A 144,179-nucleotide genomic window follows, 5' to 3' on the forward strand; every position below is an offset into this window, starting at 1 on the left:
TATTATGCCATTAGGGAATTAGGAAACACTACCTTCATTACCTGGGCTACATTGGTTATAACACAATCATGATCGAGAAAGCCTATTTAAATCTGTGCTTTGAAGGCATTTACAGCTTATTCTGTTATAACACAACTTTCTATAATGCGAAGTTCCTTAGGAACATAACTATCATATTGACTTTCTATTAGGAGTCCTTTTGATAATGGAAGTCTACTCTTAAAGCAGAGAAATTATGAGAATCGATCATGCCAGCTTTTAACTAGTTAATTCTCTCCAGTGGGCACATTGGCTGACTATTTAGGTGAAGTTGACTCACGTTACTGGGAGGCAGTATTATATTATTTGGTTTGTTTACGATTCATTTCAGGAAAGTGTGTAACAGATGTAGAGACTGACATTTTGCAGAGAAAATCCTTGGAGCAAACCATAGGGCCCTCTGGTTTTGCTTCTTATTTGCTGATCTGTCTAATAAAGAGAAAAGTGGAAAAAAAAAGAAGCATTTGTCACATTGGTATCTAATAAGAATTTGCTTCAAGGGGAACGACGTTGTTCTTGCTAGTGGTCTGGTGAAATAGCATCCTTGTAAACATTTCCAACGAATAACTAGATACATTGACATCATGGGAATTCACTAATAGGTATGTCAGACAGTTCTGAGTACACATAGGCATGCTAGAATTCATAAAACATAAAGTATGCACCCATTGTAACAGTAGCAATCATCAGTTACATTGTTATTGTGATCTCTACCTGTACACTGTTATCTGTCTATCAAAATAGCATCCTCGCAAACAACTGTAAAGGTAATTCCGAAAGCATGTAGTACTAAAGTTACTGTATAATTCTTATGAGGCTTGCATTTATCATGTCTGATTTTCTTTTAAAACTGTATAGGTCCTTTTACGGATGGATGTGGGTATTGACAAGGCTGAACTTCTTGACAGGCATACACTTATCTTTGGAACAGATCAATGTTATTAACAGCTCAACAAGTTAATAAACAGAAACAATTATAGTGCCAATCTTGCAATTGTGTGAGCTGTGATCGCTGCATAGGTTAGAGGTGGAAGAATCTAAATCTTCTTTCATAATTGATATTGCTCTTGGTATTCCAACTGTGCAGGAACAATTGTTCCTCAAAGTATGGTTTGAAGAAAGAACTTGAAAGAACCTATGGTTGACTTTTCTGTCAAATTATTTCAACTGATCACCTTATTACTTTTAGGCTTTCAAACGAGATGTAGTCGGAGACTATGATAAATCAGGTGGAACTGACAATAATTCTGAGGCCCATTCCTGCTCACCAGCCCATCCCCCACCTCAAGCCCAATTTTATTGTTTTGTGTTGGCTGTACATTATCATGACATTTGCTCTGCACACCATCATTCGCCTCCACACAAAAAGTGCTCCCCTGTAGACCCTGAATATTTAAATAGGAGACATTAGCAGTCTGCCCCAGCAGGAATAATAAGAAGAAGAAACCTGGGAAACTTGTGTGTAGATTAAATGTCACTGCCACTCATTTCTTCAGTTGAAGGTACTGAATCATCACAGGGTAGCCATAGTAACCATATCCTGTCCACACTCTGGGCCTTGCATTGCAACTCTAACCAAATGATGCCATTTAAAAATAAACAAGAAAAATAAATCCCTCTGCAAATTTTGCATTGAAACCTGGATAAAGTAAAAACCTGTTTGAATTCGACATTTAGACTTCATTCTTCTATTTAAATGATTCACACATAAAGGAAAGACTTCCTTACAATTCGGAAGCAATTCTCTTCGTTAGAGTAGTCACAGCTGTCAAGTGAGCATGACCCAATAACTCATGAATGACAAAGTCATGAGTGGGTTATTGTTTGCCCTACAATGAATATATTAATACTGCATTGTTGTAATTATTCTACTTATAATTCAAGAAGCATTTCTTCCAGAATGAATTGACGATGTTTAGATCAACTTCTGAACATCATCATATATTTTTATATAACCATTGGGTCTTTGTTTTCAGGAGCAAGGACAGTGAGTGCTAGTAGCCATGGAAGTGGGATGCAGGGGTTTCCAAAACGAGAAGTATAATTGTAAGATGATCACAAATAAAAAAACAAAATGAACCTTTGCAACTGACTGGTAAGAAAATCAAATTTGCCACTACAAGAAGTAGTTGAGGTAAATGTAATAAATTATTCAAAGGGGAAATGGAATAAGTTGACAAGGGAAACGGGAACAGGACAATGTTCTGATTGGGTTAGGAGTGGGTAGAAGCTCACTGTGGAGCTTAACATTTATGGAAGACACAGTTATCCACTGCCTTTGTGTCAGAACAGCTGTGGAGGTCATCCCATGCAATTTGGGCACAGATCAAAGGACATATCCCAGCCTAATGCAGTTGATTGACAGGTCTTTCTGAAACCTTTGAGAAGCTAACATCGCTGTTGATTGCATGGAGTACTTGTTGATTGACAGCTCAGGGTCAAAGTTCTCAAACAGCAGAATTATGTTTGAAGCCAGCTTATATCCTGTAATCGTAACAGAACCATACATTTGCATGTTTTAAAACCAACTCAGTAGGCTAGACTCAGTTTTCATTAAGGCTGTTTAAAGTCCATTTTTAGGGAGAAGCTAAATTGAAACTTTTTATTATGTTGTGTAAAGACATATATTTATAGTATACATTTTATGAATTATTCATCTGTCTTACATAAATGAATATATTCCATGTTGTGAGCTTGGAGTACTGAGTGCAGCTCTGGTTGCCTTCCTATAAGGAGGGTGTCATTAGCTGAAAAGGTCATAGAAAAGATTCACAAAGATGTTACCAGGACTGATGAGGTTGGACTGTCAGGAGATTCTAGATAGGCTGTGGTGATTTTTCCTGGAGCTTCGAAAGCTGAGGGATGACCAAGATTGTGAGGGGAATATATAAGGTGAATGGTCAGAATCTTTATCCCAGGGTAGTCAAGTCTAAAACTAGAAGGTATTGATTTAAGTTTGCTAACAATGCTAGTGTCATAGGTTGAATCAAAGGTGGTGACAAATCAGCATATAGGAGGGAGACTGAAAATCTGACCAAGTGGTGCCACAACAACAACCTCTTACTCGACGTCATCAAAACCAAGGAGCTGATTACTAACTTCAGGAGGAAAAACCAGAGGTTCATGAACCAGTTCTCATAGGACGATCAGAGGTGGAAAGGATTAGCAATTTTAAATTCCTCAGTGTTATCATTTCACAGGACCTGTCCTGGGACCAGCACAAAAGTGCAATTACAAAGTATGGCAGTGCCTTTACTTCTTTAGGAGTTTGGGAAGATTCGGTATGATATGTAAGACTTCGATAAACTTCTATAGATGTGTGGAGGGGAGAATATTGACTGGTTGCTTCACAACCAGGTATGGAAATACAAATGCCCTTGAATGGAAAATCCTACAAAATGTAGTGGATATGGCCTGGTATATCTCGGGTAAAGCTCCCACCACTATTGAGCATATCTACATGGAACATTGTCGCAAGAAAGCAACATCCATGATCAGGGGCCCCCATCACCCTCTTCTCGTTGCTGCCATTAGGAAGAGGGTATAGGAGCCTCAGGACTCACACCACCAGATTCGGGAACAGTTATTATCCATTAACCATCAGGATCCTGAACTAGAGGGGATAAATTCACTCAACTTCACATGCCCCAAAATTGAACTGTTCCCACAAACTTTGGATTCACTTTCAAGGACTCTTCATCTCATGTTCTCAATATTTATTACTTATTTATTTACTGTTTCTTCTATTCTTTTTTTTTGCACACTAGTTGTCTGCTCTGTTGGTGAAGTCTTCAATGATTCTATTATGGTTACTGGATTTATTGAGGATGCCCATAAAAATGAATCTCAGATTTGTATATGGTGACATATATGTACTTTGATAATAAATTGACTTTGAACTTTGATTTAAAGGGGACTTGAGAGGCAGCATTTTCCACACAGAGGGTGGTCTGTGGAGCAAACTGTCTGCAGAAGTGATAGAGGAGGGTAGAATTACATCATTTAAAAGGCATCTAGACAAATACAATGACAGGAAAGATTTAGAAGGATATGGATCAATGTAGGCAAAAATGACTGGCTCAGCTAGGTGATTTAGTCAGTCTGGATAAGTTGGGCCTTAGGGTCTGATACCACACTTTATGACTTCATGTCTCCAAAATTCATCAAGGATTCCCACCATTGAGGTGCTTGTCAGATAGGAGGTGCAGAAGCCTGAAGTTCCACACCAGGATATTAAGGAACAGCTACTTTCATACAACCATCAGGTTCTTGAACCAACCAGCATAATCCTAACCCTAACTCAGCGACAGAACTAGACAGACCCCCTCTTGAACTACCATGGACTCGGTTTTGTTCTTTTCTGCAAAGGTCTTGCTTCTGCAGTCTTTTTTCCTTCAATGTATGGTACAATTTATATTGTGTCTGTACTTATGTGCCTGTGATGCAGCTTCAGTCATGTTTTCCATTGTACCTCACCATACTTGTGCAGATGACAACAAACTCAACTTAATGCAAACTATATGACCTTACAGATACAGCTCCCTTTCAAACAAACTCATACATGCTATATGTTGAGAAGCGAAAACAAATAGAAAATTGGAATTTTAGAGGAACACACACAAAATACTGGAGGAAATCAGGTCAGGCAACATCTATAGAAATTAATAAACAGTTGACCTTTTGGGCCAAAACCCTTCCTCGTGACTGGAAAGAAAGGAGAAGGACACCAGAATAGAAAGGTGGGGATGGGGAAGGAAACCAGCTAGATGATGTGTGAAGCCAGGTGGGTGGGAAGAAGGAATCTAATAGCAAAGGAGAATGGAAAATGGGAGAAAGGGAAGAAGGAGGGGCACTCAGGTGAGGATTAGAGGTAAGAGGCTAGAGAGCAGAGTTGAAGAGAGAAGGGAGAGGGAAAATATTTTACCAGAAGGAGAAAACCATGTTCATTCTATCAGGTTGGAGGCTATCTAGACAGAATATGAAGTGTTACTATTCCACCCTGAGAGTGGCCAATGAGTCGGAATGGAAACATGGATAGGAATTAAAATGGTTGGCCAGGGGAATTTCTGCTTTTGGTGGGTGGAGTAGAGGTGCTTGACAAAGCGATCCCCCAATTTACGTCGGCTCTCACCACATCGGGAGCACTGGATACAATGGAAGATCCCAAAAGATTCGCAGGTGAACTGTTGCAACCCCAGCCCCCAACAGAATCGCAGCTGAACTATTCCGTGTTACTTTACCAAACATTAATGAAACAGTATACTTAGAATTTATCTGATTGGTAATGGTATTGCTTTATTATCACATGTACCAAAGTACAATGAAAAGCTTGACCTGCATACTGTTCATCCAGATCATTATACAATGCATTGAGGCAGAAAAAGGTATAACAAAAACAATACAGAAGGCTCTATAGAAAGTGTCATGCAGGTTAACATTAAATTGCAAGATCACAATAAGGTACATTGTGAGGTTATTAGTCTAAGCTATCATACAAAAGGTTTGTTCAAAAGTTTGGAACAGTGCGATTGAACATGTTCTTGATCCATGATGTGCGCTTTCAGGCTTTTGTAGCTTCTGCCCAATGAGAGAGGGAAGAGAGAATGTCCTGGGTGGTGTGGTCTCTGATTATGCAGCCTGCTTTACTGAAGCAGCAAGTATAGTATATAAAAAACCCATAGTGGGGAGACTGGTTTCTGTGATGTGCTGAGCTGAGCTGTGTCCACAACTCTGCAGTTTCTTGCAGTAATATGCAGAGCAGTTGCTATAACTAGTTGTGATGCACCTATTCTGTAATCTCTTGAGGAAGTAGAAGTGTTAGTGAAGTTTCTTAGCCATGACATCAGAACAGACTGTTGGTGTCTTGCTTCAAACTGTTGATGATCCTGATTGCTGTCATTGGTATCAACACCACCAGTGTAGATAGGAGCAAATGCATTACCACCACGCTCTAAATTAAATTCACTCAACTTCACTTGCCCCAAAATTGAACTGTTCCCACAAACTTTGGATTCACTTTCAAGGACTGTTCATCTCATGTTCCCGATATTTATTATTATTTCCTTTTTTTTCTTCTCTTTTTGTATTTGTACAGTTTGTTGTCTTTTGCACACCAGTTGACCGCCCTGTTGAAGTCTTTCAATGATTCTATTATGGTTATTGGACTTATTGAGGATGCCTACAAAAAAATTACAGTAATCTCAGATTTGTATATGGTGACATAAATGTACTTTGATAATAAATTGACTTTGAACTTTGATTTAAAGGGGACTTGAGGGGCAGCATTTTCTACAGAGAGTGGTGAGTACTGTATGTGGAACAAGCTGCCTGCAGAAGTGGTAGAGGAGGGTAGAATTACATCATTTAAAAGGCATCTTGACAAGTACACTGATAGGAATAAATGGCCAGTTCTTTTTTCCACATTGACATTGAGGGAAAGGTTGTTGTCATTGCACATCATGAAGCAACTTATTATTTGGGATATGGCCCACTATCATCTACAAATTTGTTACAGCAAAATCTAGCCACGCAGTCATGAGTGAACAGGGAGTAAGGGGCTGAGGACACAACCTTTGGGAGCAGCAGTGTTTAGAATAATCATGGCAGAGGTGTTACTGCTTATACTTGAACGATTGTGTTCTGTATTTTTAGGAAGTCAAGAATCTTGTTGCAGAGGCAGGGTCCAGGGTCCAGAGATCAGTGATGAGTTTGCCTGAAATTATGACATTGAAGGCAGAGTTGCAGACAATAATGTCAGTTTGGCATAGGTGTCTTTACTGTCCAGATGCTCCAGAGGTGAAGGGCCAGGGAAATAGCATTTGCTTTAGACCTATTTTGGCAGGAGACAAATTTACAGTGGGTTGAGGTTGCCAGGCAGGCTGGAGCTAATGTGTCTCTCAATGCATTTCATGATGAGATATCAGAACCACTGGATGGTTACGTGTTTTTCTTGGGTACTGAGATGACAGCGGTCTTCTAAAGCCAGAGGGAACCACAGACTGAAATAGGGAAAGGTTAAAAATGTTGACCATTTCCCCTGCCAGCTGATCCAAGGAGGCCCTGGCACAAAACTAATTATCTTATTTTCAAAGGTTAAACATAAAGAAAAATTCTAAAACTACCATAAATGGCAAAAGCACTTAGTAGATGTAAAACTGCGAGGACTATGAAGTACAGTATATCCAAGACCAGTTTGCTTATACTTATAATTTAGAATTTAGAAGATTGAGGGGGGATCTGATTGAAACGTATAAAATTTTAAAGGGATTGGACAGGCTAGATGCAGGAAGATTGTTCCCGATGTTGGGGAAGTCCAGAATGAGGGGTCACAGTTTAAGGATAAAGGGGAAACCTTTTAGGACCAAGATGAGGAAAAACTTCTTCACACAGAGAGTGGTGAATCTGTGGAATTATCTGCCACAGGAAACAGTCGAGGCCAGCTCATTGGCTATATTTAAGAGGGAGTTAGATATGGCCCTTGTGGCTAAAGGGATTGGGGGTATGGAGAGAAGGCAGGTACAGGGTTCTGAGTTGGATGATCAGCCATGATCATACTGAATGGCAGTGCAGGCTCCAAGGGCCAAATGGCCTACTCCTACATCTATTTTCTATGTTTCTATGACCAGGTACACCACCTAAACCAAATGCTTTCTTTGTGAAAGCTGCCTCATTTGCTGTAAGCCATTTGGATTTGTACAAGGCTCTTAATCATGTCAGAATTCTGTGACAAAGTGTTTGGAGTTTTATCAAAGTAGTCATGAAAAAAATCTTTATGTCACAGGCATTGACCAAAAAAAAGTGAAAGCTGAATCATAAAATTCACCTCCAGAAACAGCCAAGGGAACGGAGTCTGCAAACACAAAGACCATAGCATACACAGTCAAAATCAAGTTAATTGTCATAGTAACATTATCTGTAAGCAGAGGTGCAATGAGAAACGTATTTACAGCAGCATTATAGCACATACAATCATAAAGTAACATTCACAACACAAGCACAAATTAGGTGTAAACAAAAGGCAATGAAGAAAATGAATACTTTTGTCTTACTTCCTGTTCTAATATCATAAGTGCAAGACCTAGCGTGTGGCAAACACTTAATCTTTTTCATCTTTTCCTGTATGATGCTGAAAACTATAGTTTGTTTCTATTTAAACTGCTCCCATGTGGTTGATGAACAAATGTCATAACATATATTTTAATACCAAGGACCAACTATATTATTATGTAGAATTCAGATGATGTGTAATGGCTAGACAGTCACTATAATGTGCTTGGATTTGAAGAAGAACTTAATACTATTGGACAATTGGAAATCCAGAGTATAGCTTAAGAAATAGCTCAGCTAGAATTGAAAATTGATTTCACAGTTTCAACTAGGGTTGTGAAAATAAGAAAAAAGCCATGATATTAGCATGAGCACTTGAATTTTCTTTGTGTCAGGATGAGCCCACGTGCATTTTCAATAAACCTTGATGTGCACTTTAGCAGAATGGTCAGGGTCAATTCAGGGTTCACAACTGTTCACACAACAGATAATAATAGAATCATAGAGAACAGAAACACGGCTTTCTGCACATCAAGTACATGCACCGTCAAGTACCTATCTCCCTGAATCCTCACATACTCAAAGAAAATTCAATTAACCTACCAACACAAGACCCCTTAGAATGTGAGAAGAAATCCATGCAGTTATCAAAACTTGCCCCCATTACTTCCATTTCTTTCACCTACCCTCAATTTCACAACACACAAATTCACCAATGTACCCAATGTCTCTCCTTCTACTCGCCACCCAACCCCCTTCTTCTCCCCTTCAGCAACCCTTCCTTCTTCCTCACCCACAAAACCACTCCTCCTTTTCCTCAGAACCAGTGACCAGTCTCCTCCTCACATACCATCCCCAGACCCCCCTCCTCCACACCTGCAACCCCACCCCCACGGCCCCCTGCTCCCTCCTTCATCCTTACCTGTAGCTGCCCTGTTCACCCTCACCCCCGACCCTGCCTCATGCCCCCCTTCACTTCCCAATGGCATCCTGCCTTCACTGTGCTCTCCTCTCCCTCCGTTCCCCGAATCCATCTCCTCCTCCTCTGTCCACCCCCGCATCTCATGCCCTCCTTACTCAATCCTCCTCCTGTGCCCCACCCCTTCCTTCAAACACCCTCATCCCTTTCCCCTTCCACCCTCTACTCCACAACCAGTGTTCCTCTACTCCACCAGTCCTCCCTATCCAGAACCAGCAGCACAGTGTCAGAATAAGAGGTGATCCACCGAAGGCAGGGAAAGGGATTAGTTCCTCCCAGAACACCGTGCATCTTCTGAACTCACGGAGAAATAGCGACCTAGCCGCAGAGCAGCGAGTGACAATCAGAGACCTCACTTCTACTCCCGTCACTCTCTTCCTGACCTCATACGTCACGACTTCTCGCACCGCTCAGTCGGATTCATCCCACTCGCTAATTGGTTGCTCGGCCTCCTTGCTCGCCCAATCGGACGGGGGTTCACTGGTGGCCGGTCGGTCGGCATGCTTCGCGGGAAAGTCTGACCCGGAGTGGGGGCGAGAAGGGGATCTGAGGGCTGTGGTGTTTTGCAGTCTCTGTCGCCCCACGCTTGATGCCGGCTGGCCGGCGGGTACCCGTATTAACGGCGTCACGTTCTAGCGCTGGGTTCAATTCGACGGCCGGGCCCGGCTCCATATCCATGAGCGGCTTCAATCTCGATCGTTTCCGTTACCAGAAGAAAGGCGGCGGCGGTGGGTTGGGGAGTCCGTCTGGTACAGAGAATCCGGAGTCGGCAGGTGAGGACGGGGTGGGGGATCAATACGGAACACAGACAAGGCAGAAGCGTTGGTGGAAGAGGCGGACGCGCTTGCGTGTGGCATCTCCCAAACCTACTTCCACCCAACATCAGCTCCACCGCATGTCTCTGCTCTCCCCACGAGTAGAGTTCTCCCCAAACTGTCCTACATGACTTCCCCTAATTACGTTTCCTTTCACTTCCCAGCTCCTCCACAACATTCCCCATGAAACGAACCCTTCTCCACACCTTCCCCCTCCCAACAATATTATCCCCCGTGCTGTCTTTCTCCCGGGGTAGGATCGGTTCCCTAAACCCCATCCCCTATACTATAATTCTTCCCTTCTCCCATGCCCTGTTTAATTTAATTTGATTTATTTGGTGTTTGGGTAGCTATTAAATTCTGATTGCCAAGTGAACATTGCAGATTGTAAAACAATTTTAAACTCTAGGCTCTGTGGTCAAAGGCACATTCCATCGTCATATCTTTTCTCAAACTAAAGAGCTCATTGAAATCTTTTTTTTCGATTATTGCAACTATATTCCAAGATTAATGTCACAAAAAGCTCTGATAACCGTGCAGGATGGAGATGATTCTGTTTGAGCATACTTAGAGGTGAAGTATTTGATGTTCCCAAGTTATTTCAGACAGGCATACAAGAGAATGAATCTTGCACCCGGTATGCTGTAGTACAAAACTCTGGAAAATGAAGACCACCTCTCAAAACTCAGTAGCTACGTTTCAGCAAAATCAGACATAACTGATCAAAAGTACTATCTCCTTGAATATCCAGGCAAGTTTTTAATCAACTAATGCAAAGATGTCAGAGCTAGCCTTTTGGCCTACTCTGTCTGTGCTGGCCATCACATACTAATTCCTTTTTGTTGGCCTTACTGGAGTGAATAGTTTGATGTTATTTCAAGTGCTCATCCAAATACTTAGATGTTTTGAGAAACCTGCCTCCATAGCCCCTATTATTCTAGGTTTGAGCTTCCTCTGGGTGGAAAAGATTCTTGCATAACTTCCCTCTAAAATTGCTACCCAAAGTCAAGTCAAAGTGAATTTATTACCGAAGTGCATATATGTTAACAATAAAATAAAATGACATTTACAATAGAACTTTACATTAAGCCTGACAAGCAACTAATGTGCAAAAGAAGAGAACTTATGCAAATAAAAAAAAGAAAATCCTGAGAACGAGTTGTTGAGCCCTTGAAAGTGAATCTAGGTTGTGGAATTAGTGACGTTACTACGCCGGTTTCAAGTTTGAACCATGTTCAAATGGTTGTCCAGTAATTGTTCCTGAACCTTGCAGTGTAGAACCCAAAGCTCCTGTACCTCCTGCCTGATTGTAGTAGTGGGAAGAGAATGTAGCCTGGATAGTGGTGGGCTTTCATGTTTGCTGCGTTCTTGTGGTAGCACTCCATATCAATATGCTGAATGGTGGGGAGGACTTTGCTGTACTGGACTGGGCTAGACTGTTCCATAGCTGGATATTGATGTTTCCAAACCAGTTGTGATGCAACCAGTTAGGATACTGTCTGTTGTACATTGGTAGAAATTTGTCGAAGTGTTTGGTGTCATGTTGAATCTATGGAAACTTTTAATAAAGTAGAGGCACTGCTGTGCCTTCTTTGCAATGGCACTTGTGTGCTGGTCCCAGGACAGATACTCTTACATGTTTATGCCAAGGAATTTTAAGGTACTGACTCTCTCCACCTAATGAGGTCCCTCATGAGGACTAGCTCCTGGGCTGCCATCTTCTTCCTCCTGTTGTCAATAATCAGTTCTTTGGTTTTACTGAAGTTGAGTGAAACGTTGCTGTTGTGGCACCATTCACCAGATGTTCAATTGCCCTCCTACGGTTGCAAGAAAAAGTTTGTGAACCCTTTGCAATTACCTGGTTTTCTGCATTAATATTCATAAAATGTGGCCTGATCTTCATCTTAGTTACAATAACAGACATGCAACCTGCCTAAACTAATAACACACAAACAATTGTACTTCTCGTTAATGCTGAGTACACCATTTAAACAATCACAATCTAGGTTCAAAAAGTACGTGAACCTCTGGGGTAATGCCTTCTACAAAAGCTGTTTGGAGTCGGGCGTTCCAATCAATGAGATGAGATTGGAGGTATGGATTGTAGAAGTGCCCTGCCCTGTAAAAACGCACACACAGTCAGGTTACTGACAGTCTGCTCTTGTCCAGAAAGATCTGCTCATGTGCAGCATGCCTCAATCAAAACAACTTTCAGAGGAACTGCAGAGATGCATGTAGTTCAAAAGATGACAAAGCCATTCCTAAAGACCTGAGTGTTCATCAGTCCACAGCAAGAGAAATTGTCTACAAATGGAAGAAATTTAGTATTGTTGCTATTCTCCCTACAAGTGGGCGTCCTGCAAAGAGCACAACTTGCAATGCCAAAGGAGATGAAAAAGAGCCCAAGGCTAACAGCAAAAAACAACAGAAATCTCTAGAACTTGTTCAAGTATCCAGTATAAGAAAAACACTGAACAAGAATGGTGTTCATGGAAGGACACCGCGGAGGAAATCACTGCTCTTCAAGAAAAAAATTGATGCATGTCTCAAGTTTGCAGAAGACCACCTGGATGTTCCACAACACGTCTGGGGCAATGTTCTGTGGACAGATGAGACAAAAATTGAACTTTTTGGCAGAAATGCACACCGCTCTGTTTGGAGGAAAAAGGGCACTGTATACCAACACCAAAACCTCATCCCAACTGTGAAGAATAGTGGAAGGAGCATCATGGTTTGGGACTGCTTAGCTGCCTCAGAGTCCTGACAGCTTGTAATTGTTAGGGAACAATGAATTCAAAATTGTATCAAGCTATTTTACAGGAGAATGTCAGGGTAGTGGTCTGTCACCTGAAGCTTAATAGAAGTTGGATGATGCAACAAGACAATGATCTGAAACACAAGAGTAAATCAACAACAGAATGATTTAAAAAGAAGAAAATTTGTGTTTTAGAGTGGCCAGGTCAGAGTCCAGACCATAGCTCAATTGAAATGTTGTGGCATGACTGGCAAGGTATCCCAGAAATATTGATGAGCTGAAACATGGAGGAATGATCTAAAATTCCTCCTCGCTGTTCTGCAAGTCTGATCAGCAGCTACAGGAAACATTTGATGAAGGTTATTGCTGCTAAAGGAGGTTCTACCAGTTATTAAATATAAGGGTTCACATACTTTTTCCAGTCTGGTCTGTGATTGATTAAACAGTGTGTGCAGTAAAGACATGAAAAGTACAATTGTTTGTGTGTTGCTAGTTTAGGCAGATTAATCTATTATTGTGACTTAGATAAAGATCGGGCCACATTTTATGAGTACTTAATGCAGAAAACCAGATAATTGCAAAGGGTCACAAACTTTTTCTTACAACTGTATGTGCTGATTCGTCACTACTTTTGATTTGGCCAACAATAGTTGTATCATCAGCGAACTTAAATAAGGCATTGAGCAGTACTTCACACAAGCAGTGAGTAGAACAGGGGGCTAAACACACAGTCTCATGGTGCACCAGTCCAGTGGAGAAGATGTTGTTGCCAGTCTGTACTAACTGGGGTCTGCAAGTGATGAAGCTGTATGCAACGTTTGCAGATTTTGAAAGTACTGTGTGGTGATAGTGGAGGGAATGGATGTTTATAGTGGGGGATGAGGTGCCATTCATTTGTTCTACTCAGTATTAGTGTTGAAACATTTTGAAGGTTTTAGCAAGGAGAATATTTCATCACACTCTTGATATGTGCCTTGTAGTTGATCGACCCTCACCATCCAGGTCATTCCCTCTTCTCATTACTACAACATTTTAGGAACAGCTTCTTCCCCACTGCAATCAGATTTCTGAATGACCATGTATGCTACCATTTTATTCCTCATTTGCACTATGTACTGATTTCTGTAACTTAGTAATGTTTAGGTATTACACTGCTGCTGCTGCAAAATGGCGCAAATTTCACGCCATATCTGATAACGAATCTGATTCTGACTGAGATGTCAGGAGGCAAATGGCTCATTCAGATTCTGATTCATTTTATTTGTCACGTGCATCAAAACATAGAGTAAAATGCATTGTTTGAGTTAAAAACCAGCACAACATAAGGATATTCTGGGGGCAGCCCATAAGTGTTGTCACACATTCTGGCATCAGCATAGCATACCCACAGTGTTCAGCAGCAGCAACAAAACAACAGCAAAACAAGTCCCCTTCTTCCCTCCTACCCACCCGCCCATAGGGATCATTACATCATACCTGACCTTTGAACTTCTGTTGTAGCCATCATACTTATAGGGGTTGATCCAGGTTAGTACGGACTTTTGGCATATTGGCCTTTATAAGTCAAAATACCGAATACAGGATGCTTTGAAGTTGTATAAGATGTTGCTGAGGTCTAATTTGGAGCATTATGTGCAGTTTTGGTCACCTACCTACAGGAAAGATGTAAATAAAATTGAAAGAGTGCAGAGAAAATTTACAAAGATATTACTATGACTTGAGGACCTGAGTTATAAGGAAGGGTTGAATAGGTTAGGACTTTATTCGCTAGAGTATGGAAGAATGAGTAGAAATTTGATAGACCTATGCAAAATTATGAGAGGTTTGGATAGAGTAAATGCAAGCAAGCTTTTTCCACTGAGCTTAGGTGAGACTAGAACTAGAAATCATGGGTTAAGGATGAAAGGTAAAATATTTAAGGGGAACATGAACAGGAATTTCTTCACTCAGAGAGCAGTGGGAGTGTGAAATGAGCTGCCGGCGGAAGCAAGTTCCATTTCAACATTTAAGAGAAATTTGGATGTGTACATGGATGGGAGGGGTATGGAGGGCTTGGTCCATGTGCAGTTCAATGGCACTAGGTGGATTAATAGTTCAGCACTGACTAGATGGGCTGAAGGGCCTGCTTCTTTGCAGCAGTGTTCTATGACTGTAATGAAATTCTGTTGAAAATCAAGGGTTAGTGACTTGACTCTCTTTTTGGAGATGGTCAGTGCCTGGCACTTTTGTGTCTTTAGTATTACCAGTCAAATGTCATGACTTGTGTGCCTAAATTTTGGCTAGGTCCAGACTACGTGGATTGATGCAATTACAAAGATGAAGCCACAGTGGTTATATTTCAATAGGAATTTGAGGAGAACTGGAATGTCACCAAACACACTCTCAAATTTCTATACGTGTCCCATTAAGAGCATACTAACGGGTTGTATTACCATCTGGAATGGAGGGACCACTGCACATGTATTGATGGCTTTGTGGCAAAGTTTGCGGATGATACGAAGATTGGTGGAGGGGTGGGTCGTACTGAGGAAGCAATGTGATTTGTGTCAGGACTTAGACAAATTGGAAGAATGGATTAGAAAAAAGTGGCAGATGGAAACCAGTGTTGGGAAATGTATAATAAAACATTTTGGTAAAAGGAACAGTAGTATGGACTAAATGGGGAGAAGGTTCAAAATCAGAGGTGCAGAGAGACTTGGGAGTCCTGTAAGACTCTCAGAAGGTTAATTTACAGGTTGAGTCTGTGGTAAAGGAGGTGTAACACACTGTAAGGTTTCACTGCTAAGGTAATGGCTTCTCTGTAGCAGCAATGTTGGGTTATGACTAGAGATAACGGGGGCTTTGGAATGTGTGCTATCCAATGAGAGGCATGTTGCTCTTTCTTGTGGGTCCGGGAGCAGGGATTTCGCAGTCTTTTGTTGGGGAGAAATGAAGATAGAAGACGTGAATGGAGAGAGTTGGTAGACCGCCGGACGGAGTGGACTTCGGAGCGAGGGTCTGAGGGTCAGCTGCGCTTGGACAAAATCAACAGGGAACAAATGGACGGAACTGTGAGCTCCAACGTTGTGCATTAAACTATTTCATGAGAATGGGCACTTTTTTTGTCTCTATACTGACCATATAGTCAAATTAAGAATTATAAAGCTTAATTGTTTAATTGCATGCTGTGTACTGTTTGTTATTTTGTGGTACTGATTTGTAATGGGGAACACACCACGCAGCATCCACCCAAACAAGATTTCTTAAGTTTGGCTGGGCCGGGGGCTGTCTTCCCCAAGATTAAGCCGCTAACCAAACCAAGGGTTACAATTGTGGGGGCTCGTCCAGGATTGATTTCATTGGATGCTGTGTGATTACCCTGAGCATTGAACCAGTGGAGTAGATACAGTACTCGTACTCTGGATGAATTGTTAATTTGCCTGTTAAGTACTGTTAAAGTTGCGATTGCGGGGCAGAGGTTTGATAAAATGGCGGACGCAGCTCTCATTTTAATGCAGACCAGCGTTGACATAGAGGTAGCTGGGGGCGGAGATTTTAAAGAGAGGGTTTTATCGTTTCTGAGGAGTGAGGGGCAGGATCGAGCAGTGGATCATTTGGGAGCTTCTGATGATGCCATTCCCCAAGTTTACTGTAACCTGACTGCTCTGAAGACAAATCAGCTGCCAGAATTGACTTCTCAGGATGTTGCAGCTGCTCAGCGAGATGATCCAGACATCGGTTTCATTTGGCCAGCAGTTGAAAAGGGAGACATGGCACAGGCGGAGAAAAGGAAACATGCGTCGGTGCCTCCTTTACTGAGAGAATGGCCTTGGTTGGAGTTGCAGAACCAGATCTTATACCAAATCATGTCATGTCCCCCCCACCCCCGGGCCCCCCACCCTCCTGGGCATTTGAGAGTGGAAAAGACCTATCAATTGCTCAGAGACCAGTTTTACTGGCCCCAGATGAAGTCGGAGGTCGAAGAATATCGCAGGTCGTGCATTCGATGCATATGGCGGAAGACACTTCCTATGCGGGCAGCTCCTTTGTCCCACTTGCAGAGTGCGGGGCCTCTGGACCTGGTGTATTTGGATTTCTGTCAATAGAACCCGAAGTCAGCAACACGGCGAATGTCTTAGTCGTCATGGACCACTACACCAGATATGCGCAGGCTTTTCCTACCAAGGACCAGAGGGCATCTTAAGTATTTCATTTGTTATGCCCTTCCCCGGTGGATTCATAATGATTGGGGACAGGATTTTGAGAGCAGACTCATCCATGAGTTACTGGACATGCTTGCAGTTCAGAAGTCGAGCACCACGCCCCATCACCCAAAGGGCAATCCCCAGCCTGAGAGGCTTAATCGGACCTTGCTAGACATGCTCGGGACCCTGGAGATTAGCAAGAAGAGCAGAGGGAGTTAACATATTGGACATCTGGTTCACAGTTACAACTGTACTCAAAGTGAAGCTACTGGGCACTCGCCATATTATCTGATATTTGGGCACTAGGCGAGGTTCCCATTGACCTTTATTTTGGGACTGACAAGGGTGACTTACCACCGAAGACTTATCTGAAGTATGTGTCTGACCGGAGAAGAGAGCTGAAGAGGGCTTATGAATCAGTGGGGGTCACGGTTGCCAAGCAGAATCAAGGAAATAAGAGGAGGTATGATCAAAAGGTAAGGTTCTCCCAACTCCTGCTGGGAGACCGGGTCATCATCACAAATTTGGGGCTACCTGGGAAACATAAATTGGCGGACCGCTGGGCGGCTAAGCCCTATGTGGTGGGGAGTCAAATGCCAAACCTACCAGTTTTCCAGGTGAAACCAGAGGATGGGAATGGGCCTGTCAAGATTCTCCAACGGAACCACTTGCTGCACTTGGGACAAAAGGTGCAGGTAGACCCAGAGCCCGATTTGGAGACTACACTGAGTAAGAGGACTGCAGAAACACAGGGTGACTGCAGGGCCCACGGCAGGAGAGGTTAGGCTGGCCCCCACCCCTGAGAGGGATACTGATTCAGAGGATGAGGACCTGGATGTGTGGTATATATTGCCTTATGCTAACTCCCCATTGTTTGAGGAAAAGACTTCCAGCCCTTCTCCTGCTGAGTCAGGTCAAGTGGGGGGGGACTATCTGTGGACAGCATGGGTTGCAGCGCGACTCTGCAAGGGATGAAGCGGGGCTTGGCCACGGGACAGAAAGGTCTGAGTTGCAGGTGGCCACAAGTGATACCTCAGGGGTGGGGGGGCGGAGGCCTCGCCAGGTAGACCAGAAGTATCCCCAGTAGTGTCTGAACCTGAAGAGTTATGTGAGGGGGCACAGAGGTCTCAGAGAATTAGGAGACCACTGGATAGGCTGGCCTATCTAACACCAGGGGAACAGAGTATGACACCTAACGTTTTGGGGAGCTATGTCACTACCTTTTACACCTGAATTGGACTTTTGTGTTTTGCAGGAAAGCTTGGCAAATTATCTCAACGTCATGAGGGCATGACTAAATTTGGTGGGGGGAGAGTGTAACGTGCTGTAAGGTTTTACTGCTAAGGTAATGGCTTCTCTAGCAGCAATGTTTGGGTTATGACTAGAGATAACGGGGTCTTTGGAATGTGTGCTATCCAATGAGAGGTATGTAGTTCTTGTGGGTCTGGGAGCAGGGATTTAGCAGCCTTTTGTCAGGGAGAGATGAAGAGGGAAGACGCAAATGGAGAGAGAGTTGGTAGACCACTGTTCGGTGTGGACTTGGAGCGAGTATCTGAGGGTCAGCTACCCTCGGAGGAGGTCAACAGGGAACAAATGGACGGAACCAAGCTCTCCAACATTGCACATTGGACTGTTTTATGAGAATGGGCCCTTTTCCTTTTTTGTTTCTTTATTAACCATATACTCAAATTAAGAATTTTCAAGCTCAGTCGTTTAATCGCATATTGTGTACTGTTTGTTATTTTGTGATACTGATTTGTAACCAGGAACACATCACGCAGCATCCACCCGAACAAGATTTCTTAAGTTTTCCTGGGCTGGGGGCTGTCTTCCCCTAGATTAAGCTGCTAGTTTAAGACCAAGGATTACAAAGGCAAATGCTGAGCCTTTATAAAGACACCAGTCAGGCTGTACTTGGAGTATTGCCAACAGTTTTGGGTCCTATATCTCAGAAAGAATGTCGTGCCATCGGAGAGAGTCCAGAGGAAGTTCACAAGGATGGTTCTGGGAATGAAGGAGTTAACATATGAGGAGCGTTTGGCAGCTTTGGACCTGTGCTCACTGGAATTTGGAAAAATGCATGAGGATCTCATTGAAACCTACCGATTGTTGAAAGGACTAGATAGAGTGGATGTGGAGGGGCTGTTTCCTATAGTGGGGGTATCCAGAACTAGAGGGCACAGCCTCAAAATTGAGGGGTGACTTTTTAGAACAGGGGAAGGAAGAATTTTTTTCATCAAATTAGTGAACCTGCGAAATGTTCTGCCACAGACTACGGTTGGAGGCCAAGTCCGTGTGTATATTTAAGGCAGAAGTTGATCGTTTCCTGATCAATCAGGGCATCAAAGGATATAGCGAGAAGGCAGGTGTATGGGGTTGAGTGGGATCTAGGATCAGCCATGATGGAATGGCGGAGCAGATTCGATGGGCTGAATAGCGTTATTCTTCTCCTTTGTTTAATGGTTTGTGATTGGAAAAAGCTGCAGGAAATTGTAAACTCACCCAGCTTCTTCATGGGCGCTAGCCTCCCCAGCATCCAGAACAGCTTCAAAAAGGCAGCATCCATAATTAAAGACCCCCACCACCCAGGACATGCTCTCTTTTTGCTACCATCAAAGAGGATTTATAGGACCCAGAAGGCACACACTCAATGTTTGAGGAACAGCTTCTTCCCCTCCACCATCAGATTTCTGAATGGACTATAAACTCATGAACACTGCCTCACTATTTTTTCCACTCTCTTTTTGCACTACTAATTTAATTTTCTTTTTTTATGTGTACTACTTATTTTAATTTATAGTAAGTACTCTGTATTGCAACGTGCTGCTGCTGCAAAACAACAAATTCCATGACGTATGACAATGATATTAAACTGGATTCTGATTGTTACATTTGCTGAAGAATAGCAAATGGAATAAAACATTATTCCATAAATTAGCAAGCATCCCCACCTCTGTCTTTATGAAATGAAGTCATTAATGTAGCAGCTGTCAGTAGTTGGGCTTACACATCTGGGCTGGGAAACTGCATTGATGCCCTAGGGCTGTGAAGCCTCAGCAACCACTCTTCTATTGTGAAAGGTATATATACCGATCAAATGGAGATTTTTTTTTTTACCCCTCTTCAGCCTATTGACTTCATATTATTCCTTAATACCACTCTTGGTCAAATGCTGTCTTGATGTCATGGGCTGTCGCTCTGCCCCAAGTTCTTGCTTGCTCCAAGCCATGGTAAGGTCCAGCGCAGAGTGATCCTCTGAAATTGCCAAGTAGATATCAGTGAATGGATTGTTGGTGAGTGAGTAGGTGCTGCTTGATAGAATGGTCAATACCCCCATTGTTTTGCTGATGACTGGTTGATAATTAGTTAGCATAAGCATTAACACATCTTTTAAGTAGTTTTAAAAATATTTTCTTTTTTTTTAATTTGTTTAGTGACAACCATACCAGAGACACCAGAACGAAACCAGAAGAATGTTGTATCACATTTCAAGAGAAATGGAAAAGGAGTTCTTTTTCTAGACTCTGATTCTGAAAATGAAGAGCCCATTAAGAACAGTTCATCCTATTCAGAAGTGAGTGGAAGGCCAAAGGATTGCATTGAAAAAATGTAAGGAATATTTTTATAAGTAAATAACATACATTGTATCATTATTTGGTTTTCATATTTACCTGAAATTTGTATTAGTGATATAGGGTGATTAACAATTTGTGGTAAATCAACTAATTTCAATTTTATCATCTTGTGTTTCATTTTGGGTTTTTACTGCTCTATCAAATTTTCAGTATTTTAAATACATATTGCTCTTTGTGAATCACAGTTGTGTGTTTCAATCTTAGAAGTTTAAAATTTCATCAACCTTTACAATTTTTATTTGCTTGTACATTTTAAGCAGCATTAAACATCATTATGGTTTTCTTTCTCCCTTTCCCTCTATTTTTAAAGCTACCAAAGCATTTTTATCCTGGGTAGGCAACTGAATAACATGCTTTGTGCAACATGGGTGAAATAAATAAATAAATAAATAAATAAGTTATTTAGTTAAGTTGTTGAGAATGAAATAAGTTTTGTGAAAGGTATGATTCCAGCAATTGGAGTTTTTTTTTCTTTGTCTTATTGACTTCATATTGTTCCTTGATAAAATCTGTGTCACAAACAGGACACTCTGTTACAAACTTAAGGTAAAATAATATAAATTATACATGTCTTGAGCGATATAATAAATATACTGATGCAGTCTGAGAGACATAAAAGACAATGTGTGGAAATTCCTTTTCCTCTCTGTTTACGTAATTATTACATGATTAAAAATTGTGAAGCAGGCCAAGAACCGCAACTTTCTGAAGACATTTAACAATGGGGATTTTCTTTTTAGAGTGAGTTTGTTGTGAGTATGTGATGAGTTGACAATGAAGTGTTTGCCTAGTGTCAGCCCTTGCCATAGTAAAACGTACAGACTAGTATTCAGCTGGACGCAGAGGAGAGAAAGAATTACCAAGACAGCCATCTGCAAAATTAGTCATTTTGCACTGGTTAAAACCCAATGCCTCCTAATACTAAAATACAAAAGAAATAGAAAGTATACCTAACATTGTACAGGACATTGGTTGAATCATGCCTGGAACCCCATGTACTTTCCTTTAAAGCAATTCAGTGAATGGTCACTCAGTTAGTAGTTACAGGTGCTTCAGTTGGTTGATTTACAAGAAAATGTTATGCTGTGCTTAATAGGAGCTTTTTTTTTCTAAATAAGAGATTTTAGTAAAATGTAAGATTATGAAAGTGGGGTTGATGCTGACAACTTGTGGATTGTGTAACTCTAGATTAACAACATAAGAAATAGGAGCAGGAGTAGGCCATCTGGCCCGTTGAGCCTGCTCCGCCATTCAATACGATTGCGGCTGATGTGACCATGGGCTCATTTCCTCCTACCTGCCTTTTCCCCATAACCCTTAATTTCCCTACTATGTAAAAATCTATCCAACCTTGTCTTAAATATATTTACTGAGGTAGCTTCCACTGCTTCACTGGCCAGAGAATTCCATAGATTCACCACTATTTGGGAAAAGCAGTTCCTCCTCATCTCTGCCCTAAGTTTACTTCCCCGAATCTTGAGGCTATATCCTGTAGTTCTAGTCTCACTTACCAGTGGAAACAGCTTTCCTGCCTCTTATCTATCCCTTTTATAATTTTATGTATTTCTATAAGATCTCCTCTCAACCTTCTGAATCCTAGTGAGTACAGTCCCGGATGATTCAATCTCTCCTCAAAGTCTAACCCCCTCATCTCTTGAATCAACCTGGTGAAACTCCTCTGCACCGCCTCCAAAGACAGTATATCTTTCATCAAGTAAGGAGACCAGAACTGCATGCGGTACTCCAGGTGCAGCCTCACCAGTACCCTCTACAGTTGCAGCATTACCTCCCTGCTCTTAAATTCAATCCCTTTAGTAATGAAGGCCAACATTCATTTGCCTTTTTGATAGCCTGCTGCACCTGCAGACCAACCTTTTGCGATTCAGGCATAAACACTTCCAAGTCCTTCTACACAGCAGAATGCTACAATTTTTTACCATTTAAATAATAATCTGATCTTCCATTTTTCCTTCCAAAGTGGATAACCTCGCATTTACCAACATTCTACTCCATCTGCCAGACCCTTGTCCACTCACTTAACCTACCTATATCTCTCTGCAGACTCTCCATGTCCTCTGCACAATTTGCTTTTCCACTCGATTTAGTGTCATTAGCAAACTTAGATACACTACAGTCGATCCCCTTAGGTTGTTAATGTATATTAAAAATTGATGATTTTATTTTGAGGATTGTGAATTTTTGAAAGCACTGGAGGGTTAGCTATGGTCTTTAGTCCAGGTAAACTAGGTCTCAAGGTAAATTCAGCCATAATCTTATTGAATGATGCTGCAGGTTTGAAGAGCCATGTGGCTTTCTTGGCCTAGTTCTTTTGAACTATGTGTTTATGTAGTCATGTGTTTTTGATTTGATGGTGTCAGTTAATTCTACTTGTGCAAACAACTGCTAGAAGAGAGAACAGGGAAGGGAATATCCACAGTTTCCATTTGATTGGATGGGGAATCTGAATATAATTACTGTCTAATGTACATAAATTATTTTTAAGTGATTAGTAAAGAAGGTTATTAAAGAATAAGGATCTTGGTAAATACGTGGTTGTACTGTGATAGGAAAAAAGGTAAACTAATATTTAAATAATAATATGAAAGCCTAAAGATTAAGCCATACACGTTTACAAGGGTTCCTTTAGTAATCAAATGGTAGTCGTGGGAAAAAATAGATTTTATAGTATCATGTTGCACTATACTTCCTTATATTACCTTCCTTCACAAATATTATATTGATATTATAAATGCATGGTAAAAGTTGGGATAGCTAGATATGTATTGAAATTTATAAACTACTAAATTGACTTCATGGTGAGCAAGTATTTGGTGTTATATTTTGATTAGGGTTCAGGGTGTGATTTGGTTTTGATTTTTAATGATGGTACTGATCATTTAAATGTTAAACTCATGGCAGCAGATGGCCATTTTATTTACTTATTGAGATATAGCGGTCCTTTGAGCCGCATCGCCCAGCAATCCCCTGATTTAATCCTAACCTAATCATGGGAAAATTTACAATGACTAATTACCCTACCAACTGGTACGTCTTTTGACTGGGAGGAAACCGGAGCACCAAGAGGAAACCCACGGGGAGAATGTACAAACTCCTTACAGGCAGCGGTGGAAGTTGAACCCAGGGCACCTATACTGTAAAGTATTGTGCTAACCACTATGCTACCATGCCGCCCTTTTAGGGTAAATGTAGGAGAAATAGTATTTTGTGAAACTGTTTACTAAATTATGCTCGTTGAGAAGTTAGAAAGTTTTCATTTTACTGTACTGTAAATGATTTATACATTGGTTTCCATCCATCGATTTGACAGAAGAGACTCACACTGAAACACTGCAAGATACAGTTGGCACTAGGTTAGGGATAGATTAGCTGTCTGCTAGTATCCCAATTCAAAATTACCATTCCCCTCCTTTTGAAGTTCTAAGGTACATCCACATGCCAGGGACAGGTATTCTACCAGATTAAACTCAGTAATAATTCATGTGGACTCATTTTCGCCATTTCCAAAAAAAAAGCTTACTGATTTTAGAAACATGTTTATTTGTATGTCTGACTTTCTGCGCCAGTAGGCTGTTTGTTCGTTGAGTGCATTTCAGATTGAGACCTGTTGTTTAGTACGAAGTGAAGTAAAACGTTTGAAGGTAGGGCAGGAAAATTGAGTTGATGTATGATAATGGAGAGCCTCTGTGTCTCTTTATCGTTATTGTACAAACCTGTATAAAATTTATGCACTTATGTACACCATTTAACTTTCAGAAATGGTGCTGATGACTTTCCGTCTGAAAATGTTTTGCCAGAAGCAAATGGGTCATCCTTAAACTGCAGCAACTCATCTCATTTTAACACTGATTTGGAGATCAGTACAGATACAAAATTACAAAAACTGACAGAAATATTTCCAAATAGAACGGTTGATGAGCTAATGCAAGTAAGTAGATTTATATAATTTTTAAAATTAAGAAACTGTGAAACTTAAAATCCAGCTGTTTTACTGATGTGCTCAGGTAGTTGAACCCATACATTAGGAGCAAAACAAGTTTTGATTCTTGGTTTGTGCTGGCATTAACCAGGGTAATGGTTTCTGAGAGCTGAGGGAGGAAAAGAAAGCAGCTTGTTATCCAGAGGTTTGCTGGTTTAACAAAGTGCAATCAAGACAGGTCCAGCTTCCTTTATAATATGTAGAGCAGCCAGTCTGAGAGGTTACTATCTTGCATGTGCTTGTATGGAGAAAATAACCATTTTCATAGAATAATAGAAGGAAAAGTGATTGAAAGAGAAAGTAATTTTCACAGATTGATATTCAATCACATGGAAATAGCACCTTTTTTAATTTCAAGTTTTGTGGTACAGCATGATATGATGAAACCTGGACTGTCACTATTTTAGAATTGCTAAAGGGATGAACTTAAATGAAGGATTAGTCAACACAAGCATAGGAGGTAATTTTCTGTAGCAATAAAAATATTTCTTTAGTCTGTGGAGAGAAGGGCAGGGTTTAAAACTAAGTTACTGAGATATTAACAGCCATCGTCTGGTTCTGATAATTTGAGGATACTGTGACACATTTGGGTGAGTACATGATTGCAGCCCCATAACTGAATATTAACTATCCCCCAAGGTGACCCAGAAAAGCGTTTTTCATAACAGTGCCACTGTATTCTTGTTATAACTAGACGTAAGCCATGCTATGAATTCATGGTCCAAAGAATGGGGGGAAAATCTTAGCAAACTTGCACTTGGAAAGTGTGGGGAGAGCATTGGTTGATAAATGAGAGGTATGGTGGGTGTAGTCATTATAGAGGAGTATGAAGTGATAGATCTTTGCAAGCAATCAGTATATTAAGATGTTACTGGTAAAGTTAATATTTCTGCAAAAAGAAAATACATGCAAGTATGAGAGCTGGTACATATTTTAAATTTTGCAATAGAAAATCATAGTGTTCCAAATACTAACAATTTAAAATAGATTTGGACTTCCAATAAAAATGAAAGGCAGATATTTTTAAGTGGTGCAAAATTAAAACATTTTGCCTCTGAGTGCTGAGAGGTTACATGGAGGGAGTGCTCTTGGAAAGCAGGGCAGGAGAGAAGGCAGCTGATCATACCAACTTAAGGATTTAAACCAAATCTGTCATGTCCCAATTCCTTGCTTTGCCAACTAGACCTTAGATTTTCTGCCATCTCCACTTCCTCTCTGCTGATTATTGTTCAGTAAGGAACTGCATGTAGTGGAACTCATCTCCGCAGTGGATGGATTATGAGTCTCTTGGACAAAAAAAAAATCTATTCTATTTTGAATTGCTCCTTCTAGCTGAGATACAATTCCACAGCTCAGCTGACAGTAGCTCCAGTTCTCTAGGCTGATGTGCTGGCCTTCAGTAAGGCAGGAAGATATTGCCTAATATTTTTATTCCTTACTGCAGGAAGAATTAAATTGGGAGCTAAGAGACCGGTATGGGGAAGCACCAGGAGTCTGAGTTGGAGGGAACTGTGACACTGTAGCTAGTGTAACCTTCTACACATCAAGGTTTATTCCTTAAAACTTGTGATGTCTTCATGATTTACTTGATAAAAATTGCATGGAAATAGGGTTTGTTTATCATGGACATATAAAGGCAAGCTCTAATTAATCTAAAGCTTGTCTTATTTCAGAAAGAAGGCAAAATAAATTGTTTTAGCCAGCAGAGGCAGTGACAAATTATGGTTGGTAAAGTTATTAAACATTTTAATTGAGAATTAGAATCAGGATTATTAACTGCCTTGTGACATGAAAGCGGCAGTACAAAGCAAAGACATAAAAGTACTATAAATCGTAAAATGGTGCGAAATGAATAATGATGGGAAAGCAATGTAAAATAATACAATTTTTTTCCTTTATTAATTTAGAGTTTCAATTTTCTCATTTTGTTTGCCATTTTCCTTTTGATATGGTGAACTCAGTCAGACATGGTTCCATAGACAGTTTAAGGGAGGTACCTGAGGTGATCGATATTAAGAGCATGTGCATTTCTGGTTAAATGTCAATATTTGCTCAACCGTGAAGAATACCACAACCCAAACACTAATCTTCTGAATATTGTGTTCTTCTATTTATTTGTTCATTGGATTTGGGCATCACTGGAAATCCTTCTATTTGTTATGCATCTTAATCCTCCCTGAACTGAGGAAGTAGTAAAGCCAATCACATTGATTGGGTGTTGAGATAACCAGAGTGGGAAAGAATAGCAAATTTCTTTCCCTGAAGGACATTTGAGCAAGAATTACTTTTAAATTACATTCCAGTCTTTACACATTACTAAGATTAATTTTTGAATCCTGGATTTGTTTAATTCTGATTATGTAACCAATTCTAGTAGGGTTGGACCAGAAGAAGAAATCCAGAAGTTGACTGAGCCCTACAGAAATTATCTCACTCAGTATGGATCTGTTATCAATTTTAGGTCCTTCAAAGTATGAATGGTTCTATTCCTTGCTGCATAAACATGGGGATTAAGAGACGGTCTCAAGATTAAATCTGTTTAAAATTAATTAGAATTAAATTACAATGAATACACTGTTTTCAGCAAGGTAGATTTTTAACCTCTCCCTCTTAATTTCCTCCTCACTAAGGTAATTGAATCAACAAGTACATTAGATGGAGCTATCGCTTCAGGATTAATCTTATTTAAAGAAGGTAAGGCCACTTTTTATATATTAAAATAGAATGTATTAATAAAATATACAAAAAAGGTGATTTGGTTTGAATCTATGCCATAAAATATGGACTAAATAGAGCTGACTGGCAGCTAGGAATTAAATATGCAACTGCCGGTTGTGTGCTTGGCATAACTCAAATTACTTTGAACAGACATTAAAGTTTGGTGCATCTGACTTCCTGTCCTGCACTGGATTCTTTTTTTGACATTCTGTGCAAAATCAGTCTTGTCAATGTAGAAACCATGTAGGGTCGAGAGTGTTCTAGTTTGTTATTTTGATTATATTCATTAGAAGACTTTCAAATTAAAATAGTTAACTTCCACTTCAAAAGAACAGCCTGCTTTCAAGCTGTGGAAATTGAATTAGTGCTATGTGATTAATGTCTTTTATAACTCCATTGTCTGAAGATCTTAAAAGTCGAAAGAATTTCTATCGGTTAACTTTGTCAAATATTGAACATTGTGCAATATATTTTGAAACGATTGCCCTCCTTTGTCTCATTCAGAGAGTAAAGGTAATGAATTTGATCTCTTAACAAAATTACAGCAAATAGTAAATAACATCTTGCCAAAACAAACTTTAATGTGGCTTTATAATCTGTAATATGTTAAATTTAAAAGTACAAAATATTGACCTGTTGTATGTATAGTGATCAGCTTTAAGCATGTTCATGCATTGCTGTAACATGTCCACTTTTACAAACTTTCAAAGAGCATGTGCCAAATGACAGCTGCTTTAGCTACTACAGATGTAAACCTACATCTGTAGAGTTCATTTAAAGAGCTAGTTTGCTTTTGTAGATGTATGTATTGACAAGGACTAACTGAAAAAATAGGCAAGTTTAACTTGGTGTGTTCATTGTGTTTCATTACATTTTATAGAAACATAGAAACATAGAAAATAGGTGCAGGAGTAGGCCATTCGGCCCTTCGAGCCTGCACCGCCATTTATTATGATCATGGCTGATCATCCAACTCAGAACCCAGCCTTCCCTCCATACCCCCTGACCCCTGTAGCCACAAGGGCCATATCTAACTTCCTTTTAAACATAGCTAATGAACTGGCCTCAACAGTTTGCTGTGGCAGAGAATTCCACAGATTCACCACTCTCTGTGTGAAGAAGTTTTTCCTAATCTCGGTCCTAAAAGGCTTCCCCTCTATCCTCAAACTGTGACCCCTCGTTCTGGACCTCCCCAACATCGGGAACAATCTTCCCGCATCTAGCCTGTCCAATCCCTTTAGGATCTTATACGTTTCAATCAGATCCCCCCTCAATCTTCTAAATTCCAACGAGTACAAGCCCAGTTCATCCAGTCTTTCTTCATATGAAAGACCTGCCATCCCAGGAATCAATCTGGTGAACCTTCTTTGTACTCCCTCTATGGCAAAGATGTCTTTCCTCAGATTAGGGGACCAAAACTGCACACAATACTCCAGGTGTGGTCTCACCAAGGCCTTGTACAACTGCAGTAGTACCTCCCTGCTCCTGTACTCGAATCCTCTCGCTATAAATGCCAGCATATCGTTCGCCTTTTTCACCGCATGCTGTACCTGCATGCCCACTTTCAATGACTGGTGTATAATGACACCCAGGTCTCGTTGCACCTCCCCTTTTCCTAATCGGCCACCATTCAGATAATAATCTGTTTTCCTATTTTTGCCACCAAAGTGGATAATTTCACATTTATCCACATTAAATTGCATCTGCCATGAGTTTGCCCACTCACCCAACCTATCCAAGTCACCCTGCATCCTCTTAGCATCCTCCTCACTGCTAACACTGCCACCCAGCTTCGTGTCATCCGCAAACTTGGAGATGCTGCATTTAATTCCCTCATCCAAGTCATTAATATATATTGTAAACAACTGGGGTCCCAGCACTGAGCCTTGCGGTACCCCACTAGTCACCGCCTGCCATTCTGAAAAGGTCCCGTTTATTCCCACTCTTTGCTTCCTGTCTGCTAACCAATTCTCCACCCACACCAATACCTTACCCCCAATACCGTGTGCTTTAAGTTTGCACACTAATCTCCTGTGTGGGACCTTGTCAAAAGCCTTTTGAAAATCCAAATATACCACATCCACTGGTTCTCCCCTATCCACTCTACTAGTTACATCCTCAAAAAATTCTATGAGATTCGTCAGACATGATTTTCCTTTCACAAATCCATGCTGACTTTGTCCAATCATTTCACCGCTTTCCAAATGTGCTGTTATCACATCCTTGATAACTGACTCCAGCAGTTTCCCCACCACCGACGTTAGGCTAACCGGCCTATAATTCCCCGGTTTCTCTCTCCCTCCTTTTTTAAAAAGTGGGGTTACATTAGCCACCCTCCAATCCTCAGGAACTAGTCCAGAATCTAACGAGTTTTGAAAAATTATCACTAATGCATCCACTATTTCTTGGGCTACTTCCTTAAGCACTCTGGGATGCAGACCATCTGGCCCTGGGGATTTATCTGCCTTCAATCCCTTCAATTTACCTAACACCACTTCCCTACTAACATGTATTTCGCTCAGTTCCTCCATCTCACTGGACCCTCTGTCCCTTACTATTTCTGGAAGATTATTTATGTCCTCCTTAGTGAAGACAGAACCAAAGTAATTATTCAATTGGTCTGCCATGTCCTTGCTCCCCATAATCAATTCACCTGTTTCTGTTTGCAGGGGACCTACATTTGTCTTTATCAGTCTTTTCCTTTTTACATATCTATAAAAGCTTTTACAGTCCGTTTTTATGTTCTCTGCCAGTTTTCTCTCATAATCTTTTTTCCCCTTCCTAATTAAGCCCTTTGTCCTCCTCTGCTGAACTCTGAATTTCTCCCAGTCCTCAGGTGAGCCACTTTCTCTGGCTAATTTGTATGCTACTTCTTTGGAATTGATACTATCCCTAATTTCTCTTGTCAGCCACGGGTGCACTACCTTCCTTGATTTATTCTTTTGCCAAACTGGGATGAACAATTGTTGTAGTTCATCCATGCAACCTTTAAATGCCTGCCATTGCATATCCACCGTCAATCCTTTAAGTGTCATTTGCCAGTCTATCTTAGCTAATTCACGACTCATACCTTCAAAGTTACCCCAATGTACTGGCAGTCGTTCTCCATTAAACTTAGTTGTAGTAGCAGTGACGGAAATACTATGTAGTATGCCTTCACGCTAAGGGGTTATGAGCCTTGTTCCATATTAAAAAAAAGACTTTCTTTTGAATTAACAGGAAACAATTGTATTAAGCATACTCCGAAAGCTTTTATTAAGGAGATGAAGGAGTAAAGTCCTCATTATTGCTTCTGTTTTCCTTTAGTTGGTTTGGGGGGTAAGCAGCTATTTCTGTTGTTGTGCCGAGGTGCACCATAATATAATTAGGACAGCGACTAAAAACTGGAAATGGTAAACTTGCTACTAAACTGAACTCCTCCTGAAATATCATAAAGGTTTTGTTTTGTTGTACATAACAGCGTAAGAAATAGGAGTAGACCATCTGGCACATTAAGCTTGTTCCGACATTCAATAAGATCATGGCTGATCTGGCTGTGGACTCAGCTCCACCCACCTGTCCTTTCCCCTGCTAAGCAAAAATCTCTGTTTGAAGTGCAAGTTTTTTAGTCTAGCATGCATGACCCATATTTTCCAAATAATGCTTGGTTCCTTTACCGGTATGGAAAGAACATCCTTAATGTGGGCAGTGAACATTTTTTGCTGGTCCTATTTAAGTAAATTGTTTAGACTCGAAGATAAACTCTTGAATGTATTATACCACTGAGGAATTTAAGTAGTTTATTGCAGAGAAAGTTTATCCATGAGCTCTAAAAGGATGTAATGGGTTTAGGTAGAAATCTTGTTACGCAATTTAAATAGTGGATTACATGGGTCAAACGTGTGGATATGGCCCAGAGTTTGGCATTAGAGTACTTTTCTGTTTATTAGGTGTACTACCAGTCTGTATTAAAGTCAGCTTTTTTTCCCCCATACGTGTGAGGGACACATTTTAAATTGTTTGCACAATAGGAACAAAAATAGTTTGTCCTCTCGTCACGTGGCCTAAATAGGTAACTGTAAAAGTTGTGCATGTTGTACTTCACTTCTAAAATTCTGTTCCATTGGCTTAAAATAAGCCAGATTTCAGAATGGAGCCTTCATTATGTAATTAGGGCACCTTAAGAATACAGGAATTATGACTGTTCAGATGATCTCTATCCAGCCATGGCAAAGTTCAAAGTAAAATTTATCAAGGTACATATATGTTACCATATTCTGCCTTGAGATTCATTTTCTTGCAGGCATTTACAGGAAAAAAGAAATACAATAGAATTTTATGCAAAATGATATATAAGCCCACAAAGACTGACAAACAACCAGTGTGCAAAAGAAGACAGATTATGCAAAGAAAATTGAGAGCATGAGTTGGAAAGAGTTCTTGAAAGTGAGTTTATAGATTGTAGAATCAGTTCAGAGTAGTGGTGAAGTTATCCACGCTAGTTCAGGAGCCTGATGACTGTAGGTAATAACCTGATAGTGTGGCAAGTGAGATCACCACTACCATAGAATGCAGCCTTCGGCTTAGAGTCTGGATAACTCACTTGGTCTGATGAGACCCAGCAGTGCCTGGTTCTGATCATATTTATATCATCACAAGAATTAAGCTAGGCCAGCTGGTTATGTTGCTGTGCTGAACTGTACTGACTATGTTATGGAATGAAGAACAAAAAAAGTGCTCTGTTAGGAGTGAAGATGCAGGGCAATTGAATGTCAGGTTTGGTTCAAGTCAGCCATTAAAGACACCTCACACCCCCTTGATGAACTGTTTGTTCTTCTGCCAGCAGGCAAACGTTACAGGAGCTTCAAAACTAAAACCACAAGGCTACTAAACAGCTTCCTCCCACAGGCAGTCAGACTGCAAAATAACTGCTCTACCTGACTCTGCTTTGGACGCTTTTAACTTACACTGGACACTTATAACTTGATTTTAACTGACATATGACTGTTGTGATTTACTATTTATTGTTATGTTTATTACTTAGTGTTGCGTTTGTTATGTTATGATTGCACTGCTCCTGAGAAACGCTGTCTCATTCTGCCCTGCAGAGCTGATGTACGGTTGGAATGACAATAAAGTTTTTTGAATCTTGAATCCTGAATCTGATCACAACATTACTTCAGCCTGTTTGATTTACCCTATATGATATTAAGAAAGGGTTGAGAGCATCAGTTACATCAAAGGTTATAGTATAGTTATTCTTACCAAACAGTTGCAGGACAGTTACAGCACAGGCACCTGTAGCCAATTTGGGCAATCAGCAAATATCCCCACTTCTGACCTTACAATGCAAAGAAGCTCATTGACAATGTCCTGAGTTTAGGATGATTGAATTCCAACAACCTTTTTTTTTGTGCAATCGCCTCTGATCTGGGCTGACATTACCTAATTAATTAGCTTGTTTATTTCGGCTTTTTTCTTAAAGATGTGCTGGGTGCGTCCTGGCTACTGCTGCATTCTCCGTGGCAATGTATCGGTCAGGGGGTTGGGGTGGTGGGGCACTGGGATGTCATCTCATCGTCGTCTGTTTCCATCAGGGCAGGCAAGTCATCTTCTTCTATGTCTGCCTGCCTCGATGTCGAAGGTCGAGGTTCATCGTCTGCTGTGGCTGATGTGGAAGGCTTGAAAAACGACAGTGTGCTTGACTGCTAGCCTCGTGCGTTTTTCTATCATACAGTTCTTTGTAAGCACTCAAACCATCTTGCAAATATGCCCTAAACCTACGTACCCTTTCAAAATTAAAGTTGTACTTTTCTGCAATAATTGCAGCAAAAATCTCACGCAGTTGCTTCACGTTCAGTTCCTGGATGACTTCACTTCCGGTCCGTTCGCTGCTGCATTCGGTTTCGATTGTTACCCTTTCCTCTTCCAGTTGCACCAGCTCTTCATCTATCAGTTCTTGGTCATAGGATGCCAAAACATCTTCAACATCATCTTCGTCAACTTCCACAAGTCAAACTCACTTTGTCCGTACTTCATTCACCATGATCAAAGCGCTTAATTATGTCTAGTTTTAAGCTAAGTGTAACACCCTTATGAGCTCTTCCAGGCTTTTCCAATACCTTAGAACTCATCTTGCTAACGGCTGCTCACAGGCATATGTTTAAGCAATGCCGGCTAGAATGCAGTTCTGGGGGAGGAGCTTGGCTGCTTGGGGAGCGCGCTGCCTTTATCGTGCGCTGCCTTTTTTCGTAACAGTGAAAACACCTTCTGTTAGCGAAAACAGGGAACTAATGTAGGTCTTTTGTAACAGCAAGGTTTCATAGAGGGAATGTTCGAAAAGCGGGGGACACCTGTATTAGGGTGCAAATTAATTGGGTAGTAGTCATATTGGATTTGCCCTGTCCTTTGAGAACAGGATGTACTTGAGCAATTGCTCGTCTTCTACAATTTTTATTTCCTTATGTGGCTGTGTATCAGATCTTGGTTGATATTGCTGTGATCTGTCTGGGACTTTTCTGTTGTACAGTTTCTGGTTTATTATTGTCACTTTTTTCATTAAACTTTGGAAGTGATGAAATCTATACTTTCTGAGACTGCAAAGTTTAAAAGTATTGATGATGTGGGCAATTGCTCAGTCACAGTTCAACTCTGATAACAAAAAATAATCTTATACCATTACACTGACCAAGTATTGAATTGAGTTTCCAGCTTCCTGATCAATACAAGATCAAAAAACAGGCTGCTTGTTGATGACTAACTGTAATTGAGTGAATGCTAAAGAGATTGAGTTTTTGAAGGACGGGAATTTGAATACTTCATAAGTAAGCATCCAATGTAAATTGCAACCATTATTTTGTAACTTCTCAGCATGACCACATTTAAGATACAGAGCCTTGAAAAAGTATTCAGTCCCCATAACTATTGTCACATTTTACTTTCTCATTTTCTAAATTTAAAATGTATTGAAGTAGGATTTTTGAGCTAATCTACAAAACATTGTGCATCATGTCAAATCAAAAGAAAAATTTCAAAGTCTGGCAATAAGTTACTAAAAAATTAAAACCAAATTTGTGAGGCTGAAAACATTAATCTCCTTTGTAATTTCTACACTAGCTTTGCCTGTTTCTGTGCTGTAGTTTTTCTATGGTTTCTATGTGTGCAGGTCAGTGGGACTAGGCAGAAAATGGTTCGGCACAGCCAAAAAGGGCCAAAAGGCCTGTTTCTGTGCTGTAGTTTTTCTATGGTTTCTAACTTGCCTCAGATGCAATATACAATATTATGTTACCAACTCACCTGATTTGATGATGTAGAAAATTAGAGCATCACCAGTTTTCAGTGAATTCATAACAATAAATACCCCTCTGTCTGAAAGGTCGAACAATATGGTAAATTTTCAACAGACCAAATCAAAATGAAGACAAAAAAAAGTATTCAAGACAAGTCAGGGAAAGGATAATCGGGAAGCACAAATCTGGGGAACGGTGCATGACCATCTCAAAGGCACATCTGAGTTTAGTGTAGTCCAGCATGAAAGGGGGGGGGGGGGGGCGGAATTAAATAAATATATATAGTTTTATGTACTTTTCTATATTTATCATGTATTGCATTATACTGCTGCCGCTTAGTTAACAAATTTTATTGCATATATTTTATTTTGGTGATATTAAACAATTCTGATTCTCATCTCTGGCAAGACCTCAAGATTGCTGTCCACCACCACCCCCTAACTAACTTGGCACAGCTTGGGGAATTTTGAATGGAATGGACAAATCTTGATCCATCATGTTGTGTAAAGCTATTAGAGATTTATCCAAAGAGACTACTATCTGTAGTAGCTGCAAGAGGTGGTTCAACTAAGTACTGAGCAAAGAGGGATGAATACTTTTGAACTGCTGATATTTCAGGTTTTGATTTCTTAGTATTTCATTCTTTATAATTTTCTGTTTTTGGGCTCTACTGTGAAAAAGGAGCATGTGATTCACAAATGAAAATTCTCAATTAAATTGATGAAAATCCCTGGTTGTAATACTCATTTTTGTGAACAAAGGATTAGGGGCCGAATAGTTTTACAAGGCGCTGTATTCTTCCTTCAGTTAACATACTAGTTAACTTCCCAGTCTAAACTGATAAATTCTTAAGCTTATCTTGATGAACCTTTTACTGTAGCTATATATTAAAATAAAATAGAATGTGCAAACACTATAGTATATACACATGTTTACATAAAAGAGAGAAATAAAAGTAATACACACAAAATGCTGGAAGAACACAGTAGGCCATAAAACCTGACGAGTTCCTCCAGCATTTTGCATGTATTACCTTGATTTCCAGCATCTGCAGATTTTCTTTTGATCAGGGAAAGATATTTTTCTCTTCATTTAGTGATGAAGACTTCCATCTGCACCAATGAAGTATGCCACTGTTTTGAAATTGTATCACATATGGGACTCTCAAAAAAATTCCATCTTTTCTCACCTATAGGACGTATGCATTTTGCTCTTAATTGCAGTTTTACTGTTCATTGAAAAAAAGGCTGAACTTTTACCATGACAAGAAAGTACCATCCTGTTGGTAAAGTTTTAACATTTTGTTATGTTTTCATGTTTACACTCTTTTTCATTCCCATAGTGTCTATGATGTCAAAATTTTGTTGACACCTTCCTGAAATGATCTGGCCATTGTAAACTGAATTTGTAAACTATTGTCTTAATACTGTATATATTTTGTAACTGATAACAAGTATAATGTAGGGACAATTTGTCTTCATTCTGCATGTTGCTTCTGCCCATTTCCTCAAAAATATTAGATACTGAATGAAACCCCAGTTGCTGATCCTCTACAAAACCTAGATGGTATTTTTATAATTTTTAAAAATGGTGTTTTTAAAGACAATTGCTCAGTAGTGTAATAGTCACTTTGCATTAAAGGGATGTATAGACCTGCACAGTTGATCAAAATTAAAACTATTGAACTAGTTTAAAGTTGTTACTGAAGTATGTGTATGTAACCATGTACTACCCTGAGATTCATTTTCTTGCAGGCATTTACAGTTGAACAAAGAAATACAATAGAATCAATGTAAAACTGCACACTGTGACATTCAGCCAATGTGCAGAAGACGACAAACTGTGTGAATACACAAAAATAAATAAATAATACTGAATCGAGTCCTTGAAAGTGAATCCATGGCTTGTGTTTACTGATTAGTTCAGTATTGTGAGTGAAGTTATCCACAATGGTTCAGGAGCCCAATGGTTGTGGGGAAATAACTGTTCCTTAGACTAGTGGAGTCGAACCTAAGGCTCCTGTACCTGTTTCTCGGTGGCAACTGTGAGAAGAGAGCATGGCCTGGGTGGTGAGGGTCCTTGATGAGAATGTTGCTTTCTATGTCATTACTCCTTAGGGATGTGCTCAGTGGTAGTGAAGGCCTTTTGTGTGGTTGACTGGGCTGTATCCACCACCTTTTGTTCTTGAGGATCGGTGTCTGCATACCAGTTTTATTAAACTTAGTAACTTTAGTGTTGGTAAATTAAATTGGTTTATTATTGCCACATGAACCAACGTACAGTGAAAAATGTTGTTTTGCAGGCAATGCATAGGATTATTTCATCGCATCAGGACATTGAGCACAAAATAGTTACAGAATGCAGTATATAGTGTCACAGTTACGGAGGCATGCAAGGTCACGTCAAAGGTAGATTGTGAGATCAAGAGTCCATTATGTTGTACAAGATGTCTGTTCATTGGTTTTAAAACATTGGGGTGGAAGCTCTCCTTGAGCTAGGTGGTGTGATCTTTTAGGCTTTTGGATTGTCTGCCCAATAGGAGGCCTGGAGAAGAGAATGCCAATGATGGGAGTGGTCCTTTTAAAAACTGCAAATCAAAGAAGGCGCTCACCACTGTGCCTTGTGTACTTTTAAGAAATGAGCTATAAAAGGGGTCCTTCAAAATATATCTAAAAATTATTACTTGTTCTTGGTTTTGCATTCACCCATTAGCATAAAATACATCATAATCTATGGACAGATAATGAACAAGGAGCAACTTGAAAGCTTGTCTTTATCTTTTCAGCCACTCCTCGGAAAAGGAAACTTGAAGCATTCCAGAATAACAGCTCTGACGAAAGTGATGATCTCCCCATTTCCATCACCACAAAGAAGAAGAAACCTAATCGAGTAGGTTTTCAATTAGAACTACCTAAATTATTTCCTAAATTTTATTTACATTTGCAAATGTTCAGTAAAATATTTAAATGAGGATTATAAAACTAATTAAGCTATATCCTACTGCCAGTGCTAAAGATGGAGTGCCTCAGCTTTCATAACTACTTATGCAGGAGATACCAGGTATTTTGTAAATTGTAAACGGGAATTCTGCAGATGCTGGAAATTCAAGCAACACATATCAAAGTTGCTGGTGAACGCGGCAGGCCGGGCAGCACCTCTAGGAAGAGGTACAGTCGACATTTCAGGCCGAGACCCTTCGTCAGGACTAACTGAAGGAAGAGTTAGAGATTTGAAGGGGGGAGGGGGAGATCCAAAATGATAGGAGAAGACAGGAGGGGGAGGGATGGAGCCAAGAGCTGGACAGGTGATTGGCAAAAGGGATATGAAAGGATCATGGAACAGGAGGCCCAGGGAGAAAGACAAGGGAGGGGGGAACCCAGAGGATGGGCAAGGGGTATAGTCAGAGGGACAGAGGGAGAAAAAGGTTAGTGAGAGAAAGAATGTGTGTATAAAAATAAATGGGGTACGAGGGGGAGGTGGGACATTAGCAGAAGTTAGAGAAGTCAATGTTCATGCCATCAGGTTGGAGGCTACCCGGACGGAATATAAGGTGTTGCCCGAGACCCGACACAGACTGGGAGACCGCTTTGCTGAACACCTACGCTCTGTCTGCCAGAGAAAGCAGGATCTCCCAGTGGCCACACATTTTAATTCCATATCCCATTCCCATTCTGACATGTCTATCCACGGCCTCCTCTACTGTAAAGATGAAGCCACACTCAGGTTGGAGGAACAACATCTTATATTCCGTCTGGGTAGCCTCCAACCTGATGGCATGAACATTGACTTCTCTAACTTCCACTAATGCCCCATCTCCCCCTCATACCCCATCCGTTATTTATTTTTATACACACATTCTTTCTCTCACTCTCATTTTTCTCCCTCTGTCTCTCTGACTATACCCCCTGCCCATCCTCTGGGTCCCCCCCCTGCCCCCGACTTGTCTTGTCTTTCTCCCCGCGCCTCCTGTCCCATGATCCTCTCATATCCCCTTTGCCAATCACCTGTCCAGCTCTTGGCTCCATCCCTCCCCCTCCTGTCTTCTCCTTTCATTTTGGATCTCCCCCTCCCCCTCCCCCTCCCACTTTCAAATCCCTTACTAACTCTTCCTTCAGTTAGTCTTGACGAGGGGTCTGGGCCTGAAACGTCGACTGTACCTCTTCCTAGAGATGCTGCCTGGCCTGCTGCGTTCACCAGCAACTTTGATGTATTTTGTAAATTGTTGTAGCCAACACCTTGTCTGGAATTTCCTAATTTACTGCTGGCTTGCAAGTTTTCTTAAACTCTGGCTATATACAGATTTGTGCAGATTCTGAATAACTGACTTAAACTGTAGTGTTTATCTTTTGTTGTGCGAGTTTTTTTGTTTGCTTTAAATACCATTATAAAACCATGGCATCACCAGGAGTTTTTGCAAGTCATATATAAGACCAAGTAACATTATGAATCTGTTAGTTTGGCTGGGAGACTATGGATAACAAAGTTAATAAGGAACTACCAAAGAGTTAATTTCTAAACACTCTCTTCCATGCCAGATTGTCAGATAGTTCTGTGTTATTTATTTGGGCTGCTTCAGCAGTAGGAATGTAATCTTTGAAAGTTTCTGATTTAACCAGCTCTGTTTTGACTAGATTGAAATGAATTATATGAATGTTACAGTATAGAGAGATCTAATTGGTCCTTTGCTTCCCTCTTCTCCACCCCCCGGCTTCACCTATGACCTGCTAGTTTGTCCTCCTTCCGCTCTCCCCCCCGCCCACTACCGTTTTATTCTGATGTCTTTCCCCTTCCTTTCCAGTCCTGATTAAGAGTCTCAGCTTGAAACATCTACTGTTCATTTATTTCCATAGATGCTGTCTGATTTGCTGAGTTCCTCCAGCATTGTGTGTGTGTTGTTGTGGTTTGGCAAATGGTGTCTGAGATTCAAATACCATCTCTGTGTTGTTATTGCAATATTGACGAGTACCCTTTATTTTAAAGTTAGCTGAAGACATTGATTTATCGCTGTAGTTAAGATTATGAATAATTTCAATTTTTCAAGCCTGTTTGCAATCTGACACTGTTTTCCATGCAATGTTTTTTAAACCAACAAATAATCCCATATAAGTTACTCATTCCATCTGGAGGATATGAGGCAATGGATTTTGTTGCCAATGTGGTCAGTGGTAAAGAGGTAATACATGCCTCTTTACTGAGAAAATGTTGCCCTTGGATTGAACAGATACAGGCTTCTGTATCTCAATTTGACCTGAAGACTGGGTGTATTATACTGAATCTGTGGCAGACAACAGAGTTGGATTGTCATTGATTGATCAACCAAACAGATTAAAGAATTTTCACTGTAAGGAAGTAAAAAGCTTGACTTAAAACGAAGTCAGTTTGGAGAAAGTACAATAAAGATTGGGAAGTAATTGTAAGAATTAAATAGTTGAAATAATCAACTTTTTTAAAAAATCATTTTTGAGTGAATAATTCTCCACGCATTTAAAAATTGCTCAAGGTTAATCATAACTTTTAAAAGTCAATTAATTTTCATTCAATAGAGCAATAGGTTTTCAGGGTTTGGACAGTGAAATACTTATTTTCATTGCACACACAAAAAAGGAGCGGCTTTGGAACCTGTGAAGAAGCAGCATGTCACTATTGACAATTTACTAATTGCTATATTTTTAGATATGATGATGCCAGAGAATGTGCAAGTGTTGTCCATTAATAATGGTGTGCTCTATTTTCTCATTGTTACAATAATGTTAAAATAAGTATTAACTTAAACACATAAAACACTGTTTAAAATAATTTGGGAGTCTTAATTTGGGAAGATTTGAAGGTACATATTGCCATTAAAAATGTGATTCTTACCCCCTCCCCCAACATCTGTTTGGATATTTTAACTATATTAAGTAGGCTGAGGAGAAATCAAAATATTGTCCGTGTAAAAGTTGTGATACGTTTCTAAAATTACTGTGGCAATTTTTAAGATGTTTCTGGCCTTTACGCCCTGCTGGGCAATTTTTTCATAGTCAGTATTCTGAGTTGTGTACACCAGCTTAGTTTTATTTGTGTGTTTTGGTTTAGAAAGAAGCCCTAAACTGCAAAACATTAATTTTTTCCTTAGTGAAGAAAGAATTCTTTCACCTGCCTTTGTTTATCTTCCTGAGGAATGAGTTTAGTAAGCAGCTGCAAAGCCAGTTCCTAACAGTTTTCAGCAATCGAATGACAACACTTCAATATCTATAGTCTAGAAGTTATCAAGAGGAAGGGATAAGAGTTTATATCATAGTATTCCTCCAGTAATAGCACAACTTGACCCTGACCTTGGCCCAGTTTTTCTTCCCCAAAGTGCAGAATTATAAGTGCCTGCTATTTACCATTTGACCAATTACCATTGCTGTGAATATTAATGAGATCCAAATCCAGCTAGGTCAGGCATTAAGAGTGTGGTAAAGATTATGGTTTTACAATGTCATAGTTATTGAAAAGAAGAATGTTTACCAATTTTCTTAAATTTTGACATCATAGCTGACACTCAGTATAGATACATATACTGTCAATAGTCCCCTGAATATCATGTGATGAGAAATTGGATTGATGGTTCATTTTACTAACATTCTTCAGTTTATCTACATCATCAGCTTCTTTGGATTCCACCACTGGTACCAGCTGTTCTAACGGCTGAGATGTTTTTAATTTTAGGACTCCTGGTTATACAAAAATATCACACTACAGGGCGACCTTCACTAATCCAACTACCTGTAATCCGGTTCCTTCGATAATCCGCACTGATTTCAGATTTTCCGTGCAACTGTAATTTCAAATTTTCCAGGCCACCATACCAATCTGCTGCACATTGTTTTGGTTGCACTAGATCTGTTCACGTGGTGGCGTGCTCTCGTAAGCATAGACAAGGCGATTCCTGCTTGTTCTCCTGCATTTATTACTATCATTTGCGTGAGGTGCAGCCGCCGGTACCCACCCGTCTCACCCCCCAGCAGCGGGGGAGCTGGCGCGCACTGGGTCGGTCCACCTGCCGGCAGTCACGCATTGCCCTCCGCCATCGCCCGACTGGTGCTCTGTTCTCTTCTGCCTGCGACCTTAGATCAGACGTGGTGACCTGCTGAATTTAAGAGGGAAGAGCCCAGTACCGAATCCCCGGCCGCCTGGCAGTCGCATGAAATGTGGCGTCTAGAAGACCTCCTTTTTCCTACTTCTGCTTCTGCAGAAGTCCACACTTGAAGACGTGTAACTCTGCCTGAAGATATATTAAACGTCTCACTTTAGAAGCAGAAGTGCTCAACTGTTCTGTATAAATTAATTCCTGTATATTTACCTGTACTCTTTATTTTATCTGTGCCTGTACAGTATATCACTTTATTAAAATTTCACTTGCTACTCATTGAATATTTCTGTTTCATTATTATCTAACTTGTACTGATTTACATGAGTCACCACTTTCTCCCTTGTTAGGGGAGAAAGTGAGAGCCTGCAGCATATCGAACTATCGGGTGAACAATGTTGTCTTTGGGGTAACTACAAGTCTGTGTCTTTGCTATCGCTTAGCTCACGCTTGAGTGCTGGTAGTGGGAGGGAGGGGAATGGGGGGAACTTAGGGGTTCTAACATTTAACTGTCGTTCATTCTTTGGGGCACTCCTCTGTTTTCGTAGATATTTGCGGGGGAAAAAAGGCATTTCAGGATGTATATTGTATACATTTCTCTGACATTAAATGAACCTTTGAATCCTTTGATATTTTAAACGTATGATGAGGTGGTTAGCTATTGCTTAATGTGATCCTTCTGTAATTCATCATTTACACTAATCCGGCACTCCTCAGGTCCCAATGGTGCCGGATTATAGAAGGTCGACCTGTACTAGGAAATGTTCCCTTCTGAAATTTAGGTGGTTCTTATTGCTGTTCTTCTGTAGCAGTTTAAAATTTTGATCATCTACTAATACTCATTCCCACGCACAGAATTAAGGCTACTGGAGAGAGAGAAAAGTTGTGATTGCTTTTTGGGATAAAGAGTAATGTTGCACTTGAGTGTTTACATGAATCTTTAAACATTGGAGATGTTGCTATGCAGGAATAAAGTAAGAATATAGATAGGTTTGTGTGTCTCAGAACCATTATTGATTATATTAACATGTCCAGTTTTGATACTTAAGGGACGATATGTGTAATGTCTTCCCATTTAATTTAGCTCGCGTCACAAGACTCCATAGAAGATTATGAAAGGAAAGACTCTCTATTGAGAAAGCTTCACAATAAGTTTCCAGATTTAGATAAAGAGGTAAGTTAACCTTCTTCCAAAAATTATTGTAAGCATTATTTACTTTTAAGGGATGTATTTGAACTATTTCAAACATAGTTGATTGGGTTGCATACCTAGTCGGAAATAGCCTGAAAGACTGAGATGGTTGTTTTAATAACTTCTTGTGAAATCAGTTTTTGCAGTTTTGTGTGAATTCCTATTATGCACGATCTTATTCTTCAAAGTGAACTACAGGTTAGAACTGAATTGATTTGCAATTCTGTTGACTTTACACAAAAACTTCATGTGTCGCAAGATGTTATTAGATCACAACAGTTGTGAGCAGCAGATCAGTTTTAAGGTGATGGGGGACATATCTGATTTATTGAAATGCCTAGCTTGCAGATGATTTGAAAGGAGTTTACAAGGCATTGCTGATGAAGTTGACAGAAGTTCACACTGACAGTAGATTCCATTCCATGTTATTGGTTTTTGGTCCTCAGTCTCCCTGTGTGTGAGAATTGAATGCAGCCATATCTATGTCATCAAAACAAGAGGAAACTGAGAAAGGCCAAGGTGTATAGTCATTGTGAAGCAAATCTTTCACCTAAGGTGACAGACAAATTACACGTATTTCTTTTGCCTGTACGTTATTTTTTTATATTGATAGTGAATGTATATGTGGATCAAATTGTATATATGTCTGAGTAAGGGTACCAGGCAGTGTAGCGTTAATAGGCAGGGTACAGAGCAGAGAGCAAAGGACATTATTTATGGACTCAGGTAATACACACAAAATACTGGAGGAACGCGGCAGATCAGGAACAAACAATCAGGGTGTTGGGCTGAGGCCCTTCAGGTCCAGAAGGAAGGGGGAAGACGCTAGAATAAAAAGGAAGCGGGAAGGGAGGTGATGAGTGAAGCCAGGAGGGAAAGGAAGGTATAGTGCTGGAGAAAAGGAGTCTGACAGGAGAGGAAAGTGGACCGTGGGAGAAAAGGAGGGAGGAGGGGCCCAAGGGGAAGGTATAGGCAGGTAAGGAGAAGACATAAGAAGACAGAGTGGGGAATAGAAGAGGTGGAAAAAAGAAAATAAATTACCAGAAGGAGAAATCAATATTCATGCAATTAGGTTGGAGGCTACCTAGACGGATCATGATGTGTAGTCTCCAACCTAATGCCATGAATATCGATGAGAGTAGCCACATTGTGGAAGAAGAGGAGGCACGGTCAGCTGGAAGAGGTGACTGAAGGGCATGTTGTTGTGCTTTACAATTCTGTGATTCTGTGAAAACTTGCAATGACTTCCTGGATAAAATGGGGAGCTGACACTGACCATGTTTATTGTGCATTTGGGGCAAGTTGTGCAGCTGCTGTCAGCTTTATGGTGCTCTGAAACCAAAAGTAATCCTTCATATTGCTAGAAGGGTTTATAAAATAAATTTTGTCTGAGTAGGTCATTATGTCTTAAAGACATTTTTCTGTTTTTGTATTCAACACATGGGCAAGATTTCAATTTCAAATTTTCTATGAACCACTCTTGTGTTATATTTCCACGATGGAAAAGTTGATGTCATTTGTTATTTGTTATTACTTTGCACATCTCTTAATTGGTTTCAATACAATTGTATGAAAAAATTGTGTATTTTTGAATGACAGCCATATGGAATGTTAGGAACAGCAGTGAGTTATGCAGTTAAATAGAGTAAAAACACTTGCATTAGATTATGTTTTGATATTTGTAGAGAGTCCTTTCAACACTTCCTATTTTTATCTGCTCTGGGAATAGTGATCATTTGCCATGTTGTGTCATTTTGAATACTTTAAACCAAATCCTATTGCAGACTTCCTTCAAATCACTTTCAGGAGAAAATTAGATTACAAAAATCTAAATTAGAAGTCCCATTTTACACATCATCTGAAATATGGTTGACACTGAAAATTTTATTTCATTGATTTCTCTGTTTGATTTTATTCATACCAGTAAGGCAATTTAGTCACAGAGTAAATATATTTATTTTTATTTGTGCTTCAATCACTTTCAGTCCTTGAGACCTGTGTGTGGTTATTGGGCCGAGAGAGGAAATAATTACTTAAATATAAAGTAATAAAAAATCAGAAGTACTTTCCGTAATTAATAACTTACAGAATTTATATTCCAAAAATGGAATAAGGCCTCAAACAATGCTAATGAATAATTTTACGCATGGTCCATTCTAAAACATGCTTGTTATTTAAATATGGATACCAAATAGCTGTAGTATTGGTGTTTCTGGTACACTGTTAACCTAAGTGTTATTGCACTGTAACTATGCAATACCCTCAAATACATTGTGAGAGAAATTGGTCATCACAATCTACATAGTTGCATAAGCATAATTGAATGTAGCTTCAGAATATGCTTCATTTTATAATTGTTGCCTCTGCAATTCATTCCTTTCTTTATTAGGAGCTTAGAGAAGTTTTGAAAGAACATGACTGGTCCTATTGGGAGGCCTTAGAAGCTTTGCAGGTGTTTGCCAATCAAGATTCAGGTTAGCTCTATTTTTGTTCTTTTATTTAAAGTCAGCTGAAAGGTTTTTCGAAAATAAAACTAGAGTGAAATTATGCAAATGTAGAATATTTTCTTCTACACTTTCAAGCAGTTAAATTACAGTATGCTGTGCTCAGGTGAGTTCGTGCTTCAAGATCATCCAAGGTGGAGTACATTTTCCTCAAAGAAATTACTTTGAGGAGAAATTACATCAAGTGCACAACATTCCATAGCAGTTGAAAGCAGGTATTATAAGGTAGAAATTAACTATTAAGTTCTAATTTATTCAGGATTTTTTTCAGAATTACTTTTATATATTCATATAATTATTAGTTTATACATCCATTCATGCCTTCCACCTTCCCTCCATCCCAGCGTAGAGTGGCCCTTCGAGCTACTGTACCCCAGCAGCCAATAACAAACCTGATTATCGCTAACCTAGTTACAGGACAATTTACAATGATCAATTAACTACCCAGTATGTCTTTGGACTGTGGGAAGAAACCAGAGGACCCGGAGAAAACCTACACATTCATGGGGAAGACGTACAGAGGCTCGTTACAGAACGGAGCTGGAATTGAACTCCAGAATGCTCCGAGCTGCAATAGTGTAGCACTGATCACTAAACTATCGTGGTACTCAATTATGCTCTGTGGTCATATATTTAAATTAGAAAGAAAATCTGAACTTGAGTGACTTTGCCTTTCATGGTGCTAAATTATTTTGGTAAAATAACAATGAAGAAAAGTCCTAATCAGCTTTGACAGCTTCAGACTGTCTCTAATTTTTGAGCAATTTTGGGAAATTGGGTTTGCCGTATCCACTGGAAATGGCATAAAATAGGTGCACTATAAAGTATAATCAAAGTATATTGATATGATTTTTAATTACAAAGATTGGTCATCTGTTCAGTTCTTTGGTGAGACTGCATCTGGAGTTCTTGTTTCCCTGTCAGAGGAAGGGTGCTTTTGCCATGTACCTAGTGCAGCAGGGCTAATGTACAAGAAGAGAGTGGGTTGATTAGACATATATTCACTGAAGAATGGGAAGGGATCTCATTAACCTATAAAGTTTTACTCGTGTGACTGACTAGATACAGGGAGGATGTTTTTAATGATGGAACAGTGCAGAACTAGTGGTGATAGCATCAGGAATTGAGGTATGTGATTGAGAGCAGACAGGGAGTAATTCAACCAGAGGTGGTTGAATCTGCTAAATTCAGTATCACAGACGGCAGTGGAGGCCATGTCAAAACATTTACTTTAGGAGATGATCCCTTCAGCATTAAAATATACAAGGAATATGAGAAGAAGGCCGCAACAGGGCACTGAAGTGGGCGATCAGTCATTGTTATAATAAATGATAGTACAACTTGAAGAGGAAAATGGCCTCCTCTTCCTCTTGTTTAATCTCTATATTTTAATAAAAGCTTTGTTCTTGTCAGCTTAATCATGGAATAATATTGACATTTTTATCTTGGCTTACCTTAAGACAGTACTTCAAATGAAGAGTTTCTTTAAAAATTTGGAGGTGACATTTCATTTTCACTTAGACTTTCCCTCTACAATAACCATTCGAACTGAAATGTATTTCTTTATGCAAGTAGATGAAGTGCCTTGTGTGCCAGAACCTGAAACCATAAACGGAAAAGACGCCATTTCAAATCTTAAAACACAGCCAAAAGAGAGATCAATTCAACTGAAAGAAACTGAAGCAAGAAAAGAACAGAATGTTAAAAGTAAAAAACACGACAAAGGACAAAAAGGTAGCAGAATAATTCGGAGGGAAAGTAGTGATTCTGAAGACGTCACGTCCATTGCTTCTGGTGGTGAGAGTTCGCTTGATGAAGACTACAGTAGTGGAGGTGAAGAAGTGGAAGATGAATATCGGACTAAAATTATCAGTTTCCTGCAAGATGCTACAGTAGATGAGCTTACTCTCATACCTCAGTGTTCTCTGAAAAAAGCTCAGAAGATCATTGAACTCCGGCCATTCAACAGTTGGGAGGCACTGGTGAGATTACTTTATTTAATAAACCTAGAAGCATGCACAAGCAACAGTTATTGAGTATATTGACCGTTACTGCATGGCCTTTTGTGATTATAGTAGTTTCAAGTCCTGGGATCATCCTGAGCCAATAACATTTAGGATAAGTGTTATATGTCCATGCTTTACAAACTGATGTGATTTTACCTTTATAATCAAAGCAGATTGGCTCATAGTTCTATGAATCATTCTAGTGGTATAGAATCTTGAATTTTGTGACAGCTAGGTAAAAGAGTTTGTATTTGGATACAAGTTAACTGTCAGTCAATTTTTTTCTGTTTCATCTTCTAAAAAAATAATGGAGCATTGTTTAAAGAATTTGAAAATGAGTAGAATAGGAACACCATGGCTTGAGATCCGTTCTAGTTTATTTTGTTAGAATATTAATTATTTGATTAAGAGGGGCTTTCTTACAGTTACATTGCAGCTTTTATAAAACTGTTTGAGATGTCAGCTTTTAGAGGATAGTATTTTGATGGTGAGTAGCCTTTTTGCCTTGTGATGGCAATTCAGCCTTTGGGGTACATTCTTTTGAATTCATATGAGACTATGCAAAGCAATAATGTCACATAGTGTATAATTCAGCCATCAAAAGTATACTGTAATGCTGAATACTAAATTATTCTTTATCTGACTAATTTTAAAAGAAGTCCAGTAGTTTATACTTCACTTCTGTTTCACACAGCAAACATCTAGCGCACTTCTATCAACTTTTTAATTGAAAATGTTTCTTAAGCTCTGTGTAAAGTAGAAATCACATGCTGAACAAACAGTTCGTTTCAGACTTGTTTCAACCCAAGTTTTTCCTGTGATGGTTCCAAGATTGTAAACAGACCATTTGAAAATCTACCGGTTCTGTTTGATTTCAAAGTTAGTAGCCTTACCCAGCTTTTTTTAGTATGTAATGTTGCAACATACCTCTTGTACATTTATTGCTTAGTGTTTAGCAGTTGTTGACACCAAAGTATATTCAAAGCTCCTCTGTGCAAAGCCTATTCTTATCTGATGTTTATCTCAGCAAAAATGATGTGCACATTTCTTGTGTCTTTGTCTGGCAATGATCATTAATTATGTGAACGAAATCTGGACAATTTATTTCTATTCACAAGGTGTTTATTACTTTGGATGTAATTGAGATATTTTGTGTTTGCTTTTTACTATTAACAATCAATGCTCATGTGAGTTCAGAGCTATTCCTGAAATACCTTTTATAAATTTGAAGCAACAAGGAAACCAACAAATCTGCTTAGACCTCTTCAGGGTGGAAGGGTATAAAAGTATGAACAACAGGATCTGAATGGGTTCGTTTATCAGTTGATTTCAACCTTGGATTTTTTTTTAAAGATTCCAAGTGTTGAGTTATCGGTGTGGCGTATTTAACATTGTGTAACTGGTATGTGAGAATTTATTACCTATATGCAGGAGCTGTGAATTCATATGCATTGTTTGCTATGTTTTGTATTGGTCGAAAAGTCAATGTTTATTGTCTTGCATTAAATGGACACTACTGTGTGGCTTGTGAAGTCATTTCAGGTGTCTGTTGAGTCAATCACATTAATGTAAGACCAGAAGAGAGAAGGTGGAAGATTTCTTTTCCAGAAGGATATTGATGATCTAGATAAGGAAACTAAATGTAATACAGAATTTAAAAATAAACAAAGCTCAAATGACTATTCTATAACTAAGTGTATTATTTTAATTTTTGAGGGGACCAGGCAGTTGCTGGCAAGGGTGGCCTTTATTACTCGTCTAATTGTTCTTGAAGGTAGTGATGACCTGCTATTCTTTTGCTGATAGAAGTTCCAAGAAATAGACACAGAGACAACAAAAGACTGATAACTTATTTCCAAGTTAGGATAGTGTGTCACTTGGAGGGGAACCTACAAGTCCTATGCATTTTCTGTCCTTGTGCTTGATTGTAGAAAATGTTGTTCACAGTATGCACTTTATAGTTGGTGTGCAATGTGTGCTAGTGTTGGAGGAAATTAATATGTTGATTGGTAGAAGGGTGCCAACCAAGTGGGCTGCTTTGCACTGCATAGTGTCAAGCATCTTGAGGGTTATTAGTACTGTACTTATCTAGAGAAGTGGAGAGTATTCCATCCATTGTTATGTTTAAAGATTTTCAGCACTTTAAAAAATATTCTTTTTCATGATATTGGCAATGGAACCAAATCCAATGAGTTGAAAACCCAAGCTATATTGCACTTCCTCCCATTATGCTGCTGGTGAGGGATTTAAATCCATCTTCCCAGATTCTCTCATTTCTTTTCATGTTATTTTTCCAAATATGCCACTCCATGATAGGTAACAGGATCCTCAATTTGTCTATTGCTGTACTTGCACTCATCCTTTTCCCATCCCAGCAAATCATGAAAGACTTCCTCTCATCTTCAGCTTCTACTTACTATCCTCCGTGTTTAATGGATAATCTTCTACCATGTCTTTGATCTCCAGGGTGAAAGTCACCACCAGAGATGCCTTCCCTCCTTTCCATATTCCAAAAGGCATGTCACTTACTCACCACCTTACTCAGTCACCACTTTCAAGGCCAATTAAATGAGCAGTAAAATGTAAGTCTTGCCAGACTGCCTGGTCCTACAAAAAAACTTGTAGTTAGTCCTGATGAAGGGTCTCGGCTCGAAACGTCGACTGTACCTCTTCCTAGAGATGCTGCCTGGCCTGCTGCGTTCACCAGCAACTTTTACGTGAGTTACTCTGTGCTCTTCACTTTATTTACATTACAAGCAACATTCTCACCAGAACCCCTAGAGGGCAGCATGGCAGTACAGCAATTGGAGCTGCTGTCTCACTGCTCCTGTAACTCATTTATGTTGGATACTCTGTATTTGAAGTAGTGTAATGGTAAGGCAGGCTGAGCAAGTTTACTCTTACCTTTTTTCCTTATAGATGGTCTGTAGTGTAGTGTAGTTTTTGTGTTGTTTTACGTAGTTCAGTGTAGTTTTTGTATTGTTTCATGTAGCACCATGGTCCTGAAAAACGTTGTCTCGTTTTACTGTGTACTGTACCAGTAGTTATGGTCGAAATGACAATAAAAAGTGTCTTGACTTGACTTGAAATATGGAAATTGCCAAGGACAGCTGGTTGGCTCTTGTGCAAAAATGTGAAGTTGGATTATGGCTCAATTACAGCCATTGCATTGTAAATTAGTTCACGCTTTCTTCAATTAAAATTGTGTATTTTTAATTAAGTAATAACCTGTCAATTTTAAGCATTTAATCTTTCTTAAAAATACAATTATATTTTGCATTATTATGTTACTGCACTAATGTCCAGAGGCCTAAATTATTGATCCAAAGATATTTGTTTGTTCATTATGTGCCATGTTATATGACATAGGTAAGGGTTCCCCAATTAGTTTTCCACAAGGGCCAAATTATGTCAAGCATGCCAAGTCAAGGGCCAAAACATCCAGGGTTTTTTTCATTGCGCCAGTAAGTTGTTTTATGGACAGATGTTGTTGCTGCTATTACCATTATTATTATTAGTAGTAGTGGTAGTAGTAATAATTTAGGCCTGGGATTCTCAAAGCCTGTGTGTGGGTCACACAAGAAAAAAAATGCACTCTTGAAGCAAAATAAGTCCAAAACCCACCTTATAATTATGATTCTAGCTATCACAACTGTCAGCTGTCACATTGAGAACTCACCTGGCACTTAAAATACACACACACATACACTCACTCTAAACATGGTAGTCTTCACCACTTCTCTTCCACACAAAGAACATTTCTCTTCCACACAAAGTTTTAGTAGTACTGCTTTTTCCACTGTTTCTGTTCTCTCATTTGATCTATTTGTTCTTTTTAATTAAGCTATGTAGCATTTGAAGTATGAAGTTGAAGTTGTCAGTATTATTATTATACCACAATAAGATTGACAAATGGGCAAAAATAAATCAGTGAGAGAAGTGATAGCGACAGGATGAGGCAATCCTTCTGATGTCGGGCCTGTACTCTGTTGTGGCAATCCTAAGGCACTGGCCAAGATGTGCATTGGAGAGTCTGTTTCCGTCCTGGTTCTTGATAGTGTTCATTGAGGAAAACGATGCACGTGGAGGGGAACAGTGTAAGTAGGACCATTGCAATAGCTCTCGTGTTTTTGAATTGAGCTTGGGGAACCACGTTGATCCAAAAGTCACTCACCCCAATGTCCTTGTGTTGTGCTTTGAGCAAATCAGATGTTCCCATTTCCAAGACCTCGATCTGAAGAGTTGCCTCATCTATGGAAGGCACCAGCCTTTTGGCCTCTGCAGTCCACTGGCCATCAGCCAAAATGGAGAACGGAAGAGGAGGATGTCACCTGAGAGTTTAGGGGAGTTTTCAAATCGTTCCCTGAAGTTTTCTGCCAGGCTCGTCACGAAATCCTTCATCACTGGATCCTCCCGCATTTCATTCTTCTCGCAATGCTCCCGCAGACGTGGAAAGTACAACTTTCTTCCGTGAATGTCTCTCTCCAAAAGGTTCAGCTTTGACCGGAAAGCTTCAATTGACTCGTACATGCCCACAACAGTGTTGTTGTTGCCTTGTAATTGCAGATTAAGTTGATTTAGATGAGACATGATGTCACACAATAAAAGAACATGTGCCATCACCTTGTTGTCACTTTAAAAACCTCTTAAATCCTTGGGCTTTTTGGCTCTGCAGGCTGGATAAAAATGACACAGGCTGATCACGCAGGTCGCACACCCTCTCCAACATACAGCCTTTGCTCAGCCAGCGAACATCATTATGCAGCAAAATGTCTTTGTGTTCCGCTGACATTTCCTCCAGCAATACTCTGAAAAGGCGATGTTGCAGACCAGAACTCTCACGAACGAAATTTACCAGTCTCGTCACAGTATCCATCGCCTCTTTCATTTCCCCACACAGTTTAGCGCACAACACTGATTTGTGAATAATGCAATGAAATGCCAAGAGTGCTGGGTTAACAGCGGCAAACCTGCTTACCAAGCCCTTGTGTTGTCCCACCATCAACGGAGCCCCATCGGTGACAATGGACACAATTTTGCTCACATTCTTCTCAAAGAACTGTGTCAATTTGGTAAAAATTATTTCCCCCAGTTGTGTGCCCAGGCAGAGGATGCAAACAAGGTAGCTCTTCCCGAAAGGTCTTCCCATCAAAAAATCTTGTGAACACAGATAGCTCTTCCATATCTGTTCGGTCATAGGACGAGTCTATGGCTAGTGATATGGCTTCTGCTTTCACCAAATCGGTGAGTAGATTGGAAAAACACTCCTCTGCTAAAACTTCTACTCTTCTTGTTGCCGTGTTAGCCGACAATGACACCGTCTTTAATAGTTCCACAACCGTTTCCTTGGTTTTCTCATCATGACTTAAAACTTTCCCAACCATATCAATTGCACACGTTTTAATCAACTCGGCGTCAGCAAATGGCTTCTTAGCTTTGGCAAGATTCCATGACGCATGCAATGATGCAGCTGTTGCGCTCTCTTGTGCAGATGTTGACTTACAGATAGTAGAAACGGAGTGCTTGTATGATATCATATTTGCAGTTTGTTGTTTCTGTTGATCTGATTTTGCAGGGTAGTTGGAATTAAAACTGGCAGCATGCATAGTGTTGAAGTGCGGCTTTAGATTTTCTGATTTGCAGACAGCTACGCACTGCATGCATATTAAGTATGTCGGTTTAGCATTGACATGGTTTGGTAAAATAAAACAAAACTGATCAGTCCAGTCAGATTTGAACTGACGGTTTTCCTGGTCGACTTTGGGCTTTTTCGTGTGGGCCATGTTGTTCTTGGTTTAGGGTCCGTGACTTACTGCTGGTAACAATTCACTTAGATGACAGATTCACTTCTTAGATGACAGGCGAGTAGCTGGTGCGTGCAGAGGGAAATAGCGCCTTGCATCTCCTTTGGCAGAGATGTATCTCCACCCTCCAAAGACTTGGGTAACTGTTAATTCAGTTTAATAAGTTAATTGCAGTAATGTAAGTTATGTTAATGAGGAAGCTATTGAATTGTTATTAAAAACCTCTCTGGATTAGTAATGTCCATTGTAGAAAATCTGCCTTCCTCACCCAGCCTGGCATTGTTGTGGCCGTATTCCCACATGTGTTTGACTACCAGTTGTCCCTGGACTAATAAGGCAGATGGAGTGAATGAATCAGACTTCTGATAAGAGGAAGTGATCATAAAAATGATGGTGTTCATCAGCTATTATCAATTAATCCATGCTGATTTTCTCCTTTGGATTCTTTGAAATCAATTCCATTGTTGTCAAGATTGTCTTCATTTGGATTCGTAATTGTCTCCAAATGATCAGACAGGCTGCAAGTACACAAGTTGTTGATATGTAGAAAACTATGGCTAACTACAGTTTTGGGAAGCAATTCATCTGATACTAGTGGACAAAAGGTTTATTTGGATAACCTTTTACCAATTGCCTTTTTGAACTGATTTCAATATGACAAAGTTCATCATAAGCAGAGTATAAGAAAGAAGTAGAAGCTTTCTGAATATTTGGTTTATTGTCTGTTCATTGCCATAAGAAATTGGGTAATGTCTTAATGTCTGTATTGTTGACACCAAATAAAATAAGGAATAGTTATTTAATAACTATTATCCCAAAGAAATAACCCTCAATAAGACTAAAAAAAAACTCATGTACATTATAATGATAAACACTGTGGCATCTAAGTTGGTCTCATTTATAATGAGTACCTTATTATATCTTTTTCAAATTTTGTATATGCCAATTGAGGTATCTCCTATAGAATAAGCAAGTATAAGATTAAGTTGGTAATTGTGTGTGACAGCTCCTGATAGTAGGTGCAAGATGCAAATATTATATTTTCAAGCATACTGTAAAATTAACCATAACTTTTCAAGAATTTGCAGAATTGTAGAACCTTCTAGAAAGGGGGAGGGTCATTCAACCTCTTTCAATCTGATGTGCTAACTGCAGTTGCTAACAAATGTGCTCTTTGTTTCTAAGTAAAGGTAAATTTTGTTATTTTTAATCTACCAGCTTTATTCTCCATAATAAGAACTTAAAGAAAATACCTACGATTTAAGGCAAATTTGAGCAACTCAGTCAATTGTGTACTAAAGTAGCTTGTATAGCATTTTTGTATTCCATGCTAGCCGTTCCCATTTTAAGAGTGGGAAGTGCAGGAGTGCATATTGCAGTACTCATCCTGACACTTTGCTATCACTATCACCTATGGCAAATACCTTTTATTATCCAGAAACTCCCCTCTGAATGTTAAATAAATTGATTAGAGTTATTACTAAGGCACATGAAAATTCTCCACCTTAGCAGTAAGAAAGAAAAATATTATTCATTACTTAATAGCTTTCCCCTCTTATTTCTTTTTTAGCATTGGAACACATTAGGAGTTTGCATTATATTCATGGTTGAATTTTTATGTGAGATTAACCTTGCAGGAACAGGGAAATTTTGAATGCAAATTTAGTAGGAACCATTTTGTTGCTTAATTTGTTTGTGCTTTAAATAGATTAAGCTTTTTGGAGCAGTTCTTGTCTTGTTTTGTATTATATTGCATATGCACTTATGTACATGTTCACATTATGACTGTTGCTGCGTTATTAAAGTTTTGCTGCAGCTCAGAAAGTACCTTTTGTTCTTGTGAAACCAGAGTGTATTCAATTGCAAGTTGGGCAGGTTTGAAAGCTGCTTAGGATGTCCAAGTGAAGCCGGAGCTCTGTAAAGGATGACAGCACAGTATTTGTTTCAATCAGGAGCATTTATGTACTGCAATAACCACTGTGTTGTGTTGCAAATGTCAACTTCGTTATTTATTACAGGATAAATCAACTCGTGAGAATAATACCAAGGTGCATTGTTCTATTTTTGAGGAAATAACTTAGCAAATATTGAGGAAGCACGAAACAATGGCCCTGTTTAGGGTTTATACAGAACTTGTACAAACTGTTTACACTACAGTTGGATATGTCTTGAAATGAGTGTTACCACCTTTTGCGATAAATTTAATGCATGGTAGGGCCTTGGTTTAATGTTTTAAAAGGCACATAGAGCATTGAAGCACTTCATGCATTAGGGTATCAGCTAGATTTTATTCTCCTGCCTTAAGTAAGACCCAAAAATGCACTGTTCTGATGCGGAACTTGGTACCTTATCACAGAGCCACGTGCGATGTAGTATAGATTTTATCCTCCTGCCTTGAGTAAGACCTAAAAATGCACTGTTCTGATGTGGAACTTGGTACATTATCACAGAGCCACGTGCGATGTGGTACAGATGAATAAAAATGTGTAGGACCTGACATTATTGCTTAAAGAAGAGGTGTACCCATAATGATGATCACAACATCTTGAGTTGTTACAACACCAGAGAGAATCTCCTTTCTTGCTGAATATAGAGATCAGTGAAACAAAAAAGATTCTTTTAGTACTTTAGCAAAATTCTTAGCATTACTAACGATATCATGTTTTTTATAATCTTGCAGTTTAAAAAGTTTGACAAGCCTCATGGTTTGTCTGAAGACCTGATATGGAACTGCAAAACAGTAATCAAGGAGCGGGAAGTGGTTCTTTTACTTATGAACAGGTGTGCAGAAATTTCCCAAAGGTTAGAAAAGCAAGTGACAGAAATAACAGAGGATGGGGGATGTCACAGGACCATTGAACAGCCAGATATCCTTAATAAAAGGTAAGTAAGTTGCTAACAAAAGAGATTGTACTGTCACTGCAAATTTTATTAATATATCTTACTTTGTTTTGAAACTTGCATTTATATTGCCTCCAATCTGTAAAAAGGAATTTAAAGAAGTAAATGGATTTCATTACGTACATATCAATTGATCTATTTTTTAAAAATGTGTCTTCACTCCTACATCGTTAGTAGTTCCGCCATTGCTCTTGGCTGTAGATATTTTGTATGTTCATAATGTTGAAAAGTATTAGTACAAATTTTGGACTGTCTGAGATGCACTTTACCAATTTCAAATGAATTGGCTGCAAGTCATTGACTTGTGTTTTTTTGGTGCCACACATGAAATTTGCTTTGGTGCTACTATCTTGATCAAAGGTCTTGGTCCAAAACATTGATTTTTCATTTCCCCCAATAGAGGCTGAGTTTCAACATCATTTTGTGTGTGCTGCTTAAGATTTCCAGCATTTGCAAAATCTCTTGTGTTTCTGTAAAGTTCTGAATTTTTGTGAATTCATAATTTTGTGAATGTAAGCTCCTGATTCCTATTAATTTGATTGATAAGATATTTGATAAATCTAGATTTGTCATTTATAGGGGAGCTGGAGGAAGTGGATAAACTGCTCAACAGTTCAGTTTTGAATTCTTTACACTGTATTTATATTGGGTGTATTCTTGAATCACAAGGAGGTAGTGCAAAACAACAGATAAATTTGTGTGATAAGAGTTCAGCAAACAAGAACATGAATTATTTTGTTGGGACCTATTGGTGTGCAAATCATTTTTTTCACAAATGAACATTATGGAAAGTATAAAGGGAGAAATATTATGCTTCATCAATCTGCAACCATCACTGGAATTGCCTTGTCACCACCAGAGCAAAACTTACAACCATATGCCTTTAAGGTAAACTATTTGGATTTAGTTAAAATCTCAAAAGAGAAGCTATGGCCTCAAAAGAATTTCACTTTAGAACATGATAGAAAAACCATGATGAAAAATAAACTGTTAATGAATGCCAAATAATTAGCAAATATATTGGGAAAACCTAGCAGAATCTATTGCAGCCAGTAATTAAGTTACCTTTTGATTTCAGAAACAATTACATATACTTAAACTTCGTGCTTTTTAATTCCTTTTGTTCACTTGAAGTGCAGCTCAAAGGAATCAAGTTTTAAGATGCTACAAACAGTGCTGTTCGTCTCCACCTGAAGAGCAAAGTTTATATACCTTAAAATCAAAAGTAAACAAATATCAACAAAATACTGCCAGTCATTGCACTCTTAAATCTGACATCACAGAATAAATATCATTAGATAAAATGTTTCTTAAAGGTATGAGATAACAGTCTTTATCATCCTCTTCTCTTTTAGCTGTAATATAAGATGGCCCTCTGGAGGATGCGTGTACTTTTACAGTGATTGAGCAGAGTATTTTTTTATATCAATAGTTTTTTTTACAATTTGGATTATACTGTATTTCTTTGTTCCTTTTCCTCAAAATAGAAGCTCATGGTTATGTTTTGAGAAGTATAGAAAAATTCTTATTTATCTAATCCATACTAACTTCAGTTACTTTCTTGCAGAACCAACCACACTTGAACACTAATTCTGGGCTTAACTTCTTCAGCCTAACCAGGGTCTTCATGAAATATGTTAATTTTATCCTCCTCCTTTAAATCAGAATATACTGATTATGCTGTGATATATCCCAGTGTACAAAAGTTGTTACATAAAATTCATGGGTATGGTAGCAGAGTTCTTAGATTTGGTGACACAATTTAAAATCACACCTTGCCAGCAATAGCAAAATTTAAATCCAAGTAAACAAATAGTTTATTGTTAAAGAACCACTTTGGTTGATATTCTCCATGAAAGGAGCTGTGTCATCCATGCAGTTATCTGGCCTACATTTAATTCGAGATCCTCCACCAGCACTCACCACCCCTCTGCCAATGCGGTTGCTTCTCAACTGCCAAATGACATAGTCCAGCAAAGCACTAGGTGACATTTTAAATACCTCTGCCATGGTCCCTGCAATTTCTGCACTAGCTTCCTACAAGGTCCTAAAGAACATTTTGTCAAGCCCTGAGGACTTATTCACCCTACTTTGCCTCAAAGAAACAAGCACTTTGTAATCCAGATATGGTCCATGAACTCACTACTGTTTTGCCTCAGATCCCTAGACTCTGTCCATCTCTCATCTCTTTTGGCTCGAATAGATGACCACACTGTTCTTCAAGTGGACCAATCAAGGGTAGAAGCCCTTAGAATTCTCCTTCACTTTGTCTGCCAGAGCAACCTCATGCCTTCTTTTTGTCTTTGTGATTTCCCTCCTAAGTGCTCTCTTGCATTTCTTATACTTCTCAAGCGCCACCTTTGTTTCTTGCTGTCTATGTCGACTATGCATCTCCCTTTTCTTCTTAACCAAGGCTTCAATATACCTCGAAGCCTTGCTTCATTAAACCTATTAGCCTTGCTTTTTACCCTAACAGAATGTGCAAACTGTGTACTCAATATTTCATTTGTGAAGAGCTCCCAGTCACCAATTATCTCTTTTCCCAAAAACAACCTATCTCAATCCAGACCTGCCAGATCTTTTCTGATTCTATCAAAATTAGCTTTTTTTCAATTCAGAATCTAAACCTGAAAACCAGTCCTATCCTTCATAATTATTTTGAAACTAATGGAATTGCAATCAGTGGATCCAAAGTGTTCCCCTGCATACACTAATGTCACCTGCCCTATCTCATTCCCTAATACAGGTCGACCTTCACTAATCCAACTACCTGTAATCCAGTTCCTTTGATAGTCTGCACTGATTTCAAATTTTCTACGCAACTGTAATTTCAGTTTCCGGGCCACCGTACCAAACAAAAGAGACGGTTGTTGGCTTCAGGAGGACACGGAACGTCCACTCTCCACTGAACATCAACGACTCCTCCATAAAGATCGTTAAGAGCACCAAATTTCTTGGTGTTCACCTGGCGGAGAATCTCACCTGGTCCCTCAACACCAGCTCCATAGCAAAGAAAGCCCAGCAGTGTCTCTACTTTCTGCGAAGGCTGAGAAAAGTCCATTTCCCGCCTCCCATCCTCACCACATTCTACAGAGGTTGTATTGAGAGCATCCTGAACAGCTGCATCACTGCCTGGTTTGGAAATTGTACCACGTCAGATCACAAGACCCTGCAGCGGATAGTGAGGTCAGCTGAGAAGATCATCGAGGTCTCTCTTCCTGCCATTACAGACATTTACACCACAGGCTGCATCTGTAAAGCAAACAGCACCCCTCATACAAACTCTTCTCCCTCCTGCCATCTGGCAAAAGGCACCAAAGTATTCGGGCTCTCATGACCAGACTATGTAACAGTTTCTTCCCCCAAGCCATCAGACTCCTCAACACCCAGAGCCTGGACTGACACCAACCTACTGCCCTCTACTGTGCACATTGTCTTGTTTATTATTTATTGTAATACCTGCACTGCTTTGTGTACTTTATGCAGTCCTGGGTAGGTCTGTAGTCTAGTGTAGTTTTGTGTTGTTTTACGTAGTTCAGTGTCGTTTTTATATTGTTCATGTAGCACCATAGTCCTGAAAAATGTTGTCTCGTTTTTACTGTGTACTGTACCAGCAGTTATGGTCGAAATGACAATAAAAAATGACTTGACCAATCTGCTGCGCACTGTTTTGGTTACGCTAGATCTGTTCAAGTGTTGGCGCACTCTTGTAAGCGCAGACAGGCGATTCCTGCTTGTTTTCCTGTATTTATTAATATTATTTGCGTGCGGCGTGGCTGCCTGGCACCTGCCTGTCTCACCATCCAGCGACGGGGGAGCTGGCGCGCACTGGGTTGGTCCACCTGCCGGCAGTCACACACTGCCTTCCGGCATCGCCCGGCTAGTGCTCCCTTCTCTTCTGCCTACGACTTCAGATCAGACATGGTGACCCACTGAATTTAAATATATTACTAAGCAGAGGAAAAGAAACTAACGAGGATTCCCTCAGTAACTGCGAGTGCAATGTAGTCTTTGGGGTAACTGCAAGTCTGTGTCTTTGCTAACGCTTAGCTCATGCTTGAGTGCTGGTAGTGGGTGAGCTTTATTTTTTGCTGGTGGGGAGGGGGGATTGTTACTTGCTGCCGCTTACACACGGGAGTGTGGGGAACCGGGGGGGAACTTAGGGGTTCTAACATTTAACTGATATTAATTCTTTGGGGCACTCCTCTGTTTTCGTAGATGGTTGCAAACAAAAAGCATTTTAGGATGTATATTGTATAAATTTCTCTGACATTAAATGAACCTTTGAATCCTTTGATATTTTAAAGGTATGATGAGGCAGTTAGCTATTGCCCAGTGGTGCTGGATTATAGAAGGTCGACCTGTAGGAGAGACGGTATCACTGTCTCTTGTTGAGACTTCTACGTATTGATTAAAGAAACTTTCCTAAATGCATTTGACAAACTATTCCATCTATTCCTTGTACAGTATGAGAGTCCGAGTCAATGTGTAGGAATTTAAAATTACTTAATATCACAATCTTTCTTTTCTTGCAACTATCAAGCTTTCTCTACAAATTTGTTCCTCTAAATCCCACTGACTCTTGGGAGATCTGCGATATAATTCCATTAACATGGTGATCCCTTCCTTATTTCTTAGTTCCACCCTTACAGCTTCAGTAGACCAACCCTCTAGTCTGGGCTGTCTGAGCACTGCCATGACAAGTAATGCCTCCCCTCCCTCTTTAATACCGCTCCCCATCTAATATCTCCCCCTCTGTCATGTCTGAAAAAAAATGGAACCCCAAGAACACTGAGCTGCCAGTCCTTCATACAAAAGAGATATTGGTTCCCAAAAAAACCTCACTGAAAAAGCTACAGAAAGCAAATGAAACACTTATTCAAAGTTTATGACATATGCAAGCAGTTAACTTTTGGAGTGTTCATACTTCGTGTTGATGTCTGTTTTCTTTTCTGTAGTTTGGAGCTTAAACCATATCAAATAATCGGATTAAATTGGTTGGCTTTACTGAATAAACACCGGGTGAATGGAATATTAGCAGATGAAATGGTAAGTGCAATAATTTTTTTTGTGATTTTTCCCATTACATTTGATGACCCATGTTTGTTCATCCTCTGGCAAGGTGCTAATAATTCATTATTCTTTGCACATTTTATCTTCCTGTTCTTTAACTTGTCTTCTTGATTACGCTTATTTGGAAAAATTAATAAACCTCCATTTTTTACATTAAAAGGGAAGTGTGCTGGCTAGATGTTTCTGTTTCCATTTCTGTGACTCAATTCCAAGCTTGTCATTTAGCAACTTGGATATGTCACCTTAACTCCCATTTGAGGGCTACTATTCAGGCTAAAAAGTGAATTGATAAACTGGATTGAAGTCCCTATGGATGGTAAATGGGAACATGTAAGCCAAACCAAAGACTTGTCTCCATTTCCTTTATTGTTTTTTGGAACTAATATCTTGTTTTGCACAATCTTCTCTGTCTTACATAATTCCTGTGTAACTCGTATACTCTGTGTTCCTGTCTGAATATACTGTGTATGCCTGTGATGTTGCAGGCAAATTTTTCATTGTATCTGTACCTCCATACTTTGGTTCCATGTTCTAAAGGATTTTGTGTATTGTTGTGAGGTTTGTGTGCCTCTAATAGTTTGGAACTGATGTGCTGTGATTGGATAGCTATAATCTTTTAGTATGCATTACTGTACAAAAGTCTTGGGCACAGATTTATGCCGAAAACTTTTGCATAGTACTGAAGTAATTTTATATATTGCACTGTACTACTGCTGCAAAACCCAAACGTCATGACCAATTCTCATATGGGTCAATTGTTTGGAATCAAATGATCTTTTCATGGTGTCTCAGGGCTGTGTGTTTCTGCAGTCATGCACCCAACTCCGGCACTTCTCTGCCACCTGTCCCACCTACCTCCTGTGCCACTCTACCCTCGCCATTCCCAATATCCCTTACTCCTTCCAGATTTACAAACTTGCTCTCTGTTCCACATTGACGAATACAGTACTGTGCAAAAGTTTTAGGCACCCTACCTCTATATATGTGCCTAAAGATTTTTGCACAGTACTATATATTTCTGAATTATAGTCTTATAGCTCATTCAATGAGCTTAGATTCAAATTAACTAATTTGGTGTGCAAATTGGATGTACTATTGCCTTACTAGTGAGGTAGAGAGAACACATGGCTTAAACGTGACAACCTTGCTTCATCCTAACTTGTGTTCTCAGTTTACAGATATACTATTATTACCCCTTCTTAGCTGATGTACAAAGATTGTAAAATAATATTTTATTTTCAGAGGGTTAAAGGCAAAACATTTCTTTGATTCTTCTCTCTCTATTACTGTACTGTTTTAAATGCAAGTTGTGTTGTTTTTGGTTTTACCCAAAGGATATTTTACATACAGTAAATATTGATGTGATAGATAAAAATGATCTGCATGCAAATTGGTCTTGGATCCCAACACTTCTCTTTGAACTGGTAGGTCCTTTATGTTTCAATAATGTACTGCCTTACTTCCATTCAGGGCTTGGGGAAAACTGTGCAAGCCATATCATTTCTTGCCTACCTTTTCCAAGAGGGAGATAAAGGACCGCATCTTATCATTGTACCAGCCTCTACCCTAGGTAACATTTTAAAACTTAGTGCCAATTTTAAAGGCTTTCTATCAATAATTTGCTAGTTTTTGTCTTTCTTTTAGAGCATGCAGTAGTTCTGGCTATCTTCCCAATGATTTATTCCTGAAATTATGAAGACATTGACAGATGTTTGTATCTAGTTAAGGAAATGTCTTTTAAACGAAGCATCAGTATGCATCAACTTAAGTAAGTAGGAATGATTCATTCATGTACTAAATATAAATGAACATTTTTACTTTTTCTTCAGATAATTGGATCCGAGAGCTTAAGCAATGGTGCCCTGATCTAAAGATTCTTCTATATTATGGTAAAGTTTGTGTGTCTCAAAGTTTGGAACTGATAGGATATAAATGTATAGCTATAATCCTTTAGTATATATTTTCTAAATATCAACAAATTTGGTACTGTAAATTTGATATAATAATATTGCCTTAACATTACTTAAAGTAAGCAGCAGTAAGTTTTCTGCATACTTTTTTTCCCCCTGTTCAAGTGAGACATTAATAGTGGCATGCTTTATTTTGTATGCTTCAATACAAACTCTTTTACTGGTATAAAACTTTTTGGTTAGGCTCTATTTGGAATATTATGTTTATTTCTGGTTATTACAGGAAATGTGTGAAAGCTTTGGAGAGAGTACAGAGGAGGCTCACCAAGATGCTGCCTGGTTTGAAGTATTAGGTATTGGGGAAAGTTAGATGGAGTTGGATTTTCTCTGGAGTATTGGAGGCTGAGAGGAGATCAGATAGAAGTTTATTAAAAAATTATTAGATACATAGGTCGGACAGATATTTCTCTGAGAATAAAATTGTCAAATACTAGAGAGCATAGCTTTAAGTTGATAGAGGGAAAATTTGAAAGATGTGCAGAGCAATTTTTTTTACTTGTACATACCTGGAAGACTTAAAAGAGGTGGTGGACGCAGTAGAGTTTAAGAAGAATTGAGGCAGACATAAGAACATGAAATGAATGACATGATATGGGTCATGTGTCGATTCATTGGGCATTATGGTCAGTATAGATATTATAGACCAATGTCAGTTTCTGTCCTGTGCTATTCTGTGCTTTGTGTTTAAACTCTGGAGAATATAGGCCCTCTGCTCAGTATTTCATCCCAGAAGTGCCTAAGCTCGCTCTTCACAGCTCCCATCATCCCACTAATATTAAGAATCATTCTGATGAATCTCCATTGTGTGCCCTACTGCTGGCTTTATTTCTATGAATCTGAACTGATTAAGGTATTGTGCAAAGATGATGCATCATTGGTGTTGTTTTATGTGTATATAGGCCAGACTGCAAGAAGCTATTATCCTGTCTTCAAAATGAGGACTTTGGTATATTTTACTTCCTTTTGCATTGACAATTGGAGCTTTAGTGTAATATCTTATCTGCAAAATGAACTAACTTGTAGTTCTTGTAACTTATGGAACATACAACACTAAATCACATGCTGCTCCTATGTCTTGTGGTCCAATTACAGCTTTAGCTTTTAATGTTCTTTGCTTATCCTAAAATTATTAATATAGGTTTAATATTTTTGGTGTTTAGGATCTTTAGAAGAGCGGCGAGTTCTCAGATCTGACATCCTTCACAAATGTGTGGACTTCAATGTAATAGTAACTACGTAAGTTCTGCGATTCTTAATACACACATGACAGACACTGCAAGAAACTAAATGTTGCATAAAGGGAAGATCGCCAAATTCTGGATGTGTTTGTTAAAACTTGTCTGTGTAGGCAGGTACAGAAATGCATAAAGATGCCTGTTCTGTTGGAAAACTTAAGAATGCAAGAATAAATTTTGATGCTCTATGTTACTAGAGAGAGTACAGTCCATAATACCAGTTTCTTCGTGGCAAAGCCTTTGCATGATCGCTCTTTGTTGAGTTCTATCTCAATTAGATACTGGGGATTTGTGCTAATTAAAATTATCCCACTTTGATGTAATTTCTCTGTCCATTTCTCAAACATCTAAATATTACCTGACATCAGAAAATCTAATGTATTTCCATTCATGTGTGAGGCTCTAACTTAATATTGCTGTGCTGATTGTTAGTGAAGGGGGGAAATATAGACACTAACCCAGTAAAATGCACTGTTTTAGAACAAGTTTTTTTTCCTGCACGTGCTGTGAATATATTTGCATCACTTCGTACATTAACTCAGTATATTTATTCATTCAATTAATCAACAGGTATAACTGTGCAATCAGTAATGCAGATGATCGTGGACTTTTTCGACGCTTGAAGCTCCATTATGCGGTTTTTGATGAAGGACACATGCTGAAGAATATGAGTTCTATTCGCTACCAGCATCTCATGACATTCAATGTAAGTTATAAGTTATGTTACTGAAGTGCCTTTTTAATGCACCGTCTTCTTTGCAAGTCCACTGTAATTCCAAATCAGCATTATTTATTACTGTGAGTTTTATTGGTGACAGTTTTGTGCTCCTTGGTACTATTTCAAATAATTGTGTTCCACTTTTCTTCTCTTTTTTTTGTTAACATTCTTTCCAAGGAATTGTATAAAGACCCTCTTGGATGAGGATGTTGATCTGCTTCAATGTGAAATTCTGATTTGTATTTTTAATAGGCTGAACATCGCTTGCTGCTGACTGGGACACCACTGCAGAATAATCTTCTCGAATTAATGTCTCTCTTGAATTTTGTCATGCCGAACATGTTCAGCAGTAGTACTAGTGAAATCCGCAGGATGTTTTCATCTAAAACAGTAAGTTTGAGATGTTTTAAAGAACGTTTTGAGAAATTGGAGTACTAGTCCAACAATAGTGATGTCAGAATTTGAGTCAGTCTTGCTTTATGTTTAGACTAATAAAGAAAACATGCAGCTGTGCAGTTGCTTTGAAAATTAAAGAATAGATAGGCAGTTACTACAGGCTCTAAATTTAAGGAATCTTTGTTATTTGAAGTGTTCGAAGTCCCCAGATTTCCAGTAGTAGTTAAATGTGCTGACATCCAGTAAAGAATTATGAAGTCTTTGACCTAAAACCTTAACTCCATTTCTCTTCTCACTGACATGGCCTGACCTGCTCAGTAATTCTAGTATTTTATGTTTTTATTAAAAAGAATTTCAGACAGTGGACTAAATGTCTTCTGTACTGTTAAACTCTGAGCGTTAAGATTTCAAATTTATTGCTCCTGTGCAAGGCAAGTTGTTTTAAAATGAGCCTATGTATAAGCCTGCAGTGGAAATGAATATACTCCTGGTTCTGTCTTGAGTCTATTTTTCTCAAACTACTTTTCAAATATGTCTGCATATCCAGCTTGGTCATGACCTTTCGACAATTGAAAGAAACGCTGCAAAATCATACTGAAGGCACGCCTTGATAAAATTGACATAATAGGCTAGAAAGAGCAAGCTACTAATTATATTCAGTGAAGCCAAAACTTCCTGGAGGGCAGGATTCATTTTCACTGAGCTAGAGCCACCTTTTGATACTGAAAAAGAACTTAGGAAGGAAATAAATCAATAAAATGGTCGTTCTCTGGCATGGAAACATCTATAATTTCTGCAGGAAGATCTCTTGGCCGAGGTTGGAATTGGAATCAGTTTGTTTCCACCGTGATAGAGGTAATCCTTGAAACAAAGGGTTGCACTCAGCTGCTGAACTTGTTATTCCTAATGTGATGCTATCGTGTGTAGCTTTCCAATTAACAATTTATCATCTCTTGATATTCTTTGATACAAGTTGGAAATGGCTATGTTAAAGAACTAATAGGTGGGTCAGCCGTTTTCTGGAGGGACAAATCAGAAGAAGTCTGCCTTTTCTCAGAGTTAATAAATGTCCTTGATGAACACGCCACAGCAGCGCCTGAAAGGTGCTTGATATCATCTAAGCAAGGAACCACAAAACTGGCCATATCACTTGCCCTAATCCATTGTGTTATCTCCATCAACCTGGAATCAAAACAGCAGCATCAAGCCGCCTGCAGAAAAGTCACTGTGCTATTTACAGCTTATGAGCTGCCTTCAACTCTGAACAAGCAGAACCTAGCCAGTTTGAGAATAATCAAGAGATCAAGGAATTAATTAACTCTGCTAAGGTGTTACTGGGTTAAGACAGTCTCTCTTCAAGCGAAAGGAAACTGCATTACAAGTGACTGAAGACAGCAACCCAGGCCCTAAAGAATAGCTGTATGTGGAGAGGACACGGGAGGCTCAGCAGCTCTGATAGAAAGTGCCATCCACAGACCCAACACAAGGCCCCACCCCACAGAACCAGAATGTGATTCAGCCTTGCCTTGGCTCTTGATGCGGACCTGTACCAGGTCAGCCTTGCCAGAAATCACCAAAACCATAATCCCAATTCTGTAACAAGACATGGGGCTTCTCATAACAGGTTTTAGGACTTCAACAGGAATGCTGTCTGTTCCCAGTTACTCAGCTACAACTTCATCACCTAGTTAATGAAAAGGAAGTTATTCTTGTACTGAGGGACAATTCAATCACAATTCACAGTTGACAGTCCACATTAGCCCATCTATTCCAAGCTCTGAATCAGAATCAGGTTTAATATCACCGGCACATGTCGTAAAATTTGTTAACTTACTGGCAACAGTACAATGCAATACATGATAATGTAGAAAAATGAGTAAATCAACTGCAGTGAATATATATGTATATTAATTAGTTAAATTAAAAATAGTACAATAACAGATTTATTTTTTTTTTAATGAGGTAGTGTGCATGGGTTCAATGTTCATTTAGGAATTGGATGGCAGAGGGAAAGATGGTGTTCCTGAATCACTGAGTATGTGCCTTCAGGCTTCTGTAGCTCCTTCCTGACAGTAACAATGAGAAAGGGACATGTCCTGGGTGATGGGGGGTCCTTAATAATGGAGCCTGTCTTTCTGAGGTATTGCTCCTTGAAGCTGTCTTGGATACTATGGAGACTAGCACCCAAGGTGTTGCTGACTAATTTTACAACTTTCTTAGCTGCTTTCAATCCTGTGCAGGAGCCCCCCCCCCCCGCCCCAACCCAACAGACAATGATGCAGCGTGTCAAAATGCTCTCCATGGAAGCTTTTGAGTGCTTTAGGTGACAAACCAAATCTCCTGACACTCCTAATGAAATATAGCCACTGTCTTGCCTTCTTTATAACTGCATCGATATGTTGGGATCAGGTTAGATCCTGAGAGATCTTGACACTAAGGAACTTGAAGTTGCTCACTCTCTCCACTTCTGATCCCTCTATGAGAATTGTTTCATGTTCTCTCGTCTTACCCTTCCTGAAGTCCACAATCAGCTCTTTGGTCTTTCTGACATTGAGCGAAAGGTTGTTGCTGCAGCACCACTCCACTAGGTGATATCTTGCTCCTATACGCCCTCTTGTCTCCATCCGAGATTCTGCCAACAATAGGTGTATCATCAGCTGAGTTATAGATGGCACTTGAACTATGCCTGGCCACACGGTCATGGGTATAGAGAGAGTAGAACAGCAGGCTAAGCACATGTCCCTGAAGTGTGCCAGTGTTGATTGTCCGCAAGGAAGAGATTATACAGATTGTGATCTTCCGGTTAGGGAGTCAAGGATCCAATTGCATAGGGAGGTACGAATGCCCAGGTTCTGCAGCTTATCGATCAGGACTGTGGGTATGTTGTTGTTAAATGCTGAGCTATAGTCAGTGAGCAGCATCTTGACATAGGTGTTTGTATTATCTAGGTGATCTAAGGTCATGCGAAGAGCCATTGAGATTGCATCTGCCATAGACCTATTGTGACGATAGGCAAATTGCAGTGGGTCCTGGTCATTGCTAAAGCAGGAGTTGATTTTAGCCAAGACCAACCTCTCAAAGCATTTCATCACCGTAGGTGTGAGTGCTGCTGGACAATTGTCAAAAAGGCAGCTCATGCTATTCTTTTTGGGCATTGGTATAATTGTTGCCCTTCTGAAGCAGGTGCGAACTTCCGACCGTTGAAAATGTCCTTGAGTACTCCCGCCAGCTGGTCGGCACAAGTTTTCAGAGCCTTACCAGGTACTCCATCAGGGCCTGCAGTCTTGCGAGGGTTCAGTCTCCTGAAAAATAGCCTTGCATCACTGCTGGGATAGAGATTACAAGGTCACGAGGTACAACAGGGATATTCACAGCTGATATTCTGCCTTTCAAAATGGGCATAGAGGCATTGAGCTCATCTGGTAGCCACTCATGCTATTGCGATTCACTTTGTAGAAAATAATATCCTGCAAACCCTGCCAGAGTTGACTTGCTTCTGATGTCAGCTCCTACCTTGCTCTCTACTGTTTCTTCGCACCTGAAATGGCCCTTCGCAAGTCATACCTGTTTTTTTTGCTCAGACCTGGGTCACCAGACTTAAATGCCACTGATCTAGCCCTCAGCAGAAGACAAACCTCCTGGTTCATCCATGGCTTTTGGTTTAGGAATGTACAACAAGTTTTCATAGGCACACACTCTTCCATGCTGGTTTTTGTGGTTGGTACAACTGTGGCATGCACATCCAGATTCAAAGATGAATCCCTGAATACAGTCCAATCCACCGATTCAAAGCAGTTGTGTAAATCCTTCTGTGTTTCCCTTGAGCATACCTTCTTGGTCCTCACTACTGGTGCTGCAGTCTTCAATCTCTGTTTGTACTCAGGAAGTAGAAGTACAACCGGATGATCAGACTTTCTGAGGTGTGGGTGTGGAATGGCATGTTAAGCACTCTTAGTGGTGTAACAGTGGAAGACTGAGGAAAAAGATTCAAAGGTGTGATCAGAGCCTCTTTAGGAAATAGTAAACAGACTATAGAAGCTTGAGGAGGGAATTTGACTTCCGCATTCCCTCCACAGCTCTTCATCCCTCTAGAATTAAGAAATTGAGTAAAACTGGTAATCCAGCACCCTTTCAACTTTGGTACTAGACTGTTGAATATTATTTCTGTTAGTATCCCACATAATTTAATACACTTCTGAGAAAAGATGTTTCATAGAAACAAAATTTTCTAGTGAAATCAGCACTGTGACTCTCGGGTGATGAAATTGCTCTTAATCTCTTTTCTCTGTGGTATATCTTGTATCATAAAGCTGTGGCCCCTGTTTCAGAACTCCTAAGTACTGGAAGTATCCTTTAGTTCAGTTAGAAATTTTTTCAGGTTTCGAGGAAATTCCCTAACATTCTTCTAATTGAAATGAATATAGGCGTAATGGATCCAGTACTTCCCTAAACGTCAGTTCCACATTCAGGGTTCATTCTGTTAAACATTTCTTGCTGCCTCCAAGGTAAGAACCTGTTTAGATGAGGAGACAAACTCCAGATAAGGTCTAATACAGTTCCACAAAACCACCTTGTTCCTCTTGTTACGTACCCCGTAACTGGGTTGCCAAACCAGCAGAAATGGATCACTCAGTTGGAGTCTGGATTACTAGAACTAAGAAAGTTTTATTAAAGAAACAAGCAACACAGTAATTGAAAGGATAATGAATGCAACAGTTTAGCAATGATAAACACACATGTGCACAGAATTAAGATAACAGCATCAATCAAGCTCTATCGTTGTCTAGGGATAAATGACCAAATTTCAAAGTGACACAAAGTTCAGTCCAATTTAGTAGTTCAGTTCGCAGTAATCGTTGCCATGGCGATGGACAACGTGTGGGGGGGAGAGAGAGAGAGAGAGAGAACAGGAACGACTGATCATTCAGAAACGGCTTCCATTCACAGACGGACGATATTGCTCACATGCAGCTTTCGAGTGGGTCCTTGGTGATGTCACCTGAGGTCACCGACTGTGACCCCCTCCTCCAGATGCGGTCGATCCTCTGCAGTGACCCCGGCACCCAAGCGAGCGTGGACACGCACCGGGTTCCCGCTGATCGTACCTTTCCGCCCTGTGCGTTTAAGGTCCGGTACTTCCCACCGACTCGTGGGAGGCGCACCGCTTCCAGGGTCTCGTTACCTCGGGTGTCGTGTGTGTCCTGCCTTAGCGAACCTGTCCCTTTTTATCCCCCTGCTGGGGTATCGCCTGTCCATTACTTCAAACAGTTCAGGGTTCAAAGGGGGAGCCGCTCCAGACAGCTCTCTCTCCCCCGTCCCTTCATTACACATCTCCAGACACTGCTCCATTGTTCCTCATCTCTCCTTCCCCTGAGGACAGGTGGCAGACCACTTGCTGATGTCACTGATGCTAACCCAGGCCAGCAAACATCTTAATTTTATGTGTATTCTCGTCACACTTCCCCCCTTTAAGGATTTTTACCGGGAGGTAAAAATTACAAACATGAATACATTATTTGATACACACATAAATATACATCTTTATCAGCTATTTGGCTAACACAGTGAGTTTGAAGCTGTCAACACCTTGACAGACAGTCATCACATTTTCTGTTCCTTTTATATGTGTTATTAATAATCCCTTAGACCAGGCTCCAACTCAGCAAACTTCGTAGTGGCCAAAAACACTGATGAATTTCGATCAATGTAACCTCTCATTTGGTTTTGTCCCGGACCACAATAACAAGGGTCGTCCCATTCCGACTCAAGTTTTCTCTCGCAAGGGCTTAGTAGGAGGGGGAGGGGTATTGACCGCAGAGTTATTGCAAAACTTCCTACAATACCCCAGCATCTCCAAGAGCCTTCTGAGGGCCCTCTTGTCTGTCAGGGTTGGGAGGTCAGCGATAGCCTGCACTGTAGCTTGCATCGCTGCCAGCTGCCCCTGTGTCACCACAATTCCTAGGTAAGTGACCCTCGTGTGGCCGAATTCATTTTTTTTCAAGGTTCGCTATCAAGCTGGCTTCAGACAGCCATATTAAATTGCCAATACACACCTCTGTGTTCATCAGCCCTTTAGTCACTGAATTACTCATTATATATGAATGTTGTTGGCTAGGCTCACCTATTGTAACAGACATCACCCAACGTCCCAGTTCTTTGCATTGCCTCGGGACAATCAAACACACGGGTGCGAGTCGTTTAATTACTTCTAAAGATTCACTTTGTTCGGGGATTAAAGGAGAGACCTTATCAGTAGACCTGGCCAAAACAATAGCCTTCTCCCATCTGATCGATCCCATACTAATCTTTTCAAAATGGTTTTTTCCTCTTATCAGGGGGCCCCTAGCTTCTTTGATTTCCACGCTAACACCAACTAGGTTTGTTAGCATATCAAAAGCCGGTGACCGTCTCAGTTCGCGTCGGTCATGATCAATAACATTCTTCCCCCTGGGCATCCGGTAAATCTCTTTCATGATTCCACCAACTGTTTCCTCCAGCACTGCAAAATGTCCACCGGGGGGTACCTTGTGGGCCATGTTAAAAACCTCATCCCCATAACTCTTTTGCACCACCCCCCACTCCTCATCTGCGGGTACTGTACTTGATTTCCCTTTTTTCCTTAGCACTTCCTCCTCCACACAATAGCCTACTAGTTCCCTTGTTAAAGCTGTGTCAGAGAGAGCTGTCTCTGCCAAAACCATCAGCCCCTCGTCTCGCTCCTGCGTCTGCACAAATTCTTTTCTGGCTACTGCTATGTCCGTCCTAGCTCCCTCACTACCTCTTGTCTCACTACACCCCGTCTCATACAAGGTTGGCAGAAACGTTTCAGCTAAATTCACAATCGCGGTCCCGTGATGAACCTGTGAGTCCATGGGCGAGGCCTCAATGCTGGCAGGCTGACCTGTCAATCTCACGACTGGGAACACGATTCCTCCGGCGATGTCATTACCAAGCAAGACTTCCACGCCTTTCATCGGTAATTCGGACCTCACCCCGATCGTGACTAGTCCAGAGACCAGGTTGCTTTGTAAGTGTATCTGGTGCAAAGGGACTGACTCTGTCCCTTCCCCAACACCTTTGACCTCTACCTCCCCAGTCTGGGTCTCTGAGCTAAACTCTAATACACTCTTCAGTATTAGTGACTGACACGCTCCCGTGTCTCTCCAGATCCGCACTGGAACTGGTTTTAACCCCTCCTTCACTGACACCAATCCGGCCGAGATAAACCTCTCGCGCCCTTCCTGGACTTTTTCAGACCTGTCCTTCCCTAGCGGTTCGCTTAACAGCTCGATACAGCCATTCAAAATCGCTGTTTTTCCTTTTCCCGTCTCCTCCTTTGGGGCAAAGCACCTGGACGCAAAGTGTCCGGCTTTCCCACAATTATAACAGACGACCCCAGGAGACTTCCTACCAGACTGCTCCCGGTCTACCTTATCCTTTTCACTAGTCCCCGGCTTACTTTCTGACTTTTCCGGCGGACTCTCCCCGCCGTCCTGACTACCCTTCTGGTAGCCTTTACTCGGGGCAAACTTCATTTTATGCGTCAACGCATACTCATCCGCTAACTTAGCAGTTGCGGCTTACGTGGCTGCCTCTTTCTCATCGAGGTAGAGTCTCATACCCTCAGGGACACAACCTTTAAACTGCTCAATCAGGATCAGCTGTAGCAGTCTGTCATAATCCCCCTCTACCCCCTTTGAGGCGCACCAACGCTCAAAATATGTCTGCATCTCATGGGCAAACTCCAAATACGAATGCTTCCTCGCATTCCGGAACCTCTGCCGGTATGCCTCCGGGACCAACTCATAGATCATGAGGATGGCCTCTTTCACCACCTCATACCTCTGGGCATCTTCCGCGGACAAAGCGGAGTAAGCTTCTTGGGCTTTCCCTTTCAGTACACTCTGAAGTAACACAGCCCACTTATCCCTCGGCCATTCCTGACTTATAGCCACTTTTTCGAAGTGGAGAAAGTACCGATCCACGTCGGTATCGTCAAATGGGGGAACCAGCCTAACCTCCTGGGTCGCCCGGAACTCTTCACCTTGGTTCGGCACGAGCCCCTGCTCGGCCCTTATCTTTAACTTCTCCAGCTCAAATTCCCTTTTCCTCTGTTTCCCTCTCTCTTCTCGCTCCCATTGCCTCTCTTTCTCCTCTCTCTCCAACTGTCTTTCTCTCTCTTGCCTTTCTACCTGCTTCTCTTCGTGTTCTAACTGCCGTACCCGGAACTCGTGCTCGACTCTCAGTTTTTCAAGCTGTACCTGTACCGCGTCTCCAGCAGGTTTTTCAATAGACACCATCCCCAGCTCACCTTGGGGAAACACACCTTTAGATACATAGTGCTCTACAATAGCTCTGTGTATCTCCTCTCTCCTCATTGTCGACTTCACCTTAGCAAGATTCAACCGTTTGGCCACAGCTACCAATTCCGATTTCCTGGCATCCTCTAATGCCTCCAAGGTCGGCGCCTTTATAAATTCCTCAGCCTCCATTTCTGCTGTTTGTCTTTTCTTTCTTTCGGGAATTTTAACCCAATCAATTTACTCCGTCCCAAATTTAGCGTTCAAAATCCCGGACGAGCCCCCACTTATGTTACGTACCCCGTAACTGGGTTGCCAAACCAGCAGAAATGGATCACTCAGTTGGATTCTGGATTACTAGAACTAAGAAAGTTTTATTAAAGAAACAAGCAACACAGTAATTGAAAGGATAATGAATGCAACAGTTTAGCAATGATAAACACACATGTGCACAGAATTAAGATAACAGCATCAATCAAGCTCTATCGTTGTCTAGGGGTAAATGACCAAATTTCAAAGTGACACAAAGTTCAGTCCAATTTAGTAGTTCAGTTAGCAGTAATCGTTGCCATGGCGATGGACAATCTGTGGGGGGGGAGAGAGAGAGAGAGAACAGGAACGACTGATCATTCAGAAACAGCTTCCACTCACAGACCGACGATACTGCTCACACGCAGCTTTCGAGTGGGTCCTTGGTGATGTCACCTGAGGTCACCGACTGTGGCCCCTCCTCCAGATGCGGTCGATCCTCTGCAGTGACCCCGGCACCCAAGCAAGCGTGGACACACACCGGGTTCCCGCTGATCGTACCTTTCCGCCCTGTGCGTTTAAGGTCCGGTACTTCCCACCGACTTGTGGGAGGCGCACCGCTTCCAGGGTCTCGTTACCTCGGGTGTCGTGTGTGTCCTGCCTTAGCGAACCTGTCCCTTTTTATCCCCCTGCTGGGGTATGGCCTGTCCATCACTTCAAACAGTTCAGGGTTCAAAGGGGGAGCAGCTCCAGACAGCTCTCTCTCCCCCGTCCCTTCATTACACATCTCCAGACGCTGCTCCATTGTTCCTCATCTCTCCTTCCCCTGAGGACAGGTGGCAGACCACTTGCTGATGTCACTGATGCTAACCCAGGCCAGCAAACATCTTAATTTTATGTGTATTCTCGTCACACTCTGCTCAAATTCTCTTGCAAAAAGGTTAACGGTCCTTTTGCCTTCGTAACCGCTTGGTGCATACTGTTTTTGTGACTGATATAAAAGGGCTACCAGATATCATTGCATCTTTCATTTTCCTAATCTATCATTCAAATCATTTTGGGTCTTTCTATTTTGATAAGCAAAGTGGATAACTTTGAATTTAGCAATGTCATACTGCATCTTTGAAGCATTTCATATATTCACTCAAGTTATCCAAATCAAATCATACTGGGGCTTCTCAGTATCCTCCTGTCAACTTGTGAGTCTTGGTTAAGTATTTGCATCTCTGAACTTTATGATTCTGTAGTCAAACCTGTAGCATCGACCTGGTGTCTCCATTCCAGCCACTAACCTGTATTTTAGATCTTGATCACTATTTTTGTGTTAATTGGTATAACTTAATACCAAGTGTTACTCTGTGTTTAGAAATAGCTAAACTTTTTGTTTAAGTTATTGCTGCAAGATAATGCAGACTTGCCTGTTGTGGCCTAATTTCTTTATTAGCAAACACAAAATACTCTGCAGATGCTGGCGTCAAAGCAACATGCTGGAGGAACTCAGCAGGTCGGGCAGCATCCGTGGAAACGAACAGTCAACGTTTCGGTCCTGACGAAGGGTCTTGACCTGAAACATTGACTGTTCGTTTCCACAGATGCTGCCCGACCTGCTGAGTTCCTCCAGCGTGTTGTGCGTGTTTATTTATTAGCGAGTGTATACAGTTGACTTTTTTGATTTACACTTTGGTAAATATCTGAGTAGCACATCATGTAAGAGAAAATTGGATGAGTACCTGGATGGGGAGGGGTATGGAGGCTATGGTCTTAAGTGTTGGTCAATGGGACTCGGCAGAATAATATTTTGGCATGGATTAGATTGGTCAAAGGACTGGTTTCTATGCTGTAGTGCTCTATGACTATCTACGTGAATTTTCTTTGAAATTATGGTTTCCATGTGTTTTTCTGGCTTTATTCAAGAGCAAATTTACTTGATTAGCATTAAATCTTGCATATTTACCAGTCTGTGACTTGATACTTTCATGTACTCTAGAAAATCTTGGAGCAACAAAGCACTTTTGAGAAAGGGAGGATTGTTCATGCTAGGAAAATCATGAAGCCGTTTATCTTGAGGAGAGTAAAGAGTGAGGTAAGCCGCTCTATCTGTAATCTCTGTAAACTTTCAGGGTCTGACTTGTGAAACATTTAAGAGTCATTTTAGTTCTCACTTAATGTTATGCAGAATGTCAGAACATAATGTCCAGGTCTCTGTCAATGGGAATATGCAAATTCAATCACCAATGCTCAATCATCAATGACTCAGTATTATGTTTGCAATTAGCAGAAACATGCATCTGTAATAAGGCTTATAATTGATGACAGCATAGTTCTGTTGTAATCTAGTCTATGAGCAACTTCCTATTGACCAGTCCAGATAAAAGGATCTGACCTAAAATGTCAACTGTTCATTTTCCCCTCCCTGACCTGCTGAGTTCCTCCAGCATGTTTTGTATTTATCCTATTGGGACTTCAATTTTTGTGTCTCCCCTGTTTGAATTTTATGATTCAGCTAGTAGGGTAAGCTTGATACGCTACCTTTTGTTCAAGATCTCGGTGTCAGTAACAGCATCAATAAAAATTAATGAAGATAATAATGTAAGCATGCATTTTTATAGACATTTGGTAGGTAGCCAGACAACCATCTTGATCATAAACTTAACAAAAATGACACTGGTAATTCACAGGTTCATGTTTTTTGTGATAGGCAGAGATATGTACACAGTGTATAAATGCTACGGAAGTTAGCTTTTCGTTGTAAAAGTGCTGAAATCCTTTTGATATTGCGGTGTTTTAGTTGTTGTGCAAGCTACTAAATTTGAAATTAGCCAGTGTATCTTTTTTTTAAAACTCTGATTATTTATTTAAATTGTTTTTAATTGCCTGCAATGTGTTGTCTGTAATTTTAGGTCTTGCAGCAACTGCCACCAAAACAAGATCGTATAGAGATGTGTGCAATGTCACATCAACAAGAGCAGGCGTATACTGCCCTCTATAAGAAGTTAAAGAAATCTATCAGCAGTAATGGTATGTTTCGTGCCTGTAATGGTATCTAGTGTACCTTTTTTCAATTTTATTTTGTATTTATCTTGAGCAGTTTTTATAGATCTAAAATCCTTTAAAATATTTGTTCCTCCTTTGTTAGATTGAGACCACAATTTGAGTCAATCACTACTTTAACTACGTTTATAGATGCACCATAGAAAGCATTCTATCTGATGCATAATTGCTCGGTATAGCAGCTACTCTGCACATGACCACAAGGTACTGCAGAAAGTTATGGACACAGCTCAGTGCATCACAGGAACCAGCCTTCCCTTTGTGGATGCTGTCGCTGCCTCAGTAAAGCAGCCAACGTAATCAAAGACTCCATCCAACCTGAATGTTCTCTCTTCTCCCCTCTCCCATTAGGCAAAAGCCTGAAAACACATACCACCAGGCTCAAGGACAGTTTCAATCCCACTGTTAAAAGACCTCTTATACGATACGATAGGCTCTTGGCCTCAAAATCTACCTCTTGCACTTTGTTGTTTTTCTACATTGTGCTCTTTCTGAGCTTGTACACTTTATTCTGCACTGTTCTTGTTTTACTTTAGCTCAGTGCACTAACTTGATCTGTGTAAATGGTATCGAAGGCAAGCTTTTCACTGCATCTTGGTACGTGAAAAAATAATAAACAACTGTCAAGACCAATGTAGGGCAATATGATAGCATAGCTGATAGATCTGCTGCCTGGCAACTCCAGTGAACTGTATATGATCCTAACTTGAACTGTCTGTGTGAAACTTCCAAGTTCTCCCTATTATCATATGCTAAGTTCCTCCAAGTGCATCACTTTCCTCCCATAGTCCAGAGGCATGAAGTTTGAAAAGTTAATTGGCTACTGTAATTTACTGCTATTGTGCAGATGAGTGGTAGAATCTGAAAGCAGTTGGTGGGAATGTGGTGAGAAAAAAATCCAAATTGGTGTTAATAGGTGTTTCACACAGACTCCTGGTTGAAAGATCTGTTTTCATGCTGTATGACTGTAATATTTAGTATGTTAAATTGTAGCAGGCTTTATTTACTCATTATTATAGTGAATAAACATGTGAACCCATGTGGATTATTACCTTAAGCTTTGTACAGGCCACAAAGTTGATAAAGAATAAACTCTAAAAATGGAGAGAGGGTTAACTTTTTCCATTTGCAGAATGAGCATAAGTATGTGCATCAGACTTTGAATTTAATTATTACAAGTGCTCATTTATGTGTAGGGGTGTCCATAAGTCAGGTGTTTGTAACCCAGGAATGGCCAGTATAATGTTCACTCTTGATATTCACTAGATATAGCCAGCACCACTGAGAGTTGTATGGAGTAATCTACTGTTTAAGTCCATAATGCAGTAGTGTCTTGAAGGAACAAGTATTTTTTTTTACTGTCAAGTAACTCAAAGATCATGGTGTCATGTGACTTTTGCAGCTAGAACAATAAACGTGTTTGTGACTTTTAAGCTTTGGAAATGAGCAACTTTTTATTCTTCAGTTAGTCAATACCTATTACAACTTTTGAAAGATGATCCCTTGCAATAGATGAACTATTTAATTATAAACTTTTTTTGCATACTACAGCATAAATTACTCTCAAGTGCCTGTCTTATTAAACTTGTGGATATTTTGTACAATATGGTTGTTGGGCAGTGGAACGTGATTTGGTTGAGTGTAAATCTGCTGTGGTGCCCCATTTTGCCAAGTGAATCTTTTATCTGCTTGGTTCATTTTAAATAAGGGACGAGTCATAGTTACAGATTTTTACAGCTCAGAAATGGGTCCTCTGCCCACACAGCCATATCAACCTTTTTACCTGTTGGTTTTGTTTTCAAATATTTTACGAAGAATGCTTAATGTTTCTACATTCTACTGTTTTTAAGCTATACTGTAATTTTTGTGTTTATACTGCAGAAAAAAATGAGTTATGTAATGTGATGATGCAACTTCGAAAGATGGCAAACCACCCACTGCTTCATAGGCAATATTATACCACTGAAAAGCTTAAGAAAATGGCCAAGCTAATGAAGAAGGTAAGGCTCGTGGCATTTCCTAACTTTTATCATGACTTCTAGGACTTAACCAGCACCCTCACTTATCCTTGTCTCCTTTCTCCGCACCCCCTTGCCCCCTGTCCACCAACTTCACACACAAGTTTTCTACTCCCATCAGGTTCCAATTGTCATTCACCTCACCCTTCTCTAATGGTTCCCATTATTGCTTCCACTTGTGTTCCTATTTATCTCTCTCCAGCAGATGTCATCCATCTGTTTACTCACTTCTTGCACTTTCTCTATTTGTTGTTTTTCATGCTTTGTTTGCTTTTATTAATAATTCACCTGCTACAGTCTTCGAACTTTATCCCCATTCACCTCTTCTTCCTAGTACTACCTGCCGGTCATGTTACACCTCTTCTCTGTCCTCCAGTTACCTCTGAGTCCTTTCTTGTCACTCCCTTTATTTCTATGTCAGCCATCTCGCCTATCTACTGCGTCCTCTCGTGAAATGCTGACAATTTCTTTCCTCCCACGGGTGCTGCATGACCTGCTGAGTTCTTCCAGCAGGTTGTATTTTACCATAGGACTTAACCAGCTGCTCACCACAAAGTGCAGATAATGGAATAAAAATAAAACTTCGATTTAACAGTCAAATAAATACTTTCGTATAAAGAATGTTCTTAAAAGTAGACCTCTGACTCTAATGTAAGAATAGAAAACACTGGAGAAACCCAGCAGGTCACGCAGTCTGTGAAGAGAGAACCTTAACATTTCAAATTAATGCATTTTCAGAATCGGTGTCAGGTTTAATATCGTGGCATACAGTATGTCATGAAATTTGTTGCTTTGAGGCAGTAGTACATTGCAATACATACTATAATAGAGAAAACTAAATTACAATAGGAAGTTTGTGTGTGTGCAGTGTCAAAAAAGCCAAATTAAATATTGTAATGCAATGTTGCAAAACAATAAAACATGAAACCTTTCAAGGGGGTGGATACTTTTTATAGGCACTGTGTGTGTGTGTGTGTGTGTGTGTGTGTGTGTGTGTGTGTGTGCGCATGCGCGCACACATATATAAATAAATTTTAAATTAAAATGTAGTGCAAAAAGAGTGGGGGAAATATACTGAGGAAGTGTTCATGGGTTCATTGTACATTCAGAAATCTGATGATTAGGGAAGAAGCTGTTCCTGAATCATTAAACATGTATCTTCAGGCTCCTGTTCCACCTCCTTGATGGTAGCAATGGAAGAGGGCATGCCCTGGGTGATGGGGGTGCTTAATGATGGATGCTGCCTTTTTGAGGCGTCGCCTTTTGAAGGTGTCCTGGATGCTGGGAAGGTTAGTGCCCATGATGGAGCTGGAGCATTTACAACTTTCTGCAGCTTTTTCCAATCCTATGCAGTAGCCCCTCTGTACCAGACAGTTATGCAACCCATTAGTTAGAATTCTCTCCATGATAAATCTGTAGAATTTGTGAGTGGCTTTACTAAATCTCCTCAAACTCCTAATGAGATATAACCGCTGTCAGACCTTCTTTGTCATTGCATCAATATGTTGGACACACGATAGATCCTCAGAAAGGTTGACACCCAATAACTTGAGAGTGCTCATCCCTTCCACTTCTGAACCATTAATGGTGATTAGTATGTGTTCCCTCTACTTCCCCTTCCTGAAGTCCACTGAGTTGTAGTCAATAAACAGCAGCCTGATGTAGGTATTGCTACTGTACAGGAGATCCACAGCCAAGTGGAGAGCCAGTGAGATTGCACAGCTGTGGACCTATTGTGGCAGTAGACAAGTTGCAGCAGGGCCGGGTCCTTGCTTAGGCAGGAATTAATTCTTGCCATGACCAACCTCTCAAAGCACTTCATCACAGTAAATGTGAGTGCCACTGGGCAATTATCATTGAGACAGCTCACCCTGCTCTTCTAGGGCACTAGTATAATTGACATCCTTTTGAAACAGTGGGAACATCCAGCTGCAGCAGTGAGAGATTAAAGATGTCCTTGAGCACTCCTGCCTTTTGATTGGTACAAGTTTTCAGAGCCATATCAAATACACAATCAAGAACTGACACCATGCAAAGGTTCACCCTCTTGAAAGATGTTCTGATGTGGGCCTCAGAGACAGATCACAGGGTCACCAGATGCTGTAGAGATTCACACAGGTGTAATTTTTTCTTTTTAAAGCATGCATTAAAGGTGTTGAGCTCATCTGGGAGTGAAGCATCACAGGCATTCATGATGTTAGATTTCACCTTGTAGGAAGTAATGACCTGCAAACCCCGTCAGAGCTAATGTGCAACTGATTCCTCGAACTTCAATCAGAATTGTTTTCTTGCTCTTAAAATAGCCTTCAGTAGCTCATACCTGGACTACTTGTATAGGTCAGGATTACCAGTCTTGAATGCCACAGATGTAGCCCTCAGCAGACTATGAATCTCCTGGTTTATCCACAGCTTTTGGTTTGGGGTTTTCAGGTATGTTTTTAAAGGTGCTCAGTCATCCACAGTGACAACTGTGGCATATTCTTTCAGATTCAGTTATGAGCTCCTGAATATTGTCCAGTCCACTGACTCAAATGTTACGTACCCCGTAACTGGGTTGCCAAACCAGCAGAAATGGACCACTTAGTTGGAGTCTGGATTACTGGAACTAAGAAAGTTTTATTAAAGAAATAAGCAACACAGTACTCTAATCATAAGGATATAAATGCAACAGGTTAGCGATGATAAAACACACATGTACACAGAACTAGGATAATAGGATCAATCAAGCTCTATCGCAGTCTAGGGGTAAAATGATCAGTCTCAAGTGACAGAGTTCAGTTCAGTTTAGTTCAGTTCGCAGTAATTGCTGTTGTGCCGTTGGGGAGAGAGAGAATGAATATGCAAATTTGGATTCAGACAGGCCTTTGATGTTCCTCGCAGTTAGCTTTCGGGCGAGCCCTTTGTAATGTCTTCTGAGGTCACCAACTGTGACCCCTCCGTTCCGGATACGATCGTTCTTCTGCGGTGAACCCGGCACCCAGGCAAGGGTGGACACACACACCAGGTTCCCGCCAATCGTACCTTCTCACCCTGTGCACTTATGGTTGATCCCGCGACCAGACCTCCAAAACTCCCACCAACTTATGGGGGCACACCACTTTTCCAGGGTCTCGTTATCTCGTCGTGTCGTGGTGTGTCAGTTGCCTTAGCGAACCTGTTCCTTTTATCCCCCTGCTGGGGTATCGCCTGTCCATCAAACTTCAAACAGTTCAGGTTCAAAGCAACCGGTCTCTGACAATACTTGGAACTGTGTCTCCTTTCGTTAATCTCTCTCGTCTCCCATTAACATTTCTGAATGTTCCCCCCATTGTCTTTCTTATCGGCCTCAATCTTCTGATAACTTGGTATTTTGTCACATACCCCTATCCTTCAAGGATTTTTACTGGGGTAAAAATTATAGGCATGAATACATTATTAGATACACACGAATATACATGGTCATCAGCTATTTGGCTAATACAGAGAATTTTAAGTTGCCAACACATTGACAGACAGTCAGCAATCACATTTTCTGTTCCTTTTATATGTGTTATTTTAATAATCCTCTAAAACCAGGCTCCAACTTAGCAAACTTTTGTTTTTATCTTTCATAGTGGCCAATAACACTAATGAGTTGTGATCAGTGTAACTTCTCAGTGGTTTTCATCCCGGACACAGATAACAAGGGTCGTCCCACACCAACTTAGCATTCTTTGGCAAGGGCTTAATAAGAGGGTGGGTAATATCCGCAAAGTTTTTTTTGCAAAACTTCCGATAGTACCCCACCATCTCCAAGAACCTTCTCAGGGCTCTCTTGTCTGTCGGGGTGGGGACTTCAGAGATAGCCCGCACCTTAGCTTGTATCGGAGCCAGCTGCCCCTGTCTTACCACAAATCCCAAATAAGTGATTTTTCTGTGGCTGAATTCACTTTTTGCGAGGTTCACTGTCAGGCTGGCTTTAAACAGCCGTTTAAACAGCCTTCACTGAGGAAGACAGCAGGATACCGGACACTCAAGGGTGGCAGGGAAGAGAAGTGTGCGCAGTCACAATTACGACAGAGAAAGTACTCAGGAAGCTGAATAGTCTAAAGGTCGATAAATCTCCTGGACCAGATGGAATGCACCCTCGTGTTCTGAAGGAAGTAGCTGTGGAGATTGCGGAGGCATTAGCGATGATCTTTCAAAAGTCGATAGATTCTGGCATGGTTCCGGAAGACTGGAAGATTGCAAATGTCACTCCGCTATTTAAGAAGGGGGCAAGGAAGCAAAAAGGAAATTATAGGCCTGTTAGCTTGATATCGGTGGTTGGGAAGTTGTTGGAGTCGATTGTCAAGGATGAGGTTACAGAGTACCTGGAGGCATATGACAAGATAGGCAGAACTCAGCATGGATTCCTTAAAGGAAAATCCTGCCTGACAAACCTATTACAATTTTTTGAGGAAATTACCAGTAGGCTAGACAAGGGAGATGCAGTGGATGTTGTATATTTGGATTTTCAGAAGGCCTTTGACAAGGTGCCACACATGAGGCTACTTAACAAGATAGGAGCCCATGGAATTGTGGGAAAGTTACCTACGTGGATAGAGCGTTGGCTGATTGGCAGGAAACAGAGAGTGGGAATAAAGGGATCCTATTCTGGTTGGCTGCCGGTTACCAGTGGTGTTCCACAGGGATCAGTGTTGGGGCCGCTTCTTTTTACATTGTACATCAACAATCTGGATTATGGACTAGATAGCTTTGTGGCTAAGTTTGTTGACGATACGAAGATAGGTGGAGGGGCCGGTAGTGCTGAGGAAATGGAGAGTCTGCAGAGAGACTTGGATAGATTGGAAGAATGGGCAGAGAAGTGGCAAATGAAGTACAATGTTGGAAAGTGTATGGTTATGCACTTTGGCAGAAGAAATAGACGGGCAGACTATTATTTAAATGGGGAAAGAATTCAAAGTTCTGAGATGCAACGGGACTTGGGAGTCCTTGTACAGGATTCCCTTAAAGTTAACCTCCAGGTTGAGTCAGTAGTGAAGAAGGCGCATGCAATGTTGGCATTCGTTTCTAGAGGAATAGAGTATAGGAGCAGGGGTGTGATGTAAGGCGCTGGTGAGACCTCACTTGGAGTACTGTGGGCAGTTTTGGTCTCCTTATTTAAGAAAGGATATGCTGACGTTGGAGAGGGTACAGAGAAGATTCACAAGAATGATTCCGGGAATGAGAGGGTTAACATATGAGGAACGTTTGTCCGCTCTTCGACTGTATTCCTTGGAGTTTAGAAGAATGAGGGGAGACCTCATAGAAACATTTCGAATGTTGAAAGGCATGGACAGGGTGGATGTGGCAAAGTTGTTTCCCATGATGGGGGAGTCTAGTACGAGAGGGCATGACTTCAGGACAGAAATGCGAAGAAATTTTTTTAGTCAGAGGGTGGTGAATCTATGGAATTTGTTGCCACGGGCAGCAGTGGAGGCCAAGTCATTGGGCGTATTTAAGGCAGAGATTGATAGGTATCTGAGTAGCCAGGGCATCAAAGGTTATGGTGAGAAGGTGGGGCAGTGGGACTAAATAGGATAAAATGGATCAGCTCAAGATAAAATGGCGGAGCAGACTCGATGGGCCGAATGGCTACTTCTGCTCCTTTGTCTTATGGTCTTAAACAGTGCCACAATGTGCTCCTCCCACGTGTCACTCCAGACCACTACATCGCCAATATACGCTTCTGCGTTCTTTAGCCCTTTTGTCACTGAATTAATCATCCTATAGGGGTGTTGCTCACTTGGCTGACCTGATGTGACAACAATCCCATGTCCCGGCTCTTTGCATCGCCTCGGGACATACGCGTGCATGCCGTTTAATTAGCTCTCTTAGTGGGTCGCTTTGTTCGGAGATTAAGTGAGAGAACTCATCAGCAAAGTTGGTCAACACAATAGAGTTCTCCCATCTGGTCAGCACCACACTTACCTTTTCAAAATGGGTCCTCCCCTTATCAGGTGGCACCCTAGCCTCATTAATTTTTGTGATAACACCGACTATCGTGGCAAGCTGTTAGCATATCAAAAGCCTCTGTGTTAACTCACGTCTACAATAGTCAATAACATCCTTCCTCCTGTGTGGCCAGTAGAACTCTTTCATGATTCCGCCAACTGTTTTCCTCCCCACAAAATGTCCACCGAGGGGTATCTTGTGGGCCAGGTTAAGAATCTCATCCCCATAAATTTTTGGCACTACCCCCCATTCCTCATCTGCGGGCACGGTACTTGGTCTCCATTTCTTCCTTAGTACTGCCTCCTCCACACAATAGCCCACTGGCTCCCTTTTTAATTCTGCTTCAGAGAGAGCGCTGTCTCCGTGCACTCTAAACACTGCTTCCTCGCATTCCAGAACCTCTGCCGGTATGCCTCCGGGACCAACTCATAAATCCTGAGTATGGCCTCTTTCACCACCTCATACCTCTGGGCATCTTCTGCAGACAAAGCCGAGTAAGCTTGTTGGGCTTTTCCTTTAAGTACACTCTGAAGCAAAACCAGCCTACTTATCCCTCGGCCAGTCCTGACTTGCAGCAACTTTTTCAAAATGGAGAAAGTACCAATCAACATCGATCTCGTCAAATGGGGGAACCAGCCTAACCTCCTGGGTCGCCCTGAACCCTCCACCTTGGTTCGGCATGGGCCCCTGTGTTGCCATCATCTTTAACCTCTCCAGCTCAAATTCCCTTTCCCTCTGTTTCTCCAACTGCCTCTCTTCTCGCTTCAACTGTTTGTCCCTCCCTTCTTGCTCCAACTGCCTCTCTCTCTCTCCTGCCGTTCTAACTGCTTCTCTCTCTCCTGCCATTCTAACTGCTTCTCTTTCTCTTGCCGTTCTAACTGTTTCTCTTCATGTTCTAGCTGCCTGACCCGGAACTCGTGCTCGAGTCTCAATTTTTCCATCTGCACCTGCACTGCGTCTCCACCAGGTTTTCCCATAGATATCACCTCCAGCTCCCCTTGGGGAAACACACCTTTAGACAGATAATGCTCTATGATAGCTCTGTGCATCTCCTGTCTCCTCATTGTCAACTTCCCCTTAAAAAGATTCAACCATTTGGCCACAGCTGCCAATTCTACTTTTCTGGCATCCTCTAATGCCTCCAAGGTTGGCGCCTTTAGAAATTCCTCAATCTCCATTTCTGCTGTTTGTCTTTTCTTTCTTTCAGGAATTTTAACCCAATCAATTTACCCCGTCCCAAATTTAGCGTTCAGAATCGCGGAGGAGAACCCCACTTATGCTACGTACCCAGTAACTGGGTTGCCAAACCAGCAGAAATGGACCACTTAGTTGGAGTCTGCATTACTGGAACTAAGAAAGTTTTATTAAAGAAATAAGCAACACAGTACTCTAATCATAAGGATATAAATGCAACAGGTAGGCAATGATAAAACACACATGTACACAGAACTAGGATAATAGGATCAATCAAGCTCTATCGCAGTCTAGGGGTAAAATGATCAGTCTCAAGTGACACAGAGTTCAGTTCAGTTTAGTTCAGTTCGCAGTAATTGCTGTTGTGCTGTTGGGGAGAGAGAGAATGAATATGCAAATTCGGATTCAGACAGACCTTTGATGTTCCTCGCAGTTAGCTTTCGGGCAAGCCTTTTGTAATGTCTTATGAGGTCACCGACTGTGACCCCTCCGCTCCGGATACGATCGTTCTTCTGCGGTGAACCCGGCACCCAGGCAAGGGTGGACACACACACCAGGTTCCCGCCGATCGTACCTTCTCACCCTGTGCACTTATGGTTGATCCCGCGACCAGACCTCCAAAACTCCCACCAACTTGTGGGGGCACACCGCTTTTCCAGGGTCTCATTGTCTCATGGTGTCGTGGTGTGTCAGTTGCCTTAGCGAACCTGTTCCTTTTATCCCCCTGCTGGGGTATCGCCTGTCCATCAAACTTCAAACAGTTCAGGTTCAAAGCAACAGGTCTCTGACAATACTTGGAACTGTGTCTCCTTTCGTTAATCTCTCTTGACTCCCATTAACATTTCTGAATGTTCCCCCATTGTCTTTGTTATCGGCCTCAATCTTCTGATAACTTGGTATTTTGTTACACAAAACAGTCCTGTAAGTGCTCCTACACCTCCCTCAACCATCCCTTCTTGGTCCTCTCCACTGTTGCTGTGGTGTTTAGTTTCTGCCTATACACCGGGAGTAGTACAGTCCACCAGACTATACACCAGAGATGATCATACTTCCCATTGTGTGGGGGTGGGATGGCACGGTAAGCACTCTTGGTGGTATAACTAGTCAAGCATGTTTGCTCCTCTGATTTCCACCAGTAATGTTGGTGGTAGTTTTCAGAGACTACTTCAAGTTGAAATTCCTCACAATGATTAGGAAAGCATTTGGGTATGCTATTTTGTGACTGTTGATCGAAGTGCTCGGCTCCTCCAGTATCTGCTTGACATGGCATGAGGTGGAATGTACACCACTACCAGGATAATGGAGGAAAATTCTCTCGGCAGATTAAATGGATGACATTTGACCACTAGATGTTACAGGTTTGGTGCACAAAACTGAGACAGACCACCACATCAGTGTACCATGATGAGTTATTCATAAAGCCTTTTTCACCTCCTCTACCTTAAGGACTCAACTGACCTGTCTTTGTGGAGCATAGTGAAGCCATCAGCTTGCAGCACTGAGTCAGAAATGGAGGGTGTGAGCCATGTTTCTGTGAAGCAAGTACACAGGAGTCCCTGATGTCCCTCTAGTACTTCAGTCTTGCTTTGAGGTCTTCAGTTTATTTTCCAGAGACTGTACATTTGCTAGCAGCATGGTCGGCAGTAAAGCCTCTGCGTATCCACAGTATCTGCAGACCAGCTCGGCTTCCACACTTTCATTTTCTTAAAGAGGACTGCACTTGCAACCAAAGTGTGCAGTCCAAGATACACCAACATTGCTTAGTGAAATACCTAGTGGCTGTGATTGTGGATTTCAGCTGTATTAGTTGGTCCTAAATGGGAATATTTGATGATTCCCATTGGAGTTAACGCAAAGAGTTCCCACTTCTCAGCGCAATCTTAGCTAAACACTATTGACTTAACACCTTTTCTCAAATGTGGTCTAAATTAAATACTACTTTATCAAAGTTATCACCACTTTAAAACTTGGCAACTATGAAACTAAACAGGGCTTGTATAGTATGTGATTAAAATACAGCAAGCTAGTAATCTATTTATTCTCATTTTACTGCCAACTTGTATTCCATTTTAGGAGCCCACTCATAGAGATGCCAATCCTGATTTCATCTTTCAAGACATGGAAGTGATGACTGATTTTGAGTTGCACCGCCTGTGTCAAGAGTACAGCAGCATAAGGAGCTTCCAATTAGAAACGGACTTGCTGTTGGATTCAGGAAAGTTCCAAAGATTGGAGAATATTCTTTCAGAGCTCAAAGAGGAGGTAATATTTAAAACAAATCAAAGTTTGCAATCTTAGTTGATAAACATGGTGTGAAGCCACGTTTGAAATAAGTTGAGATTTGCTCTTGCTGTGATTCCTTTTATATAAATTAAATAGAATCTACATACAGCAAGTATGTTTTTTTGAATGTAGTGGTGTTTACATAAGAATGTATTCTCATTTGCTGATGTAATCTAGATACTTTAATTTTTCTCTGTGCCCCATGATGTTCTGGCTGGAACAGAAGTTCCATGGTTGAAATGCAATCCACACAATATACTGTGTATGAGTGTCTTTGAAGCACATTTAAGACAATTTAGAGGTGCAGGAAATTAATCCATTTTGTTCTTTTTACGTTTGTTAGAATTTTATCCAGATTTGATTTAACTTCTTTCATTTCTGCTGTAATATTTTCTATTAAAAGCCAAAGGATTTAGTTTTCCCTGGGACCAGGCTGAGTATTTTATTAGTATTATTTACTCATGGGTTATAGGCTAATTAACTATGTAAATTTGCATTTTTATTTTCATTCACCTTGATGATCTTCATTGCAAGTGTTTCAGGATGGACAACCTCTGATACTACTTGTCACGATTTTGAATCCACTTTCACACTGCCTTCACAGATAATATTAAAGTGGCTTCCCATCGTAGTTCTTGCCCCAGTTGTAGCTACATTTGTGAAACAATGAAATTTCTTCTCAACAGGGCTCCAGAGTTGTTCTTTTTAGCCAGTTTACTATGATGTTGGACATTATAGAAGTATTCTTGAAGCACCATAAGCACAGGTACCTTCGACTGGATGGCAAAACCCAAATCTCTGACAGGTAATATTATGTATTTGCATACTTTAGATGTTGGGTTGTATGAAAGATCTTGTAACCTCGCAAGATCTTGCAGCAAATATGAGAAACATTGCTTAAACCTACATGATCAAACAAAAACAACAAAATTGTGATTTTTTTTTTACAGACAGACCTCAGTTCTTTTTTTTGTAAACAGCTTCAGTTGTTGTTGTCGCCACTCTTCACTCCCGTACCTTACTCCATCTGGGAGTCAACACCTCCTCACCTGGATCCACCTACCACGTGCCTGCTCTGACCCAATACCAGCCACTCATCTGTTTATACTGATTATATACTCTTTCAGTCCAGATAAAGGGTCTCAACCCATTGAATGTCCATTTCCCTTCACGGATGCTACCTGACCTACTGAGTTCTTTAGGGGCTTGTTTATTTTTGTAACGTATGTTGATTTTGTAATTGTAATATAAATTATTAGCTCTCATTAAGCAAAATATTCCATAAAACTTAGAAGTTATGTTTCTGTGAAGGTCTTTTCACAGAAGTGAAGTTAACCCTCTACTGAAATTGGGAAAAAAATTGGGCTCTTTAATGCAGTAAAATACCAGCATGTGATGCCATGGTTTTTGCCTCTGTTCTGTTTAGAAATTACTATGAGTGACTTCAGGAAAACATTTGTGCTCATGCATACCCAACCTCAGACAGCCTGGATGTATGATTAGCGGCGCAGCAGACCTTTATGTGCTTTTACTGTGTGTGCCTCTTTTATTCCTCTTTGTATGAAGAGGGTTTGTATATCACTGATTTATGAATGACTTTTCAATTGACTTTCTTTTTCAGAATCCACTTGATAGATCAGTTTAACACAGATATGGATATTTTTGTTTTCCTCCTGTCAACCAAAGCCGGGGGCCTGGGTATAAACCTTACCTCGGCCAACGTTGTCATCCTCCATGATATTGACTGCAATCCGTACAATGATAAACAGGCAGAAGACCGATGTCACCGAGTAGGACAGAAAAAGTAAGATTAAATTTATGTCTAAAAGTCTTGGCCCATCAAAAGCATTTATTTTAAACTGGCTCAGCAGCAGGGTGTTTTCTCCTCTCAGTCCATTTTAAAGTCAGGTCATTGTTGCAATCTGACAATGCTAGGAGTGCTGTCCAAGAGATGAAAGCATTAGTTCTGAGGACTTTGAGTGCTTTCCAGTAGTTGCTTGGCACCACATTGGTGGATGCCTGGAATCTGGTTGCCTGCTTTCTGAGAAGAGTCACTGTGAATGAAGTGGAAAAATAGGCTCTTTCATCAGAATATTCTACAGTTCTTGTACCTTGGTAATTTTGTAAAGAACCTTTACACTTTTTTGCTGTTGTTACAATATTTTTGTTAGGAGTTGATTAGAACAGGAATATCCTTATCCTTTTGTGTGATGGCCATTCAGATGCAAATCACCAGCGCCTATGCTGGACGTTTAAAATCTGTAAATATATCCATCAATGGAGACAATGAAAAGAACATGGTTTGAAGTTCCTTCATGTAATATTTATTTAATAGATTAGTTTTCTTCCATTTAGTTTGGCTATTCTTCCCTTACCTTGTTCAACCCAAACCTAATTCATACTGCCAATTTTACAAAAGTTCTTCCCCAATATTGCAATCTAATTTCTTCCTTTACCATCAATACTGATGCTGTCACCCACCACTCTTTCAATCAATGTCTTCGTCCATTTTTTTCTGTTTGGTGAAAGAGATAAATAACAAGTTTAATGGGTAATACTGATTCTAAGTGGATTTCAGATGTTCTTTGAACTCAGCTAGATAGACCATTAGAAATTAGAAGAGGCAGGGATTGTTTATTCTAAATTAAGCACTGTATATAAAAAATTACTTGGCTTCGTCAGTGTGAATTCATTTGTTCCCCACTGTTTGCTGCTGTCAAACCCCGCAGATCTTTCTTAAGCCTTTGCAAAGTTACAGGCCCTCTTCGATCATTTAAACTTGAATAACAGCATGGCAAGTTGCTGGATACTTTTACTAAAAGTTTTTATTAAAGATACCCATTCATTTGCCAAATATGTTCTGTTTCACAGTAGCTCCTTTTATCTTACAGTTTTGATATATTTTCACATCTGGCTATTAAATTCATGGATACTTGCATTAATACCATTTACTCTATATTATTCTTCATCTCTGGAAGAATTTTGGGGATTTAGTGAATGATGCTTTGCTGAAGAGAAGTTTTGAGATTGAAATGTGTATATTGTCATCAGTTTTGAAGGTTACAGTTCCAGCCTGACGTTATCTCCTATTCTTTCAGTTCGTTTGGAAGTTTTCAGTGGTTTTTTTGCAGAAATTTGTATGCTTGGAAGCAGTGCTCATGAGCTTTTGTTCTTAATATTTGTATTTGCACTGCATTGAAATCTAGCATAAAATTTTTTCACATACCATTAAAAGTTGTCTCACTTTCCAAGTTATAGAGAGAGATTTATTCCTTGGAGTGTAGGAGGCTGAGAGGTGATTTCATGGAGGAGTATAAAATTACAAGAGGCACAGGTAAGTGCCCAGAATTGGGAAATTGAAAACAAGAGGATATAGTTTTAAGATTAGAGGTAAAAGGTTTGATAGGAACATAGGAGGCAACATTTTTATACACTGCAGATGTTCGATATATGCAACCAGCTGCCAGAGTAAGTGGTTAAGGCAGATATATTAAAATTATTTAATAAATATTTGGAGTTTAGAGGGATACAGGCCAAGTTCTGGGAAATGGGATTAGCTTGGATATATATCTTGGTCAGCATGGAGAAGTATGGGGCAGAGGATCTTTTTCCTTGTTATCAGCTAGCTAGCAAATGCCCTGCTCCCATTCAAACCAGTGAGGTCATTGAAAAGGCCATTGATTCTGTACTGGTAGTGAAAGAATGAAATGTTTGTAAGGATATCACATTTTGTTTTGTTTTTTTGTTTATAGAATAGTGCATATTGTTAAACTGATCAGCAAAGGCACTATTGAGGAGTCCATGCTTAAAATTGGGGAGCATAAGCTGAAACTGGAACAGGATATGACCTCATCAGAAACAGGTGAGTTATGCAGTTTAATATGAATAATTTTCCAAATCCTCTCAAGTAAAGTTGTTTGTGTTAGCCTACCAATTATCACTATTTCAAAAAGCCTGCGTATGTTTGACAATGGAGTCTGAACTACTTAACAACTCCTGATCATTCAACACAAATTGATCTGGTCTGCAAATCAAACAAGGTACCCTGAATCTTTGCCCTTTCCTTACCCAGTCTCTTATGCTTTTGCTCCTGGATCTGATCCTCCAAACAGCACCTGCAAACCTCTCTCCCAGCTGCAGCACCAGGGTAGCCAGGCACTCGTCTCGCTGGTGCACATTCCCGTTTGATACTTTAGGTGCTAATCCACATACATTTGGAGAGTAAAGTAGCCTCTTTATATGTGGAAAGTTTTATCAATGTATGTATTTAATTTCTTCTCAAGAGATTATATATTCCCATATAAATATCCCAGCAGTAATCAAAAGAATGCACATCAACCCAAGAATTCATTACTGAATAGCTGGAGGGCAGCTTACTAACCATATATTGCCATTAACTCACTTTCTATTCTTTCTCTTTGTTTACTTCAAAAATTCTTAAAAGGCTTGTAAACCCAAAAGTAGGCAAGATATTTTCCCTGGGCTGAGTATTCTGTGGCTTGGAGTACCAGATTTCCAAATAAAGGGCAGACTGTTTAAGATTTCAGAGTAAATTCTTCACTCAATGTGGTGACCATTTGAATTCTCAATCCACAGTAGATGTGGAGGTCTGGTCTTCAAGCTCCTTCAAAACACACATCCGTGGACATTAACTTTCTGTTTTCCTATTATGATGGTGCTGAGGCAGATCAGATGAAATCAAGCAGGCTTCACATCTGCTCATACTAAGTTCTTTTCATTGTTGTGAAATACCTTTTAGACGTGTTTCTAAGATTTTTACGTTGCCTCTAAATGAATGTGTTTTGGAGCTCAGTGATTCCAAATTTGTTTTAATATATATTTACTTTTTTTAAGCAGGTGAGGGGAGCATTCCAGTGAACATAGCAACTCTGTTGAAGACTTCATTAGGATTGTAGCAATGAATTTTCCTTTCCTGTGCTTCATAAGCACTGTTGCGATAAGTATGTTGGATTCTGTGTTGAACAGAAACCGGAGAGCTTCAAAACTCTCCTCCATTTGAAAAAACAAGTACCAAAATCCTGTATGTTCCAATGTGATGTAGCAGAGTAGCTTTTAAATGAGGAAAAGGAACAACGATTTTTGTGAGATACCAGTCCAGATTTTCGCTGCATCCAAACACAGCAGATGCAAAGTAAAGATGTGTATTGTTACTGTATTGCTGTGGTTCTACAGTTAAGACACAGACTTTCAATAACATAATGTAATTGGAAGTTCGCATCTAATGCAAGCATAGATACTACAGCATTACATTTCATTTCTTTATGTACTTGTTTTATCCATGTGCCTGTAACTTAATAACTTCCTCAGAGCAGGTGATTTTTGTTCTGATACTGAATTCTATTTGGACCATGTATTTCTGTAGGTTGGCTTTCATTGAACTCTGATGAGAACTGCAGTGCTTATTAAAATGGTAAACCTACTAAGAAAATATTCTAAGCCCACCAGTTCTACATCCTAAAAACACATTGAAAAAAGAATCACTCAATTTGTGGTTATTTTAATATTTCGGTGGACATCCTACCTCAGCTACAGTAAACTCTTTGGGCATCAGCTGGTCATAAGTAGAATTCTTATATTCAGTGTTTCTTTGTATGTGCATTGTGTTGATTACCATTGATGGGTTCCTATTTGTTTATCTGATTTCTTGTACTCAGTAAGTGGAAAGGAGAAATAAGTGCAAATAAAGATTTTGCTGTTTTCAAGTAAACACAGTACACATGGGACTTCTGGTTTTAATGTTGGCCTTAGACAGAAAAGGCTGGCAGCTAATGGCAGAAAGATATAGCTGTGGACCAAGTTTCCATGACTGAAAATGCCTGCAGCCCTGTGGCAGCCAACAGTTCCATCCTGCAGGTCTCCCGAATCCTCTTTGATATGAATGGGCTGTCCATAATTTGGATGTTTGCAAGCTGGGAACAATATGTAGGTGGAACCAAGGAAGTTTCTGTCAGCTCTGTATCCTGATTCTACCAATTTCAGCTTAGTGAAGTCCAATTAGACTTGGCAGCCGATTTTATCTGCAAAACAATTGGTATGAATTATAAATGGATCTAAATGTCCATGTTTCACAATATTAAGTGGGATTGATCTTTTGTACTGCATGCATGTTAGTAATGCAGAACTTTACTCAATTGGAAATGTTCCAAATCTCAAGAGCTAAGGGGTTAGAAGAAAATGTATCAGGACATAAAGACTAGTAGAACAGTCTTAATGCACATATAAAGACAAGTACAATAATGAATCAATTTGCATTTGTATTGCTTTACTTTTGCAATAGCATGATGCATATTAGAAAATTTGTATTTCCTGTTAAAAGTCATTATTTGTGATCCCCAGGTTATGATGATCAGAAAACTAGTTGTGGACCAAGCTCCACACAGCAGAAAAATCTGTAGTCCACAACAGCCATCCTACTAGTTTCCCAAACATTCATTCTTTTGTATAAATTGGGAGTTCATTATTGGGAGGACCTGTAGGTAGAACCTAGGAAATTTCTAACGGCTTTGTATCCTAATTCTGGCTCAGTCTGCATATTATTAGCCAAATTATCACAAAAGGTTAAGGAATACAAAATATACCTGAATTATCTTGTAAGCCAATGACTTCCACAAATGTTAACAATGGTCCTAGGTTCAATTGCTACCAAAGTTGAAATGTATTCTCTATGTGAAATTTCCACGATCTAGTTAATGAAGTTGATTCAAGATATTATTTTCTTGGGATTATAAATACTACTAAGGCTATTAATTTTATGCTATTATAATTATAAATTTATTTAAAATACTTTTTGAACATAGAGCAAAATTTCCAACCTCACAATTAGTATCTGAAATGTCACATCAGCAGTGTCCCCACAGTGATCATTCTCCACTTCTCAGTGCCTTGGAAAAGCAGCCAACATGGTCTAGGATCCTCCCTCTTCACCCTTCTCCCAATAGGTAAAAGATAGAAAAGCATGTACCATCATATTCAAGCAAAGCTGCTTATATGAACGTTCAAGGGTGTGATGTGCCTTGGCCCTTGCAAATTACTTGTTTATCCATCCTGCACTTTCTCTAACTTAATACTGGTTTTTTGCATTCTGTTTTCATTTTTGTTATTTCAATTGTACTTTTGTATGGAATGATCTGTTTAGATGGCATGCCAAACAAAAGTTTTTCACTATATTTTGGTAGGTGTGACAGTAATAATACTAATGGCTATTGCCCAGTGTAGCCAAGAGTTCAGAATCATGTTTGCTAGAAGCTACTCAGTGCAGAGCAGACTGTAGCAAGTAAAACTTGTTCTCATTATTACTTTTCAAGTCTCGCACAGAATTTATCTTCAAATATTGTTTACAGATGGTTTTTTTGTACCATTATGAATGCAGTATTGAATTTATGCTGTCCTGAACTTTTAACTCCCCTTTGCCAATCTGGGACATTTAATGGGGGGCACAGTAAATAGAGATGCTGCCTGAGCTCCAATAACCCACACTCAATTATGAGCTGTCGTGCTGCTTGTGTGGAATTTGCATTCTCCCTGTGACCACACAGGTTTCCTCTGGGTACTCCAGTTTCCTTCTCCATTCTAAAGCTGAGGTTTGGTAGAATAATCATCTACATTAAGTTGCTCAATGTGTTGGTGAATGGGAGAATCTGGGAAAGTTGATGAAAACATGGGCGGGGGGGAGGTTGGGTTATTGTGGGTGGGTGCATGGCACGACCTCCGTGAGCCAAAGGATTTCTGTGCTATGTGATTAACTTGCATCACATATATTTGATTCACATGCTGAAATGTATATTGCAGGTAGAGTACAGGCAATTTGATTGTCATAGTGATTAATAATATGTACAGATAAGTGCAGTAATTCATGTTTAAGAAAGCCACAACTAAAAACATAAAGCTGCTTTACAGTAATTGAGTTACATATGTTAAATTGCTTAGATTATTAAACATCTCCATTGCTGTATTGCCAACTATAATCTTGATAGACTATTACAGTGCATATCTATTAAAGTTGAAGGTGTATTTCACAAGATAACTTCAAGAATATTCCAGCTTTTCTTATGGTATTTATTCTGAATTCCCTAGTTAATTTCTGGGCTTTCATAAATGACCTTTAGTTTTATACTTCACTACCTTGTTCCATCAAATTATCTAATCGTGATAAAGGCCTCTTCCCTAAGCCTTCTCTTTTGATGAAATATGGTAACTATCATGTTTACCCTTTTCCAGGAGCATTCACCTTCCATTTTTGCTGCTATTCTTGGTCATCTTTTCCCTTTCCCTTTGCACAATGACGACCAAAACTGTATATAATATTCAAGTGTAATCTAAACAATAGCAAATAAATGTTTAACACATCTGCACAGTTCCACTCCTAAAATTGAGCTGTCTACACCAATACTTTTAGTGGTTTGTTTGTTTCAAAGCCAATATCCTATTTATTTTATTTGTTTCTTTTCAACTAACTGAAGTGCAATATATCACTTGCTGAAACTTATTTCCCAGCATGGCTGTACTGCAAATTCATAAATATCTTGTCACCTGGCACAACCCTTCTCAGTGTTACTTAAATCAGTTTGGTAGTATCTTTAAATTCTGAAATTATTTTTAATTATTTCATTGCCTAAACTGTTGATTTAAATATTTCAATCTGACAAGAAGACAATGTTGCTTAGACATAACCAGGTGTCACAGAACAGGCCAGAATGACAACTACCCCATCTCATCCCAAGTGCTGAGTAGGTGGATGCCATTCAAGCCCTGAGCTTAATCTGTATCTTAACTACATTTCTCACAATCCCTAATCCGACTGTATATCAATTTATCACTCAGTTCTGAATTCTCTCTAAAGCTCCATTTATTTTTGTGAGAATAGGTTATTGATTTCTACTGCCTTTTATGAAGAAATGCTTCCTAATATTGCAAACTTAAGCCATTTAGGATGAGCCTTGTCTTTGGAGCCTCTTTAACATCCTAACAGATTAGAAACTGAAAGCTTCAATCTCTGAAATTTATAGCAATTATTCCAAGATAAAGACTAGTATTTACAACTTGAAGATACTGCGTGAATCATACTTTAGTCTGGAAATGTAAAATCCTTTTAAGTCTAATAGCCTTTCCAGAGAACTGAGGCTGTAACTTTACAGTGGAGTCTTTGGTCTCCGTTCTATCCAGCTTGCAATTTGAGGGAGAGCTTCAATTCGTTCTTTCAAAGCCAACAAACTGGGATAGTTAAGCAGATTGGCATTTAGGTTGATGAGAGTGATCGAACAGACAGCCCAGTGAAAATCTGCCCAGGTAACCTGGAAGCAAAAATGTTTTTAAAGTTAGTTTTTTTTTATATATTTGAAGTCAAAAACAAAATCATTAATAATTGTTAAAGTAAAGTGGCTGGTATTAGAGCGAAAAATATGAGCTACTAAAGAAACTCAGCAAGTCAGGCAGCATCTATAGAGGTAAATGACGGTCCATGTATCAGGTCATGACCCTTCATCTGGACTGGGATTTAGATGTATATAGTTTAGTGGTTTTCAGTGCTTTAAAAGGGATAGAAAGGGGGGGAGGGGTGGCATTACTGGTCAGCGATACTATTACAGCTACAGAAAGGGTGGGTAATGTAGCAGGATCCTCTTTTGAGTCAGTATGGGTAGAAATCAGGAAGAGGAAGGGAGCGGTTACTCTACTGGGAGTATTCTATAGGCCCCCTGGTAGCAGCAGAGGTACCGAGGAGCAGATTTTGGAAAGGTGCAGAAATAACAGGGTTGTTATCATGGGTGACTTTAACTTCCCTAATATTGATTGGCACCTGATTAGTTCCAATGGTTTAGACGGGGCAGAGTTTGTTAAGTGTGTCCAGGACGGATTCCTGTCACAGTATATTGACAGGCCGACTAGGGGGAATGCCATACTAGATCTAGTGTTAGGTAATGAACCGGGTCAGGTCACAGATCTCTGTGGGTGAGCATCTGGGGGACAGTGACCACCGCTCCCTGGCCTTTAGCATTATCATGGAAAAGGATAGAATCAGAGAGGACAGGAAAATTTTTAATTGGGGAAGGACAAATTATGAGGCTATAAGGTTAGAACTTGCGGGTGTGAATTGGGATGATGTTTTTGCAGGGAAATGTACTATGGACATGTGGTCGATGGATAGGTATAAATTTTTCCCGGTGAGGAAGATAAAAAACAGTAGGGTGAAGGAACCATGGGTGACAAGTGAGGTGGAGAATCTAGTCAGGTGGAAGAAGGCAGCATATATGAGGTTTAGGAAGCAAGGATCAGATGGGTCTATTGAGGAATATAGAGTGGCAAGAAAGGAGCTTAAGAAGGGGCTGAGGAGAGCAAGAAGACATGAGAAGGCCTTGGCGAGTAGAGTAAAGGAAAACCCCAAGGCATTCTTCAATTATGTGAAGAACAAAAGGATGACAGGGTGAAGATGGGACCGATTAGAGATAAAGGTGGGATGAAGTGCCTGGAGGCTGTGGAAGTGAGCGAGGTCCTCAATGTCCTTCTCTTCAGTATTCACCAATGAAAGGGAACTTGTTGACGATGAGGACAATATGAGTGAGGTTGATGTTCTGGAGCATGTAGATATTAAGGGAGAGGAGGTGTTGGAGTTGTTAAAATACATTAGGACAGATAAGTCCCTGGGGCCTGATGGAATATTCTCCATGCTGCTCCACGAGGCAAGGGAAGAGATTGCTGAGCCTCTGGATAGGACCCTTATGTCCTTGTTGTCCACGGGAATGATACCGGAGGATTGGAGGGAGGCGAATGTTGTCCCCTTGTTCAAAAAAGGTAGTAGGGATAGTCTGGGTAGTTATAGACCAGTGAGCCTTACGTCTGTGGTGGGAAAGCTGTTGGAAAACTTTCTGAGAGATAGGATCTATGGGCATTTAGAGAATCATAGTCTGATCAGGAACAGTCAGCATGGCTTTGTGAAGGGCAGATCATGTCTAACAAGCCTGATAGAGTTCTTTCAGGAGATGACCAGGCATATAGATGAGGGTAGTGCAGTGGATGTGATCTATATGGATTTTAGTAAGGCATTTGACAAGGTTCCACATGGTAGGCTTATTCAGAAACTCAGAAGGCATGGGATCCAGGGAAGTTTGGCTAGGTGGATTCAGAATCGGCTTGCCTGCAGAAGGCGGAGGGTGGTGGTGGAGGGAGTACATTTGGATTGGAGGGTTGTGATTAGTGGTGTCCCACAAGGATTGGTTCTGGGACCTCTACTTTTCATGATTTTTATTAATGACCTGGATGTGGGGTAGAAGGGTGGGTTGGCAGGATTGCAGACGATACGAAGGTTGGTGGTGTTGTGGATAGTGTACAGGATTGTCGAAGATTGCAGAGAGACATTGATAGGATGCAGAAGTGGGCTGAGAAGTGGCAGATGGAGTTCAACCCGGAGAAGTGTGAGGTGGTACACTTTGGAAGGACAAACTCCAAAGCAGAGTACAAAGTAAATGGCAGGATACTTGGTAGTGTGGAGGAGCAGAGGGATCTGGGGGCACATGTCCACAAATCCATGAAAGTTGCCTCACAGGTAGATAGGGTAGTTAAGAAAGCTTATGGAGTGTTAGATTTCATAATTTGAGGGATAGAGTTTTAAGAGTCGCAGGGTAATGATGCAGCTCTATAAAACTCTGGTTAGGCCACACTTGGAGTACTGTGTCCAGTTCTGGTCACCTCACTATAGGAAGGATGTGGAAGCATTGGAAAGGATACAAAGGAGATTTACCAGGATGCTGCCTGGTTTAGAGAGTATGCATTATGATCAGAGATTAAGGGAGCTAGGGCTTTACTCTTTGGAGAGAAGGAGGATGAGAGGAGACGATGGAGGTATACAAGATATTAAGAGGAGTAGATAGAGTGGATAGCCAGTGCCTCTTCCCCAGGGCACCATTGAGATATGGCTTTAAGGTAAGGGGTGGGAAGTTCAAGGGGGATATTAGAGGAAGGTTTTTTTACTCAGAGAGTGGTTGGTGTGTGGAATGCACTGCCTGAGTCAGTGGTGGAGGCAGATACACTAGTGCAATTTAAGAGAATACTAGACAGGTATATGGAGGAATTTAAGGTGGGGGGTTATATGGGAGGCAGGGTTTAAGGGTCGGCACAACATTGTGGGCCGAAGGGCCTGTACTGTTCTATGTTCTGTAGTTTAGGAAGTGGAATCTGGGCTGCTCTATGTGGCAATTCTGCTCATTGGGTGAAATGGCAGCCACTAGATTGGGTGAGGGGAAACGAGTAAGCAAATGTGTTTGCTGACTTTACGTTTGCCAGATGGAATTAAGCGGCAGGTTCTTCTACAAAGAAAACTAGCTAACTATAATACACATATCGCAAAGTCTCAAGAGCAGTTTCTGTCCTGGTATTATAAGACTCCAGAATGAACCTCTGTCACAATAAAGATGAACTCTTAATTTCTCAATCTATTTTGTCACCACCCTTACACTTTATTTGTTGCCTGCACTTTAACTGTAACACATTCTGCATATTTCCCTTTTGTACTACCTCTTTATAAAAACATATGGAATGATCTGTATGGATGGCATGTATGTAACCACAAGTTCTTCCACTGTACATGTGCAGTATGAAACCAATTATCAATTCTAAGCACGAATAGTGTATCAGACTGTCAATCTAAAATGAATGCTAAGTCAACTGGCTCTCTGGATTCTGCTGCATGTGGTGTTTATTTATTTTGCTATAGTTAGTCATCAAGATAAAGCTCATTAAATTGTACTCACTGAATCGCCAACAAACCAAGATCGGTCCCCCAGGAGTTTGGTCAAGCCTTCCAGAAGTATGGGTATTTTATTGGTGACAATATCTTCATTCATCCTTTGCTGGAAAGAAGAATGTTGTTAAGACAATCTCAATGTTGGGTTGAGATTGCAAAGAGAGCTGGAAAAGGCAGGTAAGAAGGGTGATGTCACAAATGTAACCGGAGAATTCAATGTGCAAGGGGATTGTGAAAATCAGGTTGGTGTCCGATGGCAGGAGGGGGAATTTTCTGAGTGCCGATGAGATGGCTTTTTAGAGCAGTTTGTGCTTGAGCCTTCTAGGGGAAAGGCCATCTTAGATTGGGTGTTGGAATCAAATGCAATTATTGCATTAAGAAACTTTTAGACACTTGAGCAGTAAAGACATAAGAGGATAGGGTCCTATTGCAAGGAAAGGGATTAATGTAGAGAGTCAAAACAGGGACATGGGCACATTTCTGTGCTGTATATCTCAATGGATAAGAAATTCTGCAGTTACGTAAAGAAAGGAAACAATAAAGATAATTAGGTGACTGCAAAAAGTAGTAGATAGAGTACAGACCCTCCCAGGAAATACCTCCCCCACTACCGTGCACATCTATAAAGAGTACTACCTCAAGAAACCAACATCTATCACCATGGACCCCCACTGCTCTCTGACCACCCAGTCCACACCCTTGCTGCTGCCATTGGGAATGAGATACCGCAGCCTTAGGTCCCATACCACCAAGTTATTACCCTTCAACCATCAGGTTCCTGAACCAGCATAGATAACATCATTCATCAACACTGAACTGGTTCTTCAACATGTGGACTCACTTTCAAGAACTCTACAACTCATGTTCTCAGGATTATTTCTTTATTATGATTATTATTTTCAGTTTGTCTTTTGCACATTGATACTTTAATTCCTAGTTCAAAGTAGATTTAATATCAAAGAGATGAATTGATAATAGGGAATAAAGAAACTACAAATGTTAAATAAATACATCTGTTTATCATCATAGCATAAAAGGGGAGAGTCAAAAGACTAGAGGGACTAAAAGGTAATCATCATAAAAGAGAAAGTACTGGGGAAGTTATGGGGTCTAAAACCGAAGACTTCTCTTTCAATGACTGTCTCCGAGGATTTTGAAAAAGGTAGGTGCAGCAATAATAAACAGTAAGACTCCTAGTTCTTGGGTGACATCAGCAGCTTTTAAGGAAGCAAATATAACAAGTCTAGATTCTTACAACCCCACTATATATTTGAAAATCCAACATTTCAAAATATGAGTAAAAATGCTACCTGCTAATTTGATATCAATGTCACTGATACTACAATATCAGCATAAAACTCGGTCTTACTTTCACAGCCTCATTCTTCTCGGTCCAAGGAAATAGGTTCATGTAGTCATTGATTGTGTCCACAATGGCATCCACTTGAGCTTGTTCAATGCTGCTTTTCCCAGCTAAGCCTAGGTAAAAAAAAAATAAATGTGTAATGTGAATAAATGCATCATTGTTATGAGATCACACTAAACTCCCAATATGAAAGAAACAATAATGATTAACTTACCTGTTTCTCTAGCCAGGTACCTTGCAATAGCAGTGCTCTGGTTCAGTTCAATATTATCAATTTTCAGAATCGGAAGTTGTTTAAACAGCAGATCTAGAACAGGAGCCATACAGACCAATTAAATACAAACAACAGGAATTCTGCAGCTGCTGGAAATTCAAGCAACACACATCAAAGTTGCTGGTGAACGCAGCAGGCCAGGCAGCATCTGTAGGAAGAGGTGCAGTGGACGTTTCAGGCCGAGACCCTTCGTCAGGACTAACTGAAGGAAGAGTGAGTAAGGGATTTGAAAGTTGGAGGGGGAGGGGGAGATCCAAAATGATAGGAGAAGACAGGAGGGGGAGGGATGGAGCCAAGAGCTGGACAGGTGATAGGCAAAAGGGATATGAGAGGATCATGGGACAGGAGGTCCGGGAAGAAAGACGGGGGGGGGGGACCCAGAGGATGGGCAAGAGGTATATTCAGAGGGACAGAGGGAGAAAAAGGAGAGTGAGAGAAAGAATGTGTGCATAAAAATGAGTAACAGATAGGGAACGAGGGGGAGGTGGGGCCTTAGCAGAAGTTAGAGAAGTCGATGTTCATGCCATCAGGTTGGAGGCTACCCAGACGGAATATAAGGTGTTGTTCCTCCAACCTGAGTGTGGCTTCATCTTTACAGTAGAGGAGGCCGTGGATAGACATGTCAGAATGGGAATGGGATGTGGAATTAAAATGTGTGGCCACTGGGAGATCCTGCTTTCTCTGGCGGACAGAGCGTAGATATTCTACCACCCCACCAGCCTCTGGGTCCAACATATTATTCTCCGTAACTTCCGCCACCTCCAACTGGATCCCACCACTAAGCACATCTTTCCCTCCCCCCCCCTCTGCATTTCGCAGGGATCGCTCCCTACGCAACTCCCTTGTCCATTCGTCCCCCCCATCCCTCCCCACTGATCTCCCTCCTGGCACTTATCCGTGTAAGCGGAACAAGTGCTACACATGCCCTTACACTTCCTCCCTTACCACCATTCAGGGCCCCAAACAGTCCTTCCAGGTGAGGCATCACTTCACCTGTGAGTCGACTGGGGTGATATACTGCGTCCGGTGCTCCCGATGTGGCCTTTTATATATTGGCGAGACCCGACGCAGACTGGGAGACCGCTTTGCTGAACGTCTACGCTCTGTCCGCCAGAGAAAGCAGGATCTCCCAGTGGCCACACATTTTAATTCCATATCCCATTCCCATTCTGACATGTCTATCCACGGCCTCCTCTACTCTAAAGATGAAGCCACACTCAGGTTGGAGGAACAACACCTTATATTCCGTCTGGGTAGCCTCCAACCTGATGGCATGAACATCGACTTCTCTAACTTCCGCTAGGCCCCACCTCCCCCTCGTACCCCATCTGTTACTCATTTTTATGCACACATTCTTTCTCTCACTCTCCTTTTTCTCCCTCTGTCCCTCTGAATATACCTCTTGCCCATCCTCTGGGTCCCCCCCCTTGTCTTTCTTCTCGGACCTCCTGTCCCATGATCCTCTCGTATCCCCTTTTGCCCATCACCTGTCCAGCTCTTGGCTCTATCCCTCCCCCTCCTGTCTTCTCCTATCATTTTGGATCTCCCCCTCCCCCTCCAACTTTCAAATCCCTTACTCACTCTTCCTTCAGTTAGTCCTGATGAAGGGTCTTGGCCTGAAACGTCGACTGCGCCTCTTCCTATAGATGCTGCCTGGCCTGCTGCGTTCACCAGCAACTTTGATGTGTGTTGCAGACCAATTAAATATACTCTTTTCCTGAAGGAACTGGTACTGGAAACAATATCAGCCTTACTGGTGCATCATGTCACCTTATTCATTCGAATAAAATATCTATGGAACAGATTGATATCTGCCTCTGCCCTTAGTCTATCAATCTATCAGATAGTTACGTTTCTTTGCAATTTTGTTCGAAATGTTGCTGCATTTGTAAGTTGTTTGCCACAGACTAGGCCCAATGGAAGAGGACAACTTGGATCACCAGTCCATGAAAAATCCATTGATAAGTAGCTTTCATTGTAAAGACAGATTTTTTTTTGTGTGTCCGTTGTTGCATTAGTGTAGTGAAATGACTCAGAAGATTGTAATTCTTTATTATTTACCTTATCAGAATTGTCCGTAGGCCTAGCCCTAGAATCCTCTTCTTCCATCTTAAACCTCCTCTTCAAAAATCGCCACACTGGACCGTCTTTAGAATGAATATTTCCCTCCAATTTTCTACTATACCGGTAATTTGTTCTCTCCCATAAGCCAGTGGATGGCGTGTAAGGAGAAGTTGAGGGAGGTAATTCGGGAGGGAGAGACTGACATCACAACCCAAATTCAGCGAGTCCATTCAATGCTCAGAAAACAGACAGCACGCTCCTCATCAGCCTGTCCTCCCCCTCCATCCAGTACAATGCTTACCAATTATCAGCCTACCATCTTCCCCTCCGTGCAACACAGTGCTCACCAATTATCAGCATACTGTCCTCCCCTCCGTGCAATACAGCGCTCACCATCAACCTACAAAAACTCATAAAACAATGGCTATTTCCAATGCTAAAAAAACACATTAGCTCTTTTTTCTCTGTACTATCTGGCCACAGTGTTTCTGGGCATTCTGGTCCAGATATCCTTATTTCTACAAGAGTTTGCTTTTGTATTAAACAAATAAACAGTTGTGTCAGCATCTATTGAGGTTCTGTACAATACAAAGCTACTAAACACAAAATGCTGGAGGAACTCAGCAGGCCAGGTAGCATTTATGGTTAAAAGTACAGTTGGTGTTTGCAGGTTTTCTATTCACCACATTGTATTACTGAAAAGGATTCCTCGCTCTATATCAAATACTGGAAATAAGAGGGGAAAAAATAAACTGGTAAACCTTGTTGTCAGGTCAATTGCTCTCCTCTATTTCAGGTCTTTCAGCAACACCCGCTACTATTGTCTGGCATCCAGGCTATAAAGGTATTCCTCTCAGGAATCAAAGCACAGATTGTCAGTCTGCCATTGGCCCACAATGGTGTTTATGCTCTACACAAGCCTCTTCTCAAGTTGCATAGTCAGCATGTCCTCCTATTCCTTTCTCCCTTATGTATTTAATTAACTTTTCATCAAATTCAAATGTGGATTTCATGACTTTCAGTTCTGGGTTCAAACCTGCGTGTAATATACAGGACAGAAGCAAACTGTTCACCATGATTATACAAGTGGTTTATACTCAAAGCTACAGGTAGAGTCCTACTATCCTAGTACCCAGATCCACCATGGGTCTTCCAACTAATTACACTAATCCCATTCATCAGCACACAAAGTCACAGAGCATGGCAATAGCCCCTTTCACACAACTCACCTGTGCTGATCAAGTTGCCTATCTGAGCTACTCCATGTGGCTGTATTTGGCTCATATCTCCCTAAACTTTTCCCATCCACATGCCCGAACAAATATCTTTTAAACGGTATAATTGTACCCACCTCTACTACCTCCTCTGGCAGCTCATTCCATACCCACACCCACTGTAAAAACCAAAAAACACCCTCTCAGGTCCTTTTGTAAATCTTTCTGCTTTAACTTTAAACTAATTCTCCCATTTACTTTAAGTACAGAAGCATGAAATCCCACACCACCAGATTCAGAAAAAGCTGTTTCTCAAGAACATGGTAGCGTGGTGTTCAACATAACATTTAAATTAGCAGAGATTGAAAGATCAGAGTTCAAATCCTGATGCTGTCTGCGAGGAGTCTGTACATTCTCCCTGTGACCATGTGGGTTTCCTCCCACATGCCAAAGAGCTATGGCTTAGGGCTAGTAAGTTGTGGGTATGCTACGTTGGCACCCGAAGCATAGCGACACCTGTGGGTGTCCTTGGAACGTGTTGGTCATTGATGCAAATGACGCAGTTCACTGTATATTTCGATGTCCCTATATACATGTGACAAATAAAGCTAGTCTTTATCTTTATAACAAAGTCCTTGAACTGACCTACGTTACCCTTACTCTACCTCAGCAATGGAACACCACAAGCATGGACTTGTCTTTAATTGAATTTCTTTTGCACCAATGTTTTGTTCTGCATATCTTTTTTCTCTTCACTGTCTTGTATAACTAACATATAACTTACATTCTGTCTGACTCTGCATGTTTATGTCGCTGTTGCAACTAATTTTTTCATTGTACCTGTACTTCACATGATGAAAGAAAGGGTGAAAAGCTTTAAGTTCCTAGAGGTCAACATTTCAGAAGATCTGATGCAATTACAAGGAGGCCATGCCAGCAGCTATGTTTTGTTAGGAGCTCAAGGAGATTTGGTATGTCACCAAAGACTAGCAAATTTCTACAGATGTTCCATGGAGAGTATTCTGACCAGTTGCATCACTGTCTGGTATGGAAGTGTCAATGCACAAGACCAGAAAAACCTGCAGAGGGCTGTAAGCTCAGTTAGCTGCATCATGGACACTAGCCTCGCCACCACTGAGGACATCTTCAAAATGTGATGCCTCAGGAAAGTGACATGCATCATTCAGGACCCTCACCATCTGGGACGTGCCCTCTTCTCACTATTGGCATCAGATGGATAGATACTTTATTGATCCCAAAGGAAATTACAGTGTCACAGTATTATTACAAGTATGCAGTTATACAAATATTAGAAGAGAAATAAAAAATAAGTCTAGCTCCGGCAGGCTCCGGCAGGCTCCGCCTGGCGCTTGGGCTAGTGTCCACCCCAAGAGGGGCGGCGGCGTGCGAGACGCGGGCGGAGCGGATCTCGCAGTTGTCAGTTGAGTGGCAGTGCTCGGTTGAGGGAGAGCGACAGGGATTGGTTGAAAGTTTTATGCGGGCTGGTGACGGTGTTAGAGCTGTCAGGTTACCTTACACCGTAGTGACAGCTGTCAGTTATTTGAAGGGGGGGGGGGAGTTTTGAGTGCGTCTTCTCTGGCTAGGAGGGCGGTTAAATTGCTTGCAAGGCCAGGGGAATCATTTCAGGGGGTCAGCCCCTCCTTCAGTTGTTTAGCTGATCAGAGAGGTGTCGGGAAACTTAGTGGAGGCCCAGTGGGGGAACGGCTTGGGGTCTCTTGGGAAGCACGTTCCCAGCAATGTACCAATGAACTTCCGCAAGGAAAAGACCCTATTCCTGAAGACTTAGAGGGACCACGCCCCAGGGTGTCGTTATGGATAGAGGGAAGCGATGCTAAAGCCATCATCGACCCCGGGGCGCAGTTCAAGTTGTTGTGCAGTTCGTTTTACAACCGGTGTCTGAAGCATTTACCCTTGACAACCGCAAGGGCACCGGAGATTTTGGGTACCAGTGCCAGTAGTTATCCAGAAAACTATGATTGAGTAATGACCCTGGAGTTCATGGGGGCATTGTCTGGACACCCAGCGTGTCGGGCTTTGAGCCGGTACCGAATTTAAGCAAGACCCAGCGGTGGTACGGCCTGGGGAAATTAGCTGAGGGTGAGACCCTCTTAGTAGAGGCTCTGAACTATCACGAGGGAGGGGAGTTGACCGCTGAAGAGACCTCAGTGAGAGAGAGGTCGCGGCAACTGGACCCTGGCGCCGTGGAAGATGGAGGCAGCGTGTGTGTGGATTATGCGACGTCGTTTAATGTGCTGGATCCGAGGAATGCGGCTGTCGAGCGGAAGACGGCCGTTACTAGTTCCCTAGGATTCTTCCGATCCGAAAAGATACCCAAGGGCATATCCGGAGCCCCTGCATCCTTCCCGTGGGGCATGAGGAAGACCATGGGGGAAGTGAAGGTGTGTGGAAGTATGTGGATGACCGCCTAGAGCTTGGATTCGCCTGAGGGCACTATGAAGCGAGGCGAGTGGCTGAGCCCGGGCGACAGAAGCGAAGTGTCAAATGTGGAGGAGTTTTTGGCAGGAGGAGTCTGGTGCAATGTGAGAAAAATGACCCGACATACCAGTTGAACTTCCTGGTGTTGGAACAGACGGTGGTGGACCTGGGGATGGAAACCTAGGTCGTCAATCTGAATGAGACACAGGGGAGAGAGAGGATTTGCACCGCTGAACTGAGTGCGCAGAAATGCCGGCCGGAGACTGAGTGCCGCACTTGTGGGACGACCATTGCAGACTTGGAATTCACGCTCGTCAACGTGGAGAAGGAGCAACGGAATTCCAAGCCGACACTGCGGCACATGTATTGATGAATTAATTCAGCGAGAAGAAACAATGACCCACCTTCAAAGGGATCAGCAGAAACTCAAGACGTCGATTCAGAACAGATTGGAAGACTTGCAAGTTGGGGAAGATCAAGGAAGTGTTCTGACTAAGGCCAACAGAAAACCGAGAGTCCAGGGAGGGGAGTTTGACTACACTCCCAAGGAGGTGAAGAAATGGAGGACAGATCTCGGAAGAGGGAGGCGGACGCTTGAAAGGAACCTGAAGACTATCGTGAGTTTAAATGAAGTTTGAAAAACTGAAAGTTGACCAGGAAGTCGTCCTCAGGAAGGAAAAACCGGAGGCTGAACATTCTTTAACTGCTGCTTTTCAGGTCAGGATGGAAGAAGCTGGTGGGGTAGCTGTGTCCCAGATGGAGACGGCCAGGAACCCTGAGTCAGAACTGCGGAGGCTGTGGCAAGAGTTGAAGGAGTCCCCGAAGAAGCTGACGTCTCGACTGCAGGAGGCTGAAGGGGTAGCCCCGGCTAAATGTTTCAGTTTGGAGAAACTTATACACCAGCTAGCGATCGAGGGAATGAGGAAGAATACGGATTCGAAGGATGACGTGCTGCACATGTGGTACATGCTGCCTTTCGCTAACTTCCCCGTGACTGAGGAAGAGACCTTTGGCCCTTCTCCCACTGAGTCAGGTGTAGTGGGGAGGGCTAGCTGTGGGCAGTCTGAATTACGGCAGGACCAGGAAGGAAAAGATGCGGGGCCCCGGCCACGGGTCAGGGGGCTCCGAGGTGTAATGGTGGCCTGAGTGAGAGAGGAGTTGGCAAGCAGGCCCGAGGTATCTTTAGTAGTGTCTGAGCCTTTTGGATTTAGGTGAGGGTTACGGAGGTCGCGGAGGGTTAAGAAGCTCCCGGATAGGTTGGCCTATGTAGCGCCCGTGGGACGGGAGTAAGGTCCACTGTTTGGGGAGCACTGTCACTGTGTGTATCTCTGTGTTATGTGTCTGTAGGACTGGTTGGCAAGTTATTTAGAGGTCATAAGGACATGACTTTATTTGGTGGAGGTAGAGTGTAGGGGGGTTTTGTCTCTTATGTTACTGCATAGGCTAATTAAAATGGCTTCTTTGTTATGTTATACTGTACTTGGGAATGCTTCTTTGTTATGTTAAACGCTAAGGAAGGTTTTGCACTAGCAGCTTGTTTTGGTTTAGAATGTGATAAGAATATTACAAACCAATTGGGATAGTTATGTTTTTGGTGTATTTGAAGATACTATATGCGTGGGGTTTTGGGGCAGAAGGCAGGAGAGAGAGACAGAGGATGGACCAGGTGCTGTGATGTCCGCTAACGGGGTCGGACCCCGAGGAGGGCATTCGGCGAGGAGATGGAGACGGACGCGTGTGGAGCGTCTGGTCGACCACCGTTGTTGATCCCAGGCAGTCAGTCGCGGTGGTCCGAGGGGTCGCAGGGTGAAGAAGAAGGGTCCTGAGCTCCAACTATTTGTGCACGAAGAGATTGAACTTTGATAAGTGTTGTGCCTTTTATTTTCCTTTTATATTTTATTCTCTATTAATTATATAGTTCCAGTAATATCTATAAACTGTAAATCATTTAATCATATCTGGTGTATTGTCTGTTATTTGGGCAGGGTGGGGTACATCACACAGCATCCACAAAAACTAATTACCCAGTTTGGCGGGGCCGAGGGCTGTTTCCCTAGACGACAGCGAGCCAAGCGACCCTGAGGGTGGCCGGGGGAGGGGGCTACATAAGCTACCTTAAACAGTCTAACAGGAGGAGTCATGACCTCCCCTGCTATAGGTTGACACATTATAGAGCCTAATGGCCAAGGGTAAGAATTACAGAATATAGTACTCTTTGCAGCAGTACAATTGTCTTCGGAGGTACAAAAGCCTGAAGATACACACTCACTCATTTTAGCAACGACTTCTTCTCCACCACCATCAGATTTATGAATAGTCCATGAACACTCCCTTACTATTTAATCTCTTTTTTCAATTTTTTTATATATTCTTATTGTAATTTACAACAATTTTTATATATTGCACTGTTCTGCTGCTGCAAAACAACATATTTCAGGGCATCAATCAGTGATAATAAACCTGATTCTGTTTCTGATTCAATTCTCATGGGGGATTTGAATGTGCACATTGATTGGGCAAATCACATTAGCCAAGGCAGTCTAGGGGAAAACTTCATAGAATGCATGCATGATAGTTTTCTTGAATGGCATGTTACTGAACCTACAAGGGAGATGCTATATTTGATCTGATACTGTGCAATGAAAGTAATGATCTTGTTGTTAGGAATCCTCTTGGAAAGAGTGATCACAGTATGACTAAAATTCTCATACAAATGAAGGGTGCAATAGTTTGATCTAAATCCAGTGCGTTAAGCAAGGGAGACTTCTGGTTTTTTTTGTACTTGCACAGTCAGTCTTTTGCACATTGGTTGTTTGTCAGTTTTTTTTCCTGTGTAGTTCTCATTCATTCATTCATTATTGTACTTCCGTTTTCTACTGTGAATCCCTGCAAGGAAATGAACCTCAGGGTAGTATATAGAGACATACATGTGCTTTGATAATAATTTTACTTTAAACTACAATGGGATGAGGGAGGAGCTGGCTAGCATAGACTGGGAACACAGACTATATTATGGGACTGTTTAAAAACAATGAAAGACAGTCAAGAAGATTTTTCACAGTGCTCAACATATGGATATTCCAATTAAAAGCGAGGTTAGTAAGGATGGAGACAGCCAGTCTTGGATAACTAAGAAGATAAAAGAAGACATCAAACTAAAAGGTCATGCATCCAAAATTGTCAAAAGTAACAGAAACTGGAAGAATCAGTAAACTTAAAAAAAAACAAAGAACCACTAAGGAAAAGGAAGATAGATTGTGAAAACAAACTAGTACAAAATATGAAAACATAGTAAATATTTTGGTAATTATGTAAAGTGGAAAAGGATGGCTTAAGTGAAAGTAGATCCCTTGGAAGGTGAGAAGGTGGAAGTAATATTGGGTAACATGGAAATGGCCATGACTAATTTGCGTTGGTCTTTACTGTGGAGGACATGCATGACATGCTAAAGAGAGATGTTATGGATGTGATGGGAGGTGAGGACCATGTTGGAATCATTGTCACTAAAGAGGCAGTGATGAGCAAACTAATGGGCCTAAAGATAGAAAAGTCCCCTGGTCCTGATGGGATGCATCCCAGGATACTGAAAGAAATGGCGGAAGTTGTACTAGATGAGTTTGCAATTATTTACCAAAATACTCTGGGCTCCGGGAAGTCCCAACAGATTGGAAGACAGCAAATTTCACACCACTGTTTTAAAAAATGCAGGCAAAATGGCTAACTATAGGCCAATTAGCTTAATGCTTGAAGCTATTGTTGTTGAGTGGCTCGCTGAGCTGGCTTGTTAGCTTGCAGACGTTTCATTACCCAGCTAGGCAACAACATCAGTGTAACATCATTAAGGAAGAGAAACTAAACACCTGGATAGAAGTGGTTCCATTAGGTAGATAGAGCATGCATTCATGAAGGGTGGGTCCAGGTTGACAAAATTACTGGAGTTCTTTGAGGATTTAATGAGCACAGAGGATAAAGCAGAACTGGTAGATGGTGTACAGTTGGATTTCCAGAAGGCATTTGATAAGGTGCCATCTTAGATAGCACTAGAAGTAATTATGTCACCTGGACAACCTTGGTCCCCACTTTATGCCAGATGTTCCTCCACCCCATCTCTGGAACTTAAAACACAATTGTTTTCCCACTTTTCCAGTTCTGATGAAGGGTCATTGATTAATAGACTAACTATGTTTCTCTCTTCATTGATGCTGCCTGATCTGCTGAGAATATACAGCATTTTTTATTGTTTTTATTTCAGATTTCTAGCATTTATATTCTTTTGCTTTTCAATGATCTGTGTATAAACTGACTGCTCAATTTCCAACTTCATAAGTGACTAAACCTCAGGATGTACTTCAGTATACTATGATGCCATGGACTCTCGGCATTATGGCCTTCCACCTGATTGTCTACTTGCACTGCACTTTCTCTGTAGCTGCAACATTTTATTCTACATTCAGCTGTTTAAGTACTACCTCAAAGCTCCACTCTAACAAATGCCAAGGTAGTGCAGCGATTAGCACGACACTGTTACAGCTCAGGGCATTCTGGAGTTTGGAGTTCAATTCTGGTGCTGTTCTGTAACGATTGTCTGTATGTCCTCCCAGTGGAATGAATGGGTTTTCTCTGGTTTCCTCCCACAGTCCAAAGAAGTACTGAGTAGGTTAGTTGTCATTATAAATTGTCCCGTAATTAGGTTAGAGCTAATCAGGTTTGTCAGGAGTTGCTGGGGCAGCATGGTTCAAAGGGCAGAAGGGCCTACTCTGCTCTATGTCGCTAAGTAAATATGTATGAATGGTATGAAGGAAAAATTTACCCTGGTACATTGGACTACCATAAACCAAATCCAATTCCAATTCCAATTGGCTGTGAAATAATTTAGAATATCATGCAAAACATTACATGTATGCCAGTCCTTCACTAACAGTTTCAGATGTGACAAATCTAATTTGTAATCCATACCACTTACTTGATTTTAAATGGTCCCAAACAGATCTTTCAATTGTTTCATCTTCATAATTTATTCCACTGTATGCAAAAATGTATCGAGCTGTTTCTGCTCTCCCTCTCAGTTTGAAGTAGGTTAATTTATAGTTTGGCATGTTTAAACCTATCAGGGATTACAGTAAGAAATGTGAAATGAACAAAAACATAATTTTAATATTCTGCCAATAAAAGACAGTGTAAGCAAATATTATACCAAACAATAGGTACTAGAGATCATTGAAAGATACTACTCAACTGCAATATTGTTATATTAAAAATCTCCAATAAGTAGAAAGAACAGTGGGACTTTCATTAAATATGAACCATAGATATAATTTGTTCTTTTGGATTCCTCCCAACCATTGTATTCCTTGCAAGATATTTGCATCCCTCCACCCCTGTAGTTATGTAACCCGTCCAGATGAAAGGTCATTGCCCAAAACATCATCTGTTCATTTATTTCCATAGATGCTGTCTGACCTGCTGAGTTATTTTGCATGTGTTGCTCTGGATTTCCAGCATCTGTAGAATCTCCTGTGAGTCTATTATGCACCTTCCCTTTCTACGGTTTTGTTGCTGACAGTTGTATCTTAAGTTACTCAGATCTTAATCTCTGGAACTTCCTCCCAGATCTTTCCACTCCTCTGCTGCTGACTTTTTTTTGAGGTTGGTCAACCTTGGTCAAGCTTTTGGTCACTTGTTCTAATATCTCCCTTAGTAACTCATGGACAATTCTTTGTCTAGTAGTAGCTTCTGGCTATTACTAAAGGCGTCATATAAATGCATTTTTTGAGAACAAGAAAACACAGATCAGGTGGCACAAACACCCTGATGAGTAAGCCTTTAATACCAGATCTGGAATCGTTATCTGACAACACTGCAACTAGACAGGATGTATATCTTTGCTTCTAAAACCCTCTAAGGATTCCAGTAAGATTTTGTTTTGGTATCCCCAAGCCATCAGACTCCTCCATACCCAGAGCCTGGACTGACAGCAACCTACTGCCCTCTACTGTGCATATTGTCTTGTTTATTATTTATTGTAATGCCAGCACGGTTTTGTGCACTTTATGCAGTCCTGGGTAGATCTGTAGTCTAGTGTAGTTTTGTGCTGTTTTATGTAGTTCAGTGTAGTTTTTGTATTATTCATGTAACACCATGGTCCTGAAAAACGTCGTTTCATTTTTACTGTGTAGTGTACCAGCAGTTATGGTCGAAATGACAATATAAGTGACTTGACTTGACTTGAGAATTACAAGATTCTTATTACCTTAAGTTATTCCTGAATTTTCAAGGCTTTTGAGACTAGAAATGCAAAGTTGTAAATTATGTTACACTTGGTTTATCATTCTTTCTATAGGGAAGCTTCAAGAATTATTTAACTGGTGGGTTGACGCCATTTAAAGGATTTGTGTAGGGTTTAATTGTTGGAAACTATTTTAAAAGGTACTAGAGAAGCCAGGAGTTAAGAGCACATAATAGGTTAACAGTTTAACTATTCCTTGGGTAACGATGCTGCAAAAACACTAGTGAACATGTACAATTTTGTCTCTTAGAAACACTTAGAAAGTTGGGCAGCAAAGGAAATAGAACATAGAATAGTACAGCACATTACAGGCCCTTCGGCCAACAATATTGTGCCGACCCTCAAACCCTGCCTCCCATATAACCCCCCACCTCAAATTCCTCATATACCTGTCTAGTAGTCTCTTAAACTTCACTAGTGTATCTGATTCCACCACTGACTCAGGCAGTGCATTCCACGCACCAACCACTCTCTGAGTAAAAAACCTTCCTCTAATATCCCCTTGAACTTCCCACCCCTTACCTTAAAGCCATGTCCTTTTGTATTGAGCAGTGGTGCCTTGGGGAAGAGGCGCTGGCTGTCCACTCTATCTATTCCTCTTATTATCTTGTACACCTCTATCATGTCTCCTCTCATCCTCCTCCTCTCCAAAGAGTAAAGCCCTAGCTCCTTTAATCTCTGATCATAATGCATACTCTCCAAACCAGGCAGCATCCTGGTAAATCTCCTCTGTACCCTTTCCAATGCTTCCACATCCTTCCTATAGTGAGGCGACCAGAACGAGACACCGTGTGGCCTAACCAGAGTTTTATAGAGCTGCATCATTACATCGCGACTCTTAAACTCCATCCCTCGACTTGTGAAAGCTAACACCCCATAAATTTTCTTAACTACCCTATCTACCTGTGAGGCAACTTTCAAGTAAGGTAGTGCAAAAAAAAACCTAGAGTCGGGTCCGGTTATTTGGATGGTACAGCCTAAATCCGGGTCAGGATCCGTTCAGCAGTCTTATCACAGTTGGAAAGAAGCTGTTCCCAAATCTGGCCGTACGAGTCTTCAGGCTCCTGAACCTTCTCCCGGAGGGAAGAGGGACGAAAAGTGTGTTGGCTGGGTGGGTCGTGTCCTTGATTATCCTGGCAGCACTGCTCCGACAGCGTGCGGTGTAAAGTGAGTCCAAGGACGGAAGATTGGTTTGTGTGATGCGCTGGGCTGTGTTCGCAGCTTCTTCCGGTCTTGGACAGGACAACTTCCATACCAGGTTGTGATGCACCCTAGAAGAATGCTTTCTACGGTGCATCTATAAAAATTAGGGAGGGATTTAGGGATTTAGAGGGTTTTAAGTATTTGAAAAGACTGTTTCGTGAGGGGTTATCCCCATCCGTTATTTGTAATGAAATTTTTAAACGTTTTAAAAAATGTATCATCACCTTTCAAATAAAGATCTGAACAGCTCAGACCTGACCACTTTCATTTCGCAACAAAAGAGTTCATTGTTACACTTACCCACGCTGTTTTGATCTCGGTGCTGCTTAGAGATGTGCTCAGTTCCTTTGTATCGAATGATACCGAAATCAAAGCCTATCAGGTAACGTTGCGGACTTCAGTGTAACTGGACCATCCGGCAGTCTGATACTGCCTCTTACCATTCTCCAGGGCTCTTTAAACACTTTCGTTAGCTGACGTAAGCAGCACAGCAGTTCTACGGGGGGGGGGGGGTGGAGTGTAAACAAGGATGGACTCATCTGAAACCCGAGCTCTGCAGCTGAGAATGGGATGAATTTAAGGCAAAAGAAACAAGAGAAAATCATTTACAATCTAATTGAAAAATACTGCAGCTTCAACATTTGCTATAAAATAAATCTAAGACCATTCCCGCTCTCAGAATCTTATACAAAAAAATAGTTATTCAACCCACACACTTGTACTGGTTCTTTCTCACTCAGGTGCACACGACACATTTACCATGTTAATCCCAATAAGCAGAGAAACTGGAGAAGCTGGGACTGTTTCCCGAAGAAAAAGCAATTCTGGGGAAAATTTAATTAAAGTTTCCAAAATTACCAGCAATTTTTCTAGGGTGAGCTTTACCCATGGTTGACACGGTCACTAGCCAGATGAAAAGAAAATTGTCAAAAAAAAATTGGATTCCTTGAGTTTATATGAGCCTGGAAATTGAAGTGAATTGAATAGAAAGAAAATCAGTTCCTTCAGGAAAGGAGTTAGGAAATGGGATCAGTTAGATAATTTCAAAAAGCCCATGCAGGCACAATGGATTAAACAATCTCCAGACCTGTTTGTATTATGTGCTCTTCTCCAACCCTGAGACTTGGAAATAGCTCTGTCCTTTGGAGTCAAAACTTCTTCCTATTTTGCACTGATAGAGTGCATTTTGTACACAGCTCACAGCTTTTCAAAACCGGGTCTCATCACCACCTTCTCAAGGGAAGCTAGGGATAGGTCATAAATGTTGGCCTGAAGGGGCGCCCAGGTCTATAAGAGAAACTTAAAATCAGTTATATCATAGGTCCAAAGTTTGGATCCATAGTGTGCATTTCTTAACCATTATGAACACTGTGGTCTATCCAAAATGTCATCGGATGCAGGATACAAGGGTTAGAATATACAGCTGTCATTTACCAGATACAGAATAGGCAATTTTTAGTTAATCATCATCATCATGTGCCATACTCTGTCAGAGCCTCGGCAACCACTTTCCTCCACTGCGATCTGTCGGCAGTCAAACCTCTTGCATCTCTGGCGGTGAAGCTGGTCCACTTCTTGATGTTGTCGATCCAGGTTGTCCTCTGTCTGTCTTGGGAGCGGCTTCCTTCTACTCTGCCTTCAAGCACAGTGCGCTCCAGTGTGTCATCAGTTCTTGAGATGTGTCCAAAATAGCAAAGTTTCCTTTGGATAACTGTTTCCAGAAGTATTGGTTTCATGCCAATCCTTCGTAGGATGAAATTGTTGGATCTCTTTTCAATGTATGATGCCCAAAGGATCTGTCTGTATGTCCACATCTCAAATGCTGTCAACTTCTGTTCATCAACTGCTTTTAGTGTCCATGTTTCACAGCCATATAGGGTTACTGGCCAGACGAGACTCCTGAGGAGGCGTATCTTGGTGTCAGTGTTCACAGATCTATCTTTCCAGATGTTCCAGAGTTTGGTAGTGCTTGTGCGTGCCTTGGCTAGCCTTCGCCTTATTTCCTTGCTGCATTCGTTTGTGTCATTTAGTTCTGCACCAAGGTATATAAAGGAGGACACTTGTTCGATCTTGTGGTTTCTGATGTAGATGTCAGCTTGAATTGCAGTTTTTCTTATCATCATAACTTTGGTCTTTTTGCCATTTATCAGCAATCCAAATTCAGCAGAGACTTTTGCAACATTATTGAGTAGTGCTTGTAGGTCTTCTTCTGTTGTGGCTAGCAGGGCCACAAGTTACTGATGGTTCTTTCTCCTATTTTAATGCCAGTGTTGTCTGGTATTGCCAGTCTCATGATCATCTCAGTGTAGATGTTAAAAAGGTGTGGAGAAAGGATGCAGCCTTGGCGGACTCCTTTCCCATTGCAGAATGATTCATTCTCACCAGATGTGGTCCGAGGGCTGGAGGATTGCGTAGCATACAGTGTTTCTAGAAGAGCCACAAGGTGTGGTGCCACGCCCAGTTAAATCATTGTCGTCCACAGTTTGGTGTATTGGACACAGTCAAGTGTCTTTGAGTAGTCTATGAAGCAGACATACAGGGGGGTATTGACTGCTCTCATTTTCTCCATTTTTAGGCGCATGTTGAAGAGCTGGTCCCTGGTCCCTGGTACCTTGGCCACTCCTGAAGCCAGTCTGTTCAAGTGCAGTTTCTCTATCCGCATAGTTCTTCAGTCTCTCGGAGATGATTATGAGTAGAACCTTGCTGGCGTGTGATATCAATGCAATTGTTCTGTAACTACTGCACTGCAGAAGGTCCCCTTTCTTGGGAATTGGAATGTAGACAGATTTGCACCAGTCTGTTGGCTATTTGCCAGTCTTCCAGATGGCACAGACAATGCGGTGCAAGGTGTGGGCCATTGAGGTCCGTGTTGCTTTCAGTAGTTCTGCTGGTATGTTGTCTGGACCAGATGCTTTATTCTTTTTAATCTTCTCGATTGCTCTTTCTACTTATGACAGTAGTGGCTCTGGTTCATGTTCTAGTGTTGTCCAGTCAATGGCTTTGTCATGGTTTTCATTCTTGTGATTTTCATGGAGTTTCTTGGTGTACTCGAGCCACCTTTCCATCACATCTGCATCTTCTATCAGAATTTTTCCTTCATCATTTTTGATTGCACCAATTCTTGGTGTGAAGGTGCCGGTAAGTTCTTTTACAGCAGCATAAGTTACCTTGCTGTTGCCTTTGGTGGCCTCATTCTCCATGTTGGAGCAGATGCATTGTAGGTGTGCCTCTCTGTCAAGCCTGCAGTGTCGTCGTACCTCACGCTTCAGCTCCTTGTATTCCTTACTTGTTGTTCCTGTCTGACCTTTCACCAACCTCTTCTCTTCTACTGCATACAGCATTTCATTTGTGATCCATTCTGTGCCTTTGTGCTTGCGTCACTTTGGAATGTGTTTCTCTGCTGCCGTTGTAAATGCATCTCTTGTTGAGTTCCAAAGTTCTTCTGGTTCGAGCTGTTCTTGTAAGTTCAGCAGGGCTTCAAAACTGTTTCAAACCTCTATGCTGAATGGTATGTCTGAGAGATCATATCTGACTGGTGGTTTTGCTCATTTTATGTTCTCAACCCTGAGCTTCATCTTGGCCAGCAGCAGATGATGATCAGTACCACAGTCAGTCAGCTCCCAGCTCCCAGATAAAGATCCAGAATATTTATCTCCATCTTTTGTTGGTGAGGATATAACTAGCCGTGTCCCCCATTCCTTTGGTGATCCTAAACCGTTGTTTCCCGTGACTTCCTTATTCAGAGATGTTTGACCTACTTTTGCATTGAAATCACCTAAAATGAGCACAACGTCATTTTTCAGAGTATCATCAATGAGGCCTTGCAGGTTGTTGTAGTGTCCCTCAAGCTCTTCCTCCTCTGCATTGCTAGTTGGTGAGTAGTTGACAATGAATGTGATTGGGAAAGGCTTACATTGTGCGGATGGACATTAGTCGTTTGTTCAATGGGTTGTAGCCTAGTACCACTTTAGCTATTTCTTGCTTCAAGATGAATGCAACACCTGGTCTTCCTCCTTTCTCAGATCCGGAGTAGTACATTATGTAGCTGTCCTTTGTTGTAAAATGACCTCTGTCAGATAAGCTGATCTCTGTTATTCCAATGATATCGCAGCCGATTCTGCCGATTTCATCGATGAACGGGTGAAATTTCCCTGTGCTTCTTAGAGTGCGTCCATTCCAAGAGCCAGTATTGATATAATGTTTGTTAAGTCTGGGAGTCTTCGTTCCAGCACTGGTTGTGTCAGATTCCGGGGTTCCTGGAAAAGGATTTCCCCCAGAGTCATCATTATGACCAGAGGGACTTGAAGTGCCGTCAGCCTCTTCCCCAGTAGCATTGTTACCGTGATACAGACTGCGGGTCCCACTGCCCACGGAAAGGGTTTTGTCATTCATTGGTCCTATCATAGAGTGAAAGTGGTTGTCTTGGAGGAAAGAGGATTCTATGAGTGGTCCCCCACGTCCTCCTCACAGCGCAGTGGTCGCTCACTGACCAAATTGCCCGGCTGTTGATGTCATTATGGCATTCTTCCGCCTGCAAAGTTGACATTATTGCCATTGACCTGCTGAGTTCCTCCGCCGATGCTGTCATCCAACACCCTGCTTCCAGTGTCTTCACCGTAACCCTGGTAAGGGAGGCTGACAGGTGCTAGTCCTTACCCAAGGAACACCTGGGAGTACCAGCGACCATTAAGAGGCACTCACCTTCATGAAGAGGGCTATCATCTTCATAGCCCTTGCGAACCCCTGCGCCTGGATGCAGATTTACGTCTTGCCCAGTTAATGCCCATGCTTAATCCCAAAATGCACCTTCAGTATCAGGAGACAACTTACTTCCAGCATACCAAATTGAAATGATTTATCTAAAGAGGTCCTAATCTTCTATCAGTTTAGTTGTTTCTGCTATCAGTAGTACCTACAGGAAACGGTGCCACAAAATGGCAACACCCATCATCAAGATCACACACACAGTTGCTGGAGGAACTCAGCATCTATGGAAAAGAGTCCTGATGAAGGATCTTGCCCTTCTTTGGAAAAGAGTAAACGGTTCTCATGACTGTTTATTCTTTTCCAGAGATGCTGCCTGGCCTACTGAGGCCCTCCGGCATTTTGTGTGTATTGCTTTGATTTCCAGCACCTGTAGATTTTCTGTTGTTTGTAACCCATCATCAAAGATTCCTACCTCCAGACCACTCCATCTTCTCGCAACCTCAATTGGGTAGGAGATTAAGACACTTGAAGTGCCACACAACCAGGTTCAACAAAATGCTACTTCCCTTGAACCAGCCAGAAAAACCATAATCACTAGAGTTGAAACATTATGACCACTTTGATCACTTTGCACTAAGATTTTTTTTGTTTTAATTCGTGTTCTTTCTTGTAAAAAAAAAGTTATAATTGATGTTTAGAGTATGTTTTACTTGTGAATGTTGTGCCTACGATGCTATTTGCCTGAGTTGCTGCCGCCAGTAAGTTTTTCATTGCATTTGTGTTCGATGTGTTTTGTGCTTTTGATAATGAGCTTTGGAAGCCCCAATGCACAGGAATGCAAGAGGCCATAGGGACTGCTGAATTCTGCCAGTTCCCACCATTAAGGGCATCTATGAGAAGCAATGTCTCAGGAAGGTTCACCTGTGAACCTGCGCTATCTAAACTTGCTTTGATTCTGCTCTATCTTAAGCAATTCTAATTGGTCAGTTTCGTTCTCATAAGAACATAAGAAATAGGAGAAGGAATAGACAATCTGGCCCATTATCTCATTCAATAAGATCATGGCTGATCTGGCCATGGATTCATCTCCACCTAACTACCTTTTCCCCATAACCCTTAATTCCCCTACTATGCAAAAATATTTCCAACCTTGTCTTAAATATATTTACTGAGGTAGCCTCCATTACTTCATTGGGCAGAGAATTCCACAGATTCACCACTCTTGGAGAGAAGCAGTTCCTCCTCATCTCTGCCCTAAATTTTCTTCCCCGAATCTTAACGCTATGTCCCCTGGTTCTATTCTCACCTACCAGTGGAAACAACTTTACTGCCTCTATCTTATCTATCCCTTTCATAATTTTTAAATGTTTCTATAAGATCTCCTCTCACTCTTCTGAATTCCAACGAGTACAGTCCCAGGTGACTCAATCTCTCCTCATAATCTAACTCCCTCATCCCTGGAAACAACCTGGTGAGTCTCCCTTGCACCGCCTCCAAAGTCACTATATCCTTTCTCAAGTAAGGAAACCAGAACTGTATGCAGCACTCCCGATGCAGCCTCATCAGCACCCTATACAGTTGCAGCATAACCTCCCAGCTCTTAAATTCAATCCCTCTGGCAATGAAGACCACCATTCCATTTACTTTCTTGATAGCCTGCTACACCTACAAACCAACCCTTTGTGATTCATGCACAAGCACTCCCAAGTCCCTCTGCACAGCAGCATGCTGCATTTTTACCATTTAAATCATAATATCATCTTCCACTTTTCTTTCCAAAGTCGATGGCCTCACATTTACCAACTTTGTACTCCATCCGCCCGACCCTTGCCCACTCACTTAACCTACCTATATCTCTCTGCAGACCCTCCGTATCTTCTACACAATTTGCTTTTCCACTCAATTTAGTGTCATCAGCAAACTTAGATACACCACACTTGGTCCCCTCTTCTAGATCATTAATGTACTGTATATTGTGAACAGTTGTGGGCCCAGCACCAACCCCTGCTGCACACCGCTCACCACTGATTGCCAACCAGAGGAACACCCATGTATCTCAACTCTCTGCTTTCTATTGGTTAACAAATCCTCTATCCAAGCTAATATATCATCCCCAACTCTATGCATCTTTACCTTATGGCTAAGTCTTTTATGTGGCATCTTATCTGGCCTACTGGAAATCCAAGTAAATAACATCCTTCTGTTCCCCTCTATCGACTGTGCTCATTATATCTTCAAAGAACTCCAGGACCTGCCTTTGCTAAATCCATGCTGTGTCTGCCCGATAGATCCGTTTCTTTCCAGGTGCCTCCCTATTTCTTCTTTAATGATAGCTCCAAGCATTTTCACAACTACATCATCATCATCATCAGGTGCCGTGCCCACTTTGAGCTTGGACTGCCATGGCCCACACACTCCTGTTTCGGGTCAAGTGGATCAATTCATTGGTATTCATTTCCAATTCTCTGGCTGCTGTCTGCATCATCATTTGTCTTTGTCTTCCTCTTGCTTTCTTCCCTTCAATCTTTCCCATAATTACCGTGCATTCTAACTCCTCTTTCCTAATCACATGTCCAATGAAGTTACATTGCCTTTTCTTGATATCATACACTAGTTCTCTTTTTGTGTTTGCTCTGTTCATGACATTCTCATTAGATATTTGTTTTGTCCATGATATTCTTTGCATCCTCCTCAAAAACCACATTTCTGTTGCTACAATTCGTTTCCTCATGTTACTAGTTATTGTCCAACATTCTGAGCCATATAACATAACTGGATAAACGTAGCATTTCAGTACTCTGAGGTGGGTTGTCATGCCTAGTTTAGTATTGGTTAGTATACTCTTCATTCTCGTAAAGGTGTCTTTTGCCATCCCTATTCTTCTTTGATGTCCAAGTCACACCTGCCATCTGATGTCACCCAGCTTCCTAAGTAGCAAAAGTTCTTTACTTGTTTTATGTCTTCCCCATTTATGCTCAGCCTGCAGATAGGATTCTCCTACTTTTTGGATATCACCATACATTCTGTCTTTTTGCAATTGATAGATAGACCCATTTTTGCACTTTCTTCAACAATTATATCAATTAAGTTTTGTAGTTCTTCCTCCGTACTTGCAATTAACATAGCGTCATCTGCGTATCTGAAATTATTGATGTTTTCACCGCCAACTTTGATTCTCAAGATTTCTCTTTTTTTTTATAATATTGTTTCACTGTACACATTAAATAAATTAGGGGAGAAAACACACCCTTGTCTAATGCTTCTCTTGATTTTCGTTGTCATGTGTGACGCCAAGCAGAGCTACCGGATGGATGATGCTAATGAGAGAGATAACGGAAGACAATGGAGAAACATTCAAAATGCCAATTAGAGAGAAGAGAGAGATTAACGAGAAAGAAACACAATTCAGATATTGACAGACCGTTTGCTTTGAACCTGAACTGTTCGAAGTTTGATGGACAGGTGATACCCAAGTAGGGGGATAAAAAGAGCAGGTTTGCTAAGGCACGAGATGCCACGAGACCCTGGAAAGAGCAGTGTGCCCCCACAAGTTGGTGAAAGTTTGGAGGACCGGTTCGCAGGAATTGGTCAGAGGCTCACAGGGTGTAAAGGTATGATCGGTGGGAAGCTGGGGTGTGTGTCCGCCCTTGCCTGGGTGCCGGGTTCACAGCGGAAGCACGATCGTATCTGGAACAGAGGGGTCACAGTCGGTGACCACAGCAGGATCAGAAGACATCAAAAGGTCTGCCCGAAACCAACTGCATCTCTCTCTCTCTCTCTCCCTCTCTCTCTCTCTCTCTCTCTCTCTCTCTCTCTCTCTCTCTCTCTCTCTCTCTCTCTCTCTCTCCCCCCCCAACAGTACAACAACAGCGATTACTTTGAACTGCACTAAACTGAACTGAACTCTGCTTCACTTAAGACTGATCATTTTACCCCTAGACTGTGATAGAGCTTGGTTGATTCCTATTACCCTATTTCTGTGTATATATGTGTATTATCATTGCTAACCTGTTACAGTTATATCCTTGCGATTAGTGTCCTGTACTATTTCTTTAATAAAACTTTATTAGTTCCTAGTAATCACAGACTCCAACGAGCGTTCCATTTCTGCTGGTTTGGCAACCCAGTTACGGGGTACGTAACATCATAAACTGATTCACTTCTCCACCTATTTTTACAGTGGCAGCTTGTTCCTAGTACAGATTTCTGATTAGGCGGAGGTCTTTCAAATCTAGATCTAGAGTTTTCTGTAATATTTCAAATAACTTATTGTGCTTCACTTTATCAAATGCTTTTGTGTAGTCGATAAAACAAACAAACAACTCTTTTTGCACTTGAATAACTCGTTCTGATAGTATCCTTAACTCCTTGTTTTTATCCTTAATTCCTTGCTAGTATCCTTAAATATTGTGTTTCTTGTACTGTTATGTAACCGGCAACAATGAATATTAATCGAGACAGGGTTTATAAAAACAACCAAACATTTATCACACACCTAAAAGCGATAAGGGAAAAAAAACAAAGGGAAACTTTGACCGGAGTTTAAACAGGTATGCAGCCGTTCATCAATTCTACTCGGCTCTGGTTCTTAAAGCGGTAAATGCTGAAAACAGTTCTTAAAGCAATACAGTCAGATATAGTTATTAAAGCGATAACTTCGAAAGTCCAACAGTTTTACACATTCAATTGGGAGAGACTTCTCTGGAGAACGATTTCTTCACCGATGCACCTTTACTGCTGGTTCTGTCCACAGGATTCCCGATGCCAAAAATAAACAGTTTAAATCAACTGACCTTAAATTCCTTTTAGAGAGAGAGAGCCTTTGCATGAACTCATTGCTCTATTGCAAGAGTTATCTCAATGCAGCTTCTCTTCAACGAAGACTCAATAAGGTCGATCCTTTATTAAACTGCCAAACGATGCCGACTTCTCTCGATCCTTCACTTCGACGAATTCTTCACTCTTCCTTCAAAACTGTAAGAATTGAGTAAATTGGCACTTCCAGCCACAAATTCCCAGTTCAATAATACAAATCTTGTAAGAGAATGCACATTCCGTTTAAAAATGAAACTGCGTCACAAAAACAAACACGCAACAGAAACGGAGGCACAACACGTTCTACCTGGAAATTTACAAACTCAAAAACCCACTGCGTCACCTGAGTCGACCCTTATATAGTCACGGGGCACATGTCATCACGTGACCTCACATCGGCGGGAAAATCACATCACGTGACCTCTAAAAGACCATTACATCATTCTCACACAAAAAACAGATCTCCTTGAGCATGTAACAGTACCTCTGTCTTTCACAAACCACATTGCTCTTTGCCCATTTCAGCTTGTATCTTACTTTTAGCTCTTGTCATCAAAATTGTTAGAAGTATCTTGGTGATATGACTCATTAAACTTATGGTCCTATGTAATTCACATTCTATTGCTCCAGCTTTCTTAGGAAGAGTGAGAAATACTGATTTTTTCATCTCTTCTGGTATTATTCCAGTCTTATAAATGTCATTGATTAAATCAGTAAGTTTTTCAATTCCATAATCTTCAAGGGCAATAATTACTAATTCATCAGGACCTGCTGCCTTTCCTTTCTTCATCTTATTTATTGCATTACGAACTTCAGATTTTAAAATACTTGGACCTTCAATATTTTTCTTAATTTCTGGTTTTTCGCCTCGATCGTCTTCAAACAATTCCTGAATATACTCAGTCCATCTGTTCATAATCTCATCTTTTTTCATGATAATGGTACCGTCCTTTGCTTTCAAACAGCCACCTGAAGAACAGAGGAGCTTTTTACCAGTGATATTCTTGATTTGTTGATGTAACCTACTACAGATGTTAAATTAACTAACCTATAATTACCTGCCTCTTGCCTACATCCTTTTTAGAACAGTGGCATGATATTTGCCTTCTTCCAATCCACCAGGACTTGCCCAGAATCTGGAGAAGTTTGGTAACTTTGTCATTACTGAATTATACAAGATTTTTCCTGGTAGACTGAAGTTGCCAAATCACAGAGTGTAGTATGCTGACATTGAACATTCGCAGAATGTGAGGCAAATTGGAATTTACATTCTAATTCTGACAGCTATTCGTCTGGATGCCTTGTTGATTCATATCAGAGAGCAATTATGTTTTTAACTTGACAACAGACATCCGTGATTTGAGTTCATTGTGCCAATATTAATCAAGGCTTGTAGATACCTATTTCAGTAACATGCTTACAAAACAATATTCCAAATCCCATTCCTGTTCCAACACGTCGCTCCATGGCCTCCTCTTGTGCTAATATTGATTTCTCCTTCCAATTAAAAACAAATTGCCTCCCCCTTCCCTCTTCTTCTCTTCCCCACTCTGGCCTCTTACCTCTTCTCACTTGCCTGCCACTTCCCCCTTGGACCCCTCCTCACCCCCTCCCCCGCCTTTCTCCTACGGTCCACTCTCCTCTCCTATCGCATTCCTTCCTCTCTAGACTTTCTGACCCACCTGGCTTCACCTTTTACCTTCATCCCCCCGCCACTATTTCATTCTGGCATCTTCCCCCTTCCTTTAAAGTTCTGAAGAACGGTCTTGGCTGAAACATCAACTATTTATTAATTTCCATTGGACCTGCCTGACCTGCTGACTGCCTCCAGCATTTTATGTATGTTCCTACTCACTTTGTTGTGATGTTCCTGTTGAATTGATTGAACATAGAGAGAACTACAAGCAGAGTGATGTTATTAACACGCCTCTACTTAACTTGGCAGTTAAGCTCAAGTTTATTGTTGTTATTGATTTGCCTTCATAGAGCAAATACCACGAAAATTAGCTTTTTCCAGAAGCACTGAGAATAAAAGACAAACAAAAGTTAACATACACTTAGTTTAACATACAGAATATATGTAAATTGCACATGTGTAAGATAATCAACGAAGTAAACAAAACAAGTGCAAAACTGTGAGCGAGAGAGAGGTATACACAAAATATATGCTATAGTCCTTGGTAGCATTAGAAGTTTTCAGGTTGGTTCAAGATCCTGATGGCAGTGGAGAAAAAGGTGTTACAGAACCTTGAAGTGTGAGTGTTCAGGCTCCTGTACCTGCTCTCTGATGGCAGCATACCGAGTATCCCTCATGATGGAAGTTTCCTTCCTGAGACATCGCCTCTAGGAGATGCCCCTAACAGTGGGGAGAGCTGTACCCATAATGGAACTGGCTGAGCCCAACACTCTCTGTAACCTCTTGCATTTGAAGTCTCCAAAGACAAAGTCAAGTTTATTGTTACCTGCGTAAGTATATGAATGTGCATTGGAAAACTTGCAGCAGAACCACAGGCTCACAGCAATAGAGATGCAGCATTCACCAATTATACATTTTTTTTTACAAAAACACAATTAAAACAAAAAATAATTTTAGTGCCAAGCGACCAAAGTGGTCATTGTGTTGCTACACTGCAATGATTAAGTTGTTTCAAGAATTGTATGGTTGAAGGGAAGTACTAAAGCAGTTCTTGAACCTACTATTATGGGTCTTCAGGCTTCCACCTTTCCACGGAATGAATGTAGAACATAGAACAGTACAGCAGAGAAACATGCTTTTCAGCCCATAATCTCTGCGCTGACATGACGTCACTTCATGACTAATCTCATCTGCCAGCACCTGATCCATATCTCTCCATTCCTTGCTTGTTTAGATGCCTGTCTAAGTGCCCTTAGAATGCCTCTATCATATCTGCTTCCATACTTTTCACAAGAGATATCTCAATCATTCTGCACAAGCCAGTTACTCGCAGTGAAGGTGAGCCAAGAGGAGTTTTCCTTGGAGACGGTGAGACTGGAAGGTACGCGGAGACGGAGATGGCCTCTCAGCAGGATCCACCTAAGCTATTCGGGAGCATTTCTCAGAGTGTAAGGAACAGAATGTAAGTTGTGGTGATATGAGAGACTGCAAATCCTATAATCTGGAGCTAAGAAACAAACTGCTGAAGGAAATCAAGAGGACCGAGAACGCCCATGGGAGCAGAGGGATGGTTTTATTTCAGAACTGCTGTGTAAGTCGCCTGTGTTTACGAGAGACAATCCTGATTTTAAACCCCTAATTCACTTTCACCACAATTGCACACTGAACTGAAACGTGCCTTTTGATTTTGTGATTTATATTCTGTGTTTTTGATCAGTTTTGTTGCAGTTTGCACAATTTTATTTGTGTATGAGAGAGGGGGAGGTTTGATGTTTGATATTTTTCTTTGAACGAGTTGGTTCCATGGTTCTTCTTTGTTTCATGACTGTCTGTTTGGGAAGACGAATTTCAGGGTTGTATACTGCATACGTACTTTGATAATAAATATACTTTGAATCTTGAATCGAAGTTCTTCTGCAGGGACATCAAATGGGAGCTCAGAAACAGGCTACAGGAGGACAGAAACAGTCCCTTCGGCCCATTTTGTCTGTGCTGACCAAGATAAGCTTCCAACCAAGTCCCAATTGCCAATGATTGGCTCAATACCTTCTAATTCCATTTAATACAATCACTCAAATACACTCAATACCTTCCATTTCACGTACCTGTCCAACTGCCTTTTAACTATTGTTGTTGAAGCTTCCTCAACCATCTCCTCCTGCAGCTTGTTTCACAGACATACCATCCTCTGCAAAAACATTTGCCCCTTCCTCCTATTAAATCTTCCCCTTTCACCTTGAACCCATGCCTTCCAGTTCTTGATTACCAATCCCGGGGAAAAGACTGTGAGTATTCATCATGATTTTATACACCTCTATAAGATCCTCTCTCAGTCTCCTACACCCCAAGGAATAAAGTCCTAGTTGGCCCAACTTCTATAACTCAGTCTCCTGACTCCCAACATCCTTTAAATAATTTCTCCATTTTTTTCAGCTTAAGACCATAAGACAAAGAAGCAGAATTAGGCCATTCAGACCAGTGCATCTGCTCTGCCATTCCATTGTGGCTGATCTATTATCCCTCTCAACCCATCCTCGTGCCATCTTCTCAAAACTTTGACGCCCTAAGTAATCAAGAGCTTCTCAACCTCTTCATTAAATATACCCAATGAATTCCGCAGATTCAACACTCCTCTGGCCAAAGAAATAAATCACTCTCATGGCATATTTCAATGAGATCCCTCCACCCCATTCTTCAAAACTCTAGTGAGGACAGGCCCAGAACCGTTAAATGGTCCTTATACATTAACACTTCCATTCCCAAAGTAATTATTATGAACCTCCTCCGGATCCGCTCTAATACTAGCATATCATTTCTTGGATAAGGTGCACAAAACTGTTCACAGTACTCCAAATACAGTCTGATCAATGCCTTATAAAGCCTCAGCATTACATCCTTGGTTTTATATTCCAGCTCTCTCAAAATGAATGCTAAAATTGCATTTGCCTTCCTTACAACCTACTCAACCTGCAAGTTAACCATTAGGGAATCTTGCATGAGGACTCCCAAGTTCCTTTGCACCTTTAAGTTTTGAATTTTCCCTCCATTTAGAAAATAGTCCAGGCCTTTATTCCTTCTACCAAACAACATAACCATACACTTCCCCTATACTATATTCCTTTTGCTTTTTCTTTGCCTATTCTACTAATTTATCTAAGTCCTCCTGCAGACTCCCTGCTGCCTCAGCACTAACTGCCCTTCCACTTATCTTTGTATCATCTTCAAACTTGCCACAAAGCCAGGCTTCTTCCCCACTGCCATCAGATTTCTGAATGGACAATAATCCCAAGTATACTACCTCACTAACTTTTTTCTTTACTTGCTCTCTTTTTGCACTACTAATTTAATTATAGATACCTTATTCTAATTTAAAGTTTTTTTTATTATGTATTGCAATGTACTGCTGCCACAAAACAACATATTCTATGATGTACCAGCAATATTAAACCTGATTCTAATTCTATTATCCAAATCTTTGACATAAAACATAAAAAGGAGTCCCAACACCAACCCCTGCAGAACACTACTAATCAGTGGCAGCCAATCATTAAAAAGCACCTTTATTCTCACTCTTGGCTTCCTGCCAGTCAGCCAATCTTCTATCCATGCTAGAATCTTCCCTGTAATACCACTGGCTTTTATCTTGTTAAGCAACCTTATTATCTTGTTAGGCAGCGCCTTGTCAAAGGCCTTCTGAAAATCCGAGTGACAACATCCACTGACTCTCCTTTGTCTATTCTGCCTACTATTTCTCAAGTACTGTAATTCCAATGGGTTTGTCAGGTTTCCCTGCAGAAAACTGATGACTTTTGCCTACTTTACCTGGTCCAGGTGGCTTATCTACCTTCAGGCCTTTCTGCTTCCCAAGCATCTTCTCATTAGAAATAGCAACTGCACCCACTTCTGCCCTCTGACATTCTTTCTCTTCTTTCGTTTCAGATCTTTTTATTGTTATATACAGGAAAAATAACATGAGTACATCGAAGTAACACTTACAATGCTTCAAAAAGAACATTATCTTAAAGATTGAAAAAAAATTTTGTGATAACAAAAAAAACCTACAAAGCAGAAAAGTGAGGAAAAAAAACCAATTCAGCGTACAACCCTGGAGCCATGCGTCATACAAAAAGCTTCTAAAAATAAACATCAAACCGCCAGCAAGAAAAAATTTACAATTAGATCATGAAAAAATTATATCAATTAATTCAAATGATAATAACGAGCAAATGAGCCCCATCTTTTCTCAAAATCAAGTAAAGGTTCAAAGGTTCGACTTCTAATTTTCTCCAAACTAAGACATAGCATCACTTGAGAGAAGACATTCTTAAATTTCTGGCACACTGGTAGTGTCTTCCACAGTGAAGACTGACCCAAATACTTATTAAGTTTATCCGCCATTTCTTTCTCCTCCATTAATATCTCTCCAGCATCATTTTCTAGCAGTCTAATATCCACTCTTGTTTCTCTTTTACTTTTTATGTATCTGAAAACCATTTTGTATCCTCTTTTATATTATAAGCTAGCTTGCCTTCATGGTTCATCTTTTCTCTCTTTATGGCATTTTTCATTGCCTTCTTGTGGTTTTTAAAAGCTCTCTAACTTGCCATTGATTTTTCCTGTATTCTATGCCCTTTCTTTTGCTTATCTATTGTCTTCGACTTCCCTTGTCAGCCACAGTTGCATCATCCTCCCTTTATAATACTTCTGCTTCATTGGGATGTATCTATCCTATGCCTTCCTAATTGCTCACAAAAACTCCAGCCATTACTGTTCTTTCGTCATCCCTGCTGGTGTTCCCTTCCAATCAACTTTGGCCAGTTTCTCTCTCAAGCCTCTGTAATTTTGCTCCACTGTAATACTGACACATCTGACTTTGGCTTCTCCCTCTCAAACTGCAAGGCAATGATAAGTTTGGTGGTAGGATCCCTTTGAAGGTGGCGGAAGTTGCAGAGAGTGATGTGTAGAGCACGGAGGCTCGTAGGGTGATAGGTAAGGACAAGAGGAACTTATCACTGTTAAGTTAGTGGGAAGATGGGGCGAATGCAAATATTTGGGAAATGCAAGATATATGCATGAGGGCAGCATCAATGGTGAAGAAGGAGGACATTACCGATGTCCCGAAAAGAAAGTCGCATTCTGGGAACAGATGCAGCAGAGATGAAGGAACTGAGAAAAGGGAATAGTATTTTTACAGGAGATAGGGTTGGAAGAGATATAGTCAATATAACCATGGGATTCAATAGGTTTATAAAAGATGTCAGTCAACAGTTTGTCTCCGGATATGAAGACAAAGATATCAAGAAAGTGGAAAGAGTGTCAGAAATGAACCAAGTGAATTTAAGAACAGGATGGAAGTTAGAGACCAAGTTGATAAAATTGATGAGATCCGCATGTGTGCATGAAGCAGCACTAATGCAATAGTCAATGTAATGGAGGAAGATTTGGGAAGCATTACTGGGAAAGGCTTGGAACATGGACTGTTCTACGTAGTCAAAGAAGAGGCAGGCATAGCTGAGGCCCATGTGGGTGCCCATGGCTACCCCTCAAGTCTGGAGAAAGTGGGAGGAGCCAAAGGAAAAATTGCTGAGGGAGAGGTCCAGTTCTGACTGTCGGAGGAGGGTAATAATTTAGTGGAACTGGTTGCTTCTTTTATTGAGAAAGAAGTAGTGGTAGGCTGGAAGCAGCCTGCAAGTGTTGCCGTACATTCTGGCGCTAACGTGGCGTGCCCACATTGCTCAAAATGAAAGAAGTCCCGTTCCGCCCTCCCTCCCACCCACCCACCCATTCACCCACACACATATACAGTTTTCTAAGTCCAGGCCGGGCTGTCTTCTTCAGCCTCCAGCTTCCAGAAGAATCCACAGCAGACTCACAGAGATTTGCAGACTCAGGCTCTGGCCATCAAGCCTCAAATGGACTTCCTTATCAAAGCCCCTCATAATTTATATGAATAATCCCAGCCTATTCAAACTCTCCTTATAACTAAAACTTTCCAGTGGAAGCAACGTCCTTGTAAATCTCTTCTACACTTTTTCTAGCACTCCAAATCATTTCAAAATGTGTTTACCAGAACCATACACAGTATTCCAAGTAGAGCCTCACCAATGTCTTGTAAAATTGCAACATGAAGTCCCTATACTTACCCTCAATACCCCTGTCTGTGAAGGCAAACAAGGCAGAGACCTTCTTCACTATCCTATCCACCTGTGTTACTATTTTTAGAGAACCAAGTGTTAAGTGTTGCAAATGTTAGTAGTTTTCAAAAATATCTGGCTAGTTATCAGAGTCATCAGCACAGGAATTAGAGGTGTGATCAAAAACTTTGCTTAAATTTTCTTATCACTGTTACGTTGTGATGGAGAAAGAAAAGCGTATTGTAACCAACTCTGGGAATATTTGTCCTTATCAGATGGATAACATATGACTTTGCTGAATAATAGAGATGTGTTTATTTAATAAGGTGGTGTACAGTACATGATTACAAACAAGAGAAAATCTGCAGATGCTGGAAATTGAAACCAACACACACAGAATGCTGGAGGAACTCAGCAGGTCAGGCAGCATATATGGAAAAGAGTAAACAGTCAACATTTTGAACAGAGACCCTTCTCAGCACTGGAAAGGAAGGGGGAAGAAGTCAGAATAAGAAGGTGCGGGGAAGGGAGGAAGAAGTACAATGTGGCAGGTGATAGGTGAAACTGGGAGAGGGAGAAGATGAAGTAAAGAGCTGGGAAGCTGATAGGTGAAAGAGGTAACGGGCTGGAGAGCGGGGTATCTGATAGGCGAGGACAGAAGTCTGTGGAAGAAAAGGAAGCCGAAGGAGCACCAGAGGGAGGTGATGGGCAGGTAAGAAGAGAAGGTGTTGGAGGAAAACACGAATGGAGAAGGGGAAAGGTTAATCACTGAAAGTTCAAAAAATTGATCTTCGTGCCATCAGGTTGGAGGCTACCCAGATGGAATATCAGGTGTTACTCCTCCAACCTGAGTGTGGCCTCATCATAGCAGTAGAGGAGGCTGTGGATCGACATGTCAGAATGGGAAGTGGAATAAAAGTTAGTGGCAACCGGGAAATCCTACTTTTTGAGGCAGACGGAGCGAAGGTGATTGACAAGGCAGTCTCCCAGTCTACATCGGCTCTCACTGAGATACAAGAGGCCACACCAGGTCCACTGGATATAGTAAATGATCCCAATAGACTCGCAGGTGAAGTGTCGCCTCACCTGGAAGGACTGTTTAGGGCCCTGAGTGGTAGTGAGGGAGGCGGTGTAGGGGCAGTTGTGGCACCTGTCCCACTTGCAAGGAAAAATGCCAGGAGGGAGATCAGTGGGGAGGGATAAGTGGACACGGGAGTTGTGTAGGGAGCGACCCCCGTGGAAAGTGAAAAGTGGCGAGAGGGAAAGATTTGCTTGGTGGTGGGATTCTGTTAGAGATGGTGCAATTTATGGAGAATTATGTGCTGTATGCGGAGGCTAGTGGTTGGTAAGTGAGATTTGTTTGGGCAGAGAAAATAAACCCTTTCAATTCAGATTGAAAAGTGGCTGCAACTTTGACAGAAAAGATAAAATAGAGGATTTAAACAAATGGGGGAAAGTGGGAGTTGAGTGTCGTGACAAAGAGATTTTAGCTCCCATGTGTATTTACCATTCCAGATTAACTTCAATTGTTTATCAGGAAGGTTCAGTGAACTAGGATTTTTTCTCTTTGGAGCAAAGGAAAATGAGAGGCCACTTGACAGAGGTGTATAAGATTTGAGAGGCAATGACAATGGATCGCCAGTGCCTTTTTTTCCCAGGGTGACAATGGGGAATACCAGGGGACATCCTTTTCAAGTGACTGAAGGAAGATTTAGGGGATGTCAGGGGTAGGTTGTTTTACAAAGAGAATGCTAAGTGTTGATATATTGCAACAATGTGCTTGGCTCAGTGAATTTCCTGTATTGCATGTTTTTAATTGAATGGTAATTTATTATTGTCACGCGTACTGAGAAATAGTGGAAAAACTTTGTTTCCTATGCCACCCATACAGATCAATATATCGAGGTAGTACAAGAGAAAATGAAAAACCTGGTGTTACAGTTACAGAGAAAGTGCCATGCAGATAGACAAATAAGATACAAACCCATGACAAGGAAAATTGTGATGTCAAGACTCCATTGTATCATACAGGGGTACTGTTTAGTAGTCTTATAACAGTGAGAACCTCATGGTACATATTTTCAGGCTGTTGCATCAGCTTTGATTACGTTGGCTATTTATCCAAAGCATGAGTGTGTAGTCAGACTGTGCAGTTTCTTATGGTCATGGGCAGAGAAGTTGCCATATCAAGCCATGATGCATCCGGAGAAGGTGGTCTCTATTACTTCATGAACAATTTAACATTTTGCACAGACATTAGTACCTCCAGCAGTGCAAGCATTCCACACAACTCTGCACGAGGAATAGCTTTGACCTTTGTGGGTGCTCCTAGGCTGAGATTGAAATGACAACCTTTTGCCTCAGTGACCCACTGGGCTACAGGTGAGGTGGTAAATCCACAATAGGTAGATTTATTTTCATTATTATTTATGAAAATTATTTCAGAATTAATTATTTATGAAAATTATTAGAATATGAATGCACAAAGCTTGATCAGTAAGTTTTGACACAAAATAGAGATGTTGTTGACAGTGAAGAAGTTTATAGTAGGTTACAAAGGGATCTTGATGAGTTAGGGAAGTGGGCCAAGGAGCAGCAAATGGATTTCTTACAGGCAAGTGTGAGTGATGCATTTTGGAAAATCAAACCAGCATAGGACCTATAGTATGAATGGAAAGATACTAGGGAGTGTAATAGAACACAGGGACATAGCAGTTCAAGTGCAGAGTCCATTGAAACCAGTGTCACAGGTGGACAAGGTAGTAAAAGAGGAATGTAGCTGACATTCATCAGTCAGGGCATTGAGTGCAGGGGTTGAGGCATCACGTTATAGTTGCATAAATCATTGGTGAGGCCACACTTGAAGTACTGTGTACAGTTTTGGTCACGCTGCTATAGGAAAGATGTGGTTCAACTGGAAAGAGTATTGAAAAGATTTACAAGGGTATGGGCAGGACTAGAGGGCAAGAGTTATAGGAAGAGGTTAACCAGGCAGAGTCTTTATTCCTTGGCACATAAGAGAATCAGGGATGATTTTATAGAAATGTTTAAAATTATGAAAGGCATAGATAACTGACAAGGGAAGTCAAAGACAGCTTAAAAGCAAAAGAGAGGGCAAAAATTAATATAATATAGCAAAAATTAGTCAGAAGTTAGAGGATGGGAAGCTTTTAAAAATTAACAGAAGGCAATCGAAAAAGCTTAAGTAGAGAAAGGATATGAACATAAGCTGGCCAATAACATAAAGGGAGATAACAGAAGTTTTCCCTACCCCTCCCCTCTTCTTCTTTTCTCCACTTCTCACCCCTTCTCACCTGCCTATCATTTCCCCATGGGCCCTCTTCTCCTTCCTTTCTCCCATGGTCCACTCTGTCCTCCTATCAGCTTCCTTTCTCTCCAGCCCTTTACCTGTCCCACCCACCTATCTTCACCCATCACCTTCTAGGTATCCTCCTTCCCTTCTCCCCACATTTTTATTCTGGCATCTTACGCCTTTCTTTCCAGTCCTGAAGAAGGGTTTTGGCCCAAAACATCAACTTTTTATTCATTTCCATAGATGCTGTCTGACCTGCGGAGTTCCTCTGGCATTCTGTGCTTGTTGCTTTGGTTTTCCAGCATCTGCAGGCTTTTTTGTGTGGACCAAAAGATTTATTCAGATATATAAAGAGTAAAACAGAGGCAAGAGTGGATATGTAGACCACTGCAAAATGATTTTACTGGAAACACAGTAAAAGGGACAATGAATATTTTGTGTCATTCATCACTGTGGAAGACACCAGAAGAATCAGAATCAGGTTTAATATTGTAGTTTTGCAGCAGCAGTACATTGCAATACATAATAATAAAAACTATAAATTACATGAAGTGTATATAAAAAATGAAAATTAAATTATATAAGTAGTGCAAGAAGTGAGGATAAAACACTAAGGTGAGGATCATGGGTTCATTGCCAGTTCGAAATTCAATGGTGGAGGGGAAGAAGCTGTACCTGAAATGTTGAGTGTGTATCTTCAGGCTCCTGTACCTCCTCCTTGATGGCAGCTATGACAAGAGGTCATGTCCAGGGTGATGGGGGTCCTTAATGATTGGTGCCGCTGTTTTGAGGCATAGCCTTTTAAAGGGGTCCTGAAAGCTGGGGGGGCTAGTGCCCATGATGCAGCTTTTTGTGATCCTGTGCAGTAACCACTCCATACCAGACGGAATGCTCTCCACGGTACAGCTGTAGAAATTTGTGAGTGCCTTTGGTGACATACCAATTCTCCTTAAACTCCTAATGAAATACAGTACAGCTGTTATCATGCCTACTTTGTAATTGCATCAATATGCTGGGCCCAGAGTCAATCCTCAGAGATGTTAACACGCAGGAACTCAAAACTACTCAAACTTTCCACATGATCCCTCCATGAAGACTGGTGTACTTCCCTCAAATTCCTCTTCCTAAAGTCCACAAACAATTCCTTGGTCTTATTGACACTAAGTGCAAGGTTGTTGCTGCGTCACTATGCAACCAGCTGATCCACCGTGCCTTCTCGCCACTGTCTAAAATTCTGCCAATAGTTGAGTAGTTGGCAAATTTACAGCTGCCGTTTGAGCTGTGTCTAGCCTCACAATCATGGGTAGAAAAAGAATAGAGCAGTGGGCTAAGCATGCATACTTAAGGCGTGCCAGTGTTGATTGTCATCAAGGAGATGTTATTTTTGATCCACATTTACTATGGTCTCTTGGTGAGGAAGTAAAGGATCCATTTGCAGAGGGAGGTACAGAGGCCCAGGATTTGTACCCTGTTGATTAGAATTGAGAGTATCATTGTGCTGAATGCTGAACTAGAATCAATAAGCAGCAGCCTGATGAAGGTATTGCGATTGTCCAAGTGATTCAACGCCGTGTGGAGAGCCAGTGAGATTGCATCCACTGTAGACCTATTGTGGCAATAGGTATATTGCAGTAGGTCCAGTTGCTTACTTAGGCAGGAGTTGATTCTGGCCATGACCAACATCTCAAAGCACTCAGTCACAGTAGATATGAATGCCACTGAGCGATAGTCATTGAGGCAGCTCGCCCTGCTCTTCTGGGCACTGGTAAGATTGTTGCCCTTTTGAAGCAGATGAGAATCTCGGACTGCAGCAGTGTGAGACTAAAGATGTCCTTGAACCCTCCCACCAGTTGGGTGGTACAGGTTTTCAGAGCCTCGCCAGGTACACCATCATGGCCTGATGTCTTGCAAGAGTTCACCCCCTTGAAAGATATTCACTCCTAAATTAGTCTTCCTTATGTCGTACCTGGACTTCTTGATAACTTCAGAATCACCAGTCTTGAATGCCACAAATCTAACCCTCAGCAGACTACAAATTTCCTGGTTCATCCACAGCTTTTGGATTGGGTATGTCTGACATGTTCTCTAAGGCACACACACATCCATATAGGTCTTGATTAAATTGGTGACAACTGTGATATATTAATTCAGACTCGAAGATGAATCCCTAAATATTGTCCAGTCCACCAACTCAAGCAGACCTTTAAGTGCTGCTCCGCCTCCTTTGACCATACCTCCTTGGCCTCACCATTGATGCTGCGGTCTTTTATCTCTGCCTCTACACTGGGAGTAGAAGTACAGACAGATGATCAGACTTTCCAAAGTGTGGGCGTGGATGGTATTATAAGCGTTCTTGATGGTGGGTATAACAGTAGTCAAGTATGCTGGTTCCTCAGGTTCCATATGTGATATGTTGGTGGTAGTTCTGGCGCACCAACAGTATGCTAGATATTTGAGAGTGACAGGGGGCAGAAGTGAGTGTAGTTGTTGTTCCAAGGAGGTGGTGCTTTATAAGCTGAATAGTCTGAAGATAGATCAGTCACCTGAACCAGATGGACTACACGCTAGGATTCTGAAAGAGGTGGCTGCAGAAATTGTGGAGGCATTGGTAAAGATCTTTCAAGAATCACTAGATTATGGAATAATCCCAGAGGACTGGAAAATTGCAAATGTTATTCCACTCTTTAAGAAGGGAGGGAGGCAAAATACAGGAAATTTTAGAGCAGTTAGCCTGACTTCAGTAATTGGGAAGATGTTGGAGTTCATTATTAAGGATGAGGTGTCAGAATATTTGGAGGCACATGATAAAGTAGGCCAAACTCAACATGGTTTCCTTAACAGGATGGACTGTGACCAGTCATCAAGCGGGAGTTTGTAGAGAGAGCTATGTTTTCAATCAGATCTGCAATCAAGATTTAAAAAAGCAGAACGTTGCGCCAGTTTCTCAGAGTTCAACTCTGATCAATCGCCAAGCAGGATTCATTGGAAAGTGCGAATAAAAATAACACAAGTGCAAGCCTTGGAGTTGCCAGTGTTGAGAGTGGCTTTGACTCATCATCCTTAGGTGAGATCAGGCTTGGGTGAAGCAAAGTATCTTGTAAGTTGCTCTTTCTTTAATTGTTCAATCCTCATCTGTTAACGAGTCTGGAGATGTGGGAAATGCATGGCTAATGTATATTAGGAGTCTGAGACTGTGGAGAAGGGGGCGATGTTCTGCCTTTGCTGATGCCTTGAATGTATTACTGAAGCATTACTCTGGGGCCGGGGGTGGTGCAAGGTGTGAAACGTCAGTACAATGCAGCCATGCTCCAGGGACAGCATTTTGTACAGGGTGCAAGATGTGGGAATCCCAGTCTCCGAGATACACGCACCTGCAGCTCCTAGGAGAACATAATAAGTAAGTGGAGCTGCAGCTTGATGACCTTCGGCTCATTCAGGAGACTGAGGAGGTAATAGAAAGGATCATAAAATGATAGAATTCACTCTGCAATTTGAGAAGGAGAAGCTTAAGTCAGATGTAACAGTATTACAGTGGAGTAAAGGGAATTACAGAGGCATGAGAGGAGTTGGCCAAATTTGATTGAAAGGGGACACTGGCAGGGATGACGGCAGAGCAGCGACGGCTGGAATTTCTGGAAGCAATTTGGAGGGCACAGGGTTTATACATCCCAAAGAGGAAGGAGTATTCTAAAGGCAAGATGACACAACCATGACTAACAAGAGAAGTCAAAGCCAACATAAAAGACAAAGAGGGGGCATATAATAGAGCAAAAGTTAACGAGAAGTTAGAGGATCAGGATGCTTTTTAAAAACCAACAAAAAGCAAGTAAAAAAGTCATTAAGTGTAAAAGAGAGGTGAGAGTGGTTATCAGACTGCTGGAAAATGATGCCAGGGAAGTAGTAATAGGGAACAAGGAAATGACAGATGAAAGAAGTAAGTATTTTGCATCAGTTTTCACTGTGGAAGACACTGGAAGTTTAAAAGTTCCAAGGGTCATAATTGTGTGAAGTTGCCATTGCTAGGGAGAAAGTTCTTGGGAAACTCAAGGCCTGAAAGCAGACAAGTCATGTAGACCAGATGGTGAGGGGTCCCCAACCTTTTTTGCACCGCGGACCGGTTTAATATTGACAATATTCTTGCGGACCGGCCGACCGGGAGGGGGGTGTTCAAGTAGGGTTAAACTCACCTCAACATGTCTTTTACAGTTAGGGTTGCCAACTTTCTCACTCCCAAATAAGGGACAAAAGTAGCAGTCAAAAACAGGACACTTGTGTTTACCCCGAGAAAGACTACCAAGACCATGAAGCCTTGTACGGGCACCTGTGTGCGCATGCGTGACGTGCGCATATGTGACATGTGTATGTGCGTACGTGCCAATTTTTTTTTTCCACAGATCGGTTTTGGCTTAATCTTCCCAACTATACTATACATACGTTATTTCTACTTTATATAGGCTGTATATTTATCATATCATTCCTGCTTTTGCTATATGTTAGTGTTATTTGAGGTCTTATATGTTATTTGGTATGATTTGGTAGATTTTTTGGGGGTTTGGGAATGCTCAAAAATTTTTCCCATATAAATTCATGGTAATTGCTCCTTCGCTTTATGCCATTCTTGCATTCTGGCTTTTATAAGTTTAGACCTATAGGAGGGTAGAGAAGAGAGAATGCCTGGGGTGGGATGAGATTTTGAGTATGTTGTTTCTTTATGAGGAGGCAAGACATGCAGATGGAGTCCATGCAGGAGAGGGTGGTCACTGTGACATGCTAAGCGGTATCCACAATTGCCTGCAGCTTCTCACCAACACATGCACAGCATTTGCCATAGCATGAGAAAATAAGCAACAGAAAATATGTGAAGAATGTGAGACAAAACAGTCTGAAGGAGCTGAATGGTCTACGCCTCCTATGTCATAAGGAAATATGACCTTGAAATATTTATATCATTATGGTTTATCTGGAGAAACAGGCAGAGTTCAGATTTACCACTTGGCCATGAGAACAAAAGGAAACGTAGATCAGAAGAGACTGAGGGAAGTATCTCAATGGGATCTTGGCATTTGTCAATGTGGATTTTGTCCCGATCCATTGTGTAGAAATAAAAAACACTGGCTGTAACTATGTTTGAAGAGAGAAAGGATGTTTGAATATAAAAGTTTCCCCTTCCCTTGGTGCTTTTATTGGAATTGTTACTTTGTGGGATTCAGAAGACATCTAAGCATTTCTTAACAAGCTGGTGATTTATTCAGAGTTCACACAGGTTACACAGAAGAATGGTTACTTTTAGAAGGTACTAACAGTGTTCTTGTGATTTTCGGAGAAGAAAATAAGTTGAGGTTTGGAGAGAGAGAAGGCAGAGTAGAAAGTGTGAAAGTAAGTAGTAAAGGGAAGAAAGAGTGCTAGAGGATAACAAATGAGAATAGACCATAACATAAAGGAGCAGCCAATGGGTCTGCCCCGCAATTTAATCATGGCTCATTTTTATCTACTATCCCATTCCCCTTATAACCTTTAACCCCTTTACCAATCACGAACCATTCAATCTGCCTTAAACACACCAATGACTTGTCCTCCACAGCCCTCTGGGGCAATGAATTCCACAGATTCACCAACTTTTGGCCGAACAAATTCCTCCTCATCCCTTTATCCTCAGAACATCCCTGTGTTCTGAGGATGCCAGAGACAGTCCGGTAATCCAACATCCGATTGTTCATGAAATATGATGGTCCAGGATCTAGCTTCTCCGTGTTCTGAAAGGTGAGCCACAGATCCAGAATACCAGTGGGTGTGTGGCCAGAGGTGAGGAGTCCAGTGGAGAGCTGCTTAATATGTTCAATTAACTTCTATACGTTGAATAGATGTTTTCATATATATTTTGGTTTTTGGTAATTTTTGTTTTCCTTGCTTATATGTATTCCACTGTTTCTACAAGGCTCCAGTCAGCACAGGTTATGAGAGGGCATAGGCCAGCCTAGGAGAGACAATCTTTGTGGTACAGTCCTGTGGATTGGAGGTTGTCAGGAACTGTAAGGCCACAAACAGAAAGTTTTGTTATTAATTTAAAGGGATGTGGGCTTTGCTGGCTGAGCCAGCATTTAATTACCTATCCCTAGTTGCCCTTGAGAAGGTGGTGGTCAGCTCCCTTCTTGAACCACTGCAGCCCTTGAGGTGTGGGCGTACCCACAGTGCTGCTAGGGGAGTTTCAGAATTGTGATGCTGAAGGAGTGGCAGTATACTTCCAGGTCAGGATGGCGCGTGGCTTGGAGGGCAACTTCCAGTGTGGTGTTCCCCATGCCATTGCTGCCGCTGGCCTTCCCTCCCGTAGATGTCATGGTAGAGGTCCTGTAGGCGGTACAGACCGCTGTTATTATTCCACAGAGAATATCCCACTCCCTTTAAATTCAGTAAATTTACTAGAAAACCTATTTAACTACTCAGAAAAAATGTTACAAAGTTCAATGAAAGAGCAGGAATTAGTGAGGCAGCCTCCAAATGTCTAGAAAACACTCTGGCCAAGTATTAGCATTATCAAAGTGTACATTCTGGGAGAGTTAATGTGACAGTGAGACAGATGTAGGAGGAGGATACGAGAGACTGCAGATGCTGGAATCAGGAGCAAGAGACTAACGCCAGATGATTCCAATGGGCTGGGCAGCATCTGAGGAGGCAAATGGACAGACAATGCTTTGTGTCTGGCGATCTAGATTTATCCCAGCTCATTTCCCTCCACAGAGGCTACCTGACTTGCTGAGTTCCTCCAGAAGATGTGGGAGAGTGCTTGATAGAGAGGGCTGAGAAATGAATTACAATTACAGGGAGAATGAGTGTAACACTGAGGGGCAGTAAGTGAGAAGGGTAACGGAATGAAAATAAGTGATGTGAGAGGCAGATGGCGAGAGTAAAAGAGAAGAAAACAACAAGGACATAAGGGAGAAAATGAACAAACAGAAAACACTTGTGGAAGAAATGTCGATTTCATCAGGAAACACAGTTGTAACATAGATCAATTATCACATCTACTTTAATCAAATCTGACACAATAAGCTAATACAACTCAACCTGTTAGTCCTGCAGGATAGTCACACAGTAACTCTGGTTGGCTTAACTGAAGTGGCTTGTAACTGAATGGTTATATGGTCAATAATTCTGACAGCCTCACAATAAATAGGCCAGAGAATTGTGCATCTCCCAATATTAGGATTTCTGAGGGACAGTTACACTAATTCTTTAGTGTAGTACATGAGCATGTATCTCTAATGGCTAGTTTCCTTTCTGGCTATGACGTATACAAATATAAGTCCGCTGATATGTTTTGTTCTAATTGGGGTGGTGGTTTGTTAAAGGTTGTAGCTAATTCCTGCTCTACCTGGCAAAGAAGGACATGCTCATTCTTCGTACAGCGGTGAATTATGAGCTGCTGGCTGGGGAGAAGTTTGCATAATGGTAATTAAGGAGAAGCTGGTCAGAATTCAGGTGTGTAACTTGACCTCAGATCTCAGGGAGATAGATTGCACAAATCAAAGAGAATTGCATCTACATGTTAGTTTTGTAACA

At 41.0% G+C, this 144,179-nt stretch overlaps 2 protein-coding genes across 10 annotated transcripts; one reads left to right on the forward strand and one right to left on the reverse strand.

The window, feature by feature from the left end:
- Positions 1–9,433: 9,433 nt before the first annotated feature.
- Positions 9,434–93,393, forward strand: LOC134345728 (SWI/SNF-related matrix-associated actin-dependent regulator of chromatin subfamily A containing DEAD/H box 1-like). Of its 3 annotated transcripts, none has more exons than XM_063046852.1 (23): positions 9,434–9,837; positions 20,253–20,427; positions 24,228–24,399; positions 27,081–27,144; positions 37,222–37,325; positions 42,635–42,724; positions 45,132–45,216; positions 46,819–47,228; positions 55,737–55,939; positions 60,916–61,006; positions 62,501–62,600; positions 62,860–62,919; positions 64,161–64,236; positions 64,806–64,941; positions 65,206–65,343; positions 75,886–75,981; positions 76,799–76,916; positions 78,831–78,949; positions 88,190–88,378; positions 89,086–89,204; positions 90,021–90,203; positions 92,152–92,261; positions 93,254–93,383. In XM_063046852.1, the coding sequence occupies exons 1-23, from the start codon at positions 9,654–9,656 to the stop codon at positions 93,313–93,315; spliced, it is 3,084 nt and encodes a 1,027-aa protein (XP_062902922.1). In that variant the 5' UTR covers positions 9,434–9,653; the 3' UTR covers positions 93,316–93,383. The 3 variants fall into 3 exon arrangements, with proteins under 3 accessions (XP_062902922.1, XP_062902925.1, XP_062902924.1); XM_063046855.1 differs by having other exon boundaries at positions 9,435–9,837; positions 93,257–93,393; XM_063046854.1 differs by having other exon boundaries at positions 9,435–9,837; positions 46,822–47,228.
- A 906-nt stretch (positions 93,394–94,299) lies between these two features.
- Positions 94,300–116,458, reverse strand: LOC134345729 (hematopoietic prostaglandin D synthase-like). 7 transcript variants are annotated; one of them, XM_063046857.1, is made up of 8 exons: positions 116,318–116,458; positions 113,492–113,632; positions 102,734–102,826; positions 102,523–102,632; positions 101,161–101,259; positions 97,553–97,710; positions 95,233–95,345; positions 94,303–94,437 (listed from the first exon to the last, which is right to left on the reverse strand). In XM_063046857.1, exons 2-7 carry the CDS (start codon positions 113,622–113,624, stop codon positions 95,255–95,257), a joined length of 684 nt encoding a protein of 227 aa, XP_062902927.1. In that variant the 5' UTR covers positions 113,625–113,632; positions 116,318–116,458; the 3' UTR covers positions 94,303–94,437; positions 95,233–95,254. The 7 variants fall into 7 exon arrangements, 4 of the variants coding, with proteins under 4 accessions (XP_062902929.1, XP_062902927.1, XP_062902926.1 ...); XM_063046856.1 differs by having other exon boundaries at positions 95,233–95,348; XM_063046859.1 differs by lacking the exon at positions 95,233–95,345 and having other exon boundaries at positions 94,300–94,437.
- Between the last annotated feature and the right edge of the window lie 27,721 nt (positions 116,459–144,179).

Source organism: Mobula hypostoma, chromosome 4 (assembly GCF_963921235.1).
Source record: "Mobula hypostoma chromosome 4, sMobHyp1.1, whole genome shotgun sequence".
Taxonomy (NCBI): Eukaryota; Metazoa; Chordata; class Chondrichthyes; order Myliobatiformes; family Myliobatidae; genus Mobula; species Mobula hypostoma.

Excerpts from the sequence above, each read along its gene's own strand:
- LOC134345728 (XM_063046852.1), top strand. The coding sequence starts at position 9,654 with ATGCCGGCTGGCCGGCGGGTACCCGTATTAACGGCGTCACGTTCTAGC. Across the intron at positions 62,601-62,859 it reads TGTACCAGCCTCTACCCTAG|ATAATTGGATCCGAGAGCTT; the intron begins GTAACATTTTAA and ends CTTTTTCTTCAG. Across the intron at positions 65,344-75,885 it reads GGATGTTTTCATCTAAAACA|AAAATCTTGGAGCAACAAAG; the intron begins GTAAGTTTGAGA and ends CATGTACTCTAG.
- LOC134345729 (XM_063046856.1), bottom strand. The coding sequence starts at position 113,624 with ATGCCAAACTATAAATTAACCTACTTCAAACTGAGAGGGAGAGCAGAA. Across the intron at positions 102,827-113,491 it reads TTGGGACCATTTAAAATCAA|ATCTGCTGTTTAAACAACTT; the intron begins GTAAGTGGTATG and ends CTCCTGTTCTAG. Across the intron at positions 102,633-102,733 it reads GTACCTGGCTAGAGAAACAG|GCTTAGCTGGGAAAAGCAGC; the intron begins GTAAGTTAATCA and ends TTTTTTACCTAG.